The following is a 121,896-nucleotide window of genomic DNA, read 5'->3' as shown; positions in this document are numbered from 1 at the left end:
ATGTGGTGCTGAGGATCGAACCCGGGCCGCACGCATGCCAGGCTACCGCTCAAGCCACATCCCCAGCCCGGCACCCATTTTCTGATCAATATACTTCAGCCTGTTTTCTTATATCACTACAAACCTAATGTTGTCTTTTATCTCTTAATAATCTTCATACTGCTGGTTGCAGTGGTTGCAGTGGTCATGCCTGAAATCCCAGGAAACCCTGAGGCCAAGGCAGGAGGATCCCAAATTCAAGCCAGCCTCAGCAATTTAGCAAGACTCTACGCAGCGTAGTGAGACCCTGTCTCAACAGAAAACATAAAAAGGGCTGGGGATGTGGCTCAGTGGTTAAGCACCCCTGGGTTCAATCCCTGGTACAAAAACAAAACCCTACACACCTATCATACTATGGATAACCCTGTCTGACAGCTTTACTCAATCTTATAACTTTGTACTTCCTCCTTGACATTGATGTGGTTGGTTCACCACTACTTGAAGGGAGCCCAAGCTCATTGTGGCCTCTGACCTCATGTTCCCCAAAGGTAGCTGCCCATGTGTTCCAGGTGGCCATGAGGAGGTGAATGGCAAGAACAGAGCTGGAATCCCCTCCACGAGGGGCACTGATGCCCACTTCCCAGCTCCACGGACACCTGAACCTGCATCTGGGTGCATCAAAGGTGTCCTGCCAACAAGAATAGGAGATGGATGCTGAGCATGCTTCATCTAAGAATGCAGGAAAGGCAACTATGCGTTTTCAAAAGGTCTCCCTGGAAACCTAGGCTATTGGAGGATTGCGCTATCCAGCACTCTGTATTGTGTAACTTCAGTTGTCCTGGGATACAGTCTTTGTTTCTTTTACTTTTTTTCATATAGTCTTTCTACACAAATCTTTGTACTGAATTCAATCGAGCTCCTATTCTCATCCTGATTGGTACATGACTGTGCTCTGCTTTTCTGTAAGATCAGCAATGTGGCTTGAGTAGTGGTGGGCTCCAACCAGCAGCCACAGAGACCCCAGCTGCAGACTCCCCTAGTGAGGGCTGGCAGCCTCCCTCCTCCCTCCACTAAGGTCTTACACCCTTAGTGGCCTCAGCTCCTTTTCAGAGTAGACTCTCTGAAGTGTCCCTTTGTGAGAGCAGCTTTGTAAAGTTTGACTGCACTTACCTCAACTCATCCAGCTTCTCTGTCATCTCTTCCGAAAAACATCAGTGATCTCACCTCTTCTAGGAAGCAGTGCCCAGTGGCCTCCACTCTGTTGGGTCCCTTCAGTGACCTGAGCCCTCTGGAGAATTCATCTCAGTGCTCCCAACTCTGGATTTTCAGCCTCACTGAAGTGACACCACAGTGGCCTCCTTTCCTTTCTGCAGTAAGGCATAGACCTTGGCTCTCCTCACTGAGACACTTAGTGTTGCCCTTCTCTGCAGCCCTTCTGTGATCAGCTCCTCCTCAAGCAGTGGCTCAGCTGTACCGCAGCTCCCTGCTCAAGCCAAGGCCTCAGGGACGGGCCATTCTTACTGAGCTCTTGTCACATGGAATGAGAACCAACACCCCAGTGCTTCTCTCTTCTCCACCAGGCACTGACACATTCAGGTTTGACGCGGCTTAAATCTCGTACCTTTGTTTTATTTGCAGGTAGATACTACTAGAAATGGGTCTGATATAAACTCAGATGTAAGAACCATACCCTTAAAAACTGAGAAAATAATTCTGAACAAATTCAAATTTTTAATTATGAATAAACCAAATTTATCACAGGCAATGAATGACTGTCTTAAGCCAGGAGTTAAACAACAACAACAACAAACCCCAAACAACTGGAGTACAAGAATGGACTATTAGAGCTAGTAAAAAAGAGTGAGAATTTAAAAAAAATATATGCATTGTGGGTGTGGTGGTGTACCACAGGAGGCTGAGGCCCCAAGCAGCTCAGCAAGACTATTCACAATAAAAAATTAAATGGGATGGGGATGCAGCTCAGGGGTCCAGTGCCCCTGGGTTCAATCCTGGTACCAACAAAACAAAACAACGCGCAACAAGGAATCATCTTTTCAGCAATATTTTCTTGCTTGGGACCTAACTGGCCCCAGAGATCCAGAATCTCTGGCATGCAGAGTCTACAGGTATTAAGGAAAACAGCCATGTTTTAGTTGCATTTTTACTCAAGTGGCAGGACATTCCTTCTGGTCTTAGATAAGTTAAAGCACCAGATAAAAGTTTTTTTTTTTTAATTTACATAATTTCTAATGAACACATCTTTAGACTTCTTTTTTTTTTCATACAAACAGGTATTTGCACAGTTACAATTTTCAGCGATGTCATGTGATCCTTGATGTTGTATATCAATTTATCCACACAGCACTTCTGTGTTTCAAGAGAATACTGAAAACAGTCCAGTGTTCTAAGTTTCACAGCTAAATGGCTAACTGTTTAGGAAAGGCATGCATCTTCAGAAGAGAAAGAACCTCACTGGGAACATAAGGGAGTATTTTAGGACAAGTCCTTTTACTTTAACTTCCTTTTGTTATTCCTTTCAAATGAATTATCTAATGTTGAAGAAACAAGGAATTATGGCTATCTTTACAACCAAACTTCATTATGATTGCACGGTCATTCTTCAATACATCTTCAGGATGTTGAGGAAAACAAAACATAAGTTCTGCAGCTTTTCCACAGGAAGAACATGCCCAGTGCTTCTCCCTGCAATTATTTTGTGGCACTGAACCCCGAGGGAGGGTAGTGAGGCTGCCTCCTGCAGCCACCAGGCTCCAGGCTCACAGCTTCCCGTGCACCTTCTGGTGCTGGATAAGGTGGCCGTGTTGGTTGAAGGCACGTCCGCACTCCCCACACTCATAGGGCTTCTCCCCTGTATGGATTCGCTGGTGCTGGATGAGCACCGAGTACTGGCTGAAGGCCTTGCCGCAGCTGCTGCACTCGTAGGGCTTCTCGCCAGTGTGGGTCCGCAGGTGCACGATCAGGGTGGCCTTAAGGCTGAAGGCCTTGCTACACTCTGTGCACTGGAAGGGCTTCTCTCCCGTGTGGATCCTCTCATGCTGGATCAGAGAGCGACGTGCACTAAAGGCATGCCCACACTCTCCACACACATAGGGCTTCTCCCCGGTATGGACCCTCTGGTGCTGGATCAGGTGGGAGTGCTGCACGAAGGCCTTGCCACACTCGTAGCAAGCATAGGGCTTTTCCTCTGAGTGGATCCGCTCATGGTTCATGAGGGTGGAGCGGTGGCTGAAGGCCTTGCCACACTCGCCACACTCGTAGGGCTTCTCTCCTGTGTGCACATTGTGGTGCTGGATGAGGACTGAGCGGTCACTGAAGGCCTTCCCGCACTCACTGCACGTGTAGGGCTTCTCCCCAGTGTGCACCCGCTGGTGCTGCAGCAGCGTCCTCTTTACGCTGAAGGTCTTCCCGCACTCGCTGCACCGGTGAGGCTTCTCCCCAGTGTGTACCCTCTGGTGGCTCCGCAGCACAGTGCTGTGGTTGAAGGCCTTCCCACATAGTGGGCACACATAGGGCCTCTCCCCTGTGTGGATCCGCTGGTGCTGGATGAGGTGCGAGAGCTGGGTGAAGGCCTTCCGACACTCGGCACACTCGTGAGGTTTCTCTCCTGTGTGAATCTTGTGGTGCTGAGCAAGGTCCGAGCTCACTCGGAAGGCTTTTCCACACTCGTTACATTCATAGGGTTTCTCGCCAGTGTGGATTCTCCTGTGTTTACTGAGGACTGAGCTTTGGCTGAAGGCCTTCCCACACACACTGCACACATATGGCTTCTCACCTGTGTGGATTCGCTGGTGTTGAAGAAGATGGGAGCTCCGCCCAAAGCACTTCCCACACTCGATGCACATGTAGGGCCTCTCTCCACTGGGAGCTTCTGGGTGTGGAGTCAGTGGCCTGCTTCTATTTGAGACCCGAGCCTCGCCAGGGACGACAGGGCTTGGATGCAGGCAGAAGCTCTGCTCTGGGTTATAATGTTTTTGAACGATGCTCCCTGAAGATGCTTTCCCCAGATGCACTGTTACCTCATCTGAAATTAACGGCTTTAAGGGCCAATCTGTATTTTGGTTCTCTTCCTTGGTTTTGCATTCTGAAACAACAAATCCAAAATGACAATGTCAACACTTCTCAAAACTGCACAGTACAACCCTGAAGCTGGCTTTCTGAAGGTCACTCCCTGCTGGAGAAATTCGAAGATTAAATTTCCACAAGACCCTGTAATGACTGACAGTGGAGTGCCAGTGAGGAGGTACCCCTGCAGAGTGCCCAAGAACACTACAGTGGGGAGTGGCCTAGTGCTTCCCTAGGCCCTGCCCTCCCTGGAGCCCTCAGGTGAACGGAGCCTCAGGAGGCCACATGGAGCTGATTGCAGGACTCTCCCAGCCTGAAGGAGCCCTGTGTGCACAGAGACTAGCCAGTGAGCAGCGAAGTCTGGCCTGGGGTGGGTGGAGAGGCTTGCATGCCTGTGAGCAGGCTGGGGAATGCAATCCTGGGGCCAGTGGATTTGTGTGTGTGGGGTTGGTGCTGAGAACTCTGTGTAGAAGATAACAGTGTGAAGAATACTCAGGCAGGTGAGCCTAGAGACACAAAGGGAGGTGGTGGGAATCTGCAGCCCAATTTAGCTGTGGACAAGGCCTGCAGGGATGGCAGGGTGGAGGCAGGAGAGGCTGGGGTAGAGATGCTCTGGGTATCCACAGGTGCTGTGGGCCACTGTGTGTGAGGGGGTAGGGGGTGCTGAGACAACCATGTTCCAGTAACTTGGGCCACTCACATTATGACTTCATGTGGTGGTGGCTACTTGCTAGAAGCCCAGGCTGTGTAGAGGTCCCTGCATTGAGGAGTGATGAGTGGCCCAGCCCCACAAGAGAGTGGGGGAGCAAGAGGATGGCTCCCCAAGGCAGTGGCATGCTGAGTCCTTCAGGCTTCCTTGGGCCAAAGGGCCACAGGCTCCACTACAATGCAGAATGATGACCAGGCCTGCAGCATCTGAGGCTCCAGGACACAGTGAGGCCTCCTGGAGGGCTTGGGATTTTAGCCCACCTTCAGTGCTTCTCCCTGTCCCCCCAATCCTCTGTTGGGGACTGCCCTAAGGGAAGTTCTAGTATAAGCAGCTCCACAGTGGAGGAAGACCTGAGAAGGCAATTCTCAATCTGCTGGAAGACACACCAGGATCTGGGATAGGGTACTAAATTTGTAGCTGACCCACAGATGCTGAGATCACAGGCAAGGATAGCACCAGAGATGTGGGCACACACTTCTTTTCCAATCCTCTCCAGAGGTTACTCTGGGTGAGAATGAGCATTCTCAGCTCAGCCACTCCTTGGGAACAGCTGTCCCCCACATCCAGAGACCTGAAGCCACAGGCCCCAATAGCTCTCATCTGGAGTCCCATATGGGGAAGTGTATCTGACTAGCAATAAGTGACATGTTCCCAGGGTGTTTCACCACTGAACTACATCCCCAGCCCTTTTTATTTTATGAGATAGGGTCTGGCTAAGTTGCCCAGGCTGCCCTTGAACTTGCCAACCTCCTGCTTCAGCCTCCTGAGTCACTGGGATAATAGGTATATGACACTGTGCTTGGCTAGAAGCTTTACTCTTTTTTTTTTTTAAATATATATTTATTTTTTAGTTGTAGTTGGATACAATACCTTTATTTTATTTATTTTTATGTGGTGCTGAGGATCGAACCCAGGGCCTTGCATGTGCTAGGTGAGCGTCCTACCGCTGAACCACAACCCCTGCCCACAGAAGCTTTACTCTTTAATTGGCTCTAAACATGCTTTGGGAAGACATATTGAATAATGGGCCTCTTGAAATCTCAACAAAGAGATTTGGAAAGTAAGAACCTAAGAGAAATGTCCACAATGCCAAGGATCTTCTGTGACTGGCAGGAACATCCATGAAGTGTTTTATGATGGAAGTATTTGGAAAAAGATTTGAGCAAAGGTGACAATAAATAGAATGTGCTTGGTTTGATTGGTAATGTTTTTAGTCATCCAAGAAATGGTTACCTTAGAGACTGAGACATACCAAATACTAGTGTTTCTTCTACAAGCATGGTGGCAGAGCAGAATGCACCAAATCCTCAAGGACCGCCTCCATGGATGAGGGGTTTCCAATGGTGGTGGCCTGAGCTGGGGGTGTCACTCCAGGCCCAACCAACCTGCTCTGCCATACTTGCCTGGAGCATAGCTGCCCTATCAACATGAAGGCCCTCCAGTACCCATGCTAGAGGAGTTTGACTCTGGTGATGCACACAAAGTAATCATGACAACAAAAGTCAAACCTAGTGGGGGGGCTGGGGTTGTGGCTCGGAGGTAGAGCGTTCGCCAAGCATGCATGAGGCACTGGGTTCAATCCTCAGCACCACGTTAAAAAAAAAAAAAAAAAAAAATATATATATATATAAAATTCAAACCTAGCCCTTGTACTGACTGGACTGATCCAGCTTACACACTGGCTGCCCAGAAGGAAAGGTCATATTTTCACACTTATGTTGGCATTCAGTAAAAATTTATGAGACACTCAGAAAGAAAAAGAACACAAAAAACAACAAAAATTTAAATCAATCTAAAAAACCGACTAAGAGATAACCATACATTGGATGAACATGCATGACCAGATGGAGAATTTTAGCAAGGAATTAAAAACTAAGAAAGAGCTAAGTGTGGTGGCACACATCTGCAATCACAGCTACTGCAGTGGTTGAGGTAGGAAGACTGCGAGTTCAAGGCCAGCCTGGGTAACTTGGCGGGACCCTGTTGAAAAATAAAAAATAAAAGGGTTTGGGCTGGGAGCGGTGGCACAGGCCTGTAATCCTAATAGCTTGGGAGCCCCAGGCAGCAGGACTACAAGTTCAAAGCCAGCCTTAGCAACTTAATGAGACCTGTCTCAAAATTAAAAAAATAAAAAGGGCTGTGGATGTTCTTCAGTGGCTAAGGGTTCAATCCCCAATATCATAAAAAAGTTATTCAGGTAGAAGATATATGCCCTGGGCTGGGGATGTGGCTCAAGTGGTAACGCGCTCACCTGGCATGTGCGCGGCGCTGGGTTTGATCCTCAGCATCACATAAAAATAAAATAAAGATGTTGTGTCCACCAAAAACTGAAAAATAAATATTAAAAAAATTCTCTTTCTCTCTCTCTCTTAAAAAAAAAAAAAGATGATGATATATGCCCTATAAAAGCTTGGACTTACAAAAAAGAAATGAAGAGCTCTGGGAATAGTTAAAATGATAACCATTTTAAATTCAGGCAAATATAAAAGACCGAAAACAGTTCTACCTCATTCTTTTTTTTTTTTTAAATTTTTTTTCTACCTCATTCTTAAAGACTCAGAAACACTCAAGAGAAAAACATGCTAATGTCACAGATTTCTATTAGAAGGAAGGAATATAGAAGCTCTTATGGTCTATTTGTGTTCCCCAAATCTAGATGCTGATGTCCTAACCCATGTGATAATACTGAGAGGTGATCCCCTGCTGGATCCAGGCAGGAGGATGGGGGGGCTCTTGCTAGGAGATTGGCGCTTTTATGACACCAGAGCTTGTGCTTTCTGCACACTGCAAGAAGGTGGTTGAACTGGCTGGCACTTTAATCCTGGACTTCTCAGCCTCTGAACTGTAAGGAATTGCTGATGTTTAAGCTACCCTGTTTGTAAAATGGCCCACATGGACTAATCAGGCAGAAGTACACTGTTGCAAGATTCTTACATTATATGTGAAGTGGTAAACATTGTTTGAGGTTAGACAATGGTTGGAGATATTTTTGTCCCTTGGCATCTGCGTATTGCCCCCACACCAACATCAGAAATGTTTAAGTCCCTTCTATAAAATTAGGATTTGCATGTAGTCTATGTACACCCTCCTGTACACTTTAAATCATCCCTGGATGGCTTATAATACCTTCTACAATGTGCTATATAAACCGTTCTTACACTGTGTTGCCTAGGGATTTAACAACAAGCATCAAAGTACATGTACAACAGAGAAGCTATTTTTTTTTTCTCAAATATTTTCAGTATGCAGTTGGTTAAATCTGTGGTTGCAGAACCCATGGAAGCCGAGGACCCACTCTATTGTAAACTGCAGAGCAGCCACTAAGCATTATTTTTTTTAAAAGAGGTTAAATGATAAGCAAATAGCAAATATAAAGTTTTCAATAATCATAAAATTCTTCAAAATATAAAAGCAGGCAGAAAAGTAGGATGAAAATCAAAGAGTAGATGGAACCTTCAGAAAACAGTCCAAACGGCAGATTTTAACCCAGGGGTATCAACAATTACATTCAAGGTAAATGGTCTAATGGTGTACCAGAATCACAACGAGGAATTCTCATGAGAACTGAATTTAATCCTTACAGGCTGACTATGGCTGGAATAAAGGCTTCTAGATGGCAGGTGTTAAAGACCGACAGCAGAAGCCACCAGGTAGCAAGCCCAGGGACAAGCTCATGGAATCCATAGCTAAAAGAAAAGTCCCCCAGACGCTGTGATAACCCAGCAGTACCTCCCTTGAGAAGGATCCTTAGCCCGCACTACCTCAAATGCTGTATTGCCTGTTGCTGTCAATGTGGTCACATTCCTGGAAGTATCCTATTTAGAGGTGGAACTTAGCTGAGGCTGGAGCAGGCATTTGGACTCGTGCTACCTTTCTGCCTCTAATGCACCTCTAGGCTGGTACACTTTCATGTCCTCCTGGAACTTGAAAGGTAAAACATGATATGAAAACTACATAGCAATGGCTTTTAAGATTAAAAAGTACTCCTTCTAGGGCTGGGGTTGTGACTCAGTAGTAGAGTGCTTGTCTAGCATGTGTAAGGCACTGGGTTTGATCCTCAGCAGTACATAAAAATAAATGAAATAAAGGTATTTTGTCCATCTACAACTAAAAAAAAAAAAAATACTCCTTCTAGGGCCTGGTACAGAATCTGTGGAGACTGCCTCTGTGACTAGGGCAGAGTTGTGGCACAACCAACTCACATTTGTTTTTCCAGTTTCCACTCCTGGTCTACCTTCGATCTCCCTTTCCACCACCTGCCTCCACCTCTGGGTCTGGGCCGGCACATCTACCCTGGTACCCTTCAACTCACATGGTTTGTGCTTTTTGCCTATCTGGCTGTCCCAACTGCCATGTCCCCCTGTTCCACTTGAGAATGCACAGGCCCTCAAGACATCCTGCAAATACCCTATCTCCATGCTGCTCTCCCTGTCTTCTTCCCCCAAACCTGAGAGACATCTTCTCTGTAAGCCCAGGACGTTTTGCTAGTACCATTTAATGGCATTTTCACTTTTAAGCAAATAGACACATAAAACAGCTTTCACAATACATGTAAAATATATAAGGCGTTTGGAAAAGATCCAGTATTCATCAACTGATGGATAGATAGATAAAATGTGGAGCCACACAATGAAGCATCAGAGACACTACACAAAAGAACCCTGAAAACAGGTTGCCAAATAAAAGACAGACACGAAAAACACATTGTTTTACTTATGTGAAATGTCTGGAACAGGTAAATGCAGACAAGAAGAGTAAGAGGAACAGGCACAGGGTCTAAGGCTTCTCCTGGGGGTGATAAAGTTTTCCAAACTAGATTGTGATAATTTTGGAACATAACCAGAAGCCATTTAATTATATACTTCGGGTGAATTGTATGGCAAATGAATTAAATCTTAATATATTTTTTTCAAATGTAGGACCTCACTAGATAAGTGCTCTACCTCTGAACTATATCCCTGGCCTATAAAGCAGTTTTTAAAAAAATACAAAGAATAATGACAGGCTGGGTGTGGTGGCACCTGCCCATTATCTTGGTGACTCAGGAGGATGAAGTGAAAGGATCACTTGGGCTCATGAGTTTGAAACCAGACCCATTTCAACAACAACAACAACAACAACAACAACAACAGGTCAATAACAGAATGAACACAACACCCCCACAGACCCACAACCTACTTTAGAAAGAGAATGTTGGCACTTCTTTGAACATCTCTCTGTGTCCCTCTGTACCATGAACCCTATTTCCTGACTCTCAAAGGCAACTGCTATCCCAATATTAATATCTTGCTTTTATAATATTATCTTCTGGAATGTCTTTTCATAGAATTAACAGTGTTTTTAAAAGTGAAGACATTCTAATAACAGTGGTTTTTTTTTTTTTTTTTTTTTGATAATAGGGGCACTTTACCACTGAGCCACATCCCCAGACTTTTTAAATTATTTATTTTGAGATAGAGTCTTGCTAAGTTGCTTAGGCCTTCACCAAGTTGCTGAGGCCAGCCTTGAATGTGATCTTCCTGCCCTAGCCTCAAAAAAAATCTTAGTTTGGAAAAACTCAATAATATCAATTTTTAAAATAGATTATGCTTTTGGTGTCTTTCTTATTAAATCTTTGCCTAACCAAAAGTTAAAATAATTTTATTCTATGGTTTCTTAAAATTTCAGAGTTTTAGATTTTATATTTAGCTCTATGACCATTCTGGGTTGATTCTTATGGTGCAAAGTTATGAATCAAAAAATTAATTTTGGGGGGGCTGGGGATGTGGCTCAAGCGGTAGCGCGCTCGCCTGGCATGCGTGCGGCCTGGGTTCGATCCTCAGCACCACATACCAACAAAGATGTTGTGTCCACCTCAGCTTCTCAAATTGCTGGGATTATAGGTTTTGTGCCTCTGTGCCTGGCTAACCTGTTATTTATTTTATTATTCAAATGATTCCATTATGAGCTGGGCCCAATGGCATGCCCTTGTAGTTCCAGCTATTCAAGAGCTAAGGTGGCAGGATCACTCAAACCTAGGTGATTGAGACTAGCCTAGTCTAACATGGCAAAAGCCTGTCCCAAAAGAAAAAACATCACATCTGTCATCCCAGCTACTGAGGAGGCAAAGGCTGAAGAATTCTGAGTTCAAGTCCAGCCTGAACAAGCAGCTGCCTCAAAAATAACTTAATTGTTCCGTTTTAGACTTAGCAACTTTTAACTCTTCTAACATAGATCATAAAAGAGCTAAGTACTGTATTAGCAGAATATCACAAATTTTGATGTTGTGCTTTCACTTTTATTCAGTTATTTAATCATTTTCACTGTGGTATATTTCATTATATTTAAATGTCTAATTTTTCTATTCTATTTTTTGATGGACACCTGAGTGATTTTCAGTCTTCCATCATGAAGCATGCTTCTACAAAGATTCTTGTTTGTTTCTTAGTACTTATTATGTATCAGGGTTGGGTGTGGGGAACATAAGGATTCATATTTCAATTCCATTAGATAGTGCCAAACTAGTGGGGGCAGTGGTGCACATCTATAATCCCAGCAGCCCAGGAGACTTGAGGCAGGAGGATCTTAAGTTCAAGGCCAGCCTCAGCAACCTAGCAAGGCCCTAAGCAACTTACTGAGACCCTGTCTCAAAAAAAAGTTAGCTGGGCTTGGTGGCACAGCCAGCTTCAACAAAGGTGAGGCACTAAGCAACTCAATGAGACCCTGTCTCTAAATAAAATACAAAATAGGGCTGAGGATGTGGGTTAGTGGTTCAGTGCCCTGAGTTCAATCCTCTGTACTAAAAAAAAGTTAAAAAGGGTTGAGAGGGCTGGGGATGTGGCTCAAGTGGTAGCGCGCTCCTCAGCACCACATACCAACAAAGATGTTGTGTCTGCCGAGACTAAAAAATAAATATTAAAAAAAAAAAAAAGGGTTGAGAATGTGGCTCAGTAGTTAAGCACCCCTGGATTCAATCCCCGTACCAAAAAAAAAAAAAAAAGAATCATAGCCTCTGGGACAGGAGTCCCTGTGTTTCTCCTTTGCTAGCAAAGCAATAAAACATTTTTCCTTATTCTAAAAACAAACAGGAACTTGTTCAAGTGTTGTTTCCACTTTTCTTATTGAGTATTTCTATATCTTTTTTAAGTTTCCTTCAGAGCAATTTGTTTAAGTGTATACCGCATTTATAAACTAAAACTGAGGATTTAATAGGATCTTCATTTAAAAAAAAAAATCTAAATTTACAGTCATCTATTTAAGATTTTTTTTTGTGTGTGTGCCAGCAATTGAACCCAGCAAAATCCCACTCAGCAAAATCCCCAGCCCTTTTTATTTTGAGACAGGGCCTTGCTAAGTTACTGAGGCTGGCTTTGAACTTGTGATCTTCCTGCTTTAGCCTCCTAAGCTGTTGGGTAAATAAGATTTTTAACGAATTTTATTTTTTAATAAGGTATGCTGGGGGGGCTGGGGTCGTGGCTCAGCAGTACAGCACTCACCTAGCACGTGTGAAATCCTGGGTTTGAGCCTTAGCACCACATAAAAATAAATAAAATAAAGGTATTGTGTTCAACTACAACTAAAAAAAAAAAATAAAAAGTTAAGCTAGGGCTGGGGTTGTAGCTCACTGGTAGAGTGCTTGCCTCGCAGCGTGAGGTCCTGGGTTCGATACTCAGCACCACATAAAAAAATAAAAAATAAAAAAAAAATAAAGATATTGTGTCCATCTACAACTAAAAAAAATATATTTTAAAACAAAAAAAAGTTATGCTATATGTTCTTTAAACTGATAAGACTAGTTTTATCCCCTCCACCCCCAAGGCCCATCTTTATAAAATACAAGTCTGTAGGCCAAAGAAAGAATCAGTTATTTGCATTAAAGTATTACTGCTGGGGGTGGGGGAGGCTGGGGATGTGACTCAGTGGTACTGGTGCTTGCCTAGCATGTATGAGGCACTGGGTTCGATTCTCAGCACCACATATAAACAAATAAATGAATAAAAGGTCTGTCAATAACTAATAAAAATTTTACCAAAAAAAAAAAAAAAAAAAGTACCACTGCTCTATTATTTGTTTTCCTGAATGGGTGGCTTCTGTTGCCAGAGCACCTCTGGTGGACTCTGATGCCAGAGTAACAAGGTAAATGAGATGACTTTCATGATACAATAACTGGAGGGGAGTCTCAATCAGCCATGGCTTAAAAGTATCATGTGACTTCTGTGGGGTAGAGTCACGGTGTGAAGGCTGGTGATAGGGCCCCTGCCCTGTATCTTGCACAGAGCCAACCATACTCCCTTTCAGAATGGTGGCTCTAGTTGTGGTTTTAAGTATAGAGCAGGAAACTATGTTTTCAGTGTGACAAAATACATAAAGGGGAAAAAAGAGATTCTACTGAAACAAATAATGCTTGATTAGGAGAAACCCTTCCTTGTGTGAGTTGTCTTAACAAACTCCACAGCACCCTGGGGAATCCTGTCATATTCTGGTAACACACAAACATTAATACCTCAGGAATTGTTCTGTATTAAAAAGATCACACATGCACTTACCCCACGGACAAGATAAGCTGTCCTGCACACAGACTGCAGTGCGATCACATTTGAGGTTGTCTGTAAAAGGAACAGGGAGATGAGCTAACAACAAAACATTCTTCAAAAATGAAAAATATTCCCACTGCTGTTCTGTTAAAACAGTAAGTGAAAACCAGCAGGGGCACGTAGCTTCTGCTTCTATGCCTATTGCTCTCTAGAAGTGACTCAGTCTCATCCTCCTCTCTGGCCTGGGCCAGAGGCAGAGTAACCAGGTGCTTCTGTGCTCTTGGACAATCTTAAGTTTTTTTCAGCCATTAAACTCAAAGACTGCTTAAAAAGGGTCAAAGGTCTCCATCAGGCAGGAGCACAGGCACCTCCACGGACAACAGTTTGTTTTGGCAGTGGCTGCAAAATAACTTGTGTTTTCTTGCCTTCTGTGGGAGCAGTTACCAAACAATGTGAAGTTCTGTGCACTGTTGGGCATGGTGGCACAAGCCTGTAGTTCTAGCTACTTAGAAGCCAAAGCAGAAGGATTGCTTGAGCCTAGAGTTCGAGACCGGCCTGGACAACATAGGGAAAGCCTGTCTCAAGAAAACAAGTTTCGTGCAAGATTTCTGTGACATAATATTGTGTCCTCTTGTTCACAGTCACTGGTAAATTAAATTCCTCTGAAGCTGTCATACCCATTGCTCCCTGAGGATGTTTGATTTTGCAGGTTCATAAGATTGTGTGGAATACTGGGGTCCTGTCCACTAGCTTTAAAAAAGCAGGGAGCAAATTTTCAAGGGGAAAATGGTCACATCTAAAATGTTGAAGTTGATCAACTATGTGCCAACCTTCCCATCTCAAGAGGGGCACATACTAGCAGGACATAATGACTGAGGTTTTCACAAGACTCAGATGTCATCTTGCACAGTTTTAAGTCTAGACCTGTCTCCATCTGTATCTTTCATTCATTCATTCATTCATTCCAGTGCTGGAGATAGAACCCAGGGGTGCTCTAAGATGTATCCAAATCCCTTTTTTATTTAGAAACAGTGTCTTGCTAAGTTGTTTAGAATGGCCTCCAACTTGTGATCCTCCTGCCTTAGCCTCCTGAGTTGCTGGGATCACAGGCCTGGGCCACCAAACTGGGCTCCATCTTTGCTTTTACAATTTTCCCCTTAAAGGTCTGGCATATCTTTTGTTAGATTATTTCCAGGATATTTCACATTTCTGATACTATTATAAATATTTTTGTTTTAAAAATTATGTTTTTGGGGCTGGGGTTGTGGCTTAGTGGTAGAGTGCTTACCTAGTTTGTGTGAGGCATTAGGTTCGATTCTCAGCACTGCATATAAATAAATAAAATAAAGGTCCATTGACAACTAAAAAATATTTTTTATTTATAAAAAGTATGATTTTGGGGCTGGGGATGTGGCTCAAGAGGTAGTGCGCTCGCCTGGCATGCGTGTGGCCCGGGTTCGATCCTCAGCACCACATACCAACAAAGATGTTGTGTCCGCCGAGAACCAAAAAATAAATATTAAAAAAAAATTCTCAGTCTGTCTCTTTCTCCTCTCTCACTCTCTCTTTAAAAAAAAAAAAAAAGTATGATTTTGTTTGTTGCTGATGAATAGAAATACAAATGATTTTGTATCCAGCAATACTACTATGTTTCTCTTGTAAACTCTTATCTAATTTTTCTAATTTGGAAATTGCATAAACTTCAAATGACACTTTTCTTTCTCTTTTTTAATTATAACAGTTTTGTTGTTTTTTTTATTCCACCTTATTACACATAGAATGTAGGAATGAGCTTTTTCACCTGGCACCTGAGCTCTAACAGCAAGCTTCAGTCCTTCACTATGAGTGTCAGGATGGAGAGACTTCTACAACAATCAGGCAATCTTCAAAACCTGAAAGCCGTATTACAACTAGCCTTGGCTAACAAGTTTTTCTCTCTGAGCAGGGACAAAAATTCATCCATGGCCTGATTTTGTCTCTACCTGGTTTAGCCCTGCTATACCTAGCTCTAGACCACCAGGTTTAGATTCACAACTACACCTACTTCCTGCCATGGACTGCTACCCAGTCTAGTAATTCCTACTTGTGAGGCCTGACAGGCCATTATACCCCTAGGCCCAGCCTTCAATGAAAGAAGGGCTAGCTCCCCTCACTTACCTGAGTGGCCATTCCCCAAGCCCTGGCTCTCAGCCCCCTGTCCATCCAGGACCCATGGGTCTTCCCCTCGTTCCAGCTGGGAGATGACATTGGGCTTGGATCCTGGAAGTCCTGCTCGAGGGGAAGGAAGCCTTTTGTTTATACAACATCTACCCAAATACACTCCCACCCAACCTATGCCATCTTTGGGGACATGAAGACAGACAGGACTGACCTCCTGCTGCAGCAGAGCACACTGGAGGTAGGTGAGCCTCCAGGACCAGCTTGCTCTGAGCCCCCACCGATCTCACACAGAAACACACAATTAAGCATGTGGGTGGACTTACCCAGTGAGACCACGTTTCCGTAGGTCTCCATCATTACGTTTCGGTAGAGGCCCCGCTGCGCAGGGCCCAGGCGATCCCATTCCTCCTGAGAGAGCAGCACAGCTACATCCTCGAAGGTCACCTTAGCCTGGAACAACAGGAATTCTTGGAGTAAGACCAAATCTCGATGTCTAGGATGGGGTTGTGGGTACATGCCTAGGCAGCTGAGTGTGGGACCCTATGAGCCAAGAGTGGGGTTCATAAGAAGAAGCCATAAGTTCCGGGGATGCAGTGATACTCAGGCTGCCACAGGGTCCCTGGGCATGGAAGAAACCATAGGGGCTGTGGCCAGGGATACTACACAGGCCTTAGGGACAATTTACCTGGTGTTCTGCTGGCAGTGGCAGGAGTCTGGCAGTTGCCATTACTTTGTTTCTTGGGCCTCTGAGGATGACAGAAATTGGAGGTTCCTGTGGGGCTGTGGAAGGGGAGGGAACATGTGAGGGGCCAGGCCTTGCCTCTGACAGATCCTGACTTCCTGCAGGGAGCTCCAGGGGTCCTTGGTCCTCATGCAGAGCCAGAGAAGAACATGCTGAGGTGAGACCCAAGGAGCAGCACCCACCACAGGCCTGCTATTCCACACACTTCCGTGCCAGAACTCTGATCCTACAGTGCAGGAACCTGTCCAAGCCCTGAACAAACACATGGTTCCTGGGCCTTCCTAGCCAGAGCAGGGCTCTCTAGCTATGGGCCCAGAAAATCCCAGTTAGGAAGTGCCAAGGGTCTCTGAGCTCCAGATAAAGGGTACCTGATGCCCTCTAAGGGCTCAGGGTCCCAAACCTTCATTACCTAGGCCCCTGGGAGTCCTCATGGTCAAACCTGTGCAAGGGAGCCAGTGAGGACTCTGGACCATGACCACATATGGACTCTGGACTATGCTGCTGAGCCAGAGGATGCCAGCTCACCAGGGCTCCTGCATGTTCTACACCCAAGGTACATGCGTTATGTGGGTTTACAAGCATTAGTCTAGGCTGCCTCCCCAAGCACCCTCCCAACAAGGAGGGGGATGGCCACCAGTGTGGGACTAGGTGGTCTTGCTCAAGGCCCACACTCCTGTGGAGACCCCAACCCACAGATCCATGGACACTCCTAGACATCCTTTGGTGATCCTGGTGCTCCAATAAGGTGGGGGCTCTCAACCCTATGGCTTGGCCAGGGTGTTGGAAGCAGAAACATGAGCAGTGGTGGTTCGGAGCGAACTGAGTCCAGAGTAACCCCAAGGATCTGGTCTGAGACTAGGGGAGCCTTCATCATCAATGAGAAGAGGACTGAGGCTGGGTAGGTGCTGGGGATGCAAGAGGACAGAATAAACAGAGGTGTCCAACATAACCCAGTAGGCTAGGGAAAGCGAGGACTGAGAGGTCTCCTGACAAGAGACCTCTTTGACACAGCTGGTCCAAAAGAGGATGGGTCATCTTCTGGAGCATTGAGGGAGGTCTGTGACAGTGACTCAGAGCCTAGCCTGTGACAAAGGCAAAGCACACACTGAAAACATGGTACAGGGGCTGGATTTTGGCTCAATGGTAGAGCACTTGCCTAGTACATTTGAGGCACTAGGTTCAATTCTCAGCACCAAAATAAATAAATAAATAAATAAAGATATCATGTCCGTCTACAACTGAAAATATTTTTTAAAAAGTGATATAAGAGCACAATTAACAGTGTCCCACACTTGTGGCCCCAGCCACTCAGAAGCTAAAGTAGGAAGACTACATGTTTGAGGCCAACCTCATCAACTTAGCAAGACCCTGTCTCTAAATAAAACAGAAAGGGCTGGGAGGTAGCTCAGTGGAGATTGAGTCTCTGAGTTCAATCCTCAGTACCAAAAAACAAAACCAACAAAAAAAAAAAAACCCAGTCAATCCTTTTAAGCATCTGCAACTGGCTTAGCTGGGCACCATGACAAATAGGACTCTTTAAGACACCTGGGGTAGGAGGTCAAGGGTGATCATTCCCTGTTTTCTTTATAAAATGTCCAATAGAACATCTCTGCATACACAATTATCAGGAAGATACACAATAAACTAACAACTACTGCCTCTGAGGCACAGGTCAAGGAAACAGGTGGAGACACAGGCTGATTCCCAATCTCCCTATTCTGAAGTTCTCCAAAAGCTCATGTTTCTGTGGATGAAAGTGCAATGCAATCCTACTTAGAATTCCCAAAGGAGTCTCTGCATAAAACTGCCTTACAATTCACATGAACATTTATTGGAAAATAGGCAAGAATGGAATTCAAAGGAGTGGGGAAGTATGTATGTAGTGGGTACCCAACGAACCAGATATCAGCCAGTGATGAAGCTGCTGCAATCAAACCAGAGAGTAGCCTATAAGGGACAGATGGAGCCAAACACAGGTAGAAGCATGGATTTAAAAGACTACAAGCATGGGTGTGGTGGTGCATTCTATAATCTCAGAAGCTCTGGAGGCCGAAGCAGGAGGATAACAAGTTCAAAGTCAGCCTCAACAACTCAGTGAGGCCTTGTCTCAAAATAAAACATAAAAGGGGTGGGGGTGTAGCTCTGTAGTTAAGCACCCCTGGGTTCATTCAATCCCTGGTACCAAATAAACCAACAAACAAAAAACAGATAAGCAGTAAATTTCAGTTCAGTGGGAACCCATGGTTAATTTAGTAACTTATGTATCTCCAGATGGGATATGCACTAACCAACTCTGGATTAGGTAAAGATGGTGTGTGAACATAAACCTGCCTCATTGCTCTGCTTTCTCCCTTCTGGCTCACTTTCCTGACACCTGCCTGTCCTTTAGTAGAGTCGCACACCTTGTCTCCCGCCATACCTGTTGTTTCCATGACATCATGCACCAGGAGAGATCTGCATCTCTTGTCATTTAACTACCCTCCCAGGGACCACACCCTTATCCAGCTACCTCCCATGGGAGTAGATCCTCCCCAAGTGGTCTCCATTTCCTTCATCTCTTCAGAGGAGCAGTCTTTACAGTCTTAGCTTCTGCCATCCCAAACAGCCCTGGTCAGTGTCTCCTTTGATCTCTATGTGGCCAAGTCCTTGTTTACTGTTGGTAGCAGGGACACAACTGGTCTCTTGGGTACCACTCTCTCAATGGGGCCTTCTCAAATGCATCCTTCGATCACCCCCTTCCTCGTTCACTAGGTATGCATGAGAATTTGGCCTTCAGCAAATGCTCAGATTTGGTTCCCTGGAAACCTGGCAGAAGTCAGCTTGCCAAGTCACACTACAGCCCTGACTTCACCTGGGTGAAGGACCAATGACGAACAACCAGAGGAACCACATCTGGGGGCTCCCAGCAGGTCTCCAGGTCTGAAAGCCTGACACAGGAGATGCTGCTTATGTGACAATGACAAGGCTTTGGGGCAGGCCAGTTCCTATTCCTGCTTGCGTCCTGTGCTGGTGGATGATACCAGTTTCCCTGTAAATCTGGTGCCAAGCATGGTTATCCCACGAGCCATGATGTTAAGCCCAGGAGATCCAGCCTCTGGTGCCTCTGAGCTGGCTATCACCATTCCCTCCAATTCAACATCTTCACATGGACATCTCGTAGTATCAGACATTTAACATCCAATACTAAGTGGGTACAGATCCAGTGCCACAGATCCAGAGTGCAGCACCCACCCCCTTCTATCCCAGCGTGGTCTATAAACCTATACAGCCTCCTCCCCTCTTCATTCTCTCACACCAACTCCTAGTCTACCATCCTCACTCAACCTGACCACACTGCCCTGTGACCACCCCTTATCAGTCTTATGGCTCCCAACACCATATCTGCCTAGCTACTCCATCTGCCTTCTCAGGGAAATACTATGATTGTCTTCTGCTCAGAATCCTTCCAGTCCCCAGTTCAGCTCCCAGGAAGCTATTCTGAATTTTACAACCTTCTTCAGGGAGCTGCAGCCTCTTCACCTCCTGGAGGCCAACATCCCACTCAGCTTTCACACCACCCCTTCCTGTTGTACCAACAAACCAGAGGGAGGCCCAGCAGAGTAGTCCATGGTGGAACATTTGCTAAAGAAATTAATGAGGGCTGGAGATGTGGCTCAAGCGGTAGCGCGCTCGCCTGGCATGCGTGCGGCCCGGGTTCGATCCTCAGCACCACATACAGACAAAGATGTTGTGTCCGCCAAATACTAAAAAATAAATATTAAAATTCTTTCTCTCTCTCTCCTTCTCTCTCACTCTTTAAAAAAAAAGAAATTAATTAATGAAATTACAGGAGCAAAGAGATTACACTTTTAAACTTTTGGCACAGCAACAGGTAAGGAGCGTACGTCCTCTGCTGGCAGAGATGGTGATGCAGAATTTCTCATATTCTTTCTCAGGAAGGCCACCTACATCTCTAAGCCAATCAGACAGGCCCTGAGAGAGCAGGTACCCTAGGGGGATAGACATAAGCAACAGCAGATACAACAATGGTGTTGCAGCAAATGTCACCACGGTTGGCACCTGCCAGATGATTTATACTGTGAGGGCTACCTGAGAGTCAAAATATGGGGTGGGATGACACGTGGATGATGCTCTTATTTTGTATACCATGACCCAAGTCCAAGAAGGGTGTGTGTGTGTCACAGGACCTGGGGCCAGCCTGCTTGCCATACTCTGGGTCTGTGGCACTGCAGCTCCCCCTTGCAAAGCTGGGAGATGACACCCTCAGGGCCTTACAGATATTAGGTGAGCAGAGAGTGCTCACAACAGGAGTGACTTAGATGCTGCTGGACGAGATGATATTATCTGATTCAAAGAGATTAACAGAAGGAGAACTGAAAGACATACCAGGTTGCCAATATGTGTGTGACCAGGAGGGAGGGAAAAGATGGCTAGCTGAGCGAGCCTTAGATCAGAGGGTAGTATCATATACTGTGGTATGGATGAACTACACATACTGCCAAGTTAAAAAAAAAAGAATAACACAAAGAAAGCATATCACATATGGCTGTATTCTCATAAAATTGAATACAATGAATTTAAAAATTGGCACTACCTAATTTTCCATTTTTATTTATTTCTGCACTGGCAGATAAAAGTCTGGGTTTCCTGTAATATGCCTGTGATAGGACGCCAGGATGGGTGAATACTATGCCTCAACCTAAAGCTCAAGTATGAGGCAGGGAAGTGGAACTACTGGGGTCACCGAAAACTTTTTCTTTTTCTTTTCTTTTTTTTTTTTTAATACTTAGGATTGAACCCAGAGGATTCTACCATGGAGCCACATCCCCAGTCTTTTAAAAATTTTGACACAGGGCTCATTAAGTTGTTGAGGCTGACTTTGACCTTGTGATCCTCCTGCCTCAGTCTCCCAAGTCGCGGGGAATCAAAGGTTGTTCCACTGCATGGTTTCCCCCAAGGATCCCCAGGCCCAATTCCAGGCTTGCTATTTGAGAACAACATAGGAGTTCAGACAGAAAAGAAACATGGTGTGTATATATATTTTTAAATATTAAAGTGCTGGATCTTAAAAAGTCCTGTAAAGATGCCGGGACAAAATGGAAGTCACTGCCACAGAATATCAGAAATGGAGTCTGAGGAGGCTACAATTGTGCTTTGTTACTACCTAAATATGGGGCAAATACAAACAGCACCCATGCACAGTGCTGTTGGCACCCACATGGGGTCACAGCTAAGCAAAGTTCCTACACACTCACTTGCCAAAAGGAGAATGGCAACAAAAAGGGTTCATTCTGCAGATTCAGGAATCCTGCTTTTGGAAATGTTCATGGGCAATAACCCAAAACAAAACCTCCCAGCAGCAATGATGACATAAGGAGAAATGGAAGGAGCCATACTGCAATGAGACTCTGCCCGGAAGGGATCTGCTGGCCCCTGGGATCATAGCCAGGCAGGATTGCAAGCACAAGAACTAAGGTAGGACCGCCATAGCACGAAGAGCACAGAATGTGAGGTCATCACATCATCCACGTGTCATCATAGACACATATACATCTGTTTTGTAAACTAAGCCTAGAAATCAGTGATTCTTTTTGGAATTCCTGATGGTCTTGATGTGACAGAGTGAGCATGTACCTGTCCTTCCAGAGGACCCTGTTCACAGTTGCAGGCTGGGACAGACACATTACCAGTCTCCTAGTCTGGAGTAAGCTGTCAGGATCTCCCCTAGAGCTACCACCCTCCTTTCCTCACTCCCTGGGCTTCTTGCAACAGTTCTCTTTATCTCCATGCCCTGGCCCTCCAAGGTGAAGGCACCTTCTGATGAGGCAGCTTCTAAGTCACTTGTGAGTGCAAAGTAAAACACTGCTAAGCACAATCCCTGCAACCTTCCCAGATTATATGATCAGAGTGATGAATCCAAACTGGTAGCTTTCCTGTATACCAATAACACCTTGTTTAAAAAAAAAAAAAAAAAAAGGAAAAAACCAGATTCAATTCTCAAATATCAACAAGAAACAAGCTTACATTTTAGAAATGTGTAGATTCAGGCCTGGCAAAATGGGGTATGTCTCTAATCCTAGTGTCTTGGAAGGGTGAGGCAGGAGGATGGCAAGTTCAAAGCGAGCCTCAGCAACTTAGTGAGACTGTGAGATCCTGTCTCAAACTAAAAAATAAACAGGGCTGGGGATATGGTTCAGTGATAGGGTGTCCCTGGTTTCAATCCCTAGTACCACCAAAGCCCCCAAAGTGCAGGATCTGTATGAAGAAAACTATAAAACCTCACAAACAATAAAACACAATCTGAAAGGTACATATGACAGGTCTCAAAAATAAAGACTGGACAAACTGCAGTGATGTTACTCTCTGCACTGGATTCACAAGCTGACATGCTTCTCATGGGGGTGGAGGTAGTCGAAGAGGGTTCACCAACTGAGGAAGGAGCCAGACGTGTCACAGGGCCACAGTGAAAACAGCCACAAGGGCCTCAGTGAGAATCGGCAGCTTAGGAACAGAGCAAAGCGGGTGTAAGCATGGTGAAGAGACTTAAACTGCTGGAGGAAAGACAATTCACTAAAGGTGCTAGGATGACAGGTTAAGTATTTTGGGAAAAAAATAAAATAAAAAATTTCAAAATATTCAACAAACTACCACGAAGTAAAGACAAAGAAATTTTAAAAATAACAGGAAAAAAAAATCACCTAATCTACTGAAAATCTAACAAATGAGTAAGAATTAAAATTTTACAACTACTTCATAAAAGAACTTGAATAAGAATAAAGAAAAATATTTATTATTTTCTGAGGGAAGGGTCTTTTTAAGCAAAATACCAAAGCAGAAAGATTGGGGTGCAGAGACCAACAGATTTGCAGCTTCAAAACCAAAACCTATGCACATCAAAGTCACCGGAAACTCCAGAAATGGCCCAAACACAGGGAAGAATTTGGTACAGGACAAAGGTGGTTTTCAAATCAATTGAAAGATACATTATGGAACAGAGTGGACAATGTTAGTAATGGTTGACTTAAGGGGGGGGGGGGAAAATGAAGGTAGATTCCAAGATGACTGACACCTAAAATTAAAAAACAAAACACAAAACAAACAAACGCAAAACGACTATATTTCACATTTTACTAGTACCAGGGGAAAAACAAAGAGATTATTTTAAAAATAATCTTGGAGTAGGAAAAGGCCTTTAAAACATGGTACAAAGCCCCAAAGTCTTAAAGATATATGATCATTACAAACTTAAAATCTTCTACCTCAAAAACAAACCCGCCACCACTAAAACCAGAACAAAAAACCTTTATTGTAGTTAAAAGACACCCGGGGTGCGTTTTCAACTTGTAAGACAATATGAAGTAGCAAATCACAAAGGAAATACAAATGGCTAAAAAACAATTGAAGCAATTTCAACCTCAACCTCACCACTAACCGTCAAAGTCCCCACAGCAAGAATGCAGGCACAAGCCCTCATAATCGGAGGGAACAGGGCTTGAGTCTCACTCCTCTTACCCTGGTCGCCCAGAAAAGCCCCAGTGCGTAATGCCGACGCAAGGGATGTCCAAAACAGATCCCAACAGCAAGAGCCGGAAGCACCCCGCAGGAGGCGAGCGCAGTAGAGCGCAGTAGGGCTTCCGAGCTCCGCTTCTAGTTAGCAACAGAAAAGGGTGAGGGCTCGCAAGCCGCAAGCTGGCAGCTTGCACCCACATATTTGGGAAAGGTACGCACGAAACTCTCCATTGCCACCTCTGCGAATACTGGCAGGGTGCTGGAGAGAATGGTTTATTTTTCTAATATGCTTGCATAAAAAAATTATTGCATTCCTTTTCTATTACATAAATTAAATGCCAAAAATAAAATGTTTTGTTACCCCCAAATCAGTCTCATCCATTAATACAGAGCTCTTACAAAGTAATAGTGAAAACACCTCATCGGCTAAATAAAACAGTTGTGGGGGGGGTGAGAAATTCGGAAAGAGGCACATTTGGCTCGTGCTAGCTTCGACCCGAAGGCGTTTTCGCCCAGGCTTGCGGCACCCAGGGTGGGGCGCGGCGTACGCACGGCTACTCGGTCGCACGCACAACCGGTAAACCTCTGGTTTCTGGCCCGGAGTTGGGGCGGCACCTGTGGTCCCAGCTATTCCGGGGGCTCAGAAGGACGCCTGGACTCAGGAATTCAAGGCAACACAGCGAGACACGGTCCTCTCAAACAAACAAAACGCCGCACCGTTTCTGAGTTTGGGGGAGCCCCCTCCCCCATTCTCTCCGCCAAGATCTCGCCCGCCGCTCCACGACTCGGACTAGGGCTGCCGAGGCGCTGCGCCCACGGTGGAGAGGTTCCCGGGGTGAGGGGCCAGGGACGGAGGGGGTCCCAGGCTGGGGGAAGGGGAGAGGGCCCGGAGGGTCCGACGGAGGGGGATGGGAAAGGGAGGGGAGGGAAGAGGGTCCGGGCGTCCCGAGGGAGGGGCGGGGGGCGTGGCGAGCCGGGGGACTGGGCCGGGGGGGGAGGGCGCGGCCTTGGTCCGTGAGGGCCGCCGCGGGGTCAGCACCAGTGTGAGGACCACCAGCTCACGTGTCCACGGGGAAGAGGGTCCTACCCGGTACCGACCGGCGCCCCCACTCACCGTCCCCGCACCCTTGCGCGACCGCCGGCCACCCGCAGCGCCCTCAGACAAAGGGGCCGTGCCGCCCCGTCTGCGCAGCCGCCAATCCTAGGCCGGTCGCCCCTCCAGTCCCCGCCCCCTGCCCCAGGACCACCAATCGTGGAGCGCGACGCCTGGCTGTGAAATCGCGGGTTTCGTTTTTTTTGCCTGGCCCCGCCCCCGAGGACCCTGGGGCGGGGCTGCGGAACCGCTGAGGCTCACGGTGCTGCGAAAGGCCGCGCCAACAGCCCGCACTTCCGGCGGCTGGAGGACTAACTGCTCCGCCAGTGTCAGCGGATCCCACTCGTTCCCCTGACCTTGCCCTAGCTGTCCCTGCCGCCGGGAACCCTCTTCCTCAGACCCCTCCTGGCCGGCTTGTGGAAGCGCGCGGAAGTTGTCTGGCAGAGGCCCTGAGTTGGGATCTCCGCCCGCCTGGGGCGCGAGCCGTGAGGTGGGGCTCGGCCTCTCGCTGCTCCAGGCCTCTGCCGCTGGCGTCGCGGGCTTCTCGGCGCGGGTCGGAGCCTTGCGCTGGGGGAGGCTGCGCTCCTGAGGCGCAGAGGATGGCCAGGACGGGTTGGAGCAGAGGCGCGGCGGGGATTCGACTCTTGCTGCCTCTGGTCCCTACCTGCGGAACAAATCCCGCACCGCAGCTCAGAGTGCCGAGGCCTGTGCGGAGCGCTTTCCTGAGACCTCGCGGCCGAGAGGGGCAGGCTCCCACCTTGTGGAGGGGATGAACACCTTTCTTCATCCACCGCGCACAGCCGTGCCTGACAGGGCCCCTTCTGCCAAGGGCTGGAACTCGACAGAGGTCGTCAGTTTGGCCCCTTTATTGGATGGTTCTAGATTGGTTTGCCAGGTGACAGGATCCAGCTCCATTCCAGTAATCTTGTCCCTAACCGAGAATTTATAATCCCAGGACCTTCACCTCTGTCAACCTGTTTTCTTCTTTTCCTCCACAGATTTTTTTTTTCCTTTCCTTCCTTGAGACAGTTGTTGGTTCTGGCAGTGTGGTGCAGGCTGGCCTCTGACCTCTAGAATCAAGCGATTCTCCTGTCTCAGCCTCCCCAGTACCAAGGGGACAGCAGGTGATACACAGAATAAATGTGGGAATTACAGAGTGTGTTCTTCCTCCTCTAGGGAAGAGCATAGATGCTGTGGTAACCCCCATGTATCCATGGGTCATCTGGGTGGAGTGAGACAACAAATAGTTTGAAAATGCTTATCCTCTGCTATCTCCTTCAATTCCAAGATGAAGGGTCACAGCTTTTCCTGGAAAGGTTTTCAGCCTGTTCTCCTGGGTTCCAGGTAATAGCTAGTCCTTACTCTCAATTTACATTTGCCCTGTTCTAGCACCACGTGTGAAGACAACATCCTTATAGAAACTGTCAGCCATATCCCATGAGGATGTGAGGTCCACTCCTTGTAACACATCACATATGTGGTATATTATATATACTTATGTCTCTTCTGCTTTTCTTATGGAACCTTAATACAGTATACTTACAAAGAACATCCATTCTCATATTTGTTCAAACAAAGGAGAATTAAACATTTAGTTTCCCTTTTGATTGCAGCTACTTCTTTTTTTTTTAAATTTTTTTAGAAGAGAGAGAGAGAGAGAGAATTTTTAATATTTATTTTTTAGTTCTCGGCGGACACAACATCTTTGTTGGTATGTGGTGCTGAGGATGGAACCCTGGCCGCACGCATGCCAGGCGAGCTACCCTACCGCTTGAGCCACAGCTACTTCTTTGTTTCTTTTATTGTTATCTTTTGAGTGTGTGATGATTTCAAGGCCTTTTACCAACTCAATGCAGTTAACTGCTATTGTAATTATTAGTTAGCATTTAAATGCCTGGATTGTCAGCAAGCCACAAGGAGGCCCTGAACCTAGTTACTGTGTCCATTGAACACAGTGTGTTCTAGGGCTCCTGTACTGCAGATATGGACATGGCCCCCTCAAGAGTCCTGACAGCTTTTGGTGGACAAGAGATTGAAAGGCCAAAATCTGAGCTCTAAGGGTCACTTGAGATTCTTTGTTCATTGTTAAGAGTGACATGCTGAAAACTCCTTTTAAGATGTTCATGCTGTTCTTACCAGTTTAACACAGTGTCTCAGGGTTGGCAATGAGTATGCGCAGCTGGAGTGTGGCTCATTGGCAGAGTGCTTGCCTAGCATATTTGAGGCCCTGGGTTCTATCCCAGGTATCACACCATCAATCCCTTAGAAATTTAATTACAGTAGTTTACCCCCACTATATTTGTGGGTTTTTTTTCCCCTCAAGGAACAAGAAGTCTAGAAGTTGGCCATCTAGGACCCTGCAATACCACCAGGACTCTGTACATCCCCTGTATTTCCCATTAGCTGTCTTACTGTGGCTCTCATTGTTTCTGTCTGGCTTCATGGATACAAGAAGAATGCTCCATCACTAGAATCACATTCATATCCCAGGTAAAATGAGAGAAGCAAAAAGATTTGCTCAGTCAACTCCAGATTAAAGAGCTTTTTCAGAACTATACCTGTGGTTTTTCTTATATTTGTTGGTCTGAAACGTGTTATAATAGCATCTCTAGCTCTAAAAGGGCTGGGAAAATGTAGTTTTCCATCTGGGAGAGCACCATGCTGAACAACACTGAGGTTCTATCTATAAGGAAGAAGTGGGAAATGGATATTCAGTAGGCAACCACAAGTATTAGCCACATTCTGTCCCACAATTCTCCAGGTTTGTGGTATAAATGGCTACTAAGGCAGGCTCTCCTCTCCATGGCCTTTCATGCATAGTTATTCTTTGTCATCAAAACAGTACACACTAGAAGCTGCCATGGTGCACATGCCTCTAATTCCAGTGGCTTGGGAGGTTAAGAGAGGGACCAAGTTCAAAGCCAGCCTCAGCAGCGTAGTGAGATCATATCATAAAAACAACAAACAAAAAGGACTGGGATGTAGTTCAGAGGTTAAGCACCCCTGGGTTCAATTTCAGTCCCTGGTAACGAAACAAAAATTTCACACTGGAAAGTTCATATATCAAATGTGGAAAGGATACTTCACAAAAATAAATTATAAGTCAGGTCAAAAAAGTTAACCCTCAAATTGGAAAATTCGTCTAACTACAGGCAGTATTGGGTAGAGGGTGGGAAGAAAAATGCTGGAGACCACTGCCTTCTACTTCTCCCTTTTATCCTCTTATGGGAGGTTTTAAAGGTATACAGAGGTAAAGAATATGATATAATCAACCCCAAGTGTGCCCATCATACAATTTAAATTATAGACCAACCTCTTCCTATCTATTTCCCTATCCAGTGACCCCCCCTACTCCATTTCAGATTAAATTTTAACGAGATTTTATTTTTTACTGACAAATATATGTAGAGGACATGATATGATGCTCTCATATGTTTACACTATGAATCAAGCTATTAACGTCTATTGCCTCACAAACTTACAATTTTTGTGGTGAGGACAATTAACATCTATGCTAAGCAATAATACAATGCATTATTATAGTCACACTGCCTTTTATTTAATAATTATTTCCATATCTGTCTAAAAGATAAAGGCGCTTTAAAAAGATAATTACAAAACTGTCATCCCACACGAATATTCACTCATTCCATATAATCAGACATCCAGTCAGGGGTCATATTCTCCTATTTGTCTCATAAGTTATTTTTTATGATTGGTTTATGTGAATCCATATTCAAACCAGGTACCCACAATGCACTTGGTCAATAGGTCTCTTTTGGTGGGATGGGGGTTACTGAGAATTTAACCCAGAGGCAATTTACCACTGAGACACATCCCCACTCCTTTTTTTTTTTTTTTAATTTATTCTGAGACAAGGTCTCACTAAGTTGCTGAGGCTGGCCTTGAACTTCTGATCCTCCTGCCTCAGCCTCCCCAGTGCTAGGATGACAGGAGTGTACCTCTGTGGTCAGCTTCTCTTTTATCTTAATCCATTGTGTCCCTACCCCAATTTTTTCTTTTTGCAATTTACTGAAGTCAGGTCACATGTCTTATGGAATTTCTCAAATTTGGGAATTTGCCATTTGCATTTTTTTTTTTTTTTAAAGAGTGAGAGAGGAGAGAGAGAGAATTTTTGATATTTATTTCTTAGTTCTCGGCGGACACAACATCTTTGTTGGTATGTGGTGCTGAGGATCGAACCCGGGCCGCACGCATGCCAGGCGAGTGTGCTACCGCTTGAGCCACATCCCCAGCCCTGCCATTTGCATTTTTATAGTGTCCTTCTGTCCCTTAATTTCCTACAAGCTAAAGAGAGAGATCTAATTAGGCTTGGTTGGGGGAGGGCCAAGAACAGCTCATAAGTGGACATTATACATCTTCACTGAAGATCACCGTCCATACTTAAAATGGTGACATTCTAGTCTGGGATTCCTGCTGCATCTGTGGGAATAGCTGTCTAAAGCCAAACTTTCCCTTATTAGATTGGTTACCTGAACGTATGGTTAACTTTTTTTTTTAATATGTATTTTTTAGTTGTTGATGGACCTTTATTTTATTCATTTATTTATTTGTGGTGCTGAGAATTGAACCCAGTGTCTCACACATGCCAGGCAAGTGCTCTACCACCGAGCCACAACCACAGCCCAAAGTATGATTAACTATTTAAATGTCAAAATATGAAACATGGGGCTGGGGATGTGGCTCAAGTGGTAGCGCGCTCGTCTGGCGTGTGTGCAGCCCGGGTTCGATCCTCAGCACCACATACAAACAACGATGTTGTGTCCGCCAATAACTAAAAAATAAATATTAAAAAAAAAATTCTCTCTCTCTCTCTCTCCCTCTATCACTTTCTCTTTAAAAAAAAAAAAAATGAAACATCAGGGCTGGGGTTGTGGCTCAGTGGTAGAGCACTCTCCTAGCACATGCGAAGGCCTGGGTTTGATCCTCAGCACCTCATAAAAATAAATAAAATAAAGGTATTGTGTCCAACTACAACTAAAAAATATTAAAAAAAAATATGAGGGCTGGGTTGTGGCTCAGTGGTAGAGTACTTGCCTAGCACGTGTGAGGCACTGGGTTCGATCCTCAGCATCACATAAAGACAAAGGTATTGTGTCCATCTACAACTAAAAAATATATTTAAAAAAATGAAACATCATGAAACACTGATGTTTTCAATTCAAATTTATATAATTATTCACTTCTTTGATTTCATATTTATATCTTTTTTCTCTTATAGTAAACATCTTAGATCACAATTATTTTAACACAAAATTGCTTGTATATTTTTATGTAATCACATCAGTGTAACAATACCAATATTATTATTAATAGTATGATTATTTAAAAAGTCTAACATTCCTTTGCAATTCTTGTTCCTAGGATATATCCCATTTGAGATTGTTACTCTGTTTTAAAGTAAATTGAAATAATTTGTTTTTAGGTAATTAAGACTCACTCTAGCCAGGTGCAGTGACATACTTCTGTAATACAAGTGGCTTGGGAGTCTTAGGAAGGAGGATGGTTCGTTCAAAGTCAGCCTCAGCAACTTAGGGAGACCCTGTCTCAAGGCTGGGGATGTGGCTTAGTGTTTAAGTACTGCTGGGTTCAATTCCCAGTACCAAAAAAAAAAAAAAAAAAACTAACTCTAAGCCAGGTACAGTCACATCTGTAATCCCAGTGACTCAGGAAGCTGAAGCAGGAGGATCACCAAGCTCGAGGCCAGCCTCAGTAACTTAGCGAGGCTGTCTCAAAATAAAAAATAAAAAGGATGTGACTCAGTGATAGAGCACAATCCCCAGTAGTACACACACAAGTAACTCTAGGCCGGGCATGGTTGTGCACGCCTGTAATCTCAGAGGCTCTGGGGGCAGAGGCAGGAGGATCACGAGTTCAAAGCCAGCCTCAGCAATTTAGTGAGGTGCTAAGCAACTCAGGGAAACCCTGTCTCTAAATAAAATACAAAAAAGGGGGCTGGGGAGGTGGCTCAAGCGGTAGCGCGCTCGCCTAGCATGCGTGCGGCCTGGGTTCGATCCTCAGCAGCACCATATACCAACAAAGATGTTGTGTCCGCCGAGAACTAAGAAAAAATAAGTAAATGTTAAAATTCTCTCTCTCTCTCTCTCTCTCTCTCTGTCCCTCTCTCTTTAAAAAAAAAAAAAAAAAAAAAAAAAAAAAAAAAAAAAATAAAATACAAAAAGGGCTGGGGATGTGACTCAGTCGTGAGTTCAATCCCTGGTAATTTTAGGATTACATTTTTCAATTTTACATAATGTTGTTTTATGGTTATGTACAATAAAATTAATTCAGAGAAGTCTGTTGCTGTCTTCCTCTCCCTCAGTCACCATTTTTAAAAGGTAATGGTTTACCCTTCCGTTTTTTTTTTTTTTAACATGAAATTTATTTAATTTTGTGTCTGTTGTGGTGTTACTGAGATTGAACCCAGGACCTTGCATATGGTAGGCAACTGCTCTGCTGCTGAACTATATACCCAGCCCTACCCTTCCATTTTTTTTTTAAATACCTTTATTGGCTGGATGCAGTGGCGAACGCCTGTAATCCCAGTGGCTCCAGAGGCTGAGGCAGGAGGATCGCGAGTTCAAAGCCAGCCTCAGCAAAGGCAAGGCACCAAGCAACTCAGGGAGACCCTGTATCTAAATAAAATACAAAAAGGGCTGGGGATGTTACTCAGTTGTGAGTGCCCTAAAGTTCAATCCCTGGGTACCAAAACAAAACATAAAAACCTTTATTGTTTTATTTTTATGTGGTGCTGAGGATCGAACCCAGAGCCTCATACATGCAAGGCAGGCACCCAACTGATGTATATCCCCAGCCCTGCTTCCATTCTTTTATCTTTTTTTTTTAAAGACTTACTTTTTTTTTTTTAAAGAGGGGGGGAGAGAGAGAGAGAGAGAGAGAGAGAGAGAGAGAGAGAGAGAGAGAGAGAGAGAGAGAGAGAATTTATTTTAGTTTTTTTCGGCGGACACAACATCTCTGTTTGTACATGGTGCTGAGGATCGAACCGGGGCCGCACGCATGCCAGGTGAGCGCGCTACCGCTTGAGCCACATCCCCAGCCCCCTGCTTCCATTCTTAACAGCTCCAGGTGCATGTCAGTATACAGTAGCATTCTGTGCCTCTGTTCTGCATCTTCGAGGCCTTGCCTAACAGGGTTCAGGTTTTCTTTGTTCTTATGTAGCTGTGTGCCCTCCAGTATGTGAACATGCCACAGTGGGTGCAACCAGTCCACTGCTGCTAGACCCTGGGCTGTTTCCTGTCTTTTGCTATTAAAATCAGCACTGTAACGAGTAGTTTTATACCCATCTTTTCTTCCTTTTTGCCAGTTCAGTTTTGGGATACATTCTAGAAATTGCTTGGTCAATGTGCAATTGTAAATGCATCTTTGCTAAATATTGTTTGGTTTCTTTCCATGGGGTTGTTCCAAGACTTTGAATCCAGTATATTGTCAAATATTTTGGGTTTTGCTAGTCTGAGGGAAAATGATTTCATTTTGCATCTTGTGAGTGAAGCTGAGCACCTTTTCATGTTTGAGGTGGCTATAGTTTGTTCCTGCCAAAATTCATGTTGGGGCTTGGTCCATGGGGATGGTATTGAGAGGTTGTGGGGTCTTAAAGAGGTAATTAGGAGCTGGGGATGTAGCTCAGTGGTATAGTACCTGCCTAGCATATGTGAGGCCCTGGGTTCCACACATGGTCATTAGAGCGCCACCTTCAAGAAGGAATTCAGGTAGCTTCTCTGAGGGTACATCAGTTATCTCCAGGATTGGTGGTTATAAACCCAACCTGCACCTCCCCTCCCTCTCTTTCACCATGAGGCCTCACAAGAAGCTGAGCAGATGCTAGTACCATCCTCTTAAGAGCTACTGGGCAATGAGCCAAAATAAACCTGTTTCTTTTTAAATTATTAGCTTTGGTTATTTGGGTATAGTAACAGAAAACAGACTACAACAAAGGTTATCTGTTGTAGAAATTGCCTGTTTTTCTGTAGGGATCCTGGTCCTTTCCCCTCTTTTGTTTTAGAAGTGCTGTTCTCTGCCTGTGATATGAGTTGCAGGTATTTTTTTTTAAACCCTATGTTTTCCAGGTACAGTGGCATATGCTTGTAACCCCAGCTACTCAGGAGGTTGAGACAGGGGAATCCCAAGTTTGAGACCATCCTTGGCAACTTAGTGAGATCCTGTCTCAAAATAAAATGAGAGGTTGTGGTTGTGGCTCAGTGGTAGAGTGCTCACTTAGCATGTGTGAGGCCCTGAGTTTGATCCTCAGAACCACATAAAAATAAAGAAATAAAATAAAGATACTGTGTCCAGGGCTGGAGATGTGGCTCAAGTGGTGGTGCGCTCGCCTGGCATGCGTGCGGCCCGGTTTGATCCTCTGCACCACATACAAAGATGTGTGTTCACCGAAAACTAAAATAAATAAATAAATATTAAAATTCTCTCTCTCTCTCTGAAAAAAAAAAAAGATACTGTGTCCAACTATGACTTAAAAAAAAAAAAGTGTTTTTAAAAAAAAAGAGACAAACACTCATATGCACTGGGGATATAGTTCAGTGTTAGAGCAATTGCCCGGCATATGCTTGACCCTGAGTTCAGTTCCAGTACTGAAAAAAGAGCCCTTATTTTAAACACCCTAACTTACCAATTGTTTAAGATTAAAAATTGAAACAAAAACTCTCTGATAGTCTTTTTTGGGTGTAAAATGAGAACTTATATTTAAGTGATCAATTTGACACTAGAGAGAAATGTTTTTATTTATTTATTTAGTATTTTAGTTATAGAAGGACACAGTATCTTTATGTTGTTTATTTATTTTTATATGGTGCTGAGGATCGAACCCAGTGCCTGACATGTTCGAGGCAAGCACTTTGTCACTGTGCCAAAACCCCAGACCCCAGAGAGAGATATTTTAAAGAGCAACCTTCAAGCCAGGTGTGGTAGCACATGCCTGTAATCCCAATGGCTTGGGAGGCTGAGGCAGGAGGATTGCAAGTTCGAAGCCAGCCTCAGCAACTTAGCAAGGCCCTGAGCAACTTAGTGAGATCCTGTCTCTAAATTAAAAAAAAAAAAAAACATATATATATATATGTATGTATGTATATGTGTGTAATTATATATACACACACACACACACACACATATATATATAAATATAAAAGGGCTGGCAAGGTGGCTTGGTGGTTGAGCACCCCAGGGTTCAATCTGCAGTACCAAAAAAAAAAAAAGTAACCTTCAAAATCAGTTATAAATGTATATCCTGGTCTGTGAGAGCATGGGGCACTACCTAACTAGCTGCATCTCAGCTGGACCACTTACCTGGAGCTCAGAGTGCAAGAATCAGGCATCACCAGCCCCTGTTATGAGAAGGGGTGGCCAAGCTCTCAGGCACCCATGGGGAGGTGGTGGCTTTCCTCTAACACCCTGCTCACCCTGTGGTCACCTGAGAAGCAGATGGGAGTTGTCTAATACCCTGCTCTCAGTGACAGTCCTCATGGTTACCTGTAGAGGCAAATGGACTCCCACTGGAAAATTTGAGACTGATGATGGATGCTGCTTTCACACCTAGGAGGTATGTAAATATTGTAAATATTGTGTAATGGGGACTGACTTGGATCTGATTATGGTCAGAGAGGGGTTGGGGTTGAGTCCCCATGTGCAGGCAGGGGCTTGAGGTATTTGAACTTCTTTGCAGGGAATACGGAGGGGTAAGGCTCAAACTGATTCCATTCAAACAATAAGTGAACCCACATTGCTTGTCACATGGTTTGAGAGGCATCTGGACTTTGCTGTATTCCCTCCTCACTGCATGTTTTCCTGTTCATAGTCTTGCTTAGGCATTGCATGCTCTTGCCAAAATGGTCTTGGGAGCTCAGTAAACATCATGCCTCCTTAGCTCTGGAAGTGCTAGAGAATTTAAGTGGTGGAATTATGTGTGATATCTTTTCTGCTTTTCTCAATTTGCATTTTGTACAATGATGCCGATTTTAAAATTAAAAAAAACTGGGGAAGCCACTTTTAATTTTTTTTTTTTTTAGTTGTAGATGGACACAATACCTTTGTTTTATTTGTTTATTTATTTATTTTTTATGTGGTGCTGAGGATTGAACCAAGTGCCTCACATGTGCCAGCCTGGAGAACCACCTTTAAAATCAGGATTGTCATGCTCTCATGTTCCTGCCACATTAGTGCTGTCCTCATTGGTGGACCCACCCTGCATGAGGTGGACAGGGATGCTGGCTATCCCTGCAGCAGCCAGAATCCCCAGGTCACACATGGAGCTGACCAAGGGCAGAGAGTGGGCTGAGCCCTTTTTGTAAGTGCCATCTGGACACAGGCAGTAGCCAGGGCAGAGAGAGCAGGATAGCGGCAAGACGGGGATCCTCCAGTCAACTGCTATGAGAAAGGCTTTCCCCAACTTGTTTCCTACCATGATATTCCAGGAATTAAGTATTTAGCGTCTTCTGAGAAAAATATACCATGATTTAAAACAAAAAAACAGTAGGCCTTCCTTTTCTTTCTATGCTGCAGGGAGTGATCTCAAAACTCCAGAGGTGGCTGTTTCTCTGCAGGGATTTGCCTTGGGTAAGGGTGTGGCGGTGGAGGTGGAGGTGAAACTTTACAGCAGTAGAGTGCAGATGTTGCTTTTGGGTTGAGACTTGGGGCACAGCCCATCTGGCTCAAGTCCAAACTTCCCTACTCCTAGCCAACTCTTCCTTTTCTTCACATTGTCCACAACTTCCCTACCCCCATTTTGGAACCTCACCTTCCCACCATACCTACAAACCTAACTATATTGTCCATTTTCACTGTACCTGGAGCAATGCAGAAGCCTCTGACTGTTCAAAACTTACCCCTCTTGGCTTTGGAAGGGCTTAATTCATTCTTCCTTCCACTTCCACCAGCCTCACACTGCCTGGCTCCTTTCTGCCCTCCTACTCCAACGAAGCAGGTCTTTGGGCAGCCACATCTCTTCACCACAGCGTTTGATGTGGTAACCACTCCTGGTCACTTGCGTCTCTCTTCCCCACAGGTACTGTGTTGCTCCTCCTGCAACAATATTTAATGCTGGGTGTCTCAAAACCCACCTTCTCACTAGCCAATGGGAGTATCAGTCCTCTGTCCCGAGTTCCCTTCCTAGTCCTCTCCCTAGTTGTCTCATGCTTTTCCAGAGATTCATATCCCATTTTATTATTATTTTTGGCAGTGCTTGGAACTGAACTCAGGGCCCCAGACATGTTAAGCAAAAGCTCTACCACTAAGCTACATTCCTAGTCCCACATCTTAAAAAATGCCAGTGATGGGGCTGGGGATGTGGCTCAAGAGGTAGTGCGCTCGCCTGGCATGCACGGGGCTCTGGGTTTGATCCTCAGCACCACATAAAAATAAAATAAAGATGTTGTGTCCACCAAAAACTAAAAATAAATATTTAAAAAAATTCTCTCTTAAAAAAAAAATGCCAGTGATTTTCAAGTTTACATCTCCATCCCAAAGCTGCTTTAAGGTTCAGATTCATTTATCAGCTCTCTATTTCTCCACTTGGATTCTGGTAGACACCTAGGATTCCCTAGTAGAGAACAGCTACAAGTTGCAGGGCTGCTACACAGATGGTTCTGGAATCTTTCCTGAAGTTGGCCCCAAACCTGTTTCTTTAGCTCTCCTAGTGATTCTGAGATTCTAATATTCTATGAAAGGTAATATCTAACCAAGGCTGCCACGACCAGGATGTTTAGTTCTCACAAAACTAACTGAAGCAAGAACTCAGGTCCATGCTAGGCTGCATGTTCCTCCTGAGGAATAGTGCTAGGAAGAGGTGAGAAGGGAGGGATCCTCAGAGGCTGTGGCAACTGCTCAGGAACCATCCACTGTACACAGGAAACCACTGCACAGCACAAACTATACTCCTGATCAAGTCATCATACTTGATTCCTACAACAACTGTGAGCCCCTGGCAAAGCCTGGCCCTGAGAGTCACCTACCACAGGGTAGCTGCCTAAAGCCAGGTTGCAAACTTCTTCTCTAAAGGCTAGAAAGTAAATACTCTGGTTTGGTGGGCCATATGATGTCTACAACTACTCAACTCTGCCACACAGAAGCTGCTGTAGATATGTGTAAGCAAACAAGCATGGCTGTACCCCAACAGAACTTTTATTTACTGACAGGTGGTAGGTCAGATTCTGTCTGGGTCCTGCGACACTCTGTTGTTGCAACTTGCTGGCTGGAGTTCAGAGGCCTCTCTTGTAACATCTATGTTGCACCTAACCTTTCTCCTTTTCAGGGCATAGGGGACACTGAGGAGGTGGGCCCTAGGGCAGGGCACCTGGTACTTGCTTAAAAGATGTATGGTGATGAAGATTGATCTGGGAGAAGATTGATCCTGGAAGCTTCCTCACTGGAAAAGGAGGTACAAAGAGAGAGCTGCCATTGTGGGTCCAGCACTGGAGGCACAGAAACCAGAGGCTGGGACCTGGGTCATAGCACAGCAGCAAGGATGACTAACTGACCACAGGTATGCACAGGGAAGCAAGGCAGTGGGGGTCTGGGTACAAGTTGCAGAAAGGGAGGGATAGAAGAATGAATAACTGGCATACCACCTCTGGGGACAATAAGAGAGCAATCAGACCTGAAAATTCCCTCCACTTGATGTCATATTAAAAAAAAATGTGTGTGTAAATATATGTATGTATATATGCGTGTGTGTGTATATATATATGTATACATGTATATATATACATATATATAGAGTCACTGACAGAGAACTCACTCCCATGACTAACAAAAGAGTTATTGTGGTTATCTCCAATCAAAGATCACTTTACTTTTTGGTAATTTTCATCATCATGATAAACTTCATTCATGAATATGTGGCCCTCATGTTCTTTGCCACCTAACCAATGTGACAGTCTGCTCATAATAAAAATAAAACAGAAAAAACATAGACGAGAGGTCACAGGATCTGAAAGCAATGGAAGGAGAGGGAGTCTGGAAAGAGTGTTTCCAAGGAGGGCTCCAGGCTTTGTATGGAGTGGAGGGCAGTGAGTGAGCCTCAGGCCTGGGAAGCGAGAGGCTGAAACAAGGGTCCATAGGTGTCAGAAAGGAACCATGATTCAGTTTTACTCCTTTTAGCCCACAAGTTACTCCCTGGTATGAATCAACTGGTGTTTAATCAGCTTTGACCGCTGGCTGAAGGCTTTCCCACAAGTAGCGCAGTTGTAGGGCTTCACCCCAGTGTGAATCCTCTGGTGTTGGATCAGAACTGAACGCTGACTGAAGGCCTTCCCACACTCACTGCATTTATACGGCCTCTCACCAGTGTGGATTATCTGATGCTGAATAAGGTGTGAGCTCTGGCTGAAGCCCTTACCACACTCAACACACGTATAGGGCTTCTCTCCAGTGTGAACTTTCTGGTGGTGAATGAGATTGGAGCTTCGGTTGAAGGCCTTACCACACTGGTTACATTCATGGGGTTTCAACCCATTATGAATCCTCTGGTGCTGAATAAGGGTTGAGCTCTGGCTAAAGGTCTTTCCACACTCAGTGCATTCATAGGGTTTCTCTCCAGTGTGGACTCGCTGGTGAAGAATGAGGTTGGAGCTGCGACCAAAGGTCTTCCCACATTCGTGGCACTCGTAGGGCTTGTCGCCAGTGTGCACGCCCTGATGCTGGATGAGGGCTGAGCTGTGGCTGAAGGCCTTTCCACAGATACCACATCCATACGGCTTCTCTCCTGTGTGGATTATCTGGTGCTTCCTGAGCACTGAGCTGTAACTGAAAGCTTTTCCACACACGCTGCACACGTGCGGTTTCTCTCCAGTGTGAACTCGTCGGTGCTGAATAAGGCTGGAACTCTGACTAAAGGCTTTCCCACAGTCGCTGCACTTGTAAGGCTTCTCTCCAGTGTGAACCCTGTGATGCTTAATGAGGTTGGAGACACGACTGAAGGGTTTGCCACAATCGTTACATTCATAGGGCTTTTCTCCAGTGTGAACCCTCTGGTGCTTCCTGAGGTGTGCACTCTGGCTGAAGGCCTTCCCACACTCCTTACACTCGAAAGGCTTCTCACCCGTGTGAACCCTGTGGTGTTTAATGAGATTTGAGCTCCGCCTGAAGGCCTTACCACATTCCTCACACACATATGGTTTCTCCCCTGAATGGATTCTTTGATGCTGAATGAGATTGGAGCTGCGCCTGAAAGCCTTCCCACATTCGTTGCATTCATAGGGCTTCTCATTCATGTGAGACTTTTGGTGCTTTTTAAGGCTTGAGTTCTGGCTGAAGGCTTTCCCACATTCATTACACACATACAGCTTCTCACGGCTGGGGAGACCCTGATGCCCAGCAGGGCCTGTGTGCCCCTGGTAGGCTTTCATGTTCAAGTGAGCTCGCTGGGGTTTTTTAACAACTGAGTTCTGACTGAAGGGTGTTCCACATTCACTGCACTCACAGGACTTCTCTCCAGTGCTGTTTATCTGATGCTGAATAAGGTCAAGGTTGCCACTGAAGGTTTTTCCACACCCATTACATATGAGTGGGCTTTCAGCTATGGGAAGCCCCTCATGGCCACTTAGGTACACACTGTGTTGAAAGCTCTGGCCATATGTGTCATCTGGATGTAGTTTCTCTTTTGTAGGGACTTCCTGATGTGTCATCTGGCTGGGGCTCAGATTGAAGCTTTGGTCAACACCACTGCAGTCCAGACCTTTCTCCCCTAAAGGGCCCTTGAGGAGCACTGTTACTGACATCAAATCTCCATCCTGGTGTGTGGATTGCCCCAGGCTCTTGCCTTCAGGGACACCCCAGTCTCTGGCTAATATGTCATCACAAAGTCCTCCAAGCTCAGATACCTGGGAAATATCACCAGCACAGTCTTCTGACATTTCTGCCTGTGATTCCAAATCCTCCAAAACGTCTTCCTTTGGGTGAAACTCCTTGTCCTCTGTCCTAATACCACAATCTGAAACAACAAACACTAGAGTTATATAAGGAACCGCAGTGACAGGAACAGCAGACACAGATGGGTCTGCAGAGCTGCTGACCTCACCTCTATGGAGGAGCTGGTGAAGAGAGCAGAGATCCCACTGCCCTGCCACGGATAGCCTGGAGCTTCTGTACCTCCACTCTCCTGCCAAGACTTGCGGGGAGTCCTTTCTCTCTTCCATTGGTGTGAAAAAGGGTCAGGATGGGGATCAATAAGGGCTGTGGCAATGACACAGCAGTCAGTAATGATTTTCTGTACAGGTCATCTGAAGCTTTTTGGTTGCTTGGTTTGTCAAATGATCTTTGTTGTTTTTTAAAAAACAACCCTTTAAAACCCCTCAAAACCAGTATAAGCCTGCTAGCCATAAAATACAGTCTGCCAGCAGAATCTGGTGTCCTGACTGAATGTCACTGGTGTGACAATAGGGCTTTCTAGCCTGAGTCACTGTTTAATTTAAATTTATTGAGACAGAAATCAAAAATGAATTCTGTGAATGGTAGAAGATCACTTTATGGACATATTAAATTTGATGTACTTTATCTCTGCAACCTGCAAACTGTAGAATGATAAAAAGTTCTTTAGAAAGGAAATATAAAAATCAGAAAAATAGTTTCCATTTAGGAAAATCTAGGAAATATTACTAAAACTTTTGTTTAAAGGCAAAGGAAAAGATCTGACAGTAAACAGTTGCCTGCACTACACTCTTATGTACTGGGAGTCAGCCCTTCTAGCATAAAATCATCTGACAGTATTTCCTTTGGGAGACAATACCTTTCTGTGAATGGTGTTTGAATAATGGCTTTCAGATGTGTGCAACATAGCTTCGAGTCCGTCAGCCATGACCACACTCCTGGGATCCCACATGACTGTCACCTGTCACAGATCATGGGGTGTAGCAGCAATCTCAGTGCAAGGCCAGCCCACCTGTTGTGCAGACCCCAAAGAAACACCTCACATTCAGGTGGCTCCACTATGCCCACCTCTTGCAGGGGATTCTGTTTCCATTTCAGGATTTATTAGGGTGGAACTCACACTATGGAAGTTAACTATTCTACAGTAAGCAACTTGGTGGCATTTAGCACATTCACAGTGCTATGCAACCACCCACCCTTCATTACGGAGCAGTCTCTTTTTTTTTTTTTTATTTTTATTGTGGACAGACACTCTAGTGGCAATCTGATTCTGGTTTTGATTTGCAGTTCTTTAGTGACTAATGATGTTAAGCCTCTTTTCATTTGTTAGTCATTTATTTGCAGTCAGTCTTTTGCCCACCCACAGCCCTCCAAACCCATTGCCTGCTCGGGTAATGGTGATAGAACCAAGGGTTGCTCTACTACTGAGCTACTTCCCTAGCCCATTTTTCAAAATGTATTTTGAGACAGAATCTTGAAAGTTGCTGAGGCTGGTCTTGGACTTGCAAACCTGCCTCAACTTCACAAGCTGCTGGGATTACAGGCATGTGCCACCACACCTGGCTCCTTGTCCATTTTTAAGGTGGGTTGTTTTGTTGTTGGATTGTAAGACTTCTTTAATATATTCCAGTACTATACCTTTATCACATAACATGATTTACAAAGATTTGCCCCCATTATGTAGGATGTCTTTGCACTTTCTTGATAATGTCCTTTGATTGATCAAGTCAAATTCATTTATTTTTCTTTTGTTGCTTGTGCCTTTGATGTTCTAATGAATCCATTGCCAAATGCAAGGTTATGAAGATTTGCTCCTATTTCCTTCCAAGACTTTGATGCTTTCTAAGCTCTTAATATCTTTGATTCATTTCAATTAATTTCTGTATACAGCATTGGTAGGAATCTAGCTTCATTTTTTTTTTTTTTTGTACTGGGGATTGAACCCAGAGGTGCTTTACCATTGAGATACAGCCCAAGTCCCACCACCCTTTTTGAAAAATTGAGACTCAAAACTTGTGATCAAACTTTGCCTTGGGCTGGGGTTGTAGCTCAGTGGTACAGTGCTTGCCTAGCATGTGCCAAGCATTGGGTTTGAATCTCAGCACCACATATAAATAAATAAAAATCCATCAACAACTAAAAAATTAATAAAACCAAAACAAAATAAAACTTTGCCTTGAACTTGTGATCTTCCACCTCAGCCTCCTGAGTTGCCAGGATCACAGGTGTGCACTGCTGTGCCTAGTTCCAACTCTGGGATGTTGGGTTGTGTGGGGATGTCTACTTGTTACAGTGCCATGTGTTGAAGGGCTATCTTTCCTCATTGACTGGAAGATCTTATCATCCCTGTTAAAAAGCAACTGGTCACAGATATATGGATTTATTTCTAGATAGTCAATTCCATCTTCATGACAGGACCAAACAATTTTGACTACTGCAGTTTTGTAGTAAGCCTGAAACCAAGTCATGTAAATCCTCCAACTCTGTTCTCCAAGAGTGGCCATTCAGGGCCCTTTGTAATTCCACTGAATTTAAGGATGAACTTTTTAGGTTCTGCAAAAAAAATGCCACTGAAATTTTGATAGAAATTGCACTGAATCTGGGCTGGGGATGTGGCTCAGGCGGTGGCGCGCTCGCCTGGCATGCGTGTGGCCCGGGTTCGATCCTCAGCACCACATACAAGCAGGGGTGTTGTGTCTGCCGAAAAATAAAAAATATTAAAAATTCTCTCTAAAAAAAAAAAAAATTGCACTGAATCTATATGCCACTTTGAATAGTTTGGGCATCTTAAGAATATTAAGTCCTCCAAGTTGTGAACACATGATGACTTCTGTTTTTTTGCTTGCTTTGATCTCTTTTAACAATGTTTTGCAGTCTTTGGTGAATAAGTTTTATATCTTCTTGGTTAAAATTATTCGTGGGATTTCCCCCTACCATTGATGCTAATGTAAATAGAAGTGTGTTCTTAATTCCCCTTCAGATTGGTTCATTGCTGGTGTGTGTAAACAGTGATCTGGGCCCCAAAATTTTGCTGAATTTATTAGCTCTAGTAGTTTTCCTGTGGATTCTGTGGTTCATATATATGGAGTTGTCTTATGTAAATCATTTTACATCTTTCTGCTTTGGACATTGGTTATTTCATTTTCTTGTCTAACTGCTCTGGAATCTGTACTTCCAGTACAATGCTGAGCAGCAGTGGTGATGCAGGCCATCTCTCTCCTGTTCCTGATATTAGGGCAAATGTTAGTCTTTTACTTCTGACCATGATGTCACTGTGGTTTTTCCCCATGTGCCTTTTATCAGTTTGTTTGGTTTTTTTAAAATCATGAAAGTTGGAATTTGCCCAGCTTTTTTCTGCGTGAGTTGAGGTGATCATGGTTTTCATATTTCTTTCTGTTCCTTTGGTGGATCACACATCAGTGGCTCTCTTGGAGCTGAAATACTCTTCTACTCCTGGGCTAAACCCCATGTGATCATAGGATAGAATACTTTTAAGATGTTCCTGGATTTAGTTTGATATTATGCTTTTCAGAGATTTGCATCTTTAGCCATAAGTGATACAGGTTTGTAATTTTTTTTTTTTATAGGCTCTTTGTTTGGCTTGGGTATCAGGGTATTTATTGCTGACCTCACAGAATAAATTAATGTTCCCTCCTCTTCAATATGCTGAAAGAATTGAGAAAGTTGGGTATTCATTAAATGCTAGCAGTAAAGGTAGTTTAATTCTTAACTTTTCTTTGCTAGGAGTTTTAATTACTAATTCAAACTTGTTATTTGTTATTGGTATGTTTAGATAGAGTCAATTTTCATAATTTTTGTGTTTCTATAAATTTGTTGCTTTCTTACAGGCTATCTAACCTGTGGTACAAAACCATTCACAGTATTATATCTTCCTTTTTTGGTAAGGTTGGTAATAATATTCCTACTTTCAGACACATCGTCTTTTATTTATTTTAGTTTTATGTGGACACAATATCTTCACTTCATCTCTATGTGGTGCTGAGGATTGAACCCCGTGCCTCACACATGCTAGGTGAGCACTTTACCGCTGAGCCACAACCACAGCCCATCAGTCACATCATCTTTTGTCCTTTGTAAATCTACGGGTTTTACCACTTGTGCTAATCTTTTCAAGAATTTTTGTCTGTGTTGATTCTATGGTTTTTCTATTTTACTCATCTTTGATCTAATCTTTATTATTTGCTTCCTTCTGTGAGCTTTGAGTTTAGTTTGCTCTTCTTTTTGTAGTTTCTCAAGATGTAAAGTTAGGTTACTGATTAGATATCTTTCTTCCTTTAAAAAAATTTATTTTTTTTTAGTTGTAGATGAACACAATATTTTTATTTATTTTTATGTGGTACTGAGGATCGAACCCAGTGCCTCATGCTTGCGAGGCAAGCACCCTACCACTGAGCTACAATCTCAGCCCTTTTTCTTCCTTTTTAATGAAGATATTTATTTCAATAAACCTTTCTTTTGGCATTGCCTTTGTTGCATTTATGTTTTGGTAGGTTGTGTTCTCAATCCTTTAATCTGTAGATATTGTTTAGTTTTCCTTGTGATTTCTTTGAGCCATTGCAGCTTTACTTCTACATCTTTGAAATTTTCCAGTTTTCCTGCTGTTATTGGTTAAAAATACTTTGTATGATTTTAATCTTGTTTTTTTAAAAATACACTTTTAGTTGTAGATGAACACAATACCTTTATTTTACTTATTTTTTTAATGTGGTGTTGAGGATCAAACCCAATGCCCCACACATACTAGGCAAGTGCTCAACCACAAGAGTCACAACCCCAGCCCTTAATCTTGATTTGTTTTGTGACCTGATATAGAGTATATGTTCTACGTAGAGCTGAGAAGAATGTGTATCTGATCTTTATTTTTTTTTTATTTTTTTTTTGTAGTTGTAGATGGGCAGAGTGTCTTTATTTCATTCGTTAATTTTTATGCGGTGCTGAGGATCAAATCCAGTGCCTCACGCATGCTAGGCAAGCTCTTTGCCACTGAACTACAGCCCCAGCCCAGTTTATCTGCTCTTTTGAGTGGAATGTTTTGTCCATCTCTTAGGTTGTTTGGATTTCCACAACAAGATAACTTAGGGACTAAAAATACAGCTCAATGGTAGAGCACCTGCTCAGTAATATGCAAGATCCTGGGCTCAGTCCCCACCATACTCCCCATCCCAAAACAACAAAGTCTTAGACTGGGTAATTTATAAACAACAGAAATTTATTGCTCATCATTTTGGAGGCTGGAAAGTCCAAGATCAAGGTGCCAGCAGATTCATTGTCTGGTGAGGCTTGTTTCTCATAGATGGTACCTTTTATATGTTATCATGTAGTAAAAGAGAAAGACAAAGGGCAACCAAGATATCTTAGCCTTCTTCTACAGGGACTCTACACTTATGATCCTAATCATCTCCCCATATCCTCATTTTAATATCAATACATTAGGGATTCATAACAGAAATGAATTTCAGAAGGACAGAAGCATTCAAGTCCAATTATTTTCAGTGTCGCTCAAGTCCCCTCTTTCCTTAATGATATTCTGTCTAGATGTTCTAGCTATACTTTGAGATAAGGGTACTGAGGTCTCCATATAATGACCTCCTTCCTTTCTGGTAAGAAATTTTGACTTATTTTGTTTTGTCTGATATTAGCATAGTCATCCCAGTTCTCTTTGGGTTATGATTTACATGGAACATCTTTTTCACATCTCACTTCACTTTAAGCTTATATCTTTGAAGCTAAAGTAAGCCTTCTGTAGACAGCATACAGTTGGACTGTGCTTTTCTATTCATTTTGTCAATACCTGCCTTCTGACTGGAAAGTTTAATCCGTTTACATTTAAAGAGGTTAGTAAAAGGAAGGACATTTTGCTATTTGTTGTTGATACCAGGGATTGAAACCAGGTATACTTAACCACTCAGCCACATTCCTAGCCCTCTTTTATTTTGACACAGGGCCTCATTAAGTTGCTGAGGCTGGCTTTGAACTTGAAATCCTCTTGCCTCAGCTTTCTGAGCCTCTGGGATTACAGGTGTGTGTCACCTTGCCTGGCTTTGCTATTTGTTTTGGTACATCTTTTACATTGCATCCCTTAATTCCTCTATTGCTGCCTACTTTTGGGTTCAGTTAATTTTTCGCAAAAGTAATTTTCTCTTTAATTCCTTCTGAATACATTTGCCATATATTTTCTTAGTGTTTACATGAACATCCTAAAACAAGTGATACCAACTTAGCTTCAATAGTCACAAAAATTCTGCTCCTATATAGCTCTTATAATTTGCAGTCATCAAAAATTACTTTAGGCCAGGTGTGGTGGTGCATGCCTGTCATGCCAGTGGCTAGGGAGGCTTAGGCAGGAAGATTGTGAGTTCACAGCCAGCCTCACCAACTTATTGAGACCCTGTCTCTAAATTTAAAAAATATAAAAAAGAACTGGGGATGGGGCTCAATGATTGAGTGACCCTGGGTTCAATCCCTAGTACAAACAAAAATTATTCATTATAGGCTCAAAATATTTTATAGGCTGATTGGGCTGGAGGTGCAGACCAGTGGTAGAATGCATTCTTAGAATGTGTGAGGCCCTGAGTTCAATTTCCAGCCCCTAAAAAGCAAACCAAACCATAGACTTGTTACTTTTTTTTTTTTTTTAAGTATTTTACCAGTTGTTGATGGACCTTCATTTATTTATCTGTGGTGCTGAGAATGGAACCCAGTGCCTCACAGATCATAGGCAAGTGCTCTACCACTGAGCCACAACCCCAGTTCCCACTCTTGTTACTTTTTATGCACTTGTTTTTTAAATCATGTGGGAAATAAAAAAGTGTATTCACAAACCAAAAATACAATAATACTAATTTTTATACTTGCTTATATGTAATTACCTTTATTCGAGGTCTTTATTTCTTGTATGTTTTGGAGTCTCTGTCTACTGTCCTTTCATTTAACCTTTAGGACCATAACAAACCCCCTCAAGCTGTTGTCTGTTTGGGAATGTCTTAGTTTCTCTTTTAGTTTGAAAGATAATTTTTGCCACATTTAAAATTCTTGGTTGAATCTCTAAGCACTTTAGTATTTCATCCCACTGCATTTTGACCTCCATGAATTCTGAAGAAAAATCAGCTATTAACCTTACTGATTGAGATCCCTTGTACTGGAGGAGTCTCTTTTTTCTTGTTACATTGTTGTCTTTGAACAATTTAATTAAAACAAGACTTGGTGTGGATCTTTTAGTTTATCCTACTGGGTCTGTTGAGCTTCTTGGACATGTAGATTTACATCTTTCATCAAATTTGGGACATTCTGACCATTGTTTTCAGATGTTCTTGTTACCCCTTTCCCTTTTCTCCTCTTTCTTGGGTCCACAAATTATGTTCAAGTTTCAAATGACTAAAGATCCATTCAGAGATGTCAGCCCTGACCCTCCAAGAGGAAGAGGAAGCTAGTAAGGAGGGAAAAGGACAGAAAAGGCACAGAGAAACCAAATGTCCAAACTGCCATCATGGAAACAACTGAAGAATATGATGCAACAGGCTGAAAAGATGGTTCAACAACAAGGAGAAACTAAGTCTCTAGCTACAAAGTTTGTGGCTATGATGGCTCTACTGAGCTATCAGGTTAGTGGGGTCCATGGAGAAAGCTACTGGACATATTTTCCAGATCCACCTTTAGTACACCCAGCTATGTGAACTGCAGAATCCATCCCAGTATTTACTAATGATACTCATATGCTGGGTGGTTTTACAGACACTCATATTACACCCATCCATGTGACTGGATTTAATTATACTAGTTACCGTGGACAACTACTTATATGTTGGTTCCACGATAAAACATGCTGGCTGTTTAAGGGTATCTTTTGAGGAAAAGACAGCATATGTGGGGAGGGGTGGGTAGACCAGTCAATCTACCTACCCCTGTGACTCAAGGACATATGTCTAACAATTATTAAAATGGGACTTTCTCCTAACAAGCCAGTCATCTCTGCAGAACGTCCACCAATACCTTACTGTCCTAATTGTTCTGTAATAGAATTTTTTTGGTACCTTTCCTAAATGGATGGAATGTGCAAACGTCTTGCCAATACAAGTTTCTAGAAATAGTGGATATATTTTGGACTGGACTGCAAGAATTGATAAAAAGACAATTATGTAAGGATGCCATGACTCCTGGAGGTTTCATTGGTAATATTCTAACCTTTGGCAAGGGTGTTAATTTGAAAAGCTCTCTGGTGCTTAATTGTAGCCTCAGACTTTCTACATTATACAGATAGCAGGAATTGCAAAAAGGGTTCCTGCTATGGCCTATGAACCTGTGTTCAATCTCCATATGTTTTAGTTACTGGAAATGTAAGCGTTAAGAAAAAAGGTGATAAATATCTTGTAGCCTGTAAAAGGTACAATCTAACTAACTGCATCACTAGATTTAACAGAGGGAGAGGAATGCTTCACCAATCCTCCTTTGTCTTACTACAGCCAACATTTCAGACCCATGGTATGCTGATGCTGGTGTTCAGATCTTACAACAGATGCATGCTTAGTTAACCAGACCCAAGTGAGCTCTTGGTTTCATAATTCTTGGAGGGGATGCTTTAATTTCATTCATCACTTCTACTGTAATAGCCTCAGTGGTTGTATCTCAAAACATTGAACATGCAAATTTTCTTAATAATTTGGCTCAAAATACTCCCAAAGCCCTCCATAATCAGATAAGTTTTGTTAATATTTATGTTTTAGTTGTAGTTGGACAAAAAGGTATTGTACCTTTTTTTTTTTTTAAAGAGAGAGTGAGAGAGGGGAGAGAGAGAGAGAGAGAATTTTTTTAATATTTTATTTTTTTTTTAGTTCTCGGCGGACACAACATCCTTGTTGGTATGTGGTGCTGAGGATCAAACCCGGGCCGCACGCATGCCAGGCGAGCGCGCTACCGCCTGAGCCACATCCCCAGCCCCACTTTTTTTTTTTTTAATGTATTTTTATGTGATGCTGAGGATTGAACCCAGGGCCTCACACGTGCTAGGCAAGAGTGCTCTACTGCTGATCCACAACCCCAGCCCCAATCAGATAAATATTGATGAAAAGATTGAAACTAATTTGAATGCTTTGGAAGCTACTGTCATAAATATTGGTAATGAGCTTTCTGCTTTAAGAAAAGGCTTAAATGCCACGCTGACTATAAATATGTCTCTTATTATTGTGGCCAAATATAATACTTCCCAATGGGATTATGGAAAGGTTAAAAATCATCTAATGGGTATTTGGCATAGCAATAATAGTAGCCTGGATCTTATGGAGTTACACTGTCACATCCAGGATATTCAAAAAAGCAAAATCAATCTTAAGAACCCTACCCTCTAACTGACCAAATACTTCAAGGATTGAATGGCTTTAATCCTGGAAATACGCTGAAACATTCTGTATGGTATGTTATTGGTATGATATGTTTGCTACTAATTCTCTTTTGTATCAGTAGGTTGTTGTACCCTTAGAACAAAAATGTGGGAGCTTGAACTAACAGCTCATCATTTTCAAAGTAAAAAGAGGGAATATGCAGGAAGCCATCTGTGAAATACCTGAGGACCTTTTCAGCATCGTAGCCAAGGAGTGGGTATACTGGCACTGGGAACTTCTTGTGGCAGTGCCACCAGGATAGACTGCCTGATGCAAGTGAACTTCCCCTCTGCTCTGCCAGAAGGTCCCACGTAGCACTGGAGATGGGCATGATTCTGCTAGGAATGGAGTAGCCTACCTGCCCCCATCTCTATCCTGTTTTGGTGAAGAACTTTCCATAGAATTTCTTTGATGTCTTCTGTTAAAAATAAAGCAAACATAGGCTCCTTTCTTTGTTAGAAGCCGGACCCATCTGGTCAACTTTGCTTGTCTCAGTATCCTTCTTGAAATTACTTTCTGGGGCTGGGGATGTGGCTCAAGCGGTAGCGCGCTCACCTGGCATACGTGCGGCCCAGGTTCGATCCTCAGCACCACATACAAACAAAGATGTTGTGTCTGCTGAAAACTGAAAAATAAATATTAAAATTTTCTCTCTCTCTAAAAAAAAAAAAAAAAAAAAAAAAAAATTACTTTCTGTGTTCTGTGGTCATTTCGCTCTTCTACTTTTCTTAGCTTTTATTTCTCAGCGAGCCCATCCCACCAAAGGGAAACCCATTCCCTGGCCGGTGCAGGGAATGAGCCACTGCACCAGACCTGGAATTGGGGATTTAACCTAGTTCTTTACTGCTGAGTTACATCCTAGTCCTATTTATTTTATTTATATTTTATTTACTTATTTTATATTTTAATTTGAAAGAGGGTCTCAACAAGTTGCTTAGGGCCTTGTTAATTTGCTGAGGCTGGCCTCAAACTTGAGACTGTCTCAGTCTCCTGAGTCACTGAGATTACAGGTTTGTACACAATTTATATTTTTTATACACTGTGGGTTATTTCCTTAGCTTGTGTTGATTTTATTTGTTTTTTGGTGATGCTGGGAATTGAACTCAGTGCCTTGTGAATGCATGTCAAGTGTTCTACCACTGAGTTATATCCCTAACTCTTTGGCTACTATACTATTTTGATAGATTACCACCAATCTTAAGCACAAAAGAAAAACAAAACACTTTTCACCATCTGTGTACTGGTTCTGTTCTAGGGCCCTTCTGTAACATTGTTTACAACACTTCTCCATTTCTTGCTTTCATTGAGCCTAGAGACCAGCTAGAGATGAAAGCTTATGGTCTTTATAGGCCTTTTCTGCGTTCACACCCTGTCCTAAGCATTAATGTGGCTTTCTAAATCCCCTAATTGTGCTTCAGAATATCCTGATTTTCCCCCAAGAAAGTCTCTTACCGGCTTTTCTTCCTGGGCTGCAGGTGGCTGATCAATGCCCCAGGTGCCTGTGGAGGGTCTCAGTTCACTTTACAATGCTATTAAGCCTACTGCTTTCCTGCTCTAAGATCTGAGTTAGGAAGAACAGAGATGTATGTACACCTTGCAGGGGTCCTTTTGGGAGTCCCAGACAGGTTAGAATAAACAATTCTTTTTTTTTTTTTTTTTAATATTTATTTTTTAGTTTTAGGTAGATACAATATCTTTATTTTTATGTGGTGTTGAGGATTGAGCCCAGGGCCCCACGCATGCCAAGTGAGTGCGCTACCGCTTGAGCCACATCCCCAGCCCAAAAACAACAATTCTTAAGTAAGATCTATTTATTACATACCCTGGAACAAGAGACCATGGTCCCAAGATGAGAACACAAGCTGCCTTCTTTAAAAATGCCAGGAACAGGTTGAGACACAGGCAACTAAGAGTACCACAAAACCTTCCTACCATTTTAAAATTGCCTTTTTCTTTTTTTGTGGTCCTGGAGATCAAACCCAGGGCATTATGCATGCAAGGCAAGCACTCTACTAACTGAGCTATATACCCCAGCCCTTAAAATTGCCTTTTTCTTGATTCATTGTTTGGTTGTTGTCAAGATTTACCAATTTTCTAGATTTCTGACAGTTTCTGCTTTTTGAACATTTATGTACAGGAGCAAGTGTTTGGGGCTGCCTATTCTGATGGCTCCACAGTGGCTTTTAAAACATGAACCCCCATTAGCCTATCTCTCCCCCACCAAGGTGCAGAGCAAGGCTCCGGGATTCTCTCACCACTCCCAGCAGGGATCCTTGGCAGTCTGCTTAACATTCTGCCTCTGCTCAGGCTGATGAGCAGGCCTGCTCCTTGGGGCCACTTCTGGGGACCATTCTCTACCTGCTCTTCACTTCTTTTTAGAATCTGCTCTCTTCCACATGTGCAGGACTCTCCTACACACGTATACCCTTAGCCTAACCATCCCCATCCACCCAGGGTCTTGTCAGAGTAACATAGGCACTGACTGACCCAAACAAAGGAAGCAAAAGGTCCATATGAGGGACCCCCCCCCAAAAAAAAGTTTTCCCTCCAAAGTGCTCTCTAAAAGGGTTCTTAGGGCAATAGGAGCAGCTGGGCAGTGTGAATACCACCAGGAAGGTATAGGAAAGAATCCTGAGGCAGAGACTGCCACCAGTCTGGTCACTGGGCTTGGAAGGGGTCAGGGCTACAGTAGACAGCAAAGGACTCTGATAACCATCATGTTATAGCCCTGTGTCTCAAGAAAGAAGCCAGAAGCCTGTTCAGGACACCAGGGGCCAGGCCAGGTCAACTTACTTTCTGATGGTCAGCCTCAGCCCCTTGAGTCCATGAGGCATGATGCTCCTAGGGGTGAGAATAGGGTGACATGGACATCATCTCCCCAGAATGAGGACACCAGTAGGAAACATGTTCCCAGTACCTGGTTGCTAATGGTGAGGGTGTATGGCTTCCAGCTCATTAATGCCAAAGTAGAGGAGCCCAAAGACTAAAGAACCAGGGTGGGTCACAGGAGGAGTATCACTCACACAGGTCTGTGATACAGGGGTCCAAGGGGATGGTCCTGAAGCTGTGGGCTCCATTTCTGCCTCCTAGAGGCAAGTTCTGAGGCTGGAAATAGCTGGAATCTGAAAACCGGCAAGGACAGAGGTGAGTGTCAGCTACAGGGATCCATCCTCTCACAAGGCAGAAGTTTCTTACTCTACCCCTGCAGCCAGAGACCTGAAAAGGGCCTGAGGTTGCCAGGCATCAGAGACTAATGCTATGTTCCCTGATTCTAGACCCAAGAGGAGAGACAGTCAGCCATATGGACACAGAATCATGAGCCAGGATTGCATGAGTCCTTGTACTCTGAAGGTATTTCCCTACAGGGCTCAGGCCCACCATTATAGGAGAAGAGCAATAGTCACAGAGCCTACTTCCTGACACAATGCCATAAAGGTGAATGCATAAGACCTATCTATTGCAGGGAAGCAGCAGACCCAAGATTGAGTGGCCAGGAGCAGCCTGTGCTATAGACATATATGATCATTATGTGCCAGTGCCTACAAATCCTAGCTGTTGGGTTGTCCCAGATGCACTCAGCAACAGCCACGGGGTATTTCCATCTCCATCTACCTGGGATGTCCTCCCACTTCGCTCACTGATCTTGCTCAGTTCTCTCAGTTCCCTTTCCCTGTTAGCATTCCAAGGTTCACTTCACCTCCTGAGCAAGTCTGTTAGGAGGCAGTAACACCCCCTATTCTGTGAAGATATTCAAACTTGGGCTCATTTTCAGTCCTAATCACTCTCTCTGGGCAGGAGATGGGACACTCCCACCTGGAGACACACAGGCTTCTCACATGGACTAAATTACTGAATTACTAAATTACCACACCCACTGCCCCCAACAGGCCTAGAAGCCCACCAGGATGTGGGGCTTGACAAACTTTATCTCCTTGCTGACACTGCACTCCCAATAGATACTGCTGATTCCCTGCCCCTCAGAAGTAGAGAAGGCAGACAGAAAAAGTTGGTAGAAACTCATATTGGAAAATGTCAACATATGACCTCGATTTCTCCTCTAGGATACTCTTTTTCAGGAATTCTGAACATCACTATATGCTAGAATCTGTTCTGGGGTTTTATGTGGGACACAACAGCAAACAATGCCCTCATAAAACTCACTAAGGTATCATCACAGCAAATGCATCAGTGAAATAAAACAACTGCTCTGGTTAGCGGTAACAGGAAAGACAGGGACATTTTAACTAGGGTTGTCAGGAAATCCTCACCAAGAAAGTGACCTAAAGGTGAGAGATGGAGTATTGTGACACTGAGGAAGAGAAGTCCCAGGCAGAGGCAATGTGAATGCAAAGATTGAAGAGGGCAGGGGCATGCATGTCAGGTCAGAGGAACAGTGGGGCAGCTAGTGTATAGACAGAAAAATGAGGGAGCCGGGAAAAGGCACTGTAATAGGTCCCATGGGCCTTGCAGTTGGGGTGCTGCTTGCACTCAGTGAGGCTATGCAGCATACAGGCTTTTGAAGGCTGCAGGTGTTTAGAGGATAACAGGGGAGCAGCCTCTCACTATTCTGTGAAAAAGCATAAACTCTGTCCTTGACAATGGTATTCTTTTCTGCCTTTCCTGGGAGAAGGGATATTCTGTTCCACATTGGATTTAGATAGGGTCAAAGGGATATTGGTGAGGTGCAGTCAAGGGGACCTGGAGAGGATCTGAGAGGGGGCTTCTCTGAAGAAGGGTGGCAGGAGAAAGGTGCAAGGAGTAGGGATGACAGCAGACATCACCCAGGGCTGCTGGGTTGAGATCACAGAGGAACGCACAACTGAGTGCGGAGGCCAGAGAGCAAGTTTAGAGACAAAGCTTATGAGAGAAGACAAGGAGGTAAGGACAGAGCTCAGAGGGATGTCACTGGGGACAGACTGTTAGGAGGCACTGGTTGGCTGATGCAGTAAGGCCTTGGCTGCATTTCTAAATCAGGAGACAAAAACCAAAATGTCTCAAAAGATTAACTTGGAAGTGTGTGCAGAAGGATGGTATAAGATGAGACTCAGAGCAGGGAATACACTAAGGTTCCCATCCATTCAGCAGTAGATGCACAGCAGGAAACTTGAGAGGGAGTTATAAGACTGTCAGTGATGGTGTGTCTGCCTGCCCTGGGAGCAGATGCCCAGATTCCCTGGAAGGAATTTCCACTCTTCCCATTCATGGGGGAATTTAAATCATCTCCAACATTTATTCAGTACATTTTATTTTAAATTACCTTGAATTCTCATCATTGTTCCTAATAGGAGTTTTGAGTCACATAGCTCAAAATTTAAAAGGTTTAAAGAAAAAGTTAAAAATGTCCCAGTCACTTGGTTCTCCTTTCCACTTTGAAATGTCCTTCCAGATTACTCTAGGCTTACACAAGAAAATACACGTATGCACTTTTTTTTTTCCTGTTTTAAAAAAATTATAAACGGTACCAAACTAGTCTGGCACTAATTTTACACGTTGCTTTTCTCTGTTTATTCTCAGTGGGATGTTCCCTAGACATGCGCTTAATCTGTGTTAGGCAGAACACTCTTTCCCCATGTTCACATCCTACTTCCAAGACCCTGTAGATATCCTGCACAAGGGACTTTGCATAAAGAACTAAGGTTATGGCATCGATTACCAGGGTGGACCCAATCTAACCACAGCCAAAGCTAGCTGCCAGATGTACACGGGCTCGTTCCAGGAGTCATGGGCTGCTCTGCCTGTCAGGCAGCACAGAAACGACGTGCCTGTATATGGCAATCACAAAGCAACGGATTCTGCCAACTGCCTGAAAGAGCTGGGCAGCGGGTTCTCCTGGCTAAAGGCTGAATCTGACACTTGAAGACACAGCAGAGACGCTCTGGCAGCAGGAACCGCAGGACGGGACTTGGCCAATGCCCCAGTCCCTTCTCCCACAATAACAGTTCCAAATTCTCCTCCCTCCCCAGAGTCTCCCCACCTGGAGAGGACGCCCATTACCGAGGGGCCGCCTGGGAAGACCGCCGAGAGGGGCGAATCCCGCCCCGCCCGGGCCCGGCGCACCTCTGACGTCACCGAGAGTCCCCCCATCCCCCCGCCCCCGGCAGACCCGGGAGTCCCGGGCACCGTTCAGCCTCACACCTTCTCCCGCTCCGCCCCACTCGCGCGCGCCGGGCCACTCGAAAACGCCTCGGCTCCCGGGCAAAGTCTCCGCTGGGCCTGACGCGGCACACCCCACCTGAAGAGGCCCCTCAGATCCCGCCGAGGCCAGGACCCTAAACTAGGCCGAGCCGACCCTTCCCCGCGCCCGCGCTCCCACAGTCCCCCGCGCGGCCGCGCACCTCCAGAGGTCCGGGTCCCTCTGCAGCGCCGCGCTAGGTCCCCCACCCCCACGCCCGTCACTGGACTCCAGGGACACCGAAGCAAAGGCTCCGCCCAGCGAACTCACCTCCCTCGGGGTTCGCGTCCAGCTGGGTAGCATCGTGCGGCACCCAGCGCCCTGCCCGAGCCCGGGCTCTGAGGACCCAAAGTCCCGCCCTCAACTTCCCTCGGAAGCCCCGCCCCGATGGCGTAGCCGCTCTGGACGGCGGGAGGGGGAGGGGACTCGGGGGCGCAGCGCTGCGCCGGGACTCTGCCAGGGTGAACCCGCAGCCGCCTCAGGTCTCGGCGGTTCGAGTGGGCCGAGCCCGAGAGAACCAGTACACAAGCCCCCGAGCTGGATCAGACTGTGTCATAACGTAAAGAGGGTGGGACCTAGCCTGCGCGACGGCCCGGGTTCGATCCCCAGTACCGGGGCGACACCCAAAAAGCGCGCAAGCAAAACCGACCACTGGAAGAAACACGTAAATACACGGAGAGACTCAAATTCGTTCAGCAGATAATATCCACTCTTCTCTTCTACACTGAGGGTTTCCCTAAATTGCCGAGGCTGACCTTGCACTTGCCATCTTCTTTCCCTGTCGCTGGGATTTCACGTGTGAGCCACCAAGCCAGGTTAGAGAATGTGTTTTCATAAGCATTTTTGTGAAACATTTACGAAGATTAATTATATACTGTTGAATTCATATTATTCACATAAAGAATATGAGTATTTTAGCATGTTCATTTTCCAGAATATTAAACTACCAAAATTGGGAGTGAATAATACAAAGTCTCACCAAAAAAAGAGCTGTGAAATTTACTCTTTTTAAATATAAAAAAGACATCAACTGGAAGATTACAGGCTATAAGCAATGAAAAGTAAACACTTCATTCTTAAATCTCTGGGCGCCAGAATAAAGTGTGTGTGTGTGTAATAATAATAATAAAATAAAGCCTTATTATTATTAAAGACAAAGTCATTTATCTTCAGAAGTTAAAAATGATCAATATCATTTTTCCACCAGCAATAATCAACCAGATAACGTAATTAAAAACTGAAATATCCTCCATAATAAAAACAAAAGGTATAAAATGCTTAGAAATGCAAATGTATTGGAATGAATTGGCTTTCCATGTCTGTAGGTTGCCTAGTGAATTCAAATTGATTGAAACTTTTTCAGAATTGCCTCGGTATTGAACATGTGCCTTTTGTTGTTGTTCTTCTTCCCTAAATAATACAGTATAATAACTATTTAGGTAGCATTTACGTTGCATTAGGTATTTTAAGTAATCTAGAGATTATTATCAAAGGAGGTTGTGTCTAAATTATATGCAAATTATGTGAAATCCTCATTTCTTTTTCCCCCACAGTCTCAGGGATTGAACGCAGGAGCACTCTACTACTCAGCTCCATCCCCAGCCGTTTAAATTTAATTTAGAGACAGGGTCTCCCTGAGTTGCCCAGACTGGCCTCAAACTGCCTCAGCCTCCAATCTGGGAGCCGATCTGGGAGGCCACCTGCTCTCCTGTGTCCAGGAGTGGTGGGGTGGGTACCCAGCATGGGCTCTCCAGAGCTCAAGTCCCAGAGGTAAGGGAGCCTGAGCCCAGCCTCCTCTGAGATGGAATTCAGACAGGTTACCACAGAAGGCTGGGGAGGAAAGTGGGCCAGTAACCCAGGACAAAGACCAGATTCTTTTCTTGTTAATATAGATATGTGTGTCCACATTTGAATACTGGTAACAATGAAAAATAAATCCAGGCCAGGCTCCTTGGCGCAAGCCTGTAATCCCAGCTGTTAAGGTCTGTAGACAAGTCAAAATAACACGTGGTATTTTGCCAGAGAAATGTTAGAGCTCCCAAACAAGTCTGGATGGTGTCTGGCAAAATGCCAGAGGGAGTGGTTTGAGAAGTAACAAAAGTGAGCCATTAAGTGTAGAGATTCCTTATTGGTTGACTGATGTATCTAGTTTATGCTAATTAAGATAAGCTGTGCAAAATGTATAAATAGCTCTGTTGTCCTACAATAAACAGCTGTATCAATCTACACAAGTTATTCGTCACCCCCCACACACACACCCAGCAGCTCAGAAGGCTGAGGCAGGAGGATCATGAGTTCAAAGCCAGCCTCAGCAAAGGTGAGGCACTAAGTAACTCAGTGGCACCCTGTCTCTAACAAAAAACAAAGATTGGGCTGGGGATGTGGCTTAGTGGTTGAGTGCCCCTGAGTACAATACCTGGTATCCCCCCCCCCCAAAACAATAACAACTACCAACTCAGGAATCATTAACAAAAAAAAATGTGTGAGGGGGCTGGGGATATAGCTCAGTTAGTAGCTCAGTTTGCCTTACATGCACAAGGCCCTGGGTTCGAGCCCCAGCACCCCCCCCCATGTGTGAAAGACCTTTATAAAGTTATCATCACTATTTATTAAAGGACATTTAATTAATTAGCTAATTAAGTGCCGCAGTCTGGCTAGGCACAAAATAACCGAGCCACCACACAGCCTTGTAGGTTCAAACAGCAACCTTTATTCCGGAACTCTCACCGACACTCTACACACACTTCCCAGGAATACACTGGCTCCACCGGGCTCCATGCGCCAATTCTCTCAGAACCCGGTGAGACTCAACTGGGGACTCCAAAGTAGCCGGCCCGAGGCAACAGGATCCGCCCTAATATGGGAACCGCCCTATTCCTGGAGGATCCTCCCTAATCCCAGAGCAGGGTCACCTTTCAACCATTCCCTCTAGCAAAATGCCAGGCATCCACTAATGGCTCTCAACAATTAAGGACATTTAATTTTCCCCAGAATGCTCTACAGAACTAATACAACTCTAACAAAAATTTTAGAAAAAATTCTTTCACATAGGAGACACACAAGAACATTGCTAATAATGGCAAAGAATTGGAATAAGCTCACCAAAGCCCTTAAGTATTTGCTCTCCATTGTGAGGCCCCGCGGAGATGGTGGCCCAGTGTTAGGTTGTGGCATAGGGCTAGCCTCCTCCACTTACTCCCCAGCCTCCCTTAGGGCCACACCAAGCCCACCAGCAAGTGCTCTGGGCTCTTTCCTCTGTCCTGCGGCTGCTCTGTTTCTCCACCTCATCTGGCCCTTTCGTGTCCCAGGCACACACCTGAGTAAGGACACATCACCCACGATTCACAATGACTGTCCCATTCTTAGAATGAAAGCAAACTCCTGACTAGTGTACAGGGCCCCACAGGAGCTGGACCTTCCCTCCTTGTCCCCTGAGCTGACTATGCCACCTGCGACACCAACGCGCCCACGCCTTTGTCCTGCACTGCGCTTTTCTCCACCGAAGGTCTATTGACCCTCTGAAGCTACCCACGAGGTAGCTCTGTGCCAACTTTGTTTGCCTACTTTTTTTCCTCACCACTGAGAGGTGTGCTTTGTGAGGACATTCTCTGTAGTTTTTTTTTTTTTTAGTTGTTGACGGACCTTTGTTTTATTTATTTATATGTGGGGCTGAGAATCGAACCCAGGGCCTCACACATGCCAGGCAAGAGCTCTGCCACTGAGCCCCAGCCCCAGTCCCTCTTTAGTTTTATGCTGTGCCTGGGACACGAGCAAGACCCGCCAACACTGGTGCCGCAGGCTCCCGCTAGTCGCGCGGTTCCTTCCCGCAGCCCCTGGGCCGCACCTCCCCGCCTCTCCCGGGAACCCCTCCCCTCCCCGGGAGCCCGCCTCGCCCCGCCCCTCCCCAATTCTCCGCCCCACCTCCGGGCGCGCCGCGGAACTCTGCGTCCCAAGCGTGGTTCCGGGACGGAGTTGGACGTGGGACTCGGCCCGATGTAAATTTCGGCGGCCGCTCGGCGAATGGCGGTGAGCGGCGCGGAAGGGACGCCTGGGTGGCGGGGCCGGGGCGGTGGGCGGCGCCCCGTGACTCTCGGGCTGCCTCCCTTTCTCCAGGCTCTAGGACGTCCTGCTCGGAGGGTGCCAGCAGACCTGGAACCTGGTACCGCTCGCGCGTCCCGCAAACCCCAGCTCCCGGGCCGGGGCCCCGATGCCCCGGGTCCTTCCGCCGTCCGTCTCCACTGGGCACAACCCACGTGCGTTGACGCCGCCTCCGGAGCGCACCCCGTCCGCGATGAAGGTGTGACTGTCTCCAAGAAGCAAAAGAAGAAGAAAACCCAGAACAGGGTCTCTGTGGCGAATGGAGGCGAGAAGACCTCCGAGAAGCCTGCCGCAGAGGAGTCTCCCCGAAGCTCCGAGGCCCAGGCAAGGATGGGTTCTCCCGTGAACTTGGGAGCGAGTCTGCGAGTGGTGTGGTCGAAGATCTGGGGGCGAGGGTGGTGGTGGTTAAGGCCTGGTGGGAAATGGGGTGTGGCTTGGTGGGGGGTGTCCCAGTGCCTTTTGTAACAATTCTTCACAGGCGGAGCAGCTGGCCCGGGAACTGGCCTGGTGTGTGGAGCAGCTGGAGCTGGGCCTCAAGATGCAGAGACCTACCCCAAAACAGAGTGAGGGTCCTTCACATATAGTTGGGGGGATGTGATAGTGACAGTGGTTCTGCAAGGGGATGTAATTGTTTTTGCGATAGGACAGTAGGAGTTGAGCATACATAGTTACTAGTCGTTTGTGTGTTTTTAATATTTTTTTTTAGTTGTAGATGGGCACAATACCTTTATTTATTTTTACGTGGTGCTGGGGATAGAACTCGGTGCCTCAAATGTGCAAGGCAAGCTCTCTATCACTGAGCCACAACCCCACTCCCTTGCCCTTTGTTTTTATCTGCAGAAGAGCAGGCCATTGGTGCAATCCGAACTCTACGGAGTCAAAGAACTCCCCTGCCTCGGAAGAGGCAGCTGATGCACTCCTTGTTTGGGGACTACAGGGCCCAGATGGAGGCCGAGTGGCAAGAGTCCTTGCGGGCTCTCAGGGCTGGTGAGTATCTGGGAAGTGGTTAGTTCAGTATACTTAGTTCAAGGGGGTAGGGAGTAAGTATCTAGGGAGTGGAAAGGAGAACCCCAGAACATGCTGGGTGCAGTGGTACAAGCATATAATCTCAGCTGCCTGGGAGGCTGAGGCAGGAGGATTTCAACTTGGTGACACCCTGTTTCAAAATTTAAAAAAAAAATATTTAAAAAATGATTGGGATATGGCTTAGTAGTTGAGAGCCTCTGGATTTAATCCCCAGTACTTAAAAAAAAATTCTAGAACAGAAAGGCTGGTCCTGGATGGAGATGGGCTCAGGGAAGCCTGAACAGGGAGTCTGTACATCTTGTGGGGGTTGGGGGGAGGTGAAGTGGCTGGCTTCTCCTGGTTCTGTTCCTTTGGTGGGGAAAGGTGTCCTCACCTGCCTTTGCTTTGACTTTCTCTATCGGCCATGAAGCCAGATCCCATAGCATTGGGATGAGTAACCTTGGTTCAAACCCTGTTTCTACAACTTGATCTTGACATATTTGTCAGATTACTGAATCTGATTCTAAACATGGGGTGATGATAATATAATAATTTTGAGAAACTGATTAGTAAATTTTAATAACAGTTGGAATTGTGTGGGATTCATAACTGCATAGATAATGTGAGCTGTTACTCAGTTCTGACTCTTTGCTTCCTCCTTTCATTGACAGCTGCCCGTTCAGCCCAAGTGCAGCCTGTAGGTGAGGCCTTCAGAAAGAAGAGCCAAAGGTTTTGCAGACCTCGTCCAGCAGGGAAAACCAAGGCCACTCTGGACACTCCTGATGAAGAGTTTAGGTTCAATTTCTTTTAGCTTCTCCCCTATCTTGGCACAGTCCTCTTTTCCTCATGGTGCTGTCAAGGTTTGTCGTGACTGTAGAGCCTTTCTAGGAATTCTCTGTCAGCAAGTATGGGATTGGTTAGTTCTTGCCTGGTCCATGCATCTGAGTTTGTTGGGCAGGTGTGAGACTGTCAGATGAGCATAAGACTCCATTTTTAGATTTTCTAAATAAAATATCTCTTCTGCCAGAAGAGAGAGAGTTGCATTTAGGAGATCTTCTATGATAAGCTAAAGTGAGTGTTCAATGTATTATTATTGAACTTGCTGGGTGTGGTGGCATATGCCTGTAATCCCAGCTACTTGGGAGGCTGAGGCAATAGGCCAGCTTCTGCAACTTAAAAAGATCCTGCCTCGGGGCTGGGATTATGGCTCAGCGGTAGAGCCCTCGCCCAGCACGGGTGGGACCTGGGTTCGAACCTCAGCACCACATAAAAATAAAGGCATTGTGTTGTGCTCATCTACACCTAAAAAATAAATACTAAAGAAAAAAAAAGATTCTACCTCAAAAAAAAGGAAAAAAGAAAAGAAAAGGAATCGGGGCTGGGGTATAGCTCATTGGAAGACTGCCCCTGATTTAATCCCCAGTACCCAAAAAGAAAAAAGAACATTGAGTTGATTTGATTCAGTAGCCATTGGTGATAAGGATTTGTGGGGAAGCTACGTAATTGTACATTTGGCTCATTTTTGAAAAGATGTCCTACCAGTGGCCTCATCTAGTTTGTGCCACAGACCTATGCTTTATGTATTATGTCACATCACCCTAATAAATCTCCTTTTTTGATAAAATTGGACAATGAGTGAAAGTGTGCTGTGTATTAGAAGAGGTATGGATGAGATAGGGCCTGACACTGCTGGATCCAGGTTTTGACCCCCGTGCATGGTCCTTTGTCCATGTTGCTTCATTTCTGAGCAGAGAACCACCTGTGCATTTTCTTAGGAACCAAGGAGCTTCTTGCCCCAAATAGACCCAGATAGATACCTTATTTGAGTCTTAGCAGAATACCTGTCTAAATGTTGGCTATTCCAGGCATCAGCCTCAGTTTCTCTGCACTATTGAATTGGGATCTCTGGATGACCTAGGAGACCTGAGCTTGATCTTTGCTTATATTTCTGAACTTGCATCCCAGAGTAGGTAGCGTCTGAAACCCAGCTGTCTACTCAGTCTCTGCATGGGTGTTCCATGGGCAATTCAAACTCTGTAAGTTTGAAACACCATGTTACCCTGTCTTCTGCTTTTCAGTGGTATAAATACCTTGTCTAATTGATTAGGTCACAAAACCTGTGTCATTCTTGATTGTTCTCTTGACCATATGTTCAGTGCTTTCGTGGTTTATGTCATCTCTGTCTTTTAAAATCTGCATTTTATCACTGTAGTTCTGACCCTGACTGCTGTGTTAAACTCCTGATGTAAGTTTCCCTTACCCCCGTCTCATCACATTGCCTTCCCTGGAGTGACCGTTCATATATTCCAGATCATACTTCTAGTCAGTTACTTCGTTGTATCTGCAATACAGGTTCCAAGTAGGGATTACACAAGCCTGCTTTAGATGGCCTCTGATGTCTTTCTCCTGCTGTTCTAGCCTGTCTGCTCCTAAAGTAATCAGACTCAGTTGCTGTTCTTTTTGCCTGGGTTTTTTTTTTTTTTTTCATAGATCTTAGCATGATTGGCTTCTGTGAAAGCAAACATCAGATTTGTGTGGGAAAGTCACTATTCAACCTGTCACACCTCAGGCCAAAATGATAGATCCAGATAAAGCCAGAATGTTGTTGGGGGGGACCCCATACCCACCATGCAGATACAAAACATCCTAATGACTCTTTTATTTGAGATCTCAATAAGATGCCTCAATTTATCTGATGCAGAGGTTTTAGCACTCTGTCCTAACTATGGTTTCCAGGAAGTAGGAGCCTGATCCACCTAGCAGTTCAGACCTGATGTGGGCCTGCCACACAGCCCTGTCTTGCTTTGTGTTCATCCAGATGCCTCTTATTGCTTTCACTTCACCACCCTTCCACCAAACCCTATAATGCCCACTGTAGTGGAGTAAGATGTCCATGAGTCTCCTGTGCAGGCTTCCCTTATAATAAGGCAATAAACTGACCTTGTGGGCTTTGGATGAGGGACCGGGATAGCCCTGAGTTTTGGGTCATATTATTACTTGCTAACTCTCTTAACCTGTTCCTCACAGTCTGTTTGACCCTGACCTTCAGCTCCAATTTTAGGAGCTTGGAGAGCGTAGGGAAAGAAAGTACCAGGGCATATCTTTCCTTTTTTTCCTTTGTGCTATCTTTGTGGTTAAGATTTGGGTTAAGGGTTAGGTTTTGAATTGGGGGTTAGGGTTTGGGGAATGATTCTGAGGTATAAGTTAGGGTTAGGTTTAGGGTAAGAGCAAGGAGTTAGGAGTTTGGAGGGATGTGTAAGAGCTTGTTTGCCTGGAAATCCATGATGAGGCTAGGGGCTTTGACCTGGTGTCATTCAGGAGCCTCTGAGGAAGGATGTGTCTGACTTCAGTTTTTGTAGGTTCTTCTGGATGCTGGGTTGAGAAGATTTTCCAACACATTTGCCTCATTCCTGGATGTAGTTTAGCATTAATGTATTGGACAAAACTGCCATAGCAGGTTGCAGCCAACCATGAGGGTGCTGAGCTCTTGGGCTTCCAGAACATCTGGTCTTTCCTGAGAAGCACAGAACGATAGTGTTAGAGTCATACAGTGATAAGAACCTGTGTGCTGTTTTTATACACACACACACATATAAAATCTCCATATCCTCATTTAAGTTTATTTACTTCAGGTATTTTGTCATAGCAACTGAAAGCTGACACTGAGGAAACTGAGTGGTGTTTACTACTCATGTCCATTATCTCAGACTCAGAGATGACCTCACTAAAGGAGTGACCTAGAAAATGTGGAGGTTCACAGAACCCTGTTATTCTGAGTATGCTTTATGAACTTAGAGGTGAGAGGAACACAACAAGCAGCAGCAGCAGCATGGGGTTTATTGGTGGACTTTTGCAGGGGAGAGGAAAAGGGTTGGCCTAAAGGAAGTGGACCTTCCTCTGGCTGTCAAGTGACATCCCACTCTCACCTGTGCAAAGACACACCAAGATCTCCAGGATAAGGAGTGACTTTAGGAGGCTTATTGGAGCTGGGTGTGGTGGCACACTCCTGATCCCAGAGGCTCAGAGGCTAAGGCAGGAGGATTGTGAGTTCAAAGCCAGCCTCAGCAAAAAAGCGAGGCACTAAGCAATTCAGTGAGACCCTGTTTCTAAATAAAATACAAAATGGGGCTGGGATGTGGCTTGATGACCTAGTGCCCCTGAGTTCAATCCCTGGTAACCCCCCTCCCCCCAAAAAAAGAGGCTTGTTGGAGGTCAGTTTCTTACAAGCACATTGTGTAAGGAGGTGTTAGAGCCCCTCCGCTAGAAAGTAATCTGCCTCTCGTGTTTCTTGACTCAGCACATAATGTAGATTAAAACAGTCCATCATGCCAGGGAGAAAATATGGGGTTTCTAAGACCAATGGACTCACTCAGAATCCCAGAGCAACTTCTTATGCTAGTCTGGGGGACCATGATTAACATACACTCTGCACTCTTGTCTAAAATCAGTGGAGAGCTGGGTGCCGTGGTACGTGCCTATAGTCCCAGCAACCATGGCACATGCCTATGGTCCCAGCTGCTTGGGAGGCTGAGGCAGGAGGACTGCAAGTTTGAGGCTAACCTGGGAAATTCTGACCCTGTCTCAAGATGAAAATAGAAAAGGTGCTTGGAGTGTAGCTCAAAAGTAGAGCACCCTTGGTTAAATCCCCAGTATCCAAAAAAAAAAAAAAAAAAAAAATCAGGCTAGAGACGTAGCTCAGTGGTTAGAGCACCTCCCTCTATGTGCAAGACCCTGGGCTCAATTGTTAGCACCATCAGAAAAAAATCAATATGTACATAAAATCAGTGGCAAAGAGCAGGCAGCAGTTACTCAGTATCAGGGGTGGCATTTCTAGAACAGTCTTCACAGCTTCTGGCTTGAGCAGGCTCAGATTTGAGAAATTTGTGTGGTCAGTGCTCACAGGGACAACACCAGTGCAAGGGTTGATGTGTTGTGCCTGTCATGGCCATCAATGGCTGCCTGGCCCATGTGCTGAGTGTCACCATGAGCATCAGCTAGAAACACTCCACTGAACTTGACTTGTTGTTTGTTTTTTGGTAGAGCTCATTTGTGCTGACTATGATGGGTGCTCTTGGGCCCTGTTTTACAGGTTCGTGTGTGTGTGTGTGTGTGTGTGTGTGTGTGTGTGTGTGGTGTGGTGTGGTTCTGGGGATGGAACCCAGAACCTTGTGTGTTCTAGGAAGGACTGAAATAAACTAAGTGGAGGAGGGGCCAGGCAGATCAACACACTAAGGGAAAAGTCACGAGGAGGCCATCACTGAATTGAGAACTGCTATGACATTGTGCTTAACAGCCTGTGCCTCACCAGCTCCCTTAAGGTGCTGATATAGGATGGGCTGGGAGATACTCTCCCTGTCCTAAAGTGTGGAGCTGCAGACTCAGCTCCCAGCATGCCCTTCTGTGAAAACTGAGCAGTGCCCCTCTGCTACCCTCTGTTGAAATCCATAAATGAAGTAACTTGTCTATCCTGTAATTGAAAATAGGGTATTTCCCTAACTGCGGAGTGGGAAGGGTGATGACAAAAAGGGTACTCTAACAGGCAAACATACAGACAGAGCTGAAGGAATTGCTCTGGAGCCACATGATGGCTGGGGTGGGAAGACATTGCTGTGGCAGAAGGAGGTGCAGGTCAACCAGGTGCTGACACCTGACAGCCTGGACCCTGCAGCCAGCCTTATGTCCCACAAGCTTAAGTGCCAGTGTGGTCAGTGGGCAGTTGTCATTGTTCCTCAGATGCCAGCAGTAGCAGGGGTTCCTGGATGGAGAATGGCCCTGGTAGAGACCTGAACAAAATGCAACCTCCAGGTTTGTGTATTCCTGGCAAATTTGGAATGGATTTTATGCAAACTACTATTTATATGTGTAAAACAAGCCCAGGTCCTCAGTATGGGTGTGGCTGGCAGCACCTGCTTGTGGTCAGGGACTAGCCCCTCCTGCACCTATACTTGTACTGAGAGGAGCAGACTTGAGAACAGGGGAACAATTCTTGGAAGAGCTCTGGATTGGGAGATGGAAGTGGTGTCCATGCAGAACAGGCACATGGCAGACCTTCTCCAGAAGGTGCAGGAGATGAGTGAGAAAGACAGAGGAGGGTTGGGAACTATGAAAGGGACAGGCAGATCATGATTATGAGTGACCTGATGTATTTGTTCTCTCCATGACACATGCTCTCCTGGGCTCAGGAGAGAAGGCATATCTGAGGATATCTCCTAAGTAGGGCTCAGCCCTTAGGGCAGGAAGGGAGAGATGGGGATGCTGGATCTCTCTTTCCTTTGACTATTCTGAGGCTCAACAGTGGGTGGGTGCTGAGGGAGATGAGGCCTTGTTCTTCCACATATCCCACTGTCTGGCCTGGGTGGGGCCCAGCTCCTGGAGTCTTCAAGCCAGTTGCTTCTGGCCATTATTTCTGGTCTTGCTGTCTCCCAGAAGCCTATAAATCCTGAATGCTTTTACATGCATGCATGTAAATTCTGAATGCTTTCTATCCCCCACTCTCTGTTCTCCAGCACATGAAATCACATTTTAAGATCCAAAGAAAGACTGAAAGGTATGCAGCTGCAGCAGTGGTTCAAGGTGAATGAGGCATGGAGCTCGGATTTGTCAGCTGAATCTGCCATTAGGGGATTGGTTGTGTGCCGCAGTCTGGCTGGGCACAAGTCATGAGCCACTCAAGCAGGAACAAACTTTATTTCTGAACTCCACCAGCACACTCCCCGGGAACACACCACACAGCAACTGAAACTCCCACTGGGCACTCTCCTGGAACACCACCGGGCTGCGGCGCACTTTCTCGGAACTCGCGAGAATTCAACGGGAACTCCAAAGTAGTGGGTGCCCGAGGTGGACAGTAAAGGTCTAATATGCAATTGAATACACAGCCTGTTTCAATCCAGCATCATTCAGTCACAGCAATTATAGACAGCTTAACTTAATATCATCATCTTTTTTTTTTTGCTGGAAAAAGCTTTAATTTTTATTTGGTCCAAGGCTTGGGAGGGGCTCCATGGTGGTTAAAAAGCTGCCTAGGGGTTAGAGGGAGAGACTCAGGCCAAAACCCTGATGCCAGGAGATGCAAAGGAGCCCCATCAAAGGCCACTGTACTCCAGGGCCTCTAGACATGCTTGAGGGTGAGTCTTTCAAAGAGATACTCGCCCAGGCCAGCCTGGGGGCCTGCCAGACGGTGGAGGTTAGTCAAGTGGTCCCCCATCTTCTTGATGAGCTTCACCTCCTCATCAAGGAAGTGGTTCTCCAGAAAGTCACAGAGATGTGGGTCTGTGCGGGTAGAACCCAAGGCATGAAGATCCAAAATGGCTTGGTTCAGGTTCTTCTCCAGAGCCAAGGCAGCTTCCATGGCGTCCAGGGTGTTGCCCCACTCATCTTGAGAAGGTTTCTGCACGTTCTGGAAGAGGGTGCGGCCGCCGCGCTGGTTTTGCATCTTGAGGAGACACTTGGAGGCCTCGAGCTTTTCCTCAGCCAAGTTTCCATGCCCTCCAGAGCCACATCGTCACGGTGGAAATAGTAGCCCAGAGAGAGGTAGGTGTAGGAGGCCCGCAAATGCAAATTAACCAGGCGGTTGACGGCAGCCTCCACCTCGGTGGAATAATTCTGACGAATCTGGGAGGTCATGGTTGGTCGTCAAGAAGGAGCTAACCACAAAAAACGGAGTTGGCTGGTCCTGGAAGCAGGTTCTGGGCGAGCAGATGGTCCTGGAGATTGCAAATGGAGATCAGATTGGAAGGCGGTTGGAAGCTGGAAGAAAAGAGAGTCCCCGGCTCTGTTCCGTCCAAACACTGTTGAAGCAAGAAGCAGATCCGTGGGACCTCCAGGCTGGTTCCTTAATATCATCATCTTAATGGCTGGCCTCTTAACCATTACTTCTGGCAAAATGCCAGGGGCCATTCCGACTGGCTATGGCTCTCAGCAGTTGTGGGCAGGTCTGTGGGACTCTGTATAGTAGTTGGGGATATGGGATCATGCATGTGCTGCCCAGGCTGTGCTCTAAGGAACACTTCTGTGTGGAAAGCTGCAGTGTGACAGCACAATCCTGTTTCCTTCCTAGTAAGAATAACTATTTTTACTTCTGTGGGGAACATTCTGAAAAGGGTCACTGAATGATTACATGGTGGCCTCCAGGAATTGGGGTTAGAGAGGTGTTTACTTTCACTATGAAGTCTCAATGTTTTATAATTCTTATTAAGAAAAAGAAGGGTAGAAGGTGAGAAGGGACAGTCCTACTGGTCAGCAGTTGGTTGCTGTGAGGCTTGCTCTACACCTGCCCCGTGGGGCATTTTGAAGGCAGGTAGAGTTTCCGAGGACCCTCTTGCAAACATCGCCTGATGGTAGTATGATGCCCTGGCTCTCACTTCAGGGAGATCAGGGGTACACCTCACCCAAGCCCACAGCCTTAACTCAGGCAAGGCTGGCCTTTCCACTTTTGTAGAGCAGCTTTCAGGGTGGGGCTGCTCAGCTCCTACTAGGACACCCCATTGTTTCCTGAAGGAGGACTCATGTTAATGTTTCTCCTGTCTCCCACTGTGTAGACAGCTATACACCTTTAATTCCGTGCACAGAGGGTGGATTGCAGGCAGTGTGAAGAGCACACTTACCATATGCCACGGACTGGGGCACTAGTAGAAAATGTGTGCCATTATAGAGGCAGTGTGCCCCACACAGGGGCAGAGGTGGGAAGTGGCTTCTCCCCAGGGAGACATCCTGGGTGAGGAACTTGTGGCCCTTCACAGCCTAGTCTGCACAGATGTGGCAGAAGCAGGATGAGCTCTACTGGAAGTTCATAGTGGCCATCCAAGAGGTGAGGCAGAAGACAGACTTCTGGAACCTGGTGCTGGAGCGCCAACTGCAGGCACTGAATACTGCCATGGAGAAGAGGGAGGTGTAGTTCACCAAGGGACTGGTGACCTCCAACCTAGATCCTGCAGTACTGAGGCTCATGTCCCGCTAGCTTGAGGTAGACCCAGGGGTTCCTGGGGCAGGGCTGTGGCTGCCCCCCTCCTACCCACAGTGGATGGCCTTGTCTCCTATGGTGAGACTCTTTGGTCCTGTGTTCTGCCCCCTGAGCTAAGCACAGAGGTGACCTCTCAGTTACCCCTGGGGGAGGGTTTCCTGAAACCTGAGAGCAGGGCAAAGGTGCTGCAGGTATCTGTGCCTCAGGCCTGCGTGTGCTAGCAGTTCCCTTTCAGGGGTTTTGCTTATGTTGCTCTTGGGTCTTGCTGACCCCTCCTTAACCTCATGGCACCTCATAACCTCTCAGCCTTGCAATTCCAGTTCTCCAGTGGCTCATTGTGGTATGCCAGGCTCCTGTCACCAAGCAGAGCCAGAAGATGTCCTGGGAGCAGAAAAGGTGCTCTTGGAATCTGTGGGCCCAAGTCCCTCAGTCCCTTGATGATGGTCTTAGACACAGGCCTGGGGGGGGGGTGGCCACAGCACTAGGAGGCCCCAGGATGCTTGGTTTGGTAGGCATACAGTTAACAATGGGAAACATGTAGACTGTGGGTACCAGGGACTTACCTGTCCCTTACTGCCTTCCTGAATTCTTTTTTTTTTTTTTTTTTTTTTTAAGAGAGAGTGAGAGAGGAGAGAGAGAGAGAGAGAGAGAATTTTTAATATTTATTTTTTAGTTCTCGACGGACACAACATCTTTTTGCTGGTATGTGGTGCTGAGGATCGAACCCGGGCCGCACGCATGCCAGGCGAGCGCGCTACCGCTTGAGCCACATCCCCAGCCCCTTCCTGAATTCTTGAGGAGTGAGGTCTGAGCAGAACTCAAAACATCCACTCCTCCATGTGGCACTGTTCTGCTAGGACTGTCCTGGTCATGGGTGGGAATAGCAGTAAACAAAACTGGTGAGGTCTCGACCCCCAAGGGCCAGCTGAGGACAGGAGGTTCTCAGCTGAAGAATCAGGAAGCTGGAACCTCCAACAGAACTTCCTGCTTCCTCTGACACCTGCCTGTCAAGCTTCTAGTGCTTGGCCAGGCCTTCTGCTCCATCCACCTGTCTGGAGCAGTTACAGAAGAAACAGGTGACACAGCGTGAGGGGTCTTTGACGACACCAGCTGGGCTGACTGGTGGCTTCCAGGCCCATGGCTAGCGTCCAGCAGCCTACCAGGTGCAGCTGTACTGGAGCCCTTGGAGACAAACACAGTGTCATCTCCTAGACACGGCTGCTGCTCCTGAGTTAGAAACAGCTGGTTCTGAGCCTCTGACAGGCCCATTGAGGGGAGGCCAGCTCATTAAGGGGTAGATGCTTCTAGGGCAAGGACATGTAGGGCAGACCCAAGATGGCTATAGTCAGGCTCCCTTGTGGAGATTTCATTGGGTTATGTATTTAGTATATAGCCAAGGTCATGAGCATCCTGATTCAGTGTATGTACTCAAGGTTGTAGACGTTTGTCTGTGAACCTGCACCCACTTATGTAACCTGTGGACAGTGTGACTTCTTTGTCTGGCTTCCATTAAAAAAAAAAAAAAAAAGGTCTATGGAAGGACTTGGGGCAAAATGGGGGTGGTGCTGGAGGCTGGGGGCTGCCGCTGCCTCTGAATAAAGAATATCTATTTTGTTATAATTTTTTTTTCTGATACTGGGGATTGAACCCAGGGGTGCCTAACCACTGAGTCACATCCCCAACCCTTTTTGTTTGTTTTTTAGTCATAGTTGGGCACAATAACTTTATTTTATTTTTTATGTGGTGCTGAGGATTGAGCCTAGTGCCTTGCACATGCTAGGCAAGCATTCTACCGCTGAGCCACAACCCCAGGTCCTCCCACCCCTTTTTATATTATATTTTGAGACAAGGTCTTGCTGAGTTACTTAGGGCCTTGCTAAGTTGCTGAGGCTGGCTATGAACTCACAATCCTCCTGCCTCAGCCTCCCTAGCTGCTGGGATTACAGGCGTGCGTCACTGTGCCTGGCTTAAAGAATGTCTGCAATCCCAACTGTGCCTTACATCCTGCTTCACTGCTGGGATCCTAAATGTATTTCCCAGGCTCTGAGCCTCCACCCACAGGCATCTCTGTTGTTGGTGCCAGGCTTGCTGCAGAGAGGCAGATGTGCAGCATGGGCTTGAGGGTCCCTCACCATCTGTGGAGGTGTTTTCATTCTGAGAATTACCACAGGTAGCTTTTCCAAGGTGATTCATCAGCACACAGTTTGGCTGACCATTAATGCCTTCTGCCCAACACAAAAATTCCAGGACCAAAGGATTCTTCATCCCTGTTTACAGCACTCCAGCTGGGTTTGCTGTACCACCTGCCCACCCACTCTCACCATCCTGAACAAGGCTGCGTACTAGGCTTTGAGGAGAGCAACCCCTGAGCTGCCTGGGGAAAACCCAGCTGTCGGGATGCAGGGCTGAGGGTGATTGCAAAAGGCGTCTGCCAAACCCCAGTGTGTAGGGCTGAATGGAAACCATGAAGGGGTCTTGGTATGAGGATCAGATGGGGAACACAGGGCCAGACAGCAGGCCAGGCTGGGACGGGTGAGGAACAGAGGTCTGAGAGCTATCAAGAAGCCAACTCCACAGGACGCATTTATGATTGAGGAAGTGCTGGGAGGATCCAAGGTAACCTACCCACACTCTGGCTAGGACACAAGCACTGCAGATGCAACCAGAGTTTATTGACCTGAATCACAGCAACCCATCAGGAGTAGGTCTGTAGATGCAGCACTGGCTTTATCCACCGGAGTCATAGCTGCTCTCTAGCTCTAGCTCCCTCTGTAGGTTGTATAGGACCATGGGCTCAGCAGCAGAGGCAGGTGGAACTTCTGGGTTTCATTGATGATGGTGAAAACAATCTGAGAGAAGCAGAAAGGCACCAGAAGACAGTGAAGGACCACAGCACAGGAGCCACCTGCCCTCAATGCTCCCTGGGAAAATGGCCTGGATGGTGGGGAAGGGTTAGCTGAAACCCAGTGGTGGATTAGAAGCTTCCTGAGGGCTGAGTCCTCCTCCGGGCATGCTGGATGTGGAAAAAGCCAGGTGAAGGGGGTGGGGGGAGCAGTAAGGGAAGGCCCAGGAGCTAGAGTTGGTGTAGATGGAAACTGTCTACGAAGAGGGGATGAATCACCCCTAGTCTGCCTTTCCCAAGCCTGACTCATGGATGCTCACGGATGGGCATATTGACACGGAGTCTCTTGATGCCCCAGGTCCCAGGACCCCTTTCTTGTGGGAACTCAAAGCTCATGTGCCTGCCACTTCCCTGAGAGAAGTGGGACCAGTCTGCCCATGAAGCCTGGCCTGCAGGTCAGTGAGTCAGGGCTTCCACCCTCTCCACCTGCCATAGCACTCACCTCTACATATGGGTAGAAGCTCTCCTGCCCCATCTCCTTCCAGTAGCCCTCTGTGTCAAAGGTCAGCTTATAGGTGCCTGGCTTCATTTGGCCTGTCCTCAGGAGCCCAGGGCAGTGGCCATCTGGGTCTGTGTAGCTGGGGAGAGGATGGGCTGCTGAGGTCAGAGGTGGAGCCACCCTTCCCCAGCCCCCCTGGGTCTGACCCCCTGGCCTCAGACACTGTACAGGCTGATGCAGACATGGCTGAACAGAGATTGTGGGGCAGTTTCTAGACACATTGTTGCATTGCCTCTTTAAGAAATCAATAAAGAAGCAAAAAGGGAAAAATCTCCCAGTTTAACCTATGAGCAATAATCACTTCAAATTTGGCATGTTTTTCTTAGATTTTTTTTCTAAGCTTAACTATGTTTATTTACAAACATATTTTAAAATATTTTTAGTTGTAGATGGACACAATATCTTTATTTATCTTTATGTGGTGCTGAGGATTGAATCCAGTGCCTCACACATAGCTAGGTGAGAGCTCTACCACTGAGCCATAACCCCAGCCTGTATTTACAAACGTTTTTACAAAACAAATTATTCATGTTTCATAAGCTGTATTTTCATGCAGTGTGTTGTGTGTGGCTTTCTGGGTCAATAACTGCCTATCTATATGGTGGCCCATTTCCAACAGCACAAAGTGTCCACATGGAGTGGGCTGATCCCTCATGGAGAGTTCTAAAGGCCTGCAGTTTGGCTAAGTCTCCTCTTCAAAACCCTACATCATGTGACCAGCTGGACTGTAAAGTGTGTCTCACTGGTGAGAGGGGCAGAGGAAGCACGTGCACATTGTGGTGGGTGGGACTCCAGGTCTGCGCAGTGCCATGCTGACTTGAAATAATGCTCAGATGAGATCTTGTCCCTCATCCCCAAACTTTTCATTTCTTTTTTTATTACTGGGATTGAACCCAGGGGTGCTTTACTGCTGAGCTATATCCAGTCTTTTAATTTTTATTTTGAGGCAGGGTCTCACTAAATTGCTGTTACTGGCCTCAAACTAGCTATCCTCCTGCGTTAGCCTCCCGAATTGCTGGGATTACAGATGTGCATCCTTATGCATGGCACCCCCTGACTTTTGTGAAAAGCCCCATCCTTGACCATGAACCTTTAGGCCTATCCTCCTTTCTGTAACCTGCTCCCGCTGCCCACTCACTCCCAGGCTAAAAGAGAGTCTCTTGAAGCTTGGAGCCTACCTCCTTCAAGATGGAGGGTCTGAGAGACCCACTCATAGAGCCAACTCAAGGGTTTTCTCCAGCAGAGCCTGTGCAGGGAGCAGGGGCCCAAGGCCTGGGCTCTGTGAGCACACCAGGCTGAGGAAGCCCAGCTTTTATTTCATCCTACCTGTTTTCCCATCTGTAAAATGGTAATTATTGTTTCCTACCCAGAGGGTATGGGGAGAATAAAAGCAGAAATTGGGTGTTCAGCCTGCTGTTAACCACGGGGACAGTAAGGCCTTTTAGCTCCACCTCGGGTATTAATTCAGGCCATGGGCATGGTGGCAAGGAAACACACACTGCCCTACCCCAGCAGGCTCAGCCCCTTCTATGGCATTGTCCCAGGATGCTCACACCTGGCGAGACGTCTACTTCCACTGTCCTCTTGCGTTTAGTGAGGAAAGTGAAGCTGAGAGAGTCAGTGGGCCCCCAGGCTGAGGGGGCAGTTGAGCAGCAGTCATCTCTGTCCTCTAGGCCTCAGTGCCCTCACTCCTGGGCTGTCTGGGATGTGTCCCAGGGTGGGACTCAGGAAGGGCTGGTGCTGGAGGAGCAGGTGCTCTAGGTTCCCTCCCATCCCCAGGGCCCACCTCCTACCTTTTTCTTAGCTCTGTCCACTGCTGGCTGAGGTCTTCAAGCTGGGACAAATGGAGGCAGAGGCCGGGGATGGGGAGCCCAGAGGCAGTGTCAAGCACATGTATGGTCAACGGGCTGTCCTCAGGCTCCTGGCCACTGCTCTGGATCACAAGAGGGGCAGGGTGAGTTCCCGAGGGCCTCTGCACACAGGCCCCAGTCTGTCCACATCTCTGTGATGAGAGTAAACAGCCCAAATGCCTGGAAGTCAGGCCCAGTGCAAGGGTCACTGGAATGGCTGAGTAGCAGGAGGAGGTACCAGGTTTGCCAACAACTGCTCTGTCTTCCATTGTCACCCACTAAAGACCCCCACTTTTCTTCCCTCCAGCCCCTCAGTTCCAACCTGTCTGTGACTTTGTTTTCCCAGAACCCAGAGCTCTCCTGCAACTCTGGTTCGTGAGTGCCCTAGGAGCTTACAGCCCAGGCAAAATTTTGCTACAAGGCCCTCATCAGGGCCAGGAGGGTTTCCAGTTCTGACTACCCCGACGGTCAAGTGTCCTTTCCTGTTTCCTCATCTATAACATGATGACTCCCTAGGAGACAGGAACTCTGATGTCCAGGCCTGTGCCCCTTACCTTGGGGCAGCTCAGATGTCGCTGTAATGTCAGCAGCCGCGGGGCTGCCCTGGAGCTCTGGTCCTGACCCGCAGCTCTCATCCCGGTACTGCGAGGCACTGGCAGAGGCACTGGCCACCCTGGCCCCCCACCCCCACCCCCGCGTCGTCCTGTCCCACCAGTCCGTAGCCCTGAGCCTCCGTTCCACCTCCACCGCAATGCCCACCAGGAGGGATACCAAGTGGAGGTTGCGGTCGGTAGTACAAACGTGAGGCGTAGGTGTGGGCCCTGGGCTGGGGGCGGAGCCTGGCACACGGGGGCGTGGTCTGGGCGTGGCTGGTTAACGGGGTGGGGGGGCGGGGGTGTGTGGTCAGAGGCCAGACCGCTTGGGGCGAGTGCACAGCGCCACCGCTGGGCCAGTGTAGCCTCTGGATTTTGATAGAAGGTCCTCATCAGGGCCAGGAGGGTTTCCAGTTCTGACTACCCCAACGGTCAAGTGTCCCTTCCTCAGTTTCCTCATCTATAACATGGGAGCAACTCCCTAGGAGTTTGAGAGGCTGTCCTAGGAAGGGTGAAGGTCCTGACCCCCACCTTGCTGCACTCTGTCCTCCCTCCTTTCCATGTTGATAGGGCAGGAGGACGCGCTTTTAGAAGAGGAGGCAAGCAAGAGATGCTGTGCAGGGTGTGACTCCATCCTTGTATCAATATGTGGCCTGTAGAGAATCATGTGGTTTATAAAAAGCAGAGGCTCGGGCGGGGGTGTGGCTCAAGCGGTAGCGCCCTCGCCTGGCATGCGTGGGGTGCTGGGTTCGATCCTCAGCACCACATAAAAATAAAGATGTTGTGTCCACCGAAAACTTGAAAATAAATATTAAAAAATTCTCTCTCTCTCTCTCTCTCTCTTTCTCTCTCTTTAAGCAGAGGCTTTCTATATTTAAAATCTGAAAAAATCTACACCTGGATGTTGGCTACTAGTTGTCTTGCTCTGGCACATGGGATCGTTTTTCTCCTTGCCAAGTTGCAGTTCTAATTACGCAACAGTGAGCTGAATAAGTGTGGATTATTTGTTGATCTGGAATCAGACTCCTTCAGGGTAGAGCCACAAGCCCCCTCAGCAAAGGCGGGGTGTTCAGTGGAAACCACTCTTGAGGTAGTAAGGGAACATCACTTGAGGTGTGAACACACACGCTTGGCTGGGCTTCTATTTAAGAAGATGACTCCAGGAGTTGCTCATTAGTGTTGGGGCAAATGCCTGTGGGGCCAGAGACCAGAAGCAGCCAGACTGACCTACTGGGGACCAGTTAAGTAAATGAGCCTCTAATGCACCAGAATGCTCTGCAGCCCTTTAAGGAGAGACTGTAGAGTAGGAGGGAAGGCTATGACTTTCCACCTCCACTGTTGTGAAGACATGTTCACCTGACCTGCACAGCCACCTCACAGAGTGTCATTATCCCCTCTGTGCTATCCAGGTGAATGTATCCTGCAACCCCCAAGGTCCCCCAGAATGAGGGTTGTGCAGGCAAAACACTAGACTATACTACCCAGGGGCTTTTATGGTGGTTCCTGTTTCTGGCCTGTGACCCAAGTCTTTGGGCACTTATGTCACATGCCATGTGCTCTGTGTAAACTGTGACCCCTGCTGTACCTGGTCCCTGGGCAACAACAGTGTTTGGCATGGTCAAGCATAGGGGTTGGGATCTCTGTTTTTCTTGCAATAATCCTGAATAAAGTCTTTCCCTGTGCTTTAATAAGTATCATTGGATAGTTTTTTCTCTAATATTGCAAGACAAGGAACACTACAGACTTCTAGCAAACACCAGAAACTAAAGAGGTGTGGAAGGACCCTCTGCACTAGCTTTCAGAGGAAGAATGATCCTGCTGACACCCTGATTTCAGAATTCTGGCCTCCAGAACTGTGAGATAGTAAGTTTTTGGTTTAAGTCGCACACATTTCTGTGCTTTATTATGGCAACCCTGGGAAAGAAACACACTGGCTCCCCCTGTACTAAAGATAACCTTTGTTTCATTTGATCTACCTTGCTAATCACACCAGCATTGAGACTGTTCTGAATTTGAAGCTGAAGAGAAATTGTGGAGAAGTATGGGTTTTGATGGGTGGGGGGCATCAAGGAAAGTGGGCCTGGTGTTGGAAAGCGGGTTGAGCTAGAAGACTGCAGGGCCTCTGGGCTCAGGTAAGGTCAGGATGGTGGGGACAGCAGAGTCTCCACGGTGACAGCCAAGTTGATGTTGAGTAGCTTGCTGGCTTCTGAGTCTCAGCCTCCATCACTGTGCCCTGGGACACTTCAGACTGAGATCTCTGTTCTAACCTCTTGAAAAATGTCAGACCCAGACCAGAGGCTGGGCTCTCCATGCTCCAAGTGGCTGGGCAATGCCCTCTTCTCCAGTCCTCCTGCTGCGCAACTCCTTCTTCTGAGGGAAACATCAGCTCATTTTAATCCTGTTTCTGCTGGGCAGGGGGAGCCCTAATTCCAGCCCTTCCAACAACTCAGGACAGAGCATACAGTGACAGGGGAGGAAGACCCTGAGCTGGGCTGCGTTTTGACCAAGTGTGTGGATTGTAATAAAAATATGTCACTGCTTTATTTCTTTTCACGAACTTTTCAAAAGAAGAAAGTGTTTTTCCATTTTTGTCTTTTCTGCAGAGGGAGGATAAGGATCTTGTATTGCCCTGGAGGAAGGCAGTGCATTTCTTTCCTGAATGGCATCCCTCATGCACGCATAAATGTGTGTGCACACATGTGCAGACACACACATACATACGCCCTCAAAACCATCCCTCCACATGCCCATGACATGCCCATGACACATGAGTATGCATGCATACTACATATGTTCACAAACAAGCACACATGTACATGCACACACACACACACACACACACGCACACACATCCCTGTCTTGCTTTTACCTCTGAGGCTGCAGAGTTTGGAGGAAACTAGGAGAGGACCCAGGAGAGGCCAAGGGAGGAGCCTGGCAGCAGAGGGGAGGGAGCAGTCACTTCCTAGGAAACCAGGGTGTCCCCTTCCTAACTCAGCTCTGCCTCAAACCCTGGATTTCTCTCCAGAGTCAGGAATAGATTTTCCAGGCTTATGCCTTACAAGGGGTTAGTTCCTGTGGGGTCCTGAGCTGAGAATGTGGATGGCCCTTCAGGATGTCTCCAGCTTATCATGCAGAAGCTCTTTCTTCTCTCTCAACAGGAAGCCCTGGGCTGGGGATGTGGCTCAAGCGGTAGCGCGCTCGCCTGGCATGCGTGCGGCCCGGGTTCGATCCTCAGCACCACATACCAACAAAGATGTTGTGTCCGCCGAGAACTAAAAAATAAATATTAAAAATTCTCTCTCTCTCTCTCTCCTCTCTCACTCTCTCTGAAAAAAAAAAAAAACAAAAAACAGGAAGCCCTGTTTTTGAGACTTTTCCAAAAATAGAATTTGTATTGGTCCTGGGCATTGGTCCTGGCCTCCCAGGTTCCCTGAACTCAGCAGGATGTGTGGAGTTGGAGGAATACCTAATATTGCAAGACTAGGAACACTATAGACTTCCAGCAAACACCAGGACTGGCCCCTGTGTCCCCCACCAGGAATGCTCCCCTAGAGTCCGGGCAGAGGGAGTGACTACTGTGCCTTGGTCTGCTACAGGGTGTGGCAACTGTCAGCCCTCCCAGGAAACATGCAGAGCCCTCAGCCTGTGGCCTTACCTGTAGACAGTCGGGTCTAGAATTCAGTAGGGTGAAGTCTGTGAGGAGGTGGTCAGTCAGAGACAGAGACTGGGTGAGGACCTCCAGGTCATTTTGCTGGACAGGCAGTGGGCTCAGTCCTGAAACTGCTCAGTCCTGAAACTCATCTAGCTGTATCATGTCCATTTTGGGGGAAATGGACTAAACTCCCTTGAGCTGACCCTTGACTGGGATTGGACCACCTGGGAAAGGGCATCTGTGCAGTGGCCAGAGGCCCTTTTGGATGGAGGCAGGAGGCTTTTCCTTAGCACCTGTGCTCAACCCCTGTGGAGAGAGGCCTCCACCCTCAGTTTACTGACAACCAGCCCCCCTTCCCCTTTACCCTTCTGACCTTGTCTCGGGCCACTCTGAGAAGAGGGGTATAGCCCCCAGCCTGTTCTACACTCACTCCCTTAAATGGCCATCTGGGTCCAGGGGGGCATCCCGAGCCTGCATCTTACAGGTGTTTTCATATAGAATCCACTTTTCCTTCTGCAAGGTGTGCAAAGGTAAAGTCAGACCACAGGGTCCAGGTGTGGAGACGTAGGGGAGCTCAGAGACCCCAGGGCCTCCATGTCATGGATGCATGGCAATTCTGCTATTTGTTCAACCATTGAAGCACATCCAGATTCCTTAAGGTACTGGGCCATTGTGAATAGAAATACTATATGTAATTGCTTGCTGTTATCTAGATATGTGTTTTTGAGGCAATTCTCTATATTCTTAGGATCATATGGTGACACCTTGTCTAATTTTGGAAAAAATGGTTATCTTTTTGATAGTGATGAACTATTGTGTACTTCACCAGCACTGTGTGAGAATGCCCTGGCTGCTCATCCTCTTCACGGTGGATTCTGTACTTAAGGAAAGATTTTAGCAGCTTAGTATGTGTGCAGTGCATCTCAAGGTTTTACTTTGTGCTTTTCTCATGATAAGTGATACTAAAAATCATTTCTAGGGTCTGGGGTTGTGGCTCAGTGGCAGAGTGCTTGCCTAGCATGCACAAGGCACTGGATTCGATCTTCAGCACCACATAATTGTAAAATAAAGATATTGTGTCCAGGGCTGGGGATGTGGCTCAAGTGGTAGCGCGCTTGCCTGGCATGCATGCGGCCCGGGTTTGATCCTCAGCACCACATACAAACAAAGATGTTGTGTCTGCTGAAAACTAAAAAATAAATATAAAAAAAAGATAATGAGTCCACCTAAAACTAAAAAAATCAATATTAAAAAAGAAAGAATAATTTCTATGCCTCTTTGCCATCAGGAGCCATCCATGGGTTGCATGTGGGTCACTGCACATGGAAGCCTAGTGGCTAGAGACATCTGGTGTTGGGGAATGACCAGTGGACATTTTATCTGGTTTAAATTCCCAGGGACAATGTGAATCTCTATCCCGCTCTGCCATGGCCCACGCAGCACCTGAGATAGGTGTGACCTGCCAAGATGTCAACCTGCTGACTGTAACACTTCATGAAGCAAGACCCCACCCTTGAAACCTTATCCTGCCTTTGATGTACCCCCTTAAATAAAGGATGGGAGCTTTGTCTAGTTCCAGAACTCATGTGGACTTTGATGTACCCCCTTAAATAAAGGATGGGAGCTTTGTCTAGTTCCAGAACTCATGTGGACTAGATCTATCACAGTCTTCACCTTTTGTAAATATATTTCTGAGTATTTGTGTTTTGTTATTCACTAATTATTTGAGATTTTAAGTTCTGGGGTATGTCGGGAGCTGCCACATAGGAACTGAGTGCCCCTTAGCCTTGAGTGAAGAGAACGTGGAGATGCGGCAAGCCAGCCATGGGCTGTGTGAGTGAACTGAGAGCACTGAGTGCACAGGGTGGCCTGAACCGATGTTGTTCCTCTGTTTGGGCAGGCCTCGCTCTGGTCTTCTCACTTGCTCTAGGATCCCCACACAGCTCATGGTGAGATGGGCATGGCCTTCTTAGATGTCAGTCAGCCTGCTGACAGCAAAACATCATGATGCTAGACTCAACTCCCTGAAACCTGACCCCTTGCCTCATTTGAATGGCTTCTCCCCAATAAAAAGGTTTAGCAGGGCCTGGGGTTGTGGCTCAGTGGCAGAGCGCCTACCCCTCACATGTGAGGCACTGGGTACAATCCTCAGCACCACATGAAAAATGAATACACAAAATAAAGATATTGCATCCATCTATAAGTAAAAAGTATTTTTTAAAAAGGATTCAGCATGTGCTCTTTGCTCTCTTTCTTGCTGTTGCCTGCCTTGCCCCCTTTATGGGAGCTGCAGCTGAGGAGTGGTAATTAAACCTAAAGGAAAGGTACTTTCTGTGTCTGTCTTTATTCATTCCCCAAATTCAATTGGAGTGACTCTGATTAGTTTAGTCATGTGATATGACAGGGGTGGCTTAGATTCCCCTGGGCAGGAAGAAGAACCCTTCAATGAGACACTGGCCATTGGCCCCAATACTTTGCCATATCATAATTTTCTTGAGAGTTGTCTGTTCAGATATTTACCCATTGGGTTGTCTTATTGTCTTACTATACTTTGGGCACAAGTTTATTTTAGACATATACTTTCCAAATGTTTTGCCCAATCTTTGACTTGTCTTTTCATTTCCTTAATATAATGTTTACAGAGTAATTTAATACAACCCACATTATCAGTTTTTTCTTTCATGGATTTGTGTGGGGGCTATATTTAAAGCCTCATCATGAAACATGTGGTCATGAACATCTTCTATAGTTTTACAGTTTCACATTTTAAATGCAGGCCTATGGAGTATTTTGACAGGTTCTGGGATCCAGATGTGTGCTTTTTTGAAGTTTGTCCTTTTGCAGTTGGTGCTGTCTAGTTTATGTTTTGAAACAACTTGCTAGAAATTTCACTGGGAATGCACTAAATTTACAGATCATGTTTGAGATAATTTCATCTTAACTATATTGAGACCTAAACAAGGATTATCTCTGCATTTATTTACATTTCATTTAATTTATTTCTACTGTTTCAAGATTTTCTGCAAGTATGGTTGGACTTTAAGACTTACATGCAGGTACTTCAATTTTGGGGGGCGCTATTTTAAATGTTAATGCTTTTAAAATTTTCTCATTCCAACTAACACATTTCACTGTTTCCTCTGCATGATTGCTGACATATAGGAAATCAATGAGATTTTGTCTATGGGCCACGTACTTTGCTGCTTGCTATCTCCATCTATTCTGATCAAGACATAGGATGGTTGGCTCTATTTCTTTCTTCTTAATTTTTTAATGGACACAATACCTTTATTTTTTTGTTTATTTTTTATGTTGTGTTGAGGAATCAAACCCAGTGCCTGACATGTGCTAGGCAAGCATGCTACCACTGAGCCACAACCCCAGTCCCCCTGGCTCTATTTCTTTTTGATTCCTCAAATTGTGACCTGAAATATTCAGAACGATGAATTTCAGAGCTTCACTGTGACTAGCCCTAGAGGGTGCAGAGGCCCTCTTGAACAGTGAGCACTTAGCGTCCTGCACTGCCATGGTGGCCAGCAGGGGTGCTCATAACATTTTTCTCTGACCACCTGCTTTTGGGGGGTTGTGTTTTGTGTCCTCTGCAAGCTTCCTTCTCCTGGGGACCCACCTGGGAGATGCCACATTTGGGGAAGCCTGGGGGCTCTGAGGAGCAGAGCTTCTTTATCCTGGGGTTCCACCTGGGGAAACACCATGACCTGGAGATACCTTCAAGATCTATCTGTCCAGATGGTGACCAGAGCTTTCTTATTTTGGGGACTCACTTAGAGAGACACCATGGCCTGAGGATGTCTGAGGGCTCTTGTCTAAAATGGGGGTCAGAGCTTCCATTATCCTGGGTATCCACCTGGGGAGACCTCTTGGCCTGGGGATGCCTAGGGGATATGTCTATGGTGAGGATCACAGCGTTCTTCTCCTTGGCATCTACCCATGGAGACTCTCTGTGGATTCAGGATGGCAGAGGTCCGTGTGAGGAAAACATGGGGAAGAAGCTTCCTGTGCACTGCCTGGTGTGCTGAGGAAGAAGTTCGCCATGTTCTTTACTTTCTCAGGTAATAGTTTAGAGGGACTTATTTTACAACAGTATTCCTTACTGAGGTTTTGGCTGCTCATCATTATAACATTTCAATGTGTTTTGTGTGTCTTGAGTGTATTTTTTGGGAGAAATCCAAGAAAAAAGAAGGGAGAAACACAGATGCCCTCTTAAGATGTTACAGGGTGGGCCCAGTGCCTGAAGTCTCACTAGGGCCTTAGGGGAAGGGCTGTTTTTCACCTCATTGCTTGCTCTTATTCATGCTTTTTTTTAAATATTTTTTTAGTTGTAGATGGACACAATTTCTTTTTTTTATTTATTTTTATGTGGTGTTGAGGATCAAACCCAGTGCTTCACAGTTGTGAGGCAAGTGCTTCACTACTGAGCTATAGCCCAGCTCCTTATTCATGTTTCAATGACTAATTATTCTTATAATGTTTAAGTACTTGAGAGATATTGAGAAGTTGATGTGTTAAAATTCAAAATTATTGGAGCTGGGGGTGTAGCTCAGTGGTAGAGCGCTTGCCTTGCATGTGTGAGGCATTGAATTCAATCCTCAGCACCATATAAAAATAAATAAATAAATAAAAGTTAAAAAACTATAAAAAATTTCAAAGTTACCTTAAGTATAAATATTGTATTTGTGTCAGTTACAAGAAAAATCTTGTGGGTAGGGTTATAGATCAGGGGTGGAGGGCCTCAATTTTAGGTACTATGAGATGAAAGAAAGAAGCAAAACAGACGTGAAGATCTACAGTATGAATAAACTACCTTTGTCAATAAGTAGGTGACAAGTAAAGGAAGACTTAAGACTTATTAATCAAATGTACTGCATCCTCCTGTTTGAACCTGATTTGTTTGTGTCTAAAATTTATTTAAAATAGCTGGAGAAATCTGTGTATTAATTGGGTAGTTGATATTAAAGAATTATGATTATTTTCAATTGCAGCTGTATTAAAGACTTCTTTCCATTACATGACTACAAATTTTTCTTAAATATTTTATTTTTTACTTGTACTTGGACACAATACACTTATTTTATTTATTTATTTTTATGTGGTGCTGAGGATCGAACCCAGAGCCTCGCACGTTCTAGGCGAGTGTTCTACCGCTGAGCCACAACCCTAGCCTGACTACAATTTTTTAGAAGAACCCTGATGATGCTGAGATTTGCTTGGTGAGAATGTTCCCAGTGGGGTGGGCCCTCTGCCAAGTCCCACAGTGGTGATGGCTGCATGGGCAGTTCCTTGGCTGCAGTACCCGTAATCCTTGGGGTACCAGAACTGGCATGTGGCCTGCAGCTCCTAGGGGCCATACACTGAGGGTTGTGTGGGAAGAATGCTGGACTACACTACCCAGAATCCTCAGAAACTGCCCACAGTTTCCAGAAGCCTTGGTAAGAATTGCATGGGCAGAATAACTACTGCTTGGAATTAATGGGGGCTTCTTGACACCTGTGTGAGCTGCAGTTACCAGAGGCCTTTGTGGAGAATCCTTGGGAAAACAGTCCTGGGATACTCTATGTTAGACCAGGACGCAAGAAAAGACCACTGACTCCAATTAAAATCAAATTAAAGCAAGTTTATTATTTCGACCAGCCCGGCTGCCTCTCCCACCCAAAACTTTCAGAGAGGGCTGCTATCTGGTCAGAGAGCTAGGCATGGGTGAGTTCAAGGCATGGGCAGGCATTCCAAGCAGGTTCAGAATTTGCAGTAATTTATAGTAAAGCCAAAATTATCTTTTCATGGCTTTGTGGCTCTCAATTTTAAGAAAAGATCAGGTTGGGTCTATCACTCTACCCTAAATCCTCAGTATAGCAGAAGCCTTTGTGGAGAATTCTTGGCTGGGCAGGGAATTGCTAGGATATGCTACTTAGAATCCTCAGTGTACCAGGGCAAGCATATGGGCCAAAGCTTTCAGGGGTCTTCATGATGAGTGCTGAGTGGCAGAATGCTGGACCATACTGCTCAGAGCCCTCAGGGTGGCTTGTGAGAATGCGGATGTCAGCACCCAGGAGCCTCTGGGGTGACAGCTACAAAGGATATGATGGCCTGCACTACACAGAATCCTTCAGGTCCTGCAGAGCTCTCTGGAGTGAGGGCAGCTTGGGCCATATGACAGACTGCACTACCCTTGTAGATCTACAGCTTGCAGAAACCTCTTCAGTGAGGACTGTAACTGTCAAAAACAACAAACTATGCTACCCATTACCCTTGGGTGCCTGCTGTCCTCAGGATCCTCTGGGGTGAGGGCTACAAGGGCGGAATACCAGACTTCCCTGCTTGGAATCCCTGGGGATACCTGCACATCCTGTAACCCTAACTCCCAGAGGTGAAGGTTTTATTGGTAGAGCACACTACTTAGAATTTCCAGGGTACCAGGGAACACATGGAGTCGAGTCTGCAGTTCCTGTGATCCTCCCAAGCAGGGCTGTGGAGGCAAAATACTAGAGTATGTTATCCAGGACCCAGAGGGTCCACAGCTCCCAGGATCCTTTGTGGTAATTGAGCAAGAACACTGCACTACATTATCCACAATCCTCAGGGGCTACAGCTCCCAGAACACTCTGTGGTGAGTGGCCAAGCCAATGGATGGCATTATCCACAATCCTCAGAGGGACTTTAGCACCCAAAGTCCTCTTCAGTGAGTGGGCAAAACACTAGGCTACATTACTCACAACTCTCAGGGGCTGTAGCTCTAAGGATCCTCTGGTGAGAGCAGTAGGGCAGAGAACTTAACTATGTTACCCAGAATCCTTGGGGGGAAGTGTGATATGAGTACCAGAAATATTATAGGATTATTGACTATTATATTAATTAGTGTGTGTGTTAGATAATAGACTATAAACAATGTGGCCATAATGTAATATAAACTGCAAAACTTAGATCAACTGCAGAACTCAGATAGAACCTCTTCAGTTAGTGATGTAAGAGTTCCATCCTGGGCGTACACCCCAGAACTCACCCAGTTATCAGCTGCAAGCACAACTGAACTAGGTCTTAAAAACCCAGACTTCTGGGGGGACTAATAGGACCCAGACAGAGAGACCGAGGCCTCCGTCTCTGTTGTCCTCCCTGCATCAGAGTCCTACTAATATGCATTTTGCATCATCTAATACTAATCTATTAGCTGGCATGTGGCTTTTAATACTAATATAATAGCCATGTTATAATATCTAAACTAAGATAATACCTACTCTGTGGCCATAAATATTAATGTAATATTCATACTCTATATACAATATGAATATAACATCTGCACTGTGGTTTTTAATAATAATACAATATCCATAATATTACATCTAAAACTGACAAAATAATTGCACCTTGCCTTTAATATCATTATGATAGCCACATAAAACTTCTAAAACTTATGTAATACATGACCTACAGCCTTTCATAGTAATAAAATATTCATAGTGTAACAAAATTAATAGGCATTCCATGGCCTATTAGATTTAATCTAATATATCAATACTATAGTTTCTGAAAGTAATAAAATAGCTGCTTTGTGTGTTTAATGTTAGTATAATATTAATAATGTGGCCTCTGAAATGGAAATAATAGCTGCCATGTGGTCTAGTAATACTAATGAATCCATACTGTATCTTATAAAACTGACATTATAGCTGTCCAGTGGCCTTTCTAACTAATATGATCTCCATATTATAGCATCTAAAACTGATATAGTTGCTGAAATGTATAATTTAATATTAATAATATAACCACACTATGACCAATAAAACTAATAACATAGCTCCCCTATGGCCATTAATATTTGTACGCTATCCATACTATATTATCTAAAACTAGTATAATATCTGCCTTGCAGTCTTTAAACTAACATTATATCCATACTATAGTATCTAAAATTAATATAATAATTGTCCTTTTGTTTTTCATAAAAATACAATAGCCATACTATTACAAGTAAAACTAACACAATAGCTTCCTTGTAGTCTTTAATACTAATATAACTTCCATGTATGCCATATAAAACTAATATATTAGTTAAAATATTAATGTTATCTATACTGTGACCTGTAAACTAATAGCTGCCCTGTGACCTTTAATAACAGCATGATATATATATCATAGCATCAAAAATTTACATATTAGCTGCCTTGTCACATTTATTTTTATTTTTTTTTAAAAGAGAGAGGGAGAGAGAGAGAGAGGGAGAGAGAGAGAGAGATAATTTTTTAAAAATATTTATTTATTTATTTTTTTAGTTTTCGGCAGACACAACATCTTTGTTTGTATGTGGTGCTGAGGATCGAACCCGGCCGCACGCATGCCAGGCGAGCGCGCTACCGCTTGAGCCACATCCCCAGCCCCGCCTTGTTACATTTAATGGCAAATAACATCTATTCAGTAGCATCTAAAAATAATAAAAGAGTTCTCCTGTGATCTTTAATACTAATATAATATCCATAGTATAACATCTAAAATTAACATGTGCCTGTGGCCCTTAACACTAAGTAATAGTAACATTATAGCATCTGAAACTAATAGCTGTCCTGTGGTAATTGATACTGGTTATGATATCTATATTATAGCCTCTAAAACTTATATGGTACCTGTGAAATTTAATAGTAATATGAAATCAATGCCATAGCATCGAAAATTTATGTAATGGTTGTACTATTATACCATTAATACTGATATAATATGCATTCTATAGCATATAAAAGTGACATAATATTTTTTTAATATTTATTTTTTGGTGTAGATGGACACAACACAATGCCTTTATTTTTATGTGGTGCTGAGGATCGAACCCGGGTCCGGCCCATGCTAGGTGAGCATTCTACCACTGAGCCATGATCCCAGCCCAGTATTTGGTTTGTGACCCTTAACGCTAATGTAAAATCCATATGAGAGCATCCAAGACTAGTACCATAGTTGCCATGAGTACTTTAATTTTTTTAAAATATATTTTTTAGTTATAGATGGACAAAATACCTTTATTTTATTTATTTTTATGTGGTGCTGAGGATCAAACCCAATGTCTCACACATGTTAGGCAAGCACTCTACCACTAAGCCACAACCCCAGACCTGAGGACTTTAATTTTAATATGATATCCATAGAATATCATCTAAAACTTATATAATAGCTGTACTACAGCATTTAATATTGTATCCACATGATAGCAACTAAAACTAATGTAATTACTGCCCTGTTGAAACTGGAGTTTCTTGGGGCTGGGATTGTGGCTCAGTGGTAGAGCACTCCCAGCACGTGCGAGGCCCTGGGTTTGATCCTCAGCACCACATAAAAATAAGATAAAGATATTATGTTAAACTACAACTAAAAAATAAATATTAAAAAAAAGGGGCTGGGATGTGGCTCAAGCGGTAGCGTGCTCACCCGGCATGCGTGTGGCCTGGGTTCTATCCTCAGCATCACATACAAACAAAGATGTTGTGTCCGCCGAAAACTAAAAAAAAAAAAAAAAAAAAATTAAAAATTTTTCCTCTCTCTCTCAAAAAAAAAAAAAAAAGGAAAAAAAAAAAAAGAAAAGAAAAGAAACTGGAGCTTCTTCCTCTACTGGCAGAGGGATCTGCACAAGCTGCAGCCTCTACAGCGGAGAAGGGTTGCAGCTTTCAATGGTGGGCTCTGCCCTCCAGTGCCATAGCAGACCCCAGCAGCTCACTGTCAGTTTCTTCTTCTTTCTGGGTTCTTGTCTTGTGAATTTGAAATCCACAGGCCGGGATGCATGAGTGTGAGAGCAGGATTTATTCACGTGGGCATAGAAACAGTACTCTCACAGAGCAAGTAGTGCAAGAGGAGCCCCAACAAGTGTCGCTATCTGAGTGTGCCAGTCTAGGTTTATATAGCAATTGGGTCAACACTATTGGTCCAAACTTATGCTAATCAGCATTTGAAAAAAGTACCAATGCCATTGGTCCACAATTATGCTAATTGGGGATTGAAAAATCACTGACACTATTCTTTAGCCCTGAATCCCATTCAGGTTTGCCCTACTTCCTTTACCTCTCTGTTCCTCTGGAATGACAGGTCAGTAAAGACAGTATCATCTTGGGATGCCAGGTCAATGCACCATGGATTGCTTGGTGCATCTACCCCACTTCAGGCCCCTCATGCCTCTGGCCCATGCCACTGTGGCAGGCTCTTTGAGGCTCTGGCCCATGCTTGGCGCCTGTGCTCCAGCCTGTCCAGGTTTTTGCTCCTCTTCTCTGCTCTGCTGCTTGGCTCTGCTTCTCAACAGGGATCAGTGGGCCAGCTGCATGGGTTGGCAGCTGGGAATACAAGTCCCTGGCCTATAACACTATGATATCTGAAGTGTAGCATGTACAGTTATTATAACAATTGCTCTATATCCTTAAATATTAATATAATATCAATATTGTGGCCTTCAAAACTGAAATAACAGTAGCCCTGGGGCTGTTTAATTCTACTATGATATCCAAATAATAGCATCTAAAAGTAAAATAATATTTGGCTTATGATCTCTAATACTAATAAGATATTCATGATAAGCAATCTAAAGTTAATATAATTGCTGCTCTGTGGCCTTTAATATTATTACAATATTCACATTATAACATCTAGAAGTAATGTGATAATTGTCTTGTGATCTTTATTATTAATGTAAAATTGATACTCAAACATCTCAAACTAATATAATAGCTGTTCTTAGTTTTTTTTTTAATTTTAGATGGACACAATACCTTTATTTTATTTATTTATTTTTTTGTGGTGCTGAGGATCAAACCCAGTGCCTCACACATGCTAGGCAAGTGCTCTACCACTGAGCCATAACTCCAGCCCTTTTTGGATTTTAATACTAATCAGATATCCATGTTATAACACCTAAAATTAATGAAATAGCTTCCCTGTGGCCTTTGATATTAATATAATATCCATACTCTGGCCTCAAATCCTAATATGGTAGCTTATAACATCCATACTGTGACCTCTAAAATATAAAAGTGGCCCCTGTGGTCTTTATTACTGATATGATATCCATGATAAAGCATTAAAATGTGATAATAGCTGTGGCCTTTAATATTAATATGATTTCTAGACTATAGAACTGAAAACTGGTATCAGAGCTGTACCGAGGTATTTCATACTAATATGATATCCATTTAAAACTAATATAATATTGTTCTGTGGTCTTTAATATTAATATGATATCCCTACTATATACTCTGAAACTAGTATAATAGTTTCCCTATATCCTTTATTACTAATATAATATCCATTCAATAGCATCTAAAATTAAAAGAATAACTGCCCTATGGCCACTTATAGTAATAGCCAAATTATAGCATCAAACTAATATAATAGGTGCCCTGTGACTTTTAATACTAACATGATAACCCTATTATAGCATCCAATACTAACATATCCATATTATAGCATCCAATACTAATGGTTTCTCTGTGGCATTTATAATTGATATAGTATCAGTAATATAGATTTTAGCCAGGTGCAGTGGCACATATCTAAAATCCTAGTGACTCAGGAGACTGAGACAGAGGAATCATAAGTTCAAAGCCAGCCTCAGCAATTTGGGGAGGCACTTAGCAATTCAACAAGACCCCATCTCTAAGTAAAATATAAAGAAGAGCTGGGGATGTCACTCAGTGGTTAGATACCTCTGTGTTCAATCTCTGGTACAAAAAAAAGAAGAAGAAGATTCTAAAACTAATGTAATATCTGCTCTGTGGCCTTTGCTTTTAACACAATACCATATTATTGCACCTAACATTAGTATAATAGTTGACCTGTGACATTTAACTAACATGATATACATATGATGGCATTGAAAATGGACATATTAATTCCCTGTGGCTTTTAATATTAATATTATATTCTTAGCATAGCATCTAATACTAATACAATAGCTGTCCTATGGCCTTTAATTAAAGTATGTAATTATACATACTTTAATAGTATATCATACTATAGCTTCTAAAACTAAAATAATAGCTGCACCTTGGCCTTCATTACTGATGTAATATACATAACATCTTATATTAATTCAGTAACTGCCCTGTAGCCTTTAGTGTTAAACTATACTATAGTGTCTAACACTAGTATAAAGCTTCCTTTCAACCCAAACATAATATCCATATTATAACATGTAAAACTAATACAATTAGCTGTCACCATCTATTCTAGCTGATGACCTAATGCTGGGTTCACAAAATCTGACTATTCCAATAACTCAAGAAAATGACAAAGAAAGCACACAACCACACAGAAATACCTTTTTAGTAATCCAGAGATGGCTCTGTGTCCTTAAGGGTCCTTGGAAAGAGAGAGAGAGCCACTGGAATTCTTTATTCTTATATAGGGAACACACAAGGGGGAGGTTCCATGGAACATTCTATCCCCCAAAGGGCAAAGGGGTCAGATTTCAGGGGTTGAGTCTAACTTCATGATGTCTGCTGTCAGCAGATTGACTAGGAAGACCATGCTCATCTCATGAGCTGTGTGGAAATCATAGGTAGAGCGAGTGAAAAGACCAGAATGAGGCCCATCCAGCCAGAGGGGAAATGTTGGTTAGTCCACTGTGCGCTCAATTCTCATAGTTCACACACACACACAGCCCGAGGCTGGCTTGCCTCAACTCCACATTCTCATCCCTCAAGGTTAAGGGGCACTTGGTTCCTACATGGCAGCTCCTGATAAATAGCTACAGTCTGGCCTTTAATACTAATATGAATCCCATACTGTAGTATCTAATACTAACATAAGAGATGTTCTGTGTCTTTAATACCCATAATCCGTAGATTAGTATCTAAAACTAATAACTTCCCTGTGGTCTTTAATACTAACATAATATCTACAGTGAAGTTCTAATACACATATAATAGCTATCCTGTTTCCCTGAACACTAATGAAATATCCATATTATTGCATCTGAAACTAATATCTGCCTGTGGACCTCATTAATAATATAGTAGCCATTCTACAGCATCTAAAATTAACACAATAGCAGCCCTGTGACCTTTACTAGTAACACTTCTGCATCTAAAACTAATAGGTACTCTATGACCTTGCATACTAATCTGATATCCATACTAGAGCATCTGAAACTGATATAATAGCTGCCCTATGGCATCTAGTATTCATATCAATACTGTAGTCTCTAAAACAAAACAAAACAAAAAAGCTGCCTAGTGGCCTTTATAACTAATATCTGCATTATAGCATCTAAAACTAATATAATAGTTGCTCTGTGCCCTTAGTACTAATATGACATTCATAATATAGTGTCTAAAGTTAATATAATAGCTGTATTCTGGTGATTATAGTTAATATATTACCCATATTATAGATTTTAAAATTAATAAATTTGTGCCCTGTATCCTTAAACACTACTATAATATCCATACTATACAATTTATAACTAATATGATAGGGCTTTGAGGCCTTTAATTTTAATATACTATTCATACTATAGCATCTAAAACAAATATAATAGTTGCCCTATAGCATTTAATACTAACACAATAGCAAAAAAACCTGATATATTAATGCCCTGTGGCTTTTACACTGACATAACATCTTTAGTATAGCATCTAATACTGATGTCCTATGACCTTTAATATTAATATGATATAGATATTATAACGACAAAAATTAATAAAAACTGCCCTGTTATTATTAAAATAATATCCATACTGTGGCCTGTAAAACTAATAAAATACCTATCCTGTGGGCTTTAACAATTAATATAATATCCATAGTGTGGCTTTAAGAACCAATGTAATTGCTTTAATCTCAGTTTTCATGCTAATATGATGTTCACATATAGCATCTAAAACTAATACAATAGCTGCAGTGTGGTCTTTAAAACTATTATAATATCCATAGCATAATCTCTTAAATAAATAGGTGCCATGTGGCCTGTAATACTAATGAGATCTCAAAACTATAGCATCTAAAACTAATAAAATACTTGCCCTGGGACAGTTAATACTAATATGATACTCATAATTCAGCATCCAAATTAAATAGAATAGCCACCCAGTGGACTTTAATGTTATTGTGACATCCATAGTACAACATCTAAAACTAATAAAAAATGTGCCCTGTGTATTTTAAAATTAATGTAATATCTATACTAAAACACATATAACTACTATATGTCCTATGACCTTTAATACTATTATGATATCCACATTGTACCATCTAATATTAATATAATAGCTGCCATGTGGCTTTTAATACTAATAGAATATCTATCTTATGGCACCTAAAATTAATAAATACCTGCCATGTGATTACCAATATTAATGTAATACAATAGTACTATACATAAAACTAATATAATATCTGCTCCTTCACTTTTATTGCTAATATAATGTCTAAAATATAACATCTAAAACTGATGTAATAATATCATATGTCCTTTAATAGCAACAATATATTCATAGCATAGAATCTAAAATTAATACTTTAGTTGCTGTTAGACCAGGACGCAAGAAAAGACCACTGACTCCAATTAAAATCAAATTAAAGCAAGCTTATTATTTCGACCGTCCCAGCTGCCTTTCCCTCCCAAAACGGCGGGAACAAAACAGCAGCCCCACCTTTCCTACAGCCCAGCTTTATAGCCCAGAAAGTTACATAAAAGGGGGGTTACAGATAACAGAACTCTGACAAGCATCACACTAACGGTAGTTTACATTTTTTTTTTTTTGCTGGCCCCAACATCAGAATTTATGAAGACCATTAGAGCCTCAGAGAGGGTCGTTGTCTGGCCAAGGAAGACCAATATTTATGAGGCGTCACTAAAGTTTCAGAGAGGGCTGCTATCTGGTCAGAGAGCCAGGCATGGGTGAGTTCAAGGCACGGGCAGGCATTCCAAGCAGGTTCAGAATTTGCAGTAATTTATAGTAAAGCCGAAATTAGCTTTTCATGGCTTTGTGGCAAGATGGCTCCCAATTTTAATAAAAGATCAGGTTGGGTCTATCAGTTGCCTTGTGACCTTTGATATTAATTTAATAGCCATATAAGAGCATCTAAAATAAACATAGAAACTTCTATGTGGCCTTTAATATTTCTGTAATATCCATGCTATAGTACATATAATAACATTATATCTGCCCAGTTGCATTTAATATTAATATAATATCAGGTTATATCATCCAAAATTAATATGATATCTTTCTGTAGTTTTTTGTAATAAAATAATATTCATACTACAGAATCTCAAGCTAATATAAAAACTGCACTGTAGCCTTTAATGCTAATGTAATATTATGGAATATAGTACCTTAATTAATAAAATAGAGTCTTTCTATGGTCTTTAATCTTTAATATTAATGTAATATTTATACTTTAGCATCTAAAAATAATAAAAATATTTCCTGTTGCCTTTAGCCTAATGTAAAATTCATATTATTGCATCTTTTAAAAAATTTTTTTTAGTTGTTAGTGGACCTTTATTTTATTTATTTATATGTGGTGCTGAGAATCAAACCCAGTACCTCACACAAGCTAGGCAAGCGCTGTACCACAGAGCTACAACCCCAATCCCTGTATCTTTTTTTTTTTTTAATCATAAAGAGTTGAGTCAGGTCAGATCAAGGAGGTCAATTTGATTGAGTCTGGGAAGTTGGAAACTGCCTTCTGAGGGGATTGAGATGCCTTTGGAGCCCTTCCTCCACCATATCAAGATAACCTGCCCTGCTCCAACCTGTTGCTAAGTTCACTTGTCCCAGGAATGGCCCCTCCCTACAGGAAGCTATAAAGTTGTTAATTAATGTGTCCTGGCCTGCTTCATTCTGCCCTCCCCACTTCAGCCCACCTTTTGGCCATCCCACTGAACATTTCCTGGGCCTAGTCACTATGCGGGGAGGAGAAAGATAAGAGGAAGAGGGCAGGAGAACAAAGAAAGCCTAAAACATATAAAAAGGCAGAACACCTCGCTTCTTGGGATACCAGGATACCAGCTATGGCCCCCTTCTCCATCCTAGGAGAAGTCTGTGTTACCCCTTTTTAAATAAACCCTGTTTTATATGCTTGCCTTGGTGTGTTTCTTTAATGTTCAAACTTCAATATGTGAGGGAGCAAAACTCTATAACACGCAGCATCAGATTGACCTTTATATTTATTTGTTTATATGCAGTGCTGAGAATTGAAGTAAGTGCCTCACACTGCCAGGCAAGTGCCCCTACCACTGAGCCACAACCCCAGCCCCACTGTGGCCTTTAATACTAATATAATATTTATACTGTAGGAACTAAAACTAGTATGATAGCTATACTCTGGACAGTGTCTTAAATTGATTAATATTTGCCCTGTGTCCTTTAATACTAATATTATATACATACTGTAGCATGTAGAAATAATATAATTGCTGCCTCATGGCCTTTAATACTATTATGATATCAGTACTATAGCATCCAAAACTAATGTAATAGTGCCCTATGAAAATAAATACTGGGCTGGGGATGTGGCTCAAGCGGTAGCGCGCTCGCCTGGCATGCGTGCGGCCCGGGTTTGATCCTCAGCACCACATACCAACAAAGATGTTGTGTCCGCCGAGAACTAAAAAATAATAAATATTAAAAAAAAAAAAAAAGAAAATAAATACTAACAGAATATCTATATAGTAGTATTTAAACCAATATATTGGCTGGTGTATGGATATGATATTGTAGCTCCTAAAACTAACATAATAGGTACCTTGTGACCTGTAATACTAATATGATATCCATATTATACAAACTAAAACTAATTTAATAAATGCCATTTTCCTTTTTAATTTTTTTTGTTTTAATTAGTTATACATGACAGTAGAATGGATTTATGTACTTTGATATATCATATATAGATTCATAATTTCTCATTTTTCTGAGTGTACATATTGCAGAATCATATTGGTCATGTAGTCACATACATATATAAAGTAATAATGTCTGTTTCATTCTACTATCTTTTCTATCCCCATATCCCCTCCCCTCCCCTCATTCTTTCCTCGTACACCCCCACCCATTAGGATCTGCATATTAGAGAAAACATTCAGCCTTTGGTTTTGGTGGGATTGGTCTATTTCAGTTAGCATGATATTCTCCAACTCCAACCAAAAGCTATTATTTCACTCTTCTTTAAAGCTAAGTAACATTCCATTGAGTAATATTTTCTTTATCCATTCATCTATTGAGGGACACCTAGGTTGGTTCCATAGTCTAGCTATTGTAAATTGAGCTGCTATAATTGACATGGCTGCATTATTGTAGTATGCTGATTTTAAAGTCCTTTGGGTATAAACCAAGGAGTGGGATAGCTGGGTCAAATGGTGGTTCCATTCCCAGTTTTCTGAGGAATCTCCATACTGCTTTCCATAGTGGTTGCACCAATTTGCAGTCCCACCAACAATGTATGAGTATACCATTTTCCCCACATTCTCACCAACATTTATTGTTGCCTGTATTCTTACTGATTGTCATTCTGACAGAAATGAGATGAAATCTTAGAGTAGTTTTGATTTGCATTTCTCTAATTGCTAGAGATGTTCAACATCTATTTGTTTTTATATATTTGTTGATCAATTATATTTCTTCTTCTGTGAAGTGTCTGTTCAGTTCCTTAGCCCATTTATTAATTGGGTGATTTGTATTTTTTTGGTGTTAACTTTTGGGAGTTGTCATGTTTCTCATGACTAAAACACTCAGGGTCACTCCAGGTAAAATGGGCTGAATGAAATAATCACCCCTTTTTCTTTGGGTCCTGTGATAGTTCCTCTCACCTTAGGGGCCCATGAAAAGAGAGAGAGCCAGAGGTCATGTGCCAAACCCTTTTACTGGGGAGAAGCCATTCAAATGGGGCAAGGGGCCAGGTTTCAGGGGATTGAGTCTACCTTCATGGTGTCTGCTATCAGCAGATTGACTGTCATCTAGGAAGGCCACACCCAAAGGTAGAGCAAGAGAAGGGGATACACAAAGGTAGTTTCCATGGAATATTCTATCCCAAACAGGGTAAAGGGGTAGGATTACAAAAGAATACAAAAGTGAGTGTAGCTCAACCCCAGGGGTATGCCTTCTCAGAAGACTGGCCTTGGTATCTGAGTGTGGGGGAGACTGAGTCACAAGTCTTGGCACTACCATGCCAGACTACAGTGATCTTTTAGATACCCATGGTGCATCAAGTTTGGAAGGCATGGTTGAGTAATTCAATGTGGCTTAATATTTAAAGAAAATTGGGGAATTATATCTTTCAGTCATTGGATTCTTGGTCCAAGGTCATCATGATCTACTATTGAAACACAAAGGGAATTATTAGAAAACATATTATCTCAATAACATAATCAAGGGCTGGGGATGTGGCTCAAGCCTGGCATGCGTGCGGCCCGGGTTCGATCCTCAGCACCACATACCAACAAAGATATTGTGTCCGCCGAGAACTAAAAAATAAATATTAAAAAAAAATTCTCTCTCTCTCTCTCTCCCCCCCCCCTCTCTCTCTCTCTCTCTCTCTCTCTCCTCTCACTCTCTCTTAAAAAATAACATAATCAACTTGGAAGACCAAGGTTATTATTTTTATTCTGCCAAACACTCATCAGAAGATTTTTAATCTTTTCCAAATTTTATTAGGAAGCATTGGGTTTGGCCATAGTAACAGACATTTTTATTTAGCATGGCATTTAAGCCTTTTCACAAACCATAGAACAGAGGACTCATTCACATCATTAATTACATTGTCTTCTAGAGCATTTTAACTTAGTTCCCATCCTTCCATCAGCACTTATCTGACTATGAAGGATCTTGGAAGTAATTTAAGTAAAACTATTAAGAAAATTCACATATTATAAGTTTAAAACAGAGCCATAAAGGATGTATTGTAGAAGCAAGGAATAATCTTTAAAGTAATCACTTCAAGGATCATGAGATCAAGAGCTTGCCTAGTTCTGGTAAATTGGTATGCACCTGTTTCAAATCCTGAATATTAACTTCAGCATATTATAGCTCTAAAATATTAGCTGGCAAAAACTAGTGATACAATAATATAAGTTGTATTCCTACAGGTTACAGGATATATATCATCCTTTTTCTTAATTCTCACATTTATGGAGTCTATTAGGTCTGTCAGTAATAAAACTTCATTAAAACATCCTTTTGGGTGCCATCTTACGGAGAGTTAAAGTTTCTAGGAGTTATGGCATCCTCATGTAATTGTTCTTGTCCATTCTAGGAGACCAACCTAAAATATATCCACTATTTCTAGATATCTTGTGTTGCACTGACAAGGCATTTGCATAATACTTAGGAATAATACTTAGGAAAGGTGCCAATTTCTATTGTAGAATGATTAGGGTAACAATATATTGGTTGATATTTTAATAAATAACTGGCCTTTATAGGACAATTTTATTTCAACAATCTTTCTATTTTGATAGTTGTTCAGATAAGTAAATATAGTCTTAATCTCTAAGGACCAGCATGATTGGCTGGTTTAGTTTTCTCATATGCTGTCTTTTTCTCAAAAGGTACTCCCAGGCAGCCTGTTACCATAGGATCAACATATAGAGATAACTAACCATTACATTCAGTACAATTAATCTAGTTATGGGTGGACTTTCCAGTCCACACTGTAATGTATATAAAAAAGTATATAAAAAATAAAAAATTATTTTTATTTACCTGATAAGCTCGTGAAGCTTCATGACTATAAACTCCACAGCTGGAAATTTTCCTTCCTGTGCCAGATTTCTCAGTCATTTTCATGATGACTGGTTTAAACTCTCCTTTGAAATCTAATTTAATTTACTGAATCATGTTCAGCAGCAGTGAGATTCTCAATATTACAATTAAGAAAAAAATTTAAAAATATTTTGTAAGACCTAGTGTGTGCCTCTGGGGTCCTTTTTTCTCCCTTTTCTTTATTTAATAAAATTGAGTAAAGGCTTGGCATAAGCCATTGTATCATCAGTTTAAGTACAGATAATAGTACAAGTATTTAAATAATAAGAAAAAATTTACCTTTTATTGATTATTATAATTTCCCAATATAAATTAGTTAGTTTATCCTAATGATTTAGAAAGGACCTTCAATCACTTTCTGAGAGGTCTTAAAATATCTCTGTTTCATAATATTTTCCTTTAATTAGGTATCTCAATTGTCCTTTAAAAAATATAATAAGGTTACTTTCCAGTGTAGGGAGTTATAAATAAATATTACTATATATATATATTTTTTTATGGATAATAGGTCCAGTCAGAGAACTTATATAATACCAATAAATTTTCAACAAAGTTTGCAACCTTTATTGCTCCAAATCAATGTACAATTTTATTTGGAGAAGATCAATCCTAATAAAATGTTCTCTCAAATCTCATAATTATCCAACAAACAAAAGTAATATGCAAGAATTGAGAAACTGATGTGACTCTATTTTTGAGAAACCTCAGAGCAAAGCCTATCCAAGGAGGGGGGCAGGACCGTTGTCCTTGGAAAAACCCACAGATCACTCCTAGGCAGATAGCCACCCTGCTGAGTTGTTTGTCTGCAAATAACAGGAGAGATCTGCTGTGCCAGGTGTCCCTGGCTCAGTTAGGTTAGGTGAGGACCCATAGCAACCCCCTAGCAACCACCAATCGGCATGAGGCAGAGAAAATACCTGGGATGCCAGATGATCTCCCAGTAGTTTATGGTGGTTGATAACATGTTAGGAAACCAGGTAGTTCAGTTTTATTCAAACTGTGGAGAATTGTGGGAAATTCTTCCCCTGTTAGAGTTGTGGGTAATGTAGTTTCATGATTTAATGGCTCTGTGCAGAGGATTAGGGGTGATGTAGTCCTGATTGCCTGCCCATTGCTGAGTATTCTGGGAGCCTCCTCCCTGAGGATTTTGGGTAATGTAGTCCCATTATCTGCCATCTCCATGTAAAGAATTCTGGGAACTTCCTATTCCATAGAATTGTGGGTCATGTAGTCCCACATATTACACAGTGGGGACTTGTGGAAGCTTCCTTTCCTGTGGACTTGTGGGTATTGTAGTCCCATGATTTAGCCTCTCTGAGCAAAGAATTCTGGCAACTTCCCCTCCTTAGAATCATGAATAATATAGTCTCAACATTTGCCCTTCACCACTAGGTTTTCTGTGAGCCTTTTTCCATAAGGATGGTGGGTGAAGTAGTAAAGCGCATACCACTCACTTTGGGCAGCTCCGGGAATTCCACCCAATAGAATTGTGGTTAATGTAGTCCCATGATTTGTCCTCTTTGTGCAAAGGATCCTGGGAACTTCCTCCCCTATAATATTATAGGTATTATTACATAGTATTTCTCCATTCACCAATTGGTATTTTGGGTGCCTCCTTCCCTGAGGATGGTGGGTGAAGTAGTCGTGAGCATACCACTCACTTTGGGGAATTCTGGGAACTTCCTCCCCTCACAATTGTTGGTAATGTAGTCACACAATTTATACTATCTGTGGGAAATTGTGGGAGCATTCGCCCTGTTTGAATTGTGGGTAATGTAGTCTCATAATTTGTCTTCTTTGTGCAGAAGATCCTGGGAATGTCCTCTCCTAAGGATTATGGGTAATGTAGTCCCAACATTTGCTTGCTCACTACTCCGTGTTCTTGGAGCCATCTTACTCCTTAGTTTTGTGGGGTATGTAATCCCAGGTCTTGCCTTTTCACTGCAAGAGATCCTGGGAAATGCGTCTTCATAGAATTCTGAGAATTAAAGTTCCATTATTTGCTTGCTCACTGATGGCTGTCCTGAAGACTCTTCCTCTAAGAGTTATTGGTAATGTAATTTCAGATTTACTACTCACTTTGGGGAATCCTGAGTGCTTTGAGCCCATATAATTGTGGGTATTGTAGTTCTAGACATAACCATTTCAGAGGGGGAGGGGATATCATTACCCATAATTCTAAAACGGAGGAAGTTCCCAGTATCCCACTTCCTTCATTTTAGTATTATCAGTAATGTCCCAGGGTTTTCCATGATAGCAGCAGGGTCTCAAGGGAGGATTATGTGTAATGTAGTCCAAATTGCCTGCCCATTGCTGGGTATTCTGGGAGCCTTCTCCCTGAGGGTTTTGGGTAATGTAGTCCTATTATTTGCCCTCTCCATGCAGAGAATTCTAGGAACTTCCTGTGCCATAGAATTGTGGGTCATGTAGTCTCATATATTACACAGTGGGGGACTTGTGGAAGCTTCCTTTTCTGTGGACTTGTTACTGTCCCCAGTGAGGATTGTGGGTAATGCAGTCTTGGGTTTTTCACTCACTGGGGGATTCTGGGAGATTCCTTCCCCATAAAGATTTAAAAAGTATAGCAGCAGGTTTACCATAGGCCCAGGGGTTCCTGGAACATCTTTGCCTTAGTTAATACAGTTCCAAAATTTAAGAATAACATGCCCTCCTTTTCCCTTGATAACCATTGGCAATGCTGGGAGCTTCCCTTTTTTCTTGGGATTGTGGGTAGTGTAGTCCCTGGTTTAACCAGCTCACAGTAGGGAATTAGGAGTTCCTAAGGCTTAGTCTGTACAGGATACATTCCTGGGTTCACCACTCATGATAGAGGATCTTGGAAACTTTTTCCCATTAGGATTGTGGACAGTGTAGTCCCACAATTTTTTTTTTTTTTGGCTTGGCACTGGGTACCCTGGGATATTTCTCCCTTTAGAATTGTAGGTAAGGTAGTCCCAAGTTTTACCTGATCACTTAGAGAATCTTGGGAATTTCTGCCCACGTTAGGATTGTGGGTAAAGTGGTCTCACAATGAGGAATTTTGGGCTCTTTCTTTTAAGAAAATTATAGATAATTATGGATAACTAAATTATGGTTAATTTAGTCCTGGGTTTAACCACTCAATGTGAGGGATTCTGGGACCTTCCTACCTTTTTTAGAATTGGAGGTAATACATTTCCAAAATTTATTTGCTTGCTTCAGGGATTCCTAGGAAACTTGTTAAAAATTATTGTGGGCACTGTAGTCCTATTTGACTTCCCATTGGATAATCTTGGTGCTTACTACCCCTTGGTATTGTGGAAAACGTAGTCCTTGGAATGCCCCTCACTGTTGAGGATCCTGGGAAATTCTCAAGGATTGTGGATAATGTAGTCCCAAGTTTTGACTGCAAATTGCAGTGATTCCTGAAAAACTTATTCACAAAGGATCATGGGTACTGTAATTCAATTTGACTGCTCACTGATGGGCAACCATGGTGGTTTCTGCCCATAAGAATTGTTGTCAAGTTAGTCATTGGAATTTCCCTCTTGCCATAGAAGATTCTGGAAGCCTCCTCCCTAAGAACTGTGGGTAATATAATCCCAAAATTTGCCTGCTTACTGCAGAGAATTCTGGGAATTTTTTCCATGTAAGATTGTGGGTAAAGAATATTTGCAATTTATCTCATAGCAGAAAAATTTGGGAGCATACAGTGTCATAGCGTTGTGGGTTTTGTAGTCCTTGGAATTGCCCTCTTACTGTGGAGGATCCTGGGAACTACCTCACTAAGTATTGTAGTGAATGTTGTCTTGTAATTTTCCAGATGACTGTATGGATTACTAGGAAACTTGTGCATTAAAAAACTGGCCATCAATGAGCAGTCAAATTAGTCCAATTTGACTGCTCAATGATGGACACTTGAAGGATCTTAACCCTTACAATTGTGGGCAATGTATTCCTTGGATTTACCTTCTCAATGTAGAGGATCTGGGGAAATTCCTACCTAAAGATTATGGATAAGGTAGTCTCACACTTTGATTGAACACTGCAGAGATTCTGGGAAACATGTCCATGTGGAATGGTGGGTAATGTAGTCTAGCAATCTCACCACTCATTTCAGGAACACCTGAAAGCTTCAAGGACCACAAGACTGGGGACAATGCAATTTTCAAAACTGCCACCTAGCTACATAGAATCCAAGAACTACTACCCTAAGAATTATAGGTAATGTAGCTCAACAATTTTAATGCTAACTGCAGGGTTAGGTTTAAGGTAAGATTATTAGGGTTATGGTTAGGGTTAGGGTCATGGGTTAGGATTAGAGTTAGAGTCAGTGAACTGATTTCTATGATACCAAAACTCACAGTAGTACTGTACTCTACATGGTAACCTGGGGAATTTAGGCTCTATTGATGGTACCACTCTCAGAGTTACTGGCTATATGTGCATAACCACAGAATAGGGTTTCTATTATAGGCAGTTTCACTGGCTCCTGAACTCTGTGAAAAACCATATAACTTATCTTATATGATGGTAGGATACACAAGCCTGGTGAGCAAAATGTAGAACATAGTTAACTGTTTCTAATATGTTAGAATTCCCAGAACTGTTGAGATCTACCTATGGTTCTTGGGATTTATGATGAAAAACCTACCATATCAATGGTAGGGTCTATGGGAGCCATATTGGAGCTTTCCATTATGGCAGGATTCATAGATCTGCTGACCTTTATGTGTAGAAAAAGGAACCAGTTTCTATGATGGGAGGAAAGCAAAGCTTCTGTATCTACAAAGAAATTCAGAAAAGTGGTGTTGTATTTTCTAAGGATCCCCAGGTCTTCTGCACTTTACTTGGAAATCCAGATAAGTAGTGTCTTATGATAGCAGTTATAAAAGCTATGCTGGTCTCCATGTGAAAAGCAAGTGAAATAGGGTTCAATTGTGGTAGAAGTCAAATGACTGATTTACTGTGTGTCCAAAGCTAGGGAACTGGGTTTTTCTCATGTCATAACACACAGAGGTGCTCAACTGTATGTGAAGACAGAAAAATGGGTTTCTGTGATGGTAGGTACCCCAGTGCTTCTAAACTCTGTGGTAGCCAGCCAGGAATCTGAGTTTCTTTTGTTGACAATGTGATTATTGTTGCTGGGTCTACATATAGAGACAGGTAACTGGCATTATAGGATGGCAAGACATGCAAGACTGCCAGATTCTATTTTGAGAGTCAGGGAAATAGGGTTTTATGATGATAGGTGTTTGAAGGCTGCTGGACTTTATTTTGAAATCCAGGCAACAGGGTTTAAATTAAGGCTGACTCCAAGGACTGCATGGCTCTCCATGGAGGCCTGGTCAATTGCAATCTATAATTTCCTAATACCCAAAGCTGCCTTAAAAAGTGTGGAGTCATAGAACTGGGTTTCTTTGATGACAGGACACCCAAAGCTACTTGAATCTCTGTGGAGAGTAAAAAACAACAAATTCTATGATGAAAAAATTTATAGAATTGTTAGGTTTTTCAGGGATAGCCAGAGAACAGGAGAAATAAAAATAGCAGGGATTCTAAGCCTTCATGATCATATTTGGAGAGTCAAGGAACTGGAGTACTGATGACAGGAATCTCCATGCTGCAGGGCTCTTTGTGGAGTTCCAGGGATTTGAGGCTCTATCATGACATAACTTGAGATTTGACACTATAATGGTGAAACAAAGTTGTTGAGATTTATGTATCCTAGGGAAATGAGGTTATATTATGGCAGGATTCACATTTTTTTTTTGGTCTCTTGGTGAAAATTGAGAGATCTTGATTTTATGTTGACAGGACTCAAAGTGCTACTGTGGTACATGCAGAGAACAAAGGGATGAAATTAAATTGATGGTAGAAATCCCATCCTGTCTGAGCTGTACATGAAAAACCAAAACAACAACAAAACAGGTTTTCTGTTTATGACACGATGCACAGGGCTCCTGGACTCTACAATGAGAGATGAAAAATTGGTGTTCTATGACAGCAGGACAACTGAGCTTGATGTAGAGAAAAGAAACTGTTTTCTTTTTTTTTAAGAGAGAGAGAGAGAATTTTAATATTTATTTTTTAGTTTTCAGTGGACACAACATTCTTGTTTGTATGTGGTGCTGAGGAAACCTGGGCCGCATGCATGCTAGGCGAGCACGCTACCACTTGAGCCATATACCCAGCTCAAGAAACTGTTTTCTATGATAGTAGAAACACCAGAGCTTCTCTGAGATATGTGGAAAGCCACGGAACAGAGGTTTGATAAATTGGCCTCCCATGTTTTATTGGCTTTACTTGGAGACAGAGAAATGAGGTTCTATCGTGTCAGAACTTCACAGTTCTGCAGGTTTGTATATGGTTTCTATGATTGAATGACTCTCAGGACTGCTGTTCTCCATGGATATAGCAAGTGCACTATTTTTAAAAATGTTTCCAGGAAATTCAAGTCTGGTGGAATTTACATGGAAGTCACAAGGAACTGGGGTTTATGATGCCAGGACTCTCAGTACTTTCGGGCTCTATGTGCAGAGACAGGAAACTATGTTTCTGTGGTTACAGCAAACCTGGAGCTTCTGGGTTTTATGTGGAGTAAAAGTATAGTAAAACCAATCAGTTTGAATGTATCCCTTCCTTAGGACTGACCTATCACTCCCGCCCGACCTGTTCCTGCCAATGAATGTACTAATCATGTTTGAGAGTTGTTGTTTGATTTTCCCACAGTGTGTGGTGATTTGTTAAAGGAGACTGTGATGTGTGTAAAGTCCCTGCCCTCCCTAAAAAAAGTGTACTTAAGCACTGCTCAACCCCTGCTTGGGGCTCTGGGCTGCTCTCCCTTCTTGAGTGAGCACGGAGCCCCAGCATGCTGGATCTGCAATAAACCCCTTTTGCTGTTGCATGAGTCGGTCTCTTGGTGGTCTCTTCCTCCGACGTTCGCCGGACCCTTACATAATGACAAGATACATAGGTCTGCTGAAGTCTACATTGAGAGTATAGAATCTTGGTTTCTAGACTCAGATTCTATTCACTGCAATACTTGCAGGCCTCTGAGAATTCACCTGGAGAGCCAGGAAACTGGTATTCCATGATGACAGGACTTGTAGTAATGTTTGTCTCTATCTGTAGAGCCAAGGAACTGGGTTTTTATCATGACAAGACTCCCCAGGCTAAAGCACAGTACTTTAAGAGGCAGGGGCTTTGGGTTATATGATGGCAGGACTCTTAGGCCTGCTGATGTCTATCTGGAGAGCCAGGGAAATTGGGTTCTGTGATGACAGGGATGCTGGGTTCCATGCAGAGAGACAAAAGTGACTTTTATAATGGCAGTATATACAGTGCTTCTGGGTGGGTTTTTCTTCAAAATCTAGGTGTAGTGGAGCACATCTGTAATCCCAGTGTCTCAGGAGGCAGAAGGATCATGAGTTCAAAATCAGCCTCAGCAACAGTGAGGCACTAGGCAACTCAGTGAGACTCTGTCTCTAAATAAAATACAAAAAAGGGGCTGGGGATGTGGCTCAGTGTTCAAGTGCCCCTGAGTTCAACCCACATCACCAAAACAACAACAACAGCAACAACAACAAAACCCCCACAGGAAACTGCAATTCTAGGATGGTAGGACTATCTGTCCTGCTAATATTTATGTGGAATGTATTGAAGCTGAAGTTCTCTTTATGGAAGAATTCCTGGTTTCCTGGAGTCTATAAGAGAGACAGGTAAGTGGGTTTCTCTGGCAGCAGTGAAGCCAGAATTGGACAGGCAGTCAGTGTAGATAGGTAAATTGAGTCAGATCAGATCTAGGAGGCCAATTTGAGTGAATATGGGCAGTTGGATATTGTCCCCTGAGGGATCTTATCAAGAACCTGCCCCTGCTCCAAAGTAATCTGTCCCAGGAATTGCCCCTCCCTATAGGGAGATATAAGGTTGTTAATGTGTCCTTGGTTACTGTGCCCTGCCCTTCCCCCTTCAGCCAACCAAATTCCCATCTTTTGGCCCTCCCACTGGGCATTCCTGGGCCTAGTCACTAGGCAGGAAGGAGAAAGATAAGGGGGAAAAGGCAGGAGAACAAAAGAATCCTACGACATACAAAAAAGACAGAACACCTGGCTTCTTGGGATACCAGGGATATCAACTATGGCCCCCTTCTCCCTTGCTGGAGGAGTTTATGTTACCCCTTTTATTTTTTATTTATTTTTATTTTTTTTAGAGAGTGAGAGAGGAGAGAGAGAGAGAGAGAGAGAATTTTTAATATTTATTTTTTAGTTCTCGGCGGACACAACATCTTTGTTGGCATGTGGTGCTGAGGATCGAACCCGGGCCGCACGCATGCCAGGCGAGCGCACTACCGCTTGAGCCACATCCCCAGCCCACCCCTTTTAAAATAAACCCTTGTTCCCATGCTGGCCTCAGTGTGCTTCTTTAACGTTCAAACTTCAACATGTGGGGAAGCAGGACTCTCACTGATAACCGGCGGTGTTACTGCTGTTTACTTCCCTGATCATTGAAGTATAACACCAGAGAAGCATGCCGAGGTAAGTGTAGAGAGGAAAGTGGAAGGCTCTATTAAAGGATAGCAGAAAACACTTCCTCCTGGAGGAAGAAGGAAACCCAAAAGGTGGAATACGCGGAGTGGAGAGGTCTTCCCTTTTTTATAGGTAAGGTCTTTTTTTATTCCACCCCCATTTCTGTCCTTTGTTTCTCTTTATCTTGCTGTGATAGAATGTAGGTGGGAAGGCCAAAAGGTGAGAGACAGATGTCTGGAGAAGTAATCTGGTCAGGAAGGGCCTGGGGTGGTTTGATTAGCACCTCCCTGTTTGCTGAGAGCTGTTTCATTAACAGTTTCGTAGAATGGGTTCCAGTATTGGGGACATTAACATTTCAATTTACTCAAGTGCAGCCTTCTGGCTGGAGTGATGATGAGGTACACAGTAAGATGGACCTTAAACAATGGTGAGGATTTTAATTAAGGTAAGGACCAAGGTGAAAAGAGAGGTAGCAAGCCATAAAGACACAGGATTTATTTAGAGGAGTGGTTCTTAAATTTTTTGTCTCAGAGGCTGAGGCAGGAGGATCACATGAGAGGTCTTGAATTTGAGACAAATACTGGGCAACAGAGCACAATCCCATTTTTGAAAAACATTGTTCATCATGAAGAACTTTTATCATAAGATGACATCAAATGGTTTTTATTGTTTTGGAAATTAAAATTGAGTAAAGTTTGAGTTACTGTGTCAATTCCCCGTGGCTGCTTAAGGAAGTCGCCACAGATAGTGACTTAAGTGACAAAAAATTATTATCTAGGCTCCTGTAGAAAGAAGTCTAAGATGAGTTTCACAGGAATAAAATGAAGGTATGGCAGGCAGCAATCTCTTGATGTCTAGCTCCCAAGATAAACCTCATCTCCATGGGATTACAGATGTGCACCACCAAGCCCAGCAAAAGATTCTTAATCATATCTACAAAATCCCTTTTGTCACTTAAGATAACATATTGAAAGGTTCCACAGATGAAACCTGTATATATCTTTGAGAGAACATTATTTTGCTTACTGCAATTAGTAATTTATTAATTGCACATTGGCACACACTCATAAATCTTAGGGAGTTGGGAAGTTGAGGCAAGTGGAACAAAAGTTTGAGGACAGCCTGGGACACTTATTCAGACCCTGTTTCAAAATAAAACAAAAGCCTGGGGATGTAGCTCAGTGGCCCACATCCCTGGGCTCACACCTCAGTACCTCAGACACATACACACATATACACATACCCACACAGTAATAAATGCATTACAAGTAAACATAAAATTGTTATAAATAATAATCAAAAAAGTGAGAAGAGTAGTATTGTTTTACTCTTTTGCAAATATTTTAAAGTCTAGCCTGATTAAATGCCAGATTCTTGAAATTTGCTTCTGCATTCAGTTTCTTGAGTTAATGTTGGGTAAATTTAAGTCTGGTCGTCTCTGGACAAATTCTGCTATACAAATATGAAATGATGATAATAAAAAGGCAAATAATGTATTATACCATGAAAAGTTTTCATTTTATGGACCCTCTGAAAGAGCCTCTTGTTCCATAGGGGCTTCTGGATTATACTTTTGATGGTTATGTTTTGAGTTTGTCTGAGATACAAGGTGTATGAGTGGATGATGACCTTGGAACTATTGTTGTCATATTGATATCCCACTGTTACCACTGTTTACCAGTGAAGAGTCCTTGCTTCCCCAATGTTGAAGTATAACACCAGAGAAGGACGCCTAGGCAAGATCAGAGTGGAAAGTAGAGGCTTTATTAAAGAACAGCAGAAAAGACTTCTCCCAGAGGAAGAAGGGGACCCAAGAGATGGAATAGTGGAGGGGCGGTTGTCCCCCCTATTTATAGCTAAGGTCTTCTTTAGCTTTCCTGCATTCCTGTCACATTCCTGCCCTTTGTTCTGTCAAGGGTGGGGCACAAGTGGGCCAAAGGAGTAAGAAAGGACTTTTGAGTCAGCATCTTCAAGTTTGCCGGTAGCTGTTTCATTAACACTTCTTTGGGATGGGCTCTGGGCCTTGGGGACATTAACATTCCATGAGTTGTTCTTCTTTTCCTGGACTTCATTCCCAACATGGCCTCCATTTTGTATTTTACTCGATATTAGACCCGATTTACCTAACTACACTGTCTACCTATCCTGAAATCTGGCTTCACCACCTATGGTGGCCACTGAGTCACCAAATGTCTGTTTTTTATACTGACATCAATAGAGGATTTATGAATTGGAAAAGGTGTCACTATGTTGTTTTTTATTTTCATTTTTTAGTTGTAGATGGACACAATATCTTTATTTATTTACTTATTTTTATGTGCTGCTGAGATTCAAACTCTGTTCCTCATGCATGCAAAGCAAGTGATCTACCACTGAGCTACAACCCCATTCCACTATGTTGTTTTTATATTATTATTTTTGCAGTACTGGGGATTGAAACTAGGGGCTCTTGCATGTTTGGCAAGTGCTCTGTCACTAGTCAAGATCTCTATCTCTCCTTGCCCTTTATTTTATTGTTATTTTGAGACACAAGGGATGGCTAGGTTGCCCAGGTTGGCCTTGAACTTTCCAGGACTCCTCCTGCCTCAGCTTCCCAAGTAGCTGGGATTATGTGTATGCCCTACAGCACTGGCTCACCACATGTTTTTATTTATTTATTTATTTATTTTTTACATTTTATTATTATTATTTTTTCGGTTTTAGGTGGACACAACATCTTTACTTTATTTTTAGGTGGTGCTGAGGATCGAATCCAGTGCCTCATGCATGCTAGGCAAGCACTCTACCATTGAGCCACAACCCCAGCCCTTCATCACATGTTTTTAAATGGAGAAAGATATGATTTCAATTTTCAAGTTACTTTAGTAGAATGCTGGTAACATTTTGTGGCAAAAAAGAAAAAACATAATTTTCACATGGAGGGTGAGAGTAAAAAATTTGTCATAATGAGGAATTAAGAAAGTAATAGTTCAGGGTTGAGCTCTTGAAGCTGAAGAGGTTGCTAAAGATGTTCAGGTGGAAGGTGTGGCTGTGACTGCACAGGGCTATAGGACCAGGTAAGTGCTCTTTGGCATGGAGAGGTTCAAGGATGAGTGTTAGAAAATTAACCACACTCGCATCACTCTGCAAGACAGGGGGCCTGCTAAAATTACCAAACAAAACAGGAGGCTGCTCTGGAGGCCTTTAGGGGATGATATGTGAAACCAAGTATCATATCATTACTAATACAGAACACAGACCTCCATAATTATCTCACTTCTAAATAATTTTCAAACTCATTTCTCTGTTTTAACAACGAGAATAGTAGCACAGTCAACTTCTATAAAATACCAAATGGTAATAAGTTACTAGGGAGGACTTGTACTTGGCAAACACAGGTTATTAAGTTCCTGTGACACTGAGATGCGATACTGTTACACTGGAGCCTTAACTCATGCTCAACAGTCAATGGGTTGGACTTTGCTTAAGCTCAGTGAGTGGTTTCTAGTGTGTCTCAGCTTGGGTTCACAGGAGGGCACCGTCTGCAGCAAGCAGCACCACCCAAAGGAGCCGACTCCATGGTCTACCGACCCACTCAAGTCGATTACTTTCTATGGAACCTCCCGCTGCAAGGACACCGGGCAGCCTTGGCTTTAGCTTTTCTGGGAGTCCACATGGGTGAGCAACAGAGGCCTGGGGTCGCTCACCCGGGAACCCCAGCTCCAGCTGTGCGACTGCGCAGATCTCTACCTGGAAAGAGACCCCGCCCTTGAGGCTCAGGGGGCTAGATGGAGCCCAAGCGCAATGGCAGGCAGCCCTGTGCGGTCGCCGCCGGCACTGCTTCCTTCTCTCTTCCGCTGGTCCTCCCGTGCACACCATTAGCTCACCTGGACGCTACTGTGGGTCTGCTGTCCTCCGTGATTGCTTTCGCCCAGGTGAGCGCAGGCTCCCGACTTGCGGTGGCCTCGGGAGGGCGGGCGCGGCATGCGGGATGGGAGCGTGCTGGGGGACCGCCGGGCAGTGGGGCGCGGAGGCTCATGCCGCTGCTATATGGCGCTGCGGATACAGCGGCGCAGGGGAGAGGGGCGCCCTGGAACGCGCCGTTCACAGCTGCCTTCGGAACTCTGACTAGGCGCCAAGGTCCTAAGGTGAAGGTCAGGTGGAGAGCGACAGCTCCCTCTGACCGCGCGGGCAATGGTCGCATCCTTAACGCAGAGGGGTCTGTGCTGCTCCAGAGCCTGCGTCTTAGAGGTCAGGGCTGTAATTAGCTGGAGGGACTCTTGGTGGCTGAGAGCACCTCAGACAGAGCTCGTCCTAAACTACAAAGCCAGAGTTGTCCTTGATGGGACTTAAACTCCTGGAACTTTATTGAGGAAGGACAGAAGTCACATCCTTGTGCACATTTCTGAGATTAGCCTAGGGACCTGCATCTCCAGGCACTGGGACACTCAGGGAAGCTAGGCACCCAATCTTCTTTTTCTTGTTTTTTTTTTTTCTTTGTTTCTTGTTAAAATTTTGAGTAACTATAAAAGTAACTTTAAAATTGAAAATAAGAAACCTATTTCCATGGCTTATGATTTTCAGAAAATTGTTTTAGCAGTATATTGTATTGAGGATATATAATCATATATATATGATTACAGAGTTTCTGTGATGGCCAGAGTCTTCATTATACTAGGGTCTATGTTGAATGGCACAGAACTGGAGTCTTTGATGACAGAACTTCCAGGTCTGTAGGGATCTTTGTGTAGTGCCTCAGAACTGATTTTTTATGAGAAGTGCATACTTGACTGCTGAACTCATTGTGTAGCAAAGGGATCTGCAGTCTGTGATGGCAGGATGTTCAGAATTGATGGCTTTGAGTGGTAAGCAATGGAATAGTGAGTCAATGATGTCTGGACTCCCAGAGCTGCTGCTTTTTTATATGGCAAACAAGGAAGCTGATATTCTGTTGATAAGACTTGAAGTGCTCCAAGATTTATGATAAACCTTAGGGAAGTGTGGTTCTGTGATGGTAGGACTCACAGTACTGCTGGACTCTGGTAGTAAGGGAACTGGGATTCTATTGATGACTGGACAACTAGGACTACTGTCTTCTAGAAAGAAAGACATGGAACTGTTGTCTATGACAGCAGTACACACAGGGCTGATGTGTGTGTTTCCATGATATCAGAAATCCATGGGCTGTTGGTGTCCACATGGAGAGGCAGGTAACTGGTGTTGTAAGATGGCAGAATTCACTGGGTTACTTGGCTGTATGATGGCAGGATTGACTGAGCTGCTGAACTCCATGTGTAAGCAAGGGGAATTTATGGTATGCCTCACAGTACTGCTGGGATCTGCTTGGAGAGCAAGTTAACTTGGTTGTATGATGGCAGGAATTGCCAGGCTGCTGGTTTTAATGTGGAGAGCAGAGAAAATGGGTTTCTCTAATGACAGGATTCCTGGGGCTGCTGGTGTGTATGTTCAAGGGGAGACAATTGGGTTTCTATGATGGCAGAAATTGCAGGGCTTCTTGAATTTACATGGAAGTCACAGAAAATTGGGGTTCTGTGATGTCAGGACTTACAAACTTGCTCTGCTCTTTGTGGACAGCTAGGGAAATGGGTTCTTATGATGGCAGGATGTGAAGGACTGATGGACTGCTGTAGAAAAGCCAGGCAACTTGGTTTCCATGATGGGTGGACACACAGTACTGATGGGCTGTACATCAGGAACAGGAGAATGGCATTCTATATGGTCAGGAAATCATACTGTCCAGAATGTCCATTGCTAGTGGTCTGTAATGCTCATGGTCTCAGAATTGTCATGGCTTCTGGAATCTATTTGGAGACCCACAATGCCAGGGCTGCTTCTGTTCATGTTCAAAGCCAGGCAACTGGGATAATGATAGCAGGAAACTCAGGGCTTCTGGGCACCAATTGTACAGACAGGTGACTGGGGTTCTATTGATGGATAGATGTGCAATACTGTTGAATTCTATATCCAGAAAACTGGAGTTTTCTGATGGAAGGATTCTTAAGGCTGATCATGTCTACTGGTAGATCCAAGAAACTTGATATCTAAAATGTGAACAGTTGCAGAGTTGCACATGTCCACGTGGAGAGACAGGAACATACAGGATTGCTGTGCTGTATATGGAGACCCACCTAACTGGTGTTCTATGAGAGCAAGAATCATAGGGCTGCTGTGCTCCGTGAAAAGAGCTGACAGTTTCTTTCTTTCTTTTTTTTTTTTTTTTAATGGGGGATGAAATACCATAGCTATTATAATTTTTTACTCAGATCCACATTTTTCTTCCTGGAACTGTTTCTCAGCCTGTCCCTTATTTTCATGACTGAAACAGATGCAAAGAACACATACACATTTTGCTTTGAATATCTTCTTTCAGTTCTTTGGTGTAAAAACCTAGGAACAGACTTGAGTATTATCATAATTCTAATAATTCTAATTTTAACTTTTTGATGAAACTGCAATTATTTCACACACAGGTTACACATTTGTCTTCATTCTTACCAATGCTTGCTATTTTAAATTATTTTGAAAATGGTTATATTAACAGAAGTGAGGAAATTTCACTGTGACTTTAACTTACATTACCATAATTAATGAGACGTTAAGCATCTTTTCATATTTGCTAGAGCAGTGTGTATTCAAGTTCTTTTTCAAGTTGAAAAGCATATATATATATATATATATATATATATATATATATATATATATACTATTTATTTCTTTATGTGTGTTGGTGAGTCATAATAAGAAATATGGACAAGGCATAGTGTTAGATGCCTGTTAATCTAGTGCCTTGGGGAGGGTGAGGCAGGGGGAATACAAATTCAAAGCCATCCTGAACAACTTATTGATACCCTAAAGCAACTTAGAAAGACCTTATCTAAAAATAAAATAGTTAAATAAATAAATAAATAAAGGTACGGGGATGGAGCTCAATAGTTAAGTGTTCCTGGGTTCAATCTCTGGTACCAAAAAAAAAGGTCTTTGACCCAGTTTCCTGGCACTAACCTCCTGATCCTTGAATTTATGAAGCAGTGTGTCTATTTGCAGCCATGGAGGTGAACCATGATCTATGAATTCTGGGTGGCTCTGGATGGCTTGGTGCAGTGTAACCAACTCTGTGATTAGCTCATTGGAACTTGTGCCCTCCCACAAGTTTAGGGAGGATTGAGGGTCTGAAGTTTCAGGTGATCACCATGAGAAATTATTTAATAAATCATTAAATGAAAAGCAAAAGGACAGGGGCTAAGGACCTTCCATGTTGCTGAAGGTGCTGGGAGGTGGGACCTGGAGAGGGCATGAAGGGACATGCTCTTTATGACTTCTTTTCCCTGATTTTTGTCACCTGCCTGTTCAAGTTTATTATTTAAGATATGTTTGAAAGATAGGCTTTGTGGTGAATTGGCAGTACTAAGTACGCTGCTTTCTGACTCCTGTGAGCCACATCAGACAAAAAAAAGGTGGCCTTGAAAGCTCACATTTGTGTCCATGAACATGGGAGGTATTTACATCTTCTTGAGTCATCTTCAATTTCTTTATTCTATGTTCTATAGATTTTATTGTAGAGATCTTTCATCTCCTCGGTTAGATTTATTCCCAGGTATTTTACTTTCTTTGAGGCTATTGAGAATGGAATAGTTTTCTTGTTAACTTTCTCTGCAGATTAATTATTGATGTATAGGAAAGCTACTGATTTTTTATGTTGATTCTGTAACTTGCTACTTTGACAAACTTGCTTATTAGCCCTGATAGGCTTTTGGTGGAGTTTTTTTTTTTGATATTCTAAGTGTAGGACCAAATCATCTGCCAACAGTGATAACTTGACTTCTTTCTTTCCTACTTTTAATCCCTTTATTTCCTTCTCTTGCCTAATTGTTCTTCCTAGAATTATATTAAACAGGAGTGGTGAGAGTAGATATCTTTGTCTTGTTATTGATTTTAAAGGAATGCTTTCATGTTTCTCCTGTTTACTGTGGGGTTGGCTTTGGGTGTTTTCATATATACCCTTTAGGGTATTGAGGTAGGTTCCTTCTATCCCTAGTTTCTTCATTGCTTTTATTTTGACAAATTTTGTGTTGAATTTTATCAAAGGCTTTCTCTGTGCCTATCAAGATGACTAAATGATTTTTGCCCTTAATTCTACTTATGTGATGAATTACATTTATTGATCTGTGTATATTAAACCATCCTTGCATCTCTAGTATAAAACCAAGTTGATCATGACGTACAATCCTCTTAGTATGTTGTTGAACATGATTGGCTAATATTTTATTAGGTATATTTTTTAAAAGTGTAAGTTCATCAATGATAGTGGTCTGCAGTGTTTTTACTTGATGTGTCCTTATCTGGTTTTGATATGAGAGCGATACTAGCTTCATGGAATGAATTTGGAAGTGCTCCATTCCTTTCTATTTAATGGATTAATTTGAGGAGTATTGGCTTTAGTTCTTCTTTAAAGGTCTGATAGAATTCAGCTGAGAATCCATCTGGTCCCAGGGTTTTATTTTTTGGAAGGCATTTTTTTATGGTTTCTATATATCATTCCTAGTTATTGGTCTGTTTAGGTTTTCTATGTCCTCTTGATTCAGTTTTAGCAGGTTGTATGTGTCTATTTCTTCTAGGTTTTCCAACTTATTGCAATATATTTTCAATGTAGTCCCTGATGTTCTGCTGAATTTCTGTAATATCTGTGATTTCCCCTTTTTCATCTCTAATTTTATTAATGTAAGTCTCTCTTTTCATTTTGGTTAGTTAGGCTAAATGCTTATCAATCTTGTTTATCTCAGAGTTAGCCACTTTATTATACAAAGTGTGTCCACTGAAAGCCCATTTCACTGAAAGCCCATTTCTGTGCAAGGGCAAACCTGCATTTACTTTCCCTTGGCCAGCCTTTCATATCCCCCTTTTGCAGCTGCCTGCTCTTTCCAGTAGCATCCATTGGGCTTAGACACTGAACTTCTGCTGAAACCCAGAAGGCCTTGGTGGAAAACTCTTGTGTCCAAGATGAGGACAACCTGTTGTCTGTAGGACAGGGAACCTCCTGGCAGTAAGTAGGTGGGGCTTATTGCCCCATAGGGAAGGGCCACTGGTCAGAGCAGTGCCCAGAGCCCAGCCAAGTGTAAGATTCCTTCTGCAGTCTTCCTTTCTGCCTTTCTCCTGTGAATTGCTTTCATGTATGCTATGTAGAAGTAGCTCCCATTCCACCTGTTAATTGGTGTAATTCAGACTCAAGATCAGAGAGGCAGGGCCTGGGTGTTTACTCAACAGTTCTCAATACTCCTTACATAGGCTCAGTCACTATTCCTAGACATAACTTTGTCCCAGCCTCAATATCATGGTGTAAACACAACATCATGCCTATCAGCTTCTGGCCCCACCATATTGCAGGGCCCAGTCTTAGATGAAGGAAAAACCAAACCCACCTGCATCAGACACCCAGAAATCTCAGATCCAAAGCTTGAAAGAAAGGTTTAAGTCTTGAAAGGGGGAATAGCAAATGAGGGCATTTATTTTTAATTTTAAATTTTTATTATCTTTTTATGTGGTGCTGAGGATTGAACCCAGGGCCTCACATGTATAAGGCAAGCGTTCAGTCTCTGAGCCACATCCCAGCCCCGCAAATGAGGGCATTTACTGCATGGTTCTCCAAACAATGTGGGGTATATTGAAGAATGGGCGAGTACCCATGAGGAATTACGTTATGGCTGCAGTGACTTGAAGCGTGAGTACAAGCTGAATACAGAGCTATGGAGAGGGGAGCAGGATCCATGCACAGAGGGTGGCAATGCTACAGAGCCCCAGAGTGCTTTCCAACCCTGAAAGCACCAGCTCCTTGCTGCCCATCTGGCGGGAACCAGGACAGCACTGCCACCGCCTGGCACAGCTGGGAAACTACAGCTCAGAGTTGTTAAGTCACATAGCCAAACCACTCAGGCTTGGGCCAGGGTGCAGCGGAATTAGAACTCAGAAATCACGACCTGGGAATAGACCAAGAAGGGCAATAACTGGGTCAAATGGTGGTTCCATTCCCAGCTTTCCCAGGAATCTCCATACTGCTTTCCAAATTGGCCGAACCAATTTGCAGTCCCACCAGCAATGTACAAGAGTACCCTTTTCCCCACATCCTCTCCAGCACTTGTTATTATTTGACTTCATAATGGCTGCCAATCTTACTGGAGTGAGATGGTATCTTAGGGTAGTTTTGATTTGCATTTCTCTGACTGCTAGAGATGGTGAGCATTTTTTCATGTATCTGTTGATTGATTGTATGTCCTCCTCTGAGAAAGACCTTAAAAGAGCGTACTACAGGGATACTGCCACATCGATGTTCACAGCAGCACAATTCACAATAGCTAGACTGTGGAACCAACCCAGATGCCCTTCAATGGATGAATGGATTAAAAAAATGTGGCATTTATACACTATGGAGTATTACGCAGCACTAAAAAATGACAAAATCATGGAATTTGCAGGGAAATGGATGGCATTAGAGCAGATTATGCTCAGTGAAGCTAGCCAATCCCTAAAAAACAAATACCAAATGTCTTCTTTGATATAATGAGAGCAACTAAGAATAGAGTAGGGAGGAAGAGCAGGAAGAAAAGATTGACATTAAACAGAGGCATGAGATGGGAGGGAAAGAGAGAGAAAAGTGGAATTGCATGGAAATGGAAAGAGACCCTCATTGTTATAAAAAACTACATAAAAGAGGTTGTGAGGGGAATTGGAAGAAAAATAAGGAGAGAAATGAATTACAGTAGATGGGATAGAAAGAGAAGATGGGGGGAGGGGGATAGTAGAGGATAGGAAAGGTAGCAGAATACATCAGTCACTAGTATGGCATTATGTAAAAATGTGAATGTGTAACCTATGTGATTCTGCAATCTGTATTTGGGGTAAAAATGGGAGTTCATAACTCACTTGAAACTATTGTTCGAAGTATGATATGTCAAGAGCTTTGTAATGTTGTGAACAACCAATAAAAAAAAAAAAGAAATCACGACCTGGAACGCAGCCCTTTCTCACACTCCACCACCCTGGATTGACTTTATGGAGCCTGGAGGGCACTCGACCTTCTCAGGGTTGGCTTCAGGGGTTCCTGGTCTCCACACTCTGCTGCCAAAAAGGTCCCCTGTTTGTGCTGCCCATAGGAGGTACCTGGCGGACATAAGTCAGGTTGTAGTTTCTGAAAGGTGCTTGGTTTATCCTGCAGTAGAAACTGTGGGTCTGGCATCCGCGCACCTCGGCTCTGCCCTTTCTCCTCCAGGCTCCCCATCCCGAGGAGGCGCTCACCTGTTCTGCTCCACTCCAACAGAGCTGCCCCCAGTCCCAGGGAGAGAGGGACACTCTGCTCGCCGGAGGAGACCTGCAGAATTTCAATGGGTTGGAGCTACAGTTGCTAACCTCAGGGCCACTATGGCTCAATGAAAATGAAGGGAAAAGTTAATTGGAACAACAGAAAACACCTCTGCAGCCTCTGTACACAGAGAAAGTTGCTCAGATGGCAGAGTGTGCAAACCCCAACAACTGCTAACCATCCTTTTAGATCTATTTTAGCCAAAAATATGCAAATGTATGTTGAATAACCAGAACAGTGAATTTCAGAGGTTGTGCATCAGGACTAGGTAGTGGAATAGTTCTCTTTGCAACATTAAACAAATTAATCAGTCAACAGAATCCAAGCTCAGGATGCATTTGCAACCTGTGGAAAGAGATGAAATTAAAAGTTGGGATGGAGGTATGAAGCTGTAGCATAATGTCCTCTAAGCTAATCAGAGGTGAGACACAGGGGCCCTAATGACAGCCACCTCCAGGTTCTCCCCTAGATGTGGTTCTGTGGGGATCCTGGAGTTGCCTCCATGTTTGTCTGTTGTTCCCTAGGAAGCTCCTATGAACAAAGATGTAGGCCTGGGTTGTTGTGCTTGCATTTTTCTAAGTTTACCACCCACATCCAGAACTTTTTAATCTCTTTCCATAGGCAGCAACTGCATATTGAGCCTGAGTTTATTCGCTGCATTTACAGGTGTTTCTATTCAGAATTCACTTTTCCCTCTGTGAGGTGTGCAAAGGTAAAGGCAGTCCAGAGTAGAGACCTGGGGGAAGTCAGAGACACCAGGGCCTCCATGGCATAGATTCATAGCAGTTATGCTATTTTATTACACATTGAAGCACATCCTGATTGCTTAAGGTATTAGGACATTGTGAATAGAACTACTATATGTAATGGAGTGGTGTTATCTTGATGTACATTTTTGAGGCAGTTGTCTATATTTTTAGGACCATGTGGTGAGACCATGTCTAACTTTGGGGAAAATGGTCAGTTTTTTTTGATAGTGTTGAACTGTTGTGTGCTCTTCCAGCAATGCACAAGAGTGCCTGTGGCTGTTCATCATCCTCATGGTTGATACTACACTTACTAAAGACCTTAGCATCTCGGTAGGTGTGCAGTGCACTTGGGGTCTTAGTTTGTGCTTTCCTCATGACAGGTGATACTAAGAATCATTTCTATGCTTCTTTACCATCTTGTATCTTTCTTGTGAGTTATCTGTTCATATCTTTACCCATTATGTTGTCTTATTGTGGAGTCTTACTATATTTTTGACACAAGTTTGTTTTAGACATATACTTTCCAAAGATTCCCCCAGTCTTTGATTTGTCTTTTTATTTCCTTAATATGATTTTTTTACAGAGGAATTTAATACATTCCACATTATCAGGTTTTTCTTTCATGGATTTCTTGTTGTTATTGTTTGTTTGTTTGATAGCAGGGATTGAACCCAGAGTGCTTAACCACTGAGCCACATCCATAGCTTTCATGGATTTTGGGGGTGGGTTGTATTTAGAACCTCTTCATGAAACATCTGGTCATGCACATCTTCTAGAGTTTTACAGTTTCTCATTTTAAATGCAAATCTAGAGAGTATTTTGATAGGTTCTGGCATCCATATGTGTGGCTTCTTGAAGTGTGTGTCCTTTTGAAGTCAGTGATGTCTAGTTTAGGTTTAAAAAGAGCGTGTTGGGAATTTCTGGAATGCACTGAATCTTCATATCAGGTTTGAGATAGTTTCATATTAATTATATTGAGACCTTAACAAAGACTATCTCTGTATTTATTTATATTTTATTTGATTTCTTTAAAAACATTTCAAGATTTTCTGAAATATGATTATACTTTATTACTTACATGTAAGTACTTCAAATTTGGGGTCTCTATTTTAAATATAATATAAATGCTTTAAAACTTTTCTTATTCTAGTTTATAAATTTCACTGTTTCCCCAACATGATGGCTGAAATATAGGAAATCAATGAAATTTTGTCTATGGGCCATGTACTTTGCTGCTTTCTATCTCCATCTATTCTGATCAAGACATAGGAGGTAGGCTCTATTTCTTTTCGGTTTCCAAAATCATGACCTGGAATAGTCAGAACTATGAATTTAAGAGCTTCATTGTACCTAGCACAAGAGGGTGCAGCTCTGAACAGTGAACACCCAGCATCCTTCACTGCCCACATGCAGGAGGGGCATGTGGCCTTCAGTTCTCATTGCCCTTGCAGGAGGGGCATGTAGGCAAAACACTGGACTACCTTATCCAGAATCCTCAGGGGGAATTGCAGTTCCCAGGATCTGCAATAGTGAGGGCTTCAGGGTAGGGAGCTGAACTATACTACCTAGAATTCTTGGAGGTGCCCCATGTCCATGTGGCCTAGAACTCTCAGAGGCTTCCACAGTGAGGGCTATGGAGATAGAGGGCAAGACTATACTACCCAGAATCCCTGGGGGCCTGCAACTCCCAGACACCTTCCTTTTGAATACAGCTGGGGCAAACTTTGTATTGCACTACACAGACTCCTCAGGGGTGTCTAGGTAGATCCCAGAGCCATGATGGGGATGAAGTCCCCTTAGGTGGGATGGATTGCACCACCCAGAATAATCAATGGCCCACAGCTCTCAGTGACCTCTGTGGTCAGAGCTGACTGAGTAGAACTGAGTATAATACTCAGAATTCCCTGAGGCTCTGAGCTCTAAGTAGTCACTGTACAGTTGAACATAGCACCAGGCTATAATACCCATGATCCTTGGGGGCTTGCAGCTTCCAGAATCCACTGTAGTGATGCTGCATGGGCAGAACACCAGAATACACTGTCTAGAATCCCTAGGGATGCCTGAGTGACTGTGTAGCCTGCAATTTCTGGAGACCTCTGCAGTGGGAGCTGCATTGTAGAAGACTGGATTACAGTACCCAGAATCCTGGGTGGGGGTATGAGGTTGAATGTGCTACTTGAAGCCCCCATAGACTTCTGGAGTGAGGGCTGAGTGTGCAGAAATCCAGCTACACTGTTCAGAATCACTAGGGGTGCCTGAGTAGCCTCCAGCTCACAGAGACCTCTGCAGCTGGGCTGCAATGTGGAATACAAGAATGCACTACCCAGAATCCTGGTGATATGAGTGTGAATGTGCTACTTGCAACCCCTAAGCTTCTGGGGTGAGGGCTGCATGGGTAGAACACCAGAGTCCACTGCCAGGGTTCTCCAGGGTGTCTGGGCCAGCACATGGCACACAGCTTCCATGGTCCTGAAGGGCAAAGACGGTGTGGGCAGAGCACCAGACTACACTGTCCAGAAACCCCGAGAACCCTGAAGCTCCCAGAGGCATCCAGGGTGAGAGCTCGACAGGCAGGACAGACTAAATGATCTAGAATGCAATCATAGGCTACTGGGAATTTGGTCTGAGCTCAGATTCTTCTACCCTCCTACAGTGATCACCCTGGGCTGGGAATTAATAGATTTTCTTAAAACCCCTGATTCTGAATTGGAGCAGTCCCTGG

The 121,896-nt window shown here is 43.9% G+C and overlaps 4 protein-coding genes, 1 long non-coding RNA gene and 1 pseudogene across 17 annotated transcripts; 2 read left to right on the top strand and 4 right to left on the bottom strand.

The window, feature by feature from the left end:
• Positions 1-1,690: 1,690 nt before the first annotated feature.
• On the bottom strand, positions 1,691-35,793 carry LOC101968475 (uncharacterized). Of its 10 annotated transcripts, XM_078016433.1 has the most exons (8): positions 35,660-35,793; positions 31,315-31,444; positions 16,130-16,224; positions 15,768-15,894; positions 15,442-15,552; positions 14,573-14,608; positions 13,297-13,356; positions 1,691-4,081 (listed from the first exon to the last, which is right to left on the bottom strand). In XM_078016433.1, the coding sequence occupies exons 3-8, from the start codon at positions 16,169-16,171 to the stop codon at positions 2,757-2,759; spliced, it is 1,701 nt and encodes a 566-aa protein (XP_077872559.1). In that variant the 5' UTR covers positions 16,172-16,224; positions 31,315-31,444; positions 35,660-35,793; the 3' UTR covers positions 1,691-2,756. The 10 variants fall into 10 exon arrangements, with proteins under 10 accessions (XP_077872559.1, XP_077872558.1, XP_077872563.1 ...); XM_078016432.1 differs by lacking the exons at positions 31,315-31,444; positions 35,660-35,793 and adding an exon at positions 24,810-24,921; XM_078016437.1 differs by lacking the exons at positions 31,315-31,444; positions 35,660-35,793 and adding an exon at positions 24,735-24,756.
• Positions 25,019-27,343, top strand: LOC120892850 (uncharacterized). The gene is made up of 2 exons (XR_013423670.1): positions 25,019-26,268; positions 27,112-27,343. It is a non-coding gene; the product is annotated as an uncharacterized LOC120892850 (long non-coding RNA).
• Positions 35,794-37,598: 1,805 nt separating the features above from the next.
• Positions 37,599-55,666, bottom strand: Znf16 (zinc finger protein 16). Of its 4 annotated transcripts, none has more exons than XM_078016422.1 (2): positions 55,536-55,666; positions 37,599-39,762 (listed from the first exon to the last, which is right to left on the bottom strand). In XM_078016422.1, the coding sequence occupies exon 2, from the start codon at positions 39,683-39,685 to the stop codon at positions 37,940-37,942; it is 1,746 nt and encodes a 581-aa protein (XP_077872548.1). In that variant the 5' UTR covers positions 39,686-39,762; positions 55,536-55,666; the 3' UTR covers positions 37,599-37,939. The 4 variants fall into 4 exon arrangements, with proteins under 4 accessions (XP_077872548.1, XP_077872549.1, XP_040149343.2 ...); XM_078016423.1 differs by lacking the exon at positions 55,536-55,666 and adding an exon at positions 55,429-55,483; XM_040293409.2 differs by lacking the exon at positions 55,536-55,666 and adding an exon at positions 52,117-52,209.
• Positions 55,667-58,906: 3,240 nt separating this feature from the next.
• On the top strand, positions 58,907-62,000 carry C7H8orf33 (chromosome 7 C8orf33 homolog). Its single transcript, XM_005342667.5, has 5 exons — positions 58,907-59,291; positions 59,379-59,687; positions 59,842-59,926; positions 60,204-60,350; positions 61,040-62,000. Exons 1-5 carry the CDS (start codon positions 59,286-59,288, stop codon positions 61,177-61,179), a joined length of 687 nt encoding a protein of 228 aa, XP_005342724.1. The 5' UTR covers positions 58,907-59,285; the 3' UTR covers positions 61,180-62,000.
• Positions 62,001-67,310: 5,310 nt separating this feature from the next.
• On the bottom strand, positions 67,311-68,193 carry LOC101958938 (ferritin light chain-like; annotated as a pseudogene).
• A 3,788-nt stretch (positions 68,194-71,981) lies between these two features.
• On the bottom strand, positions 71,982-75,419 carry LOC101958661 (5-hydroxyisourate hydrolase). The gene is made up of 4 exons (XM_005342666.5): positions 75,136-75,419; positions 74,525-74,664; positions 72,675-72,810; positions 71,982-72,179 (listed from the first exon to the last, which is right to left on the bottom strand). The coding sequence occupies exons 1-4, from the start codon at positions 75,214-75,216 to the stop codon at positions 72,090-72,092; spliced, it is 447 nt and encodes a 148-aa protein (XP_005342723.1). The 5' UTR covers positions 75,217-75,419; the 3' UTR covers positions 71,982-72,089.
• Between the last annotated feature and the right edge of the window lie 46,477 nt (positions 75,420-121,896).

Source organism: Ictidomys tridecemlineatus, chromosome 7, assembly GCF_052094955.1.
Source record: "Ictidomys tridecemlineatus isolate mIctTri1 chromosome 7, mIctTri1.hap1, whole genome shotgun sequence".
In the NCBI taxonomy this organism is placed as follows: Eukaryota; Metazoa; Chordata; class Mammalia; order Rodentia; family Sciuridae; genus Ictidomys; species Ictidomys tridecemlineatus.
This window is presented reverse-complemented; position numbering and strand designations above follow the sequence as displayed.

What these genes read in the sequence shown, in the direction of transcription:
- LOC101968475 (XM_078016429.1), bottom strand. Translation starts at nt 16,659, where the DNA reads ATGGTCCAGAGTCCTCACTGGCTCCCTTGCACAGGTTTGACCATGAGG. An exon ending in CGGAAACGTGGTCTCACTGG is followed by an intron (nt 15,553 to 15,767) that starts GTAAGTCCACCC and finishes CCCCTCGAGCAG; the next exon opens with GACTTCCAGGATCCAAGCCC. An exon ending in CAGCTTATCTTGTCCGTGGG is followed by an intron (nt 4,082 to 13,296) that starts GTAAGTGCATGT and finishes TTGTTGTTTCAG; the next exon opens with AATGCAAAACCAAGGAAGAG.
- Znf16 (XM_078016421.1), bottom strand. Translation starts at nt 39,967, where the DNA reads ATGGAAGAGAGAAAGGACTCCCCGCAAGTCTTGGCAGGAGAGTGGAGG. An exon ending in TCACCAGCTCCTCCATAGAG is followed by an intron (nt 39,763 to 39,849) that starts GTGAGGTCAGCA and finishes TTGTTGTTTCAG; the next exon opens with ATTGTGGTATTAGGACAGAG.
- C7H8orf33 (XM_005342667.5), top strand. An exon ending in CCCGAAGCTCCGAGGCCCAG is followed by an intron (nt 59,688 to 59,841) that starts GCAAGGATGGGT and finishes AATTCTTCACAG; the next exon opens with GCGGAGCAGCTGGCCCGGGA. An exon ending in CTTGCGGGCTCTCAGGGCTG is followed by an intron (nt 60,351 to 61,039) that starts GTGAGTATCTGG and finishes TTTCATTGACAG; the next exon opens with CTGCCCGTTCAGCCCAAGTG.
- LOC101958661 (XM_005342666.5), bottom strand. Translation starts at nt 75,216, where the DNA reads ATGAGAGCTGCGGGTCAGGACCAGAGCTCCAGGGCAGCCCCGCGGCTG. An exon ending in TGGACAGAGCTAAGAAAAAG is followed by an intron (nt 72,811 to 74,524) that starts GTAGGAGGTGGG and finishes TCCTCTCCCCAG; the next exon opens with CTACACAGACCCAGATGGCC. An exon ending in GCTTCTACCCATATGTAGAG is followed by an intron (nt 72,180 to 72,674) that starts GTGAGTGCTATG and finishes TGCTTCTCTCAG; the next exon opens with ATTGTTTTCACCATCATCAA.